Genomic DNA, 144179 nt, shown 5'->3' on the forward strand with positions numbered 1-144179 from the left:
AGATGCCGAGCAGTTTCCATACCAGGCGGTGATTCAACAGGTCAGGAAGCTCTCGATGGTGCAGCTGTAGAACCTTTTGAGGATCTGTCTTTCAAGGGTTTTTCTTTATTTGTACTATTTTATTTGTCTTGAAATGATCAACTTTACCCCGTGTATATCAAAAAATGACAATTTACACAGATTATTTAAAGCAAAACTACCAAAACTATTGCTGCGGTTTTGGGCTCCCAAATGGCGCAGGGTCTGAGGCACTGTATCTCAGTGCTAGAGGCGTCACTACAGACCATGGTTTGATTCCAGGCTGTATCACAACCGGCTGTAATTGGGAGTCCAGTAGGGCGTCACACAATTATCCCAGCGTCGTCCGGGTTAGTGTTTGGCCGGGGTAGGCCGTCATTGTAAATAAGAATTTGTTCTTAACTGACTTGCCTAGTTAAATAAAGGTTCAATAAAAAATAGAGGTTGAACCTGAACAATCACAATAAAATAAATTGTATTCCCCGTTAAGCAGGTATAGCCAGATGTAAGTTGTCTCTGGTAACTTACTTTTATTCCAGTAAAACAGCGCATAGATAACAACAGCGCATAGATAACAATAGCCTAACAAATTACATAGTTTGTCACTCAACTAATAAAGCATGATATCATGCAGGCTATTTTAGCATTTGAATGCTGACAATGCCGCACAGATGTGCAAGATCAGGAACAGGACGCCTACCTTGCGTTGGTCAGCACGTGAAGCTGGGCACAGTGCGCATTTTGACTAGGCCACTGATATTGCCTGGGGTTGTTCGGCATGCAAAATGACTTGTAGATCAATGACTGTAAACACAGTTGCATGCAGTTCGACACTGAAGGAGAGGATATATCAGTTGTCACAAAAGACGAGCAGTGTTTCTGGAAGATAGAAATAATATGAGCTAAATATTTGAGTGAATCTGTGATTCGTAACGTTTGAATCGATTTTCTGACCAATGCATGCTGCATTTGGATCGGTTTGGGGTCTGCGGACCTATGCACTTGAATCTTAAACATTTTAATCTGGGACTGATGCATATTGGTGAATCGTTGCATCCCTACTGATTGCATATACATTTTCCTCTGAGTATGGGGGACTTGGTAAAAGCTGAGTGTAAATGTGAGGGTTCGGTTGTTAGATCAATCTTTATTCACTTACTGCCCATTTCAGCTTGTACAACCATCATCAGACAAACATGTAGACCGGCTGTATGATATTTCCTAATGCTAGAAGTAAAATAGAAGTTCTCAAACAGGCTTTCCTTTTCCATTCATGCTCAATGTTCCTCACAGACAGTCCCAAAGCTCCTCTCACTGATCGTCTGATTTGGCAGCTGCTGTAGCAGTCTGTGCGAGTTGTGGAATGCATTGGTCCAATCAGCCTATCCTCTTGCCCCAACCCCTGGCCAGGATCTGATGTCAGCTACCCAGGAGGAGGCTGTTTATACTCAGTGGGTGCCCAGTCAGTCAAGGCTTCTGGGACGGGGGCCACAGGCCACAGAGGAGCTCAGAGAGTGATTTCACAGAGAGACAGAGACACAGACAGAGACCCAGGCCAAGACCTCAGCCAACAAACCACCAGACCAGACCTCCTCTAGGAGAGGAGTGCTCCTCACTCTACCTCCTCCTCAGTCTCCTCTCTGTTTCTGACCAACCAGGCACGTGTCAAACAGCACTATTTGTTGTTTACAAGTATGATGTTTCACTTCATTCCACTGGAAAAGATCATTCTTACCCTTCAATTAGACGGCAATTACCCATTGGTTACAGAGTAGTTTATCTTATTAGGCTGACAAGAAAAAAGCAGTGTTGAAGTATTGTGTTTATGCTGTCTGAATGGTCACTTACTGTAAGCAGAGACATTTCACCCTGCAGGCCAATAACAGACAATAACACAGAATGCGTAAGCAAGTGATGACTCGCCAAAGAGTATTGTGCCTAAATCAGAAATATTTCTCAGTCAAACATCATTTGTGTGTTTAAGGGACATCCTTGGCATTATGTCGTCAGCTGTGCATGTGCAACATAAACTTTTTATTGTCCCATTCCACAAGAAAAATTCATGCCAAATTGATACTGCTGGCAAAGACGTCAATATGTAGCCCAAACTCAATCATCAGAGACGGCCACAGACAGACCTTAACCAATCTCATTTCATTCTCTCATTAAGAGAGAGAGCAGCTGACAAAAACATTGTTTTGTAACTGTGCGATGTTGGTGCAATGGGGCGCAAGGAGGCAGCTTCAGGGTGGAAAAAGAAGGAAAGTTGCCAGGTAATGCATTGCACACCTCATTTGCATCTAAATCACTATTTTAAATATTCATGCTGAGGACGGTGATACGGCATTGGCCAGATGAGAGGAGACACTGCTTGCGTCCCAAATGGCAACTTATTCCCTGTGAGCCCTGGTCAAAAGTAATGCACTATATTGGGAATAGGGTACCATTTGGGATGCAACCATACTGTACCACCACTGACTTCATCAGAACCTTGTCCAAATATATTTAGCGAATGCATTGTGTATTTCTTCAGGGTCATGTTTAGGATCATATTTTTGCATTGTGTATATTTAAGTGGCATAGTCCGTTTTTTTCTGTCACAGTAGAGACTCAGACTGATGGAATTTAAAGCACACTACTTATCCTTGAAGAAAAAGGTTTCCAGTGTTTTGGTTTTGTGTGTTGAAATTATAGGGTGTGCGATGGAAATTGCACTATTTCAAAAGATTGTCTGGTCTGCTCAGAAGAATGTGATGGGAAGTTAATCATCCTTCTAGAATAGTCCTGTGGTTTTAACTACTGGCTGAGTCATGTTGCTAAATCCGGTATTCATTTATTTTGAGTATTTCTGGAGGGTTTCGATGGTCGAGAGAACATTAAAATTAGTTGGTCCAAATTATACAATGAAATAACTTTTTGCAACTATTGTACATACCAGAGACGGCCTTCACAAGCTAGTATATGGAAATGGCTGCAAACCATAACTGTGGAGGTTATCGGCTCCAGGACAAAGCTTGGTAAACCCTGGGCTAGGTTATACTCCTCCCGATCCACTCAGTGCCATAGGGTCAATACAAAAGGTGAAAGCATACATCAACCTTGCACTTCATGTCAATGGAATGGCTTTGGGGAAGACAAAGCAGTCGACATTGTTTATTCACCAGCACATCTCAAGCTAATCCTCTACCTTCATTGCTTCCTGTCATACAGACAGACCATTATCGATCTACCAATAATATCTATGATCTGATATTTAGGTTTAGCCAGGGGCTAATCGGAGCTGTGACCTTTGCATGTGTGTCAACAGTAGAAAACATCTACTAATGATGGACTGTGTTTTCTTTCTCGCTTTCCTCCATCGGGCACGTCTTGTCTGGGTCTTTAATCTGGATCGTGTTTATTTTTCCTGAGTGTCCAATTATTGCCTTCACCTGAACTGACAGGAAAGGGTCAAAGACCAATCAGGAAGCCCCCCTCCCCTCCTGCGGCCAATCCAAACAAAGTGTCAGCCATGTGAGGGACTGCGTGACCTGCCTCCAAATGTCAACGTGAATGGAATGTAGAAATGAGTCTATCCCCAAAGCCCTCAATTACAACAGATGGATTTACCCCCAACTACATGCAATGTGTATGTACACAACAATGAGTTGAATACATGCTCACAATCATACATGTGAAGAATACATCTCCAGGAGCAGTCTTATGGCATGAGCAGCAATGTGAAAGTGATACATAAAGATTACACTGTGTCACCAAGGTGTGAGACACTGAGGTGTGACAGAATAACAACATCAATCTGTCTGCACCGCTTCCACTGAGCTTCGAGCCCACCCACACAGCCCAATATGCCCTTGCTGACATCATTACAAGTCATGCCCTGCCCTGTGTAGTCGTAGTCCCAACCCTCGTTTGCTATGGTAGTTATAACATCTCAGGGCCCAGGCAGTGTGAGCAGGTCCATGGGGTCCATGCATGTGATAAGGTGCCTTGTCAGGAGTCGACACTAGTGATGGGAAGTTCGGCTCTTTTTACTGACCCCGATCATTTCGACTCGTTCAATCAAAATAACAAATCTTTCGTGAATTTTTTATTAACTTATATTTATTCAGGGGAACCCAAATTGAGAGCAGTGTCTCATTTACAATGGTGTCCTGACGACAATGTGATTCAATAATGCCCAGAGCATGCACGACCCCCTACCGGTGAACGATGAACTGAAAACTCAAGAGTCATGATTCTACAAGCCTCTCGTTCACCATGGAGGGCTTTATTGGTGCTATAATTTGTGACTGAGACGTGTGCTTTAAACAATGTATATTTGTTGATTGCTTGGCATACTAATAAGAATTTCTTGATACATTTGAAACGAGGTCAAATTGTGCAGGTTGGAATGTAATTGTCATGAATCTTGCGCTTGAGGCATCTCTGCAGTGGTCAATAGCTGGAACAGCCACAGTCATAAAAACAGATTTTAGAGCTAACCCTAACCTTAACCACACTGTTAACCCTAATGCCTAATCCTAACCTTAAATTAAGGCCAAGAGCATTTAAAAAAAAAAATGAATTGTTACAATACAGCCAATTTTGACTTTGCAGCTGGCCCATCTAGCAGAAATAACTATGTTTTGCCTCCAGAGCAAGATTATTTTATATTTTGTTGTATTTTTATAATTTAACCTTCATTTAACTAGGCAAGTCAGTCAAGAACAAATTCTTATTTACAATGACGGCCTACCCTGGCCAAACCCGGACGACGCTGGGCCAATTGTGCGCCGCCCTATGGGACTCCCAATCACGGCCGGCTGTGATGCAGCCTAGATCATGACAATAACTGTCAACCTGCTCTAGGCAGTTGTGGCCGCAACCGGACTAGATAGTCATCAATTCTTGGCGAAATGCATTGCTTGGTTCGTGAACTGCAGCCCCCCAAACAATTCGTTCTCGAGTTTGAGTTTGTTGAGCAGAGGCTGTGTATGTTTTAGTTCTATAAAGCTCATCATAACATTCAATAATAATTTCATTGCATGTATCAATCCTGCTGTAGGACTCAATGAGGCCAGCAGGTCGAACCACTAAAAACAAATCCCTAATGAACTCAGAAAAACAAACTATGACTCTGGAGTCGGTAAAAAAAAGTTGTTCAAAAAGAACAAATCTGCACATCACTAGTTGATACGCTCACTCATTCTGACAATACCTTGACATTCCCGTTCCACCATCCACCTCAATCCACCTCCATCCACTCTATACCTCAAACCAGGGTGGGGGAGGAAGGAGAGGACATCCATCAAGTTCAGCACAGGTGATAGAGTCTCCAACTTCCCCCCCAGGACCTTGGACCCCCAACCCTACTAACCCCTCCATCACAACCCCCCTATTCCCCCCTTTTCTCCGGGGCCTGTTTTAGGGCTGCCATGGGGTCCTGTCTGGCTGGACCGGATATGCATTCCAGGACCCAGTGACGGCCTAGCACCATCTGTCATCCAGCTAACAGGGGGACTGGCTGGGCTGGGCCACCATTGTGTCTGAGGCCTGGAGCTTCCGCCCTCCACAGCTAGGCCCAGGTCTGGCTGCGTCCCAAATTGCACCCTATTCCCAATTTAGTGCACTACTTTTGATCAGGACCCATCCATAGGCCTCTGGTCTAAAGGAGTGCACTATATAGAGAATAGGGTGCCATTTGGGACGTAGTACAGATTTGGCATGCCAAGGTCACAGAGCCCTGGCTGCTGGTGACATTGACTGCCATTTGGTGGGTTTTCCAACTGACCTGCAATTTCCTCATGACAAATTAAAGCCCCTGATCACAGGCTGCAAATGCTTTTAATTTCCATTCAGCCAAAAACTATAATGCATGTGAAACAACACAGCATGTGAAAAAATGGTGTGTGTTTACAAAGAAAGTATACAGAGGAAGTATGCCATGTCATTCTAATAATTTCATTTATTTTCTCTATTATGGGCTGCTTAGGCAAAGAGTACTGGTTAAATGCAGAATCCTTCCATGAGCTTACATGGGCTTACATTTCCAGACAAGGTGTGTTTATAGAGTCAATCTGATTCTAATGTATCAACACATCATTTACTCTGCTCTGCACATTTATAAAACAGAGGTCTGATTTCAGGAAACGAACATAAATGACTGACTTAGCTAGCCCTGAAGGTCAGAGCCAGCCAGACAGACATCTGCAACAGCATCAGAAAACCCATTGGCACATTTGCTCCTTTACTATTTAGTACGGGGGGGGGGGGGGGGGGGGGGGGGGGGGGGGGGGTGTCAGGGGTACCATTTGGTAGCCATTACTGTTGAAGAAGGAAATCAGGGGAGGCGCAATGGTGCAGAGGGGGGAGCGAAACAGGAAGCAGTCCATATGCAAACCATTACCCTGGCTCTTATCAGACAGCCTCAATATCATAACCCTGGCATAAAATACAGGAGAGATTTAATACACACATCTGAAACGCAATGCGGATCTTTAATGCCTGTTGCTTTTTAAATGAGCTAAACACCATGCTCAAGAGAACGATGTATCCTTCTACTGCATGTGTCTGTTTTTTTTCTCGCTAGGCACCATTGCTTGAAATAGCGTGTGTGTGTGTGTGTGTGTGTGTGTGTGTGTGTGTGTGTGTGTGTGTGTGTGTGTGTGTGTGTGTGTGTGTGTGTGTGTGTGTGTGTGTGTGTGCGTGTGTGTTTACGCGGTCTAGGATTCAGTTAGATGGTCTGACAATGTTTAATGTAGTGTGAGCGCAATTACCGCAGCAGTTCTGTCTGTGCTAGTGTGCCCTGTTACACCCGTCACTGGCTCCAGGTGTTGCTGTAAACACTACACCCTCTCTAAGTGTTTGGAATACCACAGCCCTCACCGTCTCCTCCCACTCTCCAGATGTCTATAACTGTGTGCATGTGGGTAGGTATTAATTAATAGAACAGAACATGTATGAAATATGAATGAGCTTGTACATGAGATGTAAGTGGTGAAAAATATGCATGTTCATATCTTTATGTATCTAAATGTGAGGTTTCAGGCATGGGTAAATAGTCATCCATGTTATAGAGCAAGCACAGATCAACCTGTTGGCCTTGTGCTTCAATAACTCATTGCCATTTGCCTAATTCACTTTCACAATAGTTTATCCCCAATTTCTAAGACAGGAGGAGACGTCTGCACTTTGTACAACAGAGGAAGGGACGCTCAGGGCAGATATGCTGCCAAATACAGGGATGACACATGGATGACACAGCACGGATGCTCGGGGTCTCCACAGTGACCTGTCCCTTCCCGCTAGGGACATTTAAACAACGTACCATAGCAGATGAATCCTCTTTATCTCTGAGCAGTCAGCAGTTGAAACGCTTTATTATCATACACTGTGACACTGCCAGGGCAACCAATGAAACGAGGCATAGAATGTGGAGAGAAATGAAGATTTCAGATAAAAGAAACAGCAGCGAGAGTCTATTGTTTTCAGACACTTCATACATCTGCACCTCTGCCATTTGTCTCATGAATCAGCTAACCAAGAACCAAGCTTGAGGTTCTATCTGATTATCTGCATAATCATTATTATCATTCTGTGCAGCGCACCAAAGGGCCAAAAGTTCCCCACCCTAAAACTTTTGGGTCCCTCATTTTTCAAACCTTGATTGCGTTTGAAAAGTTTCCTCTAACGAGGCCCTCTCCTGTCTCCTGGCTGGTCGGTGGCAGTCCATGCAGTGAAGTCACTGTTATTCCAAAATCAGCTCTGGAGCCTCCAGGCCTACCATCCAGACCTGAACTAATGAGATGGAGCAGTCACATACAATGAGTGTCTGATAAGCCAACACATTATTTCTACGTCCCAAATGGCACACTTTCCCTATAAAGTGCACTACTTTTGACCAGAGCCCTGGATAGGGTGGCGGCTAGATGGAGCATCAGTGCTGGAAGTTGAAGAGGAGTCAGATTCCATATTAAACTTGAAGGAATGGAGTATATTTATTTTGGAAGAGCCTAAGGAGGGCTATGAAGCTGCAAATACTCATATAACGCCAATGAGGCAATGCTTTTTAGGATTAGATTTTAGCATTAATCTCTTCATTAAAATATAATTTCACCATAGCTGATTTTTAACACGGGATCCAATTTTCTAAATGTCACAAAGCGCTAGTCTTTCTCCACCACATGCCAGCAGTTTGAAATCTTAAAATCTTAATCGTGCATTCAAAAGAATGATCCTATTCTTGAGGAAAACTATAGTATTCAACTGAAAAGTTAAAAATAGTCTAAAAAGTCTAAAAATAGATAGCTTAATCAGTGTGTGTGGCTCAGCGGTTTATCCAAAAGAGATGCTCATTACTTGACACTTTTGATGTTTCAATGAAATGCTAAGTGTAACAATAATGAGTCCAATCTCATTCGTTTCAGTGTCGCAAAAAAAAATAGGGAAACATTTGAAGTGCAGAGTCTGTGTGAAACAAACAGAATGACAGTGTCTGGTCACTCGAGACAATTTTGTAATCCTTTTTTATCATTTCTGTCTATCAATTTATAAATCATTCAAGCCTGTCCAACATAGCCAGTCTCTTCAGTACTAGGACTGTATAATGAAGATCAAAAGGAATGAGGATATTACGTGTGACTCTAGATATTCCCCCAGGGACTGGCATGATGGCATCCACCATCTACAAAACATCATCACCTCAGAGCACAGCAACCTTTACCCCTATCGGACAAATCCTGGCATATCGCCAAAGCATATTTACACAGGATGGATTTCTAGAAGCCATGTATTACATTTTTACCATTTATTTTGACAGGTAAGTTGACTGGGAACAAAATTGTATTTTACAGCAACAAGCTGGGAAAGAGTTGCAGGGGGAGGAATGATTCAACTGGAAGCTGTGGATGATTATGTGGTGGCCAGGACACGGAGATTAGCACACCTACTCTTACGATAAGTGCCATGGGACACCCATTTTACCGTCCCACCCAAAAGACAACACACTATGCAGGATAATGTCTCCCTAACTACCCTGGGATCTCCTGAGACCAGAGTGCCCCCTACTGGACCTCCAACAGTTTTTCCAGCAGCATCTGGTCTCCCATCCAGTGGACCGACCCTGCATAGCTTCATAGGGAAGCCAGCAGGGGATGCAGTGTGGTATGCTGCTGGCTAAACATATTGACAGACTTGGCAATGTTCTTTCTCACTGCAATATGCTGTATGTCTACGCACCTAAGAAGACTTGAGGAGGGATCAATACCTCTCCTCTCTCAAGAGCTCTTTAAAAATATAATTTATTTTTGTTTTCTTAGATTACAGTCATTCCTAAGAGGATAAACTAGAACAGCAGTATGAGAGAGAGAGAGAGAGAGAGAGAGAGAGAGAGAGAGAGAGAGAGAGAGAGAGAGAGAGAGAGAGAGAGAGAGAGAGAGAGAGAGAGAGAGAGAGAGAGAGAGAGAGAGAGAGAGAGAGAGAGAGAGAGGTTGTATTAGTCTGACTGTAGCCTTGGCCCTGGGATATGGACATAAAACAGAAGGACAGACGGGTGTTAAAAGACCTTATGAGTAATGAACGGAACTCAGAGAGCAATAAGAGAGAGGGAAAGGAAGGAGAGACCTGGTTAGAGCACTTGTCTATGCTCTCCTTAAAACGTATTGAAGTGTAAAGTATTTATGTCTTGCGCAACGCTCTCCCCCATAACATCTGTATGTTTTGTATAGCTTGTTTCAAATCAGAACGGTCAGAATGTGTTCGCATTCTAAAAGAGTCGGGGAGGAAAGCAAATGCAGACTCAACGTGGAGAAGAAACACTAGTGGGTGTGGCTTTTGGCCAGAGCGTTGTGGATGGGTATTCAGGCTACAGTGGGTATATCACTAATCAATACTCTGAGTAGTCTGTACACAATGTGACAGCGCCAGACAGAAACGAGACAGAAGATGGATATGGAAGGGATGAATGTGACTGTTCTGTCACAGAGGAATGGTTGTCACCTAGATCTCTCAAGGTCGGAGTTGTTCATCCTCTGTAACGATCTGTCGTTAAGAGGACCCCTACACCTGTGTCCAGTGTGTTGACTGACTTGTGAGAATAAGTGGGCCTCAAAGAGTCATAAATCCACCTGATGTTCAGCCGAATCCCTTAGACCTTAGAGGAATTAGTAGCTGACCTCAGCACATTGGGGTTCTCTAGTCATTCAATCACACCCATCAGCATCCATCAGCTCATTTGGCTCAGACCACACAGTCTGAGCCAAGGGAGCTAGATTAGATAGCTCCCTATTTTAGGGCGCCCAATATGTTGCCATGACACTGGTGGAGTAATTGATCTGGTTAAGTCCTGTTTTCCATGGGCCAGTAAGTGGTTTTGTATCAGCCGGTTGGCCCAGCTAAATTGGCCCTGCAGACCACTTCAGTCATACATTATTCACTATGGGGAGACATTAATCTTATTTGAATGACTGAGTGGAGGCTAAATAATCCACGGCAGGAAATGTATTTGGCTTATTTTGGCTCCATTCAGGGTGCCAGCGGCTTGTCTTGGCAAAATGAGATAACAAACGTTTTAATGAGGAATATCCTTTACAACCCAAACAAGGGGAATCTAATCAGGGTTGGTGATGTGCTGTTTGGAAGAACTTCAATTGTCACACTGTCTTTCAATTTCTCTCCCTGTTTCACACTTTTTAGCATCTTACCCTGTCACAGTGCAAATCTCTCTTAAATTCAACTTGAGGGCATCAATCACATCACCACCTAAAATGTTTGTTAAAGGGGTAAAAAAAGGGTCATTTTTACCTTTTTATTAAACTAGGCAAATCAGCTAAGAACAAATTCAAATTTACAATGAGGGCTTTCCCCGGACAAACCCGGACGACGCTGGGCCAATTGTGTGCCGCCCTATGGGACTCCCAATCATGGCCGGATGTGACACCGCCTGTAGAACCAATGACTGACGCCTCTTGCACTCTAGCACTGAGATGCAGTGTCTTAGACTGCTGCGCCACTCAGGAGCCCCCAAATGGAAGAATAAAAATGCTCTGGGCTATGAAGGTCCGGCTTCATCCTTCCTATCCCCCAAGATATCCCCTGTAGAGATTTGGACAAATGCATCTATTCTGACATTCTTAACTCACACTGGCATGCGACATGGATCATACTGTATAGAATCCAGGGGTGTAGGGACAAGCAGTCACCATTCAACCAATTAGGTGCTGTAGTAGAGGAGAGGCTGGGGGAGGCAGAAGGAGGCACTGAGGCAGGCAGGGAGGTTGGGGGGAGGCAGGAGAGGGGAGGCAGGCGGAGGTGAGCAAGAGGGAGGAGTCTCTCTCTCTCTGAGGCACCTGCCTGCCTGCAGTGACAGACGGGTTAAATCATTAAGGGATCTTTCCTCCCCATTTCACTTTCCAATTATGGTACAAGACAGTCTCCCTAGCATGACTTACTACCGTCTCACAGTACATACACAGCCTCAATGTCTCGTACGGTAGATGTTCATTACTGTACCTCCCTCAGAGTCAGCCAGGGCTGGAAGATAGATTTAAAGTGACTAATGATCTTGCCAGGGTGTAAGGTTATACTGGGCATTGTTTTGGGTCCTCAATGGTGTTCAATTCAATGGAACAGCACACACGAAAGCTTAGACTGCCATAACAGTGTTTCCCCTAGGATTTTTTTCAGCAGTGACAAAGTTGGGTGGGGGAGTGGTTTCAGAGGCCTTCTTGGCCACAGAGGTAAAATGTTGCTGTTTTATTAAAGCTAATTTCCTCCAATTCTACACGTTGCCATGGGGCGGAGAAAACATTTACAGCTGTAAAGCAGATTTTCTGCAATTCTACACATTTGGTAATGGGTCTAAGAGAAAAATAAAAGTTTCAAAGCTAAGTTCCTGCAATTCAACACAACTAGCCATGACTTATGTTATCTGAGTGACTCAAACATAACAAAATGAATGTGAGTTTGGGTGCGCAATTACGCTGGTACTGTCCCGAGACCCTGATGCTAGAGGGGGTACGCAGCTGGAGGTTGAATGTTTGAAGGGGTACGGGACTATAACAAATTTGGGAACCACTGCCTTAGACAATACAATTCTCAAATGTATCACGGTTTTAATACTGATCAATAAGGTTACCCATCAAATATATTGATGACTAATTTCTTGATGACAGATTAAAATCCTTGGTTTGAAGTTGAGCATAACAAATGTGTCCTTGATTCATACCAAAGATGCTTGGCACAAAAAAAAGAGACATAGTGTCCTTAGATGTAAACAACAGTATTGTGCATTTTTATTTGCATCAGGCTTAGGTATTCACCAGTTATAAAGTGTGTTTAAGTTGTCTACCTTTTGTGTTTCTAAGACTGCAGGGAGGGAGATGCAACAAAGGACAGCAGACAATGGACAGGTGAGTTCAGATCAAATAGTATTGGTTTTCTATCAGATGATCTACATTATATTACTGTTATTATTTTACTTTAATCGTCTTATCAAGGTAAAAGTAATTATCAGTCAATAAAGGATATTTAGGCTTCCTTCCTTTTTGCAACATGATAATAGCTTGTTCCATGTGATTGTACTGCATTTGATGATTTGTTCTGCATATGAATCTCATTGTGAAACGTTTTGTTTTGCATTACTGTTTCCATATGTGTTATGTACTAGCATGTAATACAACATTAGTCTCATTGCCTGATACCTCCTAATTGCAGTATCAGGTGCAATCTATTCTTCATCATAGTAACCATATTTCTTCTATCATGTTCTATTCAATCTGCTCTGTTAACAGATCTGTAGGCCTAGGTGACATCATCAGTTGTTCTGCTTCTAGCGTCTCTGGGTCTTTGAAAAGTGCCATATAAGTCTGTTGTGGTGTTCTGATTATTATAATGATCATAATGAGGATGATTGTAATTATAATTATTAGGTAGAATGCATCTGTCACATCTGCTCCTGCTGCGCCCTCTGGTGGTTGTCCGGTGTCTCCTTTACCTCAGTTCTTTCCCTGTGTTCTCTCTCTCCCTCTCCCTCTCTGTTTAATTGTGTGATTGGAGACAGGTGTGCTGGAGTCAGAGCAGATCCCTACCAGCTGCAACTCATCCATAAATTAAGATCTCTACATATACCCATTCCTGCCACTTCCACTCTGCCAGAATGTAATCTCTGCGCAATCAGTTATTATTCTAGCCTTTTGTCTTTTCACAAGATCCTGTTGCTCTGCTGTGCTTGTTTCCCTGCCTTAAACCATTTTTTGTCCTCTCCTTACAGTACCGCTCTGTTTCTGGCTCCTGTCTCCTGTTCCACATCTCACCACCTTGCTCTGGATTTCACTCCCCACCATTACATTGGATTCCCCTCAGGACCTGTTTCCCTGTCCTGCTCAGGCAACTCCAACCTCATTCTACACTCCTGTTTTTTTTGCACTCATCTGAGCTACCCCGGTTCTGCACTTCATATTTCTCTGTGTTCAATAAACACATTCATCCCGACTTCCTCTTCTGAGTCCGCTCTTGGGTTCCCCACCTTCGCTCCTCGTAACAGCATCATCTATGTTAATGTCTAAAGTGGAAGGACAGCTCTGTATCAGCTACTTTCAATATGTGCCAACCACACTGTTAGTTCCTGTTTCCACACACTGCTAGTCAGTTGATTTACTGTACAAGTCCTTTCCACTTCACTCTGTAAGTACGTGTGACAATATCTAAAAACATTGTGTTTAATTTGATGTTTTTAGTAATAAACCATATATTGTGATAATGATAGGGTCTTTGGCCTTAACGATATGGTCAGAATTAGAGGGGGAAATGTATTTAGAGCAATACATATATATATAATACCGTTGTGTGCTAAGTATCAAGTGCAGTTATTCAGCAGTTATAAAGTGTGTTTTAGTTGTCTACCGTTCTGTTTGTAAGACTGCATGGAGATGCAACAATGGCATTGAGAACAGCAGGAAGTGTGTTGATGGTCTTTATCTGGTCTGAGACAGGTATGGTCTCATTCCTAACCTTTCAGTAACCATCCTTTTCCTATCCTTTGCTATTCAATCTATAGACATTTCTAAACAATTCTAACAATTCACAATGAGTTGATCCTCAATGTTCATTTGTAAATTATTAATTTCCTTGTTAATATTTAGATTTGCTCCTCACACCTCACATATAGTATATGCTTGTGGTTTCCATTCGCTTATCTCTACGCAACTGTGGACAAAATTGGGTGTGGGCCAGGGGTTTCTTTAATGGTTCTTTAGTTGCCCTGTGATGTGTGACTGTGTTGCAGTGGTACTGGGTCAGAATGGCTGGAGGGTGACTTACAACCCTCAGAGTATCTGTGCCTTGAAGAGGTCAACAGTGGATCTGTCCTGCTCTTATACATATCCCAGAGGTCATACAGTCACAGGGACATCATGGTTCTATAGATGGTCTGTTGTGAAACCTCAGAATGATGATCGTGTGGAGTACTATGGGGACAGAGTGAATGACTGCACCCTGAGAATCACAGACCTGAGAGAGAGTGACTCAGCTGAGTACTGTTTTACATTCAGGACTCAGATCATACAAGGTTATGTCTTTCAAAGTGTGAGAAGTGAGAGCTATTCTGGCAGTCCTGGAGTCAGGCTGTCCGTCACAGGTACACTATTTTGTAATACTTTATCAGTTACATTCAAGTCTTTGGAAATCTGTTTTAATTTGATATTATACAGTACATTAGGAATGACAGTCTGTATATAATATGGACGTCTTGTGTAATTTGCTTACAATGGTTGTTGGGTAAGTTGATAAGGTTATAATGTTTGTTTTTAATCACAGGCCTGGAGGCAAAATTTCAAACTATAGTGACAGAGGGAGAGCCTGTGACACTGACCTGTAGCACCACCTGTACTCTGACTGACAACCCTAACCCCACCTACATCTGGAAGAAGAACAGACAACGTCTCACAAACCCAAAGACCAAAAGTAACTACCTGTACCTAGACCCAGTCAGCAGTGAGGATACAGGCAGATACTCCTGTGCTGTAAACGGCCATGAGAATCTCCCCTCTGCTGAAGAGACTCTCACTGTCAGATGTGAGTACAATAAATATATATAATCTAACCAATTTAATTCTAGTATTATACTTTGGTTACACTGTGTGTTCATTTGTATGTCATTCCCAACACTAGATGGCCCAAAGAGAGTGTCAGTATCAGTCAGTCCTTCTGGTAAAATAGTGGAGGGCAGTTCAGTGACTCTGACCTGCAGCAGTGATGCCAACCCACCTGTGGTCAAATACACCTGGTACAAGAAGAACGTAACCTCACCAAAAGCATCAGGACAGAGTTACAGCATCACTAACATCAGCTCTGAGGACAGTGGAGAATACCACTGTGAGGCTGAGAATACAATTGGAGCCCAGATATCTACACCTCAATTGATCATTGTAGCCGGTAAGATTGTGTTTTTATTTAAAATTTCAAGTTACACTATCAGATAACATTCACATCATTCTTTATGCTTTAGAGAAACAAGCTTCTGTGAAGAATGCATCTATAGGAATCATAGTGGTTGTTCTGGTTCTCATCCTCTGTCTCTCTGTCCTTATGTGGTTCAGGTGAGTGAATAATTTACCTCTTTTTTTACATTGTGTTTTTTATAATTGATCTTGATTGATTTGAATTGATTCATCCATTCATATGTTCATCCATTCATATGTTCATTCATTCTTTAATTTACAAAACAGGAAGAAGGCCTCCAAATCCACCTCCGACACAAGAGACAGAAGAGACACAGTAGACAATGGACAGGTGAGTGTTGGAATCAGTTGACTGAGAACTAAAGTGGTCTTTGAAGAGATGGACTCAATGTCTGTGGTATTACTTTATTTTTCAACCCTCATGTTGTCTGCCCTCTCTCCTCATCAGCAAGACTCTAGTCCCGTGTATGACAACATCTCAGGCATGGCCATAACCCATACTGCAGCACCGACAGTGGACACAGACAACCAGGATAACGTTCAATACGCCAGCATTCAACACAGAAACCAGGAAGTGCCTGAATACTCCACTGCCCAACCGTCTCAACCCCAGAAACAGGAGGAGGATGTTCAGTACACTGCTGTGAAATTTAACCACACCAGTGCTGTTGACATGCCAGTAGAGACCACTGTGGTATAGTACACTGGAAACACCAGGTTTTAGTGTAGCTGGTGAGACATACAAAAGTAAAGAGAAATAAGCCAATTGTTATGGACAAATTGTAGGGATATTTTCCAACTATTCTTCTTGTATAATATGTTTGCTCCAAAAATGCATTTCTTGTAGAACTTCACTGACGTTTTGGTAGTTAGAAAGAGGCCTCATGAAGACAGGACGTCAGCTCTGCATCCCAATTTTAGTCCCTCAGTACTTCTAGTTGGTGTCAACCACAGACATCACATTATTATTATTTTGCACTGTCAGTAGGTCCCCTTCCACACCTGGTGACATTAATTTGCTACATCACTACACCTTAGTTACACCTCCACACCTGGTGACATTAACCAGGATGTAGTGCTGTAGTAAATGAATGTCACCAGGTGTTGAGATGGAGGTGTAACCAGGGTGTAGTGCTGTAGTAAATGAATGTCACCAGGTGTGAAGGTGGAGGTGTAACCAGGATGTAGTAAATGAATGTCACCAGGTGTGGAGGTGTAACCAGGGTGTAGTGATGTAGTAAACACTGTCTGTGTGGGTGGACCATTTCAGTTTGTCCGTGATGTGCACGGCGAGGAACTTAAAACTTTCCACCTTCTCCACTACTGTCCCGTCGATGTGGATAGGGGGCTGCTCCCTCGGCTGTTTCCTGAAATCCACGATCATCTCCTTTGTTTTGTTGACATTGAGTGTGAGGTTATTTTACTGACACCACACTCCGAGGGCCCTCACCTCCTCCCTGTAGGCAGTCTTGTCATTGTTGGTAATCAAGCCTACCACTGTAGTGTCGTCTGCAAATTTGATGATTGAGTTGGAGGCGTGCATGGCCATGCAGTCTTGGGTGAACAGGGAGTACAGGAGAGGGCTGAGAACGCACCCTTGTGGGGCCCCAGTGTTGAGGATCAGAGGGGTGGAGATGTTGTTTTCTACAGGAAAACAACAACTTCTACAGGAAGTCCAGGACCCAGTTGCACAGGGCGGGGTCGAGACCAAGGGTCTCGAGCTTAATGACAAGTTTGGAGGGTACTATGGTGTTAAATGCTGAGCTTTAGTCGATGAACAGCATTCTTACATAGGTATTCCTCTTGTCCAGATGGGTTAGGACAGTGTGCAGTGTGAGTGAACATGCACACACACACACACTAATGATTAATGAATAGATCTACTGTACCTCCAGTGTTGAGGAAGGTGATTTTTCATTTCCCAGAGTACATGTCATAGTCCAACCTCTCCACCTCTCCTCCCCCTCAACTGGGCTTGGAGAAGCTAATCTCCAGACAATCTCTCATTTGCTCCTCAGGCATTGGGGGCTGGGCATTGGAGAAGTTGACTGTCTTTGTGGAGACATCAAGGTGCACCTGCACAGCGACAGCCACAAACCTTGTTCACAATGTGTCACCTTGTCAACAGTACAGCACTAAATCAGCCATAAAATAAGTAATGGTGGACAAGTGCCAGGCGAATGGCATCATTTTCTTGAACGTACCCCAACTCCTAACTCAAAATAGATTGGAACATGCCTTTACACTTTGTAGTAAAGACGGTTATTCCCTAGCCTAGCACACACACAGACTCCTTGGTAAATTAAATCATTATCAGGTGTAGGAGATTGTCTTTTAAGGGCCACTAAACACACCGATTGGCACGTGTGTTTTTCTGTTGCTCATTAGAAAAACGAGATTTCAGTCTGTTTCATCCCCGTTTGGTTTTTGACGTTTGTCCCCCATGAGACACTGTAGGCACAGAATAAAATAACCATGATGATGCTTTTGCCAAGGATGTTTTAGTTTTACATCTAACTAAGGTGTTTGGTGCATTATTTCTCAAGTAAGAAAATGTGCAATGTTTTGTCTTATGAAAACAAAGTTGGAGATGCTGGTCAGGTGTGTCTCACTGTCTATGCTATTGGATAAAGAGCAATCACTGCAGCTGTTCACCCCATGTTAGTGTGCAAATGGACATCATCAAATCAAAACCCAACCTTTATTTACCCGTTGTGATGCACAGATGTTCCAAACTCCGTTTTAGAAGAGACTGACTTTATGACCAAAATTAACATATTTACACTGTAGTCAATTTTGACAGTAGAATAACTGTTTCTGACTCGAATCGATGCCACATCGTCCATTTTTAAAGGGATTTGTTGCTTTTTAAAGGCAGTCACTCTTTAATGTCTTCAAGGTACTTAATTATAACATTAATTGTGTGAATTACTGTACCTCAAACTTCACAGAGGGCTCAAGTGTAAGGTTTTTAGGCTTCACATACACTTTGTCTTTGTCACAGGACACAGTGCACTTGGCCATCTTCAGGATCTGTGCTGCCACTAGGGAAAAAAGGGGAATCCCAGTATTACACATACAATGAACATAGATAACTCTGGAATAGGATCAAATCTGATTTGTACCATACATTACTATACATTCATTTGTCCTTTATCAAGCCACAAAAGTAAGTGATCTATCCTATTATATATCAAAGGCTAATCCAAAATGAGAAGATATGGTCCCTTTGTCTGTTCATATCTGGCCGCCCTGATTCCTGTACCTTTTTCCTTGATGCACTGACCGCTGTCATCACTGCCCTCGTTCTCCTTACTGGTAAACTTCACATTCTTCTCAGGGATCTGGGCATAGATCTGAAGCTAGCAGAGTCAATACTGTGAGTGTTTGTTTCTTTTTAGTTCCCTCATATTAAGTTCATATCAAAGCAATCTGTTGTTACAGCCTGCCGGTCAAATTGACAGAGGGGTGGACATTCTGAACCTTGTTTGAGGTCAGTAGGTCACATGACCAAGGAGCTATTGAAATTAGAAACATTGAAAGACATTGAAAAATTGCATGAGATGAAAATAGACAAACTAAAGGGTCTGCAATGTGTAGGGCCGCTGAGTGTACATTCTTTAAAGTCAGTATGACCAAGGAGCTATTGAAATTTTGAATTTTAAAACATTTATGTAAAACCGTGTGAGATGAAAATGGACAAACTAAAGGGTGTGCAATGTGTAGGCCCACTGAGTGGACATTCTGAACCTTGTTTGAGTCAAATAGGTCACATGACCAAGGAGCTATTGAAATTCGAATGTAGAAAAAGTTTAAACTTTGTTTACGCTCCCTAACTAATTAATCTAGGAATACAAAATGCTGCTTGCTCACATTTCCACATGTTTATTAGCTTTGGAAAGCGAATTAATGTCCAAATCGTGAAAATAAGACCTGTGCAATGTTGTGCGCAATTTGTCCAAAATCATTACACTTATTTGGAGTCTGTGGCTCAAGTGGTTTGAAAGCGCGAATATCCAATTTAAAACTGTTTTTTACCTCGGTGGAGAACCGATTAACTTTCTTGTTCACTAATACTTCAAGTTCCTTGAAGTCACGAGGTTAAAATCAAAAGTGAAAGTTATTTTATGCACTATACAGGACGCAACCATCTGGGCTCAACACAACATATTAGCACGGATTTTCCATAATAACCGAAATAAAAAAAGACACTGTAGCACGATTTCAGAGTGTGGAATCTCAGAATCCTCGTTCCCCTGAGACACGAACTGTCACTTCAACAGGACAGGTGAGCAATCAAAGTTTCTGAAATAAGAGTCATACAAGTATGATCACGCTTCAATCAATATAGGTCGACCTAATTTTCTGAATAATGACGGAAAAAACACTGATTTTGGAGGGTCTGCCAGTCGACCTAGACAAAATTAGATCCAAGTTGGATTTGTACTTCAAAAACAAAAGGAGGTCTGGAGGAGAGGTATTACAAATTCAAGACTATCCTGGGGACAAGAAGAAGGCTCTGCTCGTTTACCTCGAAGATGCATGTAATTATACAAATATTTTGAAATCAAAATATTTACATACTGTCAATTTAGACACAAAATCTGATTGTGAATAAATTAGCCTAATTATACAGTTTATCTATTGTGCTCAGGCCTATATCTGAAGTATTGTGATAAACAGTTAATGTAAAGTATTTTGACAAACATCTGAGGCACCAAGATTGTGTTCAGTAATGTAATGTCTTAGGAGCCAAAACAGCAGAATCTGGTTTTGTACAATGGGTTAATTAGGCAGAGACTACATATACTGTACCTAATGATGGTATTTTATCATTTTCCCAGCTCTGCAGAAAGTGTTGGCTAAAAGAGATCATAAGATAGATTTTAAAAAACCCATTGGGGTGGTTGAGCTTCAAGTGAAACTGAAGGAGAATGGCGGTGAAACAAAAGTGAAGAATGTTAAACCACCTCTCTTACCAAAAAGAGACAACAATCTGACTCTTGTGGGAAAATCTGCACTCAACACCGAAGAGAAGGTGATTCTTTGTTTATTTGTTATATTGCATCAAGTTTGCCATATTAAAATATTTTGACATGTGTTTTTCTGTGCTTGTCCTTCCTTATCTGTGATGTAGCAGCCAGTGTCAGACAGTCAAGCAGGTAAGACTGATATTCATAAAGACACTTATTCATCAATGTATAACATCAGTATGGGAATAATATTCATGTTAATGCTCTCTCTCTCTCTCTGTGTGTGTTTCTGTTTATTTTTCAGATTCAGTGGAGGATAAGGATATTAAAGCAAACACACAAACACTGCTGGTTAGAACCACAAAGGAACTTGAAAAGGAGCTCCTTAAATTGTATTTTGACCAGTTTGCATCAGAAGAAGAAGGGGTCAGCATTACAAGACATGGCAAGAATAGCTGGATCCTCAAACTGTCCTTTCAGTCAGGTAAGGAGTTTTTTTTTACATAGACTTATATAATTTAAATATTCTTTCCTCCAATTAATATTATATGATTTACTGTACTGTATATGATTTACTGTATTATTAACCACACACTTGGATTTATTTTACTGTAATCAGTGTACATTTCCACTTTGTACCTGTTGGAATAAACACTGTAATTAGATCTGCCATACTTGTTTATCATTCAGAAGTTACTTTGCTATGACTGTAAAATGGAATGTCTCATCACAGCTGGGATTAGGGGTCATGAGGAAATGCTTCCTTCCCAGTCACAAGAACACAATGGCTGCTATTTGAGTTTTTGCATTTTAGAGAATTTACATTGTTACATTACATGTCATCTACTTATATCAACAGGTGAACATCATATTAGTTTATTTCTTGAGTCTGTTTGGACAATCATGCCCACCAATAAATTCTTTACCTCCTGTCAGATGCAGAGAAAGTCCTTGCCAAGAAGGAGCATCAGTATGGCATTTCTGTGGAGGTGTACAATGAGACTGCTGTGGAAGGGAAACTGGACAACAGGCGCTTCGTCCTGACTGGGTTTAATGAGAGCTGCAAGTGCGACATCATCTCTCTGTTCATCGGCAGCTGCAGCCAAGGGGCTGAGCATGCCTGGGAGACCCTGGACGATGGAGACAGAGTAGTGGTCAGTTTCAAACAGAACATTGGTGGGTCCACAGATACATCAAAAACATGTATACACAATATCTCTAATATTACGCCATTAAGTGACCAAAAAACGGCATACAATACTAATCTAACTATTAACATTTGATGTTACGCAGACGTAAAGTCCTTCCTTAGGAAATGTTCATCGAAGAAGTACCAGGGCATGGAGATCGGGTCGTGTCGTTTAGAGCTGACAGACTCTGTGCTTGTCCAGGGGGACATGAGCCAAATCAAAGGAGGAGTGGAGGAGGCCCTCAATCTCTACTTTTCCAGCAAAAGGAGCAAAGGAGGAGATATCAAGTCCCAGATATGGGTTACCAAGGGCAAGAGCATGGTCATCACCTTTGAAGACTGTCATGGTAGGCCCCTTTTCAATTACATTATCCTCTAGAAATAGGATGACGTTTTAAGCTAAACCTGTTCAGTAAATAATTCTGCCCTCTGTTCACCTTATTTCAGTTGCCTATCAGGTTGCGGAACACAAGCATCATTTCGGTGGGGTGGACCTCATAGCTCAGCTATTCTACTCCAGTCTGCAGAAGGCGTTAACAGGGCAAACAGCCCTCCCATCAGACATCCCTTCTAACATAGCCCTTTGTCTCAGTTCAGCACTTTTCGACTTCATTAAATGTGATGAAGCCCGCAAGCAGGATTTAACAACTGGACTACGTAAGGTCAATGCTAGCGTCTCCTTCAATATGATCACAGAACCCCCACAGATGGAGCTGGATATGACCATGGAGAAGGAGTCCTTGGGCATGCTCAGACTGGGCCCTAAATGGGGAAGAATTGCCCAGAGAGAGGCTCTGGCCTTGCTAGAGAAATACAAAGAGGTTCAGCTGCCCACAGCGGTGGAGGTCTGGGAAAGGGTTGAGAATAGTTGTCTTGGTCTCAAATCCTCTGATGCCAGCATCTCTTACAAGAAGAGCAATGGTGAGATTGTGGTGGTAGGAGTGCAGAATGAGGTGAAGACCCTTGTGGAGAAGATTGAGCACATGGTGAAGAAGGTCAGTGATGAGCTTCAGATGGAGAGGAACACAATAGTAAGAAAAATCTCACTGGACTCCAAAGAGAAGTTTGAGATCATCTGGGATCTTGTCTCTGGCAAACTAGTGGACGTGGAGTTTTCCAAAGATGAAGAAAGCTTCATCATATGTCTAAAGGGTTTGGAGAACAAGGTGAGTACCGCAGAAGGTGTTGTCCATGAGGCAATGGGGAATGTTGAAACCAGACTGCTTAATAATGTATCAGTGCCTTTGATGGAGTTCTTGAAATCTCTGGACCTGAAAAAGTTTGAGAGGAAGCATTTTGCCCAGAACCACATATCATCTGTATTCCTCCTTAGTGATGGTTCCATCCAGATCCTTGCAGAAAGAGCTGACATCCAGAGAGCTGAAGACACATTACATGAGGTCATCAAAGAGGAAGTCATCAAACTCACACCAGACCAAGCCCATGTGACCAATGGCGAACAATGGGCACAGTTCTTTGCCATACTCAATGGAGACCTCAAATTCACCAAGAACAACCACAATGTCAGCATCTCCGTAACACAGGAGAAGATTGGAGTCTGTGGATTCTCCAGTGTGGTGGCAGATGTGGCAGGGAAGTTGAGGGGATACCTGGACAACAAGAAGCCGGAAACAGTGGATGTCTCTCTCAAATCAGTCCAGGAAGTAGAGTTTGTGGCCTCTTGCATGAACCTCTCAGAGGTCCCTGAAATCAAGGCTCTGGGCGTGACTATACTGCCATGCAAAACACTAGGATCTCCTTGTCTGAAGATCACGGCAGCGAGTGATAAAATCAAAGAGGCCGTAGATGCAGTGAAACAGCAGGTCAGTACAATTACAACGGAGAGGTACACATACTCCAAGGCCGGGGAGTCCAAAGTCCTAGAGAAAAACCAAGCGGATCTGCAGGCCAAGTTCAAGGATTTAGGGTGCAAACTCTACCTATCACCAGTGATTACCCACTGTCAGAAATACAGATACAACATTGAAGGTTGCGTCACTTTAACTGTTGGTCAGGGTAACATCTCCCAACATGCTGCAGATGCTTTGATCTGCCCTCTGAGCAGCAGTCTGTCCTTTGATACTCCGATCGCTAAGCAGTTCCTTCAGATTGGTGGGCCTGATATCAGGAAGGTGTTTGACAAGTTCCTGAAGGAGAGGCAGACTCTACAGCCAGGAGATGTGGTCTTGTCCAACCCAGGCACCCTTGGAGCTCAGCACCTCATCTATGCAGTGCTTCCAGTATGGGGGAAGGACACCTCAACTCTTAGAAATATCAATCTACAGTCGACGGTCCAGGACAGTTTACTGAAAGCAGACATCAAGAAGTGCGTCTCCATATGGATGCCAGCGATGGGGTGCGGTACCTTTGGTTTTCCCGTCACAGAGAGCTGTGCAGCAGTTATCAAGGGAGTCCTCGGTTTCATTAAACAGAAACCCCAACACCTGAGGAACATATTTGTGATAGACTCCGATGCCAAGATAGTGGGGGAGTTCCAGTCAGCCATTGAAGGAGAGGTAAGTCCGCTTCTCAACATTCCATTCGATGTTTAGTGTTCCTTTTATAATGCCACCTGGCTATATCTGTGATTAACATACCATGTCAAACCTTGGTACATGCTTAGGTTTGATTAAGGAGGAAATGTGCAGTGTTATTGTAAATGGGGTCAAGTATTCCCGTTGAAAGTCAAACCTCTTCTTGTCCTACTTCATTCAACAGGGTTATCGTCGACAACAAATAACCAACAAAACAGCAACAGGCACAACTCCAACTGCTCCCTCTGCAGCCACTGCCCCACATAACACACATCCACCACCACCCCTAGTGGCTAAGCCAGGCTCAGACATCAAAGGTTAGTTCCTTCAACCATACTTTTTGTATAATCATACCATATGGTTGAATACTGCAGGAAACCTAAAGCGTGCCCTGTCCTCACAAATTGATTTGTGTTTGAAGTGTTTGAAGTTTTTAGTATAAGGTTTTTCAAGATGAGTGATGAGAAGAGAATCATCCAGCCCAATGCTTATCTCACTACACCACCTTATGAAATATGCAGACAGATGGATTAAAAGTATGTTTTCCTTGTAATTTTTCTGACAGCCAACTGTCTAGCTCTGCCCATAACTTTTGGACTTTATAGCATTCCCAGAAAAGCATGGATAATTGGGTAATTGTTAGTTTTACACTTAAGACATTATGACCGTTATGCTGTAGAATTTGTGAATTTTGTCTTTTGTATAATCAATTATATACATTAGTTTATACTGAATTAAGCATACATTTTAGTTACCTTTTAATTTCATTAGTTATGCTCCAACATCCCCTCCATATTGTGCCAACATCAATTATTTTTAAGTCTTGGTTCCAATAGTTTATTTATTTTTTCTGAGATTGTCAGTTGGATATGTTCTCTGCAAGGTTTTGTATATCTTACCTATCATATGAGCATCATTTTCTGACTCAATGTCCAAAAGATTTTAAATCAAAATGTTGTGATATCTAACTTTTAAGTTTGAAAATATCTTCATTGGTCAGTCCAAAACTAAATGTATTTCCTGTTACCAAATAATTACAGTTTCTGTGCCTTTAATTTTCCAGTTGGACCAATTTATCGGTGAATTCTGAAAAGCCATCCAAGGTGTTCCTAATGTCTGATATACTCAGTATATATTTCGCAAGTAAAAACATTGGGTAGCGAGTTGATACAATTCATCATCTAGAAGGTTAAAACCACCCTCAGGCTTGAGCAGGCTTGAGCCTGTTTCTTATGCTGAGGTCTATAAAGCATTGAAGGCAATAGACACTAAAATGTCTGCAGGTCCAGACAAACTGGACCCTACCGCTTAATAATAGCAGCTGGTGTTATTACTGAAGTCTATGAATCCCTAGTGAACTCAGTTAAAAACAACTTCTTCATTAAAAATAACATACTGAGCAGAGTTCAGTCTGGCTTTAGATCGGGGCACATCACCACAACTGCAGCTATGGCAGTGGCAAATTACATCATTAATGCACTTGATAAAAAGCAACATTGTGCTGCTCTGTTTGTGGATTTATCAAAGGCATTTCATTCAGTTGACCATAAATTGTTGCTAGGATGACTCAGTAACATTGGTCTCAGTGAAGGGGCAATAAATTGGTTTAGGAACTATTTTTCTTACAGAACGCAATGTGTACATACTGACAATCACAAGTCTAGCTTTCTTGAGATGAATAAAGGTGTGCCCCAGGGTTCCATTTTAGCTCCTGTGTCCTCAATTTCTATTAATGATTTGGGAAGTGCGATGCAACCAGCAAAGTTACATCTAAATGTAGATGATACAGTCATATACTAATGTTCTCCTTCTCTGGTTCAGGTTGTTCAAGAGCTCCAGACTGCTTTTCAGTCTCTGCGGTCCTCCCTTTATGGTCTCAAACTGGTCTTGAATGTACAAGAAACTAAATTCATGACCTTTACCAGAGCTCGAACTCTGCCAGAGAAGGTTAGCATTGTCACATCTGGTGGTTTATCCATTGAAAGAGTGTCATCCTACAAATACCTAGGTACAGTGCCTTGCGAAAGTATTCGGCCCCCTTGAACTTTGCGACCTTTTGCCACATTTCAGGCTTCAAACATAAAGATATAAAACTGTATTTTTTTGTGAAGAATCAACAACAAGTGGGACACAATCATGAAGTGGAACGACATTTATTGGATATTTCAAACTTTTTTAACAAATCAAAAACTGAAAAATTGGGCGTGCAAAATTATTCAGCCCCTTTACTTTCAGTGCAGCAAACTCTCTCCAGAAGTTCAGTGAGGATCTCTGAATGATCCAATGTTGACCTAAATGACTAATGATGATAAATACAATCCACCTGTGTGTAATCAAGTCTCCGTATAAATGCACCTGCACTGTGATAGTCTCAGAGGTCCGTTAAAAGCGCAGAGAGCATCATGAAGAACAAGGAACACACCAGGCAGGTCCGAGATACTGTTGTGAAGAAGTTTAAAGCCGGATTTGGATACAAAAAGATTTCCCAAGCTTTAAACATCCCAAGGAGCACTGTGCAAGCGATAATATTGAAATGGAAGGAGTATCAGACCACTGCAAATCTACCAAGACCTGGCCGTCCCTCTAAACTTTCAGCTCATACAAGGAGAAGGCTGATCAGAGATGCAGCCAAGAGGCCCATGATCACTCTGGATGAACTGCAGAGATCTACAGCTGAGGTGGGAGACTCTGTCCATAGGACAACAATCAGTCGTATATTGCACAAATCTGGCCTTTATGGAAGAGTGGCAAGAAGAAAGCCATTTCTTAAAGATATCCATAAAAAGTGTCGTTTAAAGTTTGCCACAAGCCACCTGGGAGACACACCAAGCATGTGGAAGAAGGTGCTCTGGTCAGATGAAACCAAAATGGAACTTTTTGGCAACAATGCAAAACGTTATGTTTGGCGTAAAAGCAACACCCTGAACACACCATCCCCACTGTCAAACATGGTGGTGGCAGCATCATGGTTTGGGCCTGCTTTTCTTCAGCAGGGACAGGGAAGATGGTTCAAATTGATGGGAAGATGGATGGAGCCAAATACAGGACCATTCTGGAAGAGAACCTGATGGAGTCTGCAAAAGACCTGAGACTGGGACGGAGATTTGTCTTCCAACAAGACAATGATCCAAAACATAAAGCAAAATCTACAATGGAATGGTTCAAAAATAAACATATCCAGGTGTTAGAATGGCCAAGTCAAAGTCCAGACCTGAATCCAATCGAGAATCTGTGGAAAGAACTGAAAACTGCTGTTCACAAATGCTCTCCATCCAACCTCACTGAGCTCGAGCTGTTTTGCAAGGAGGAATGGGAAAAAATGTCAGTCTCTCGATGTGCAAAACTGATAGAGACATACCCCAAGCGACTTACAGCTGTAATCGCAGCAAAAGGTGGCGCTACAAAGTATTAACTTAAGGGGGCTGAATAATTTTGCACGCCCAATTTTTCAGTTTTTGATTTGTTAAAAAAGTTTGAAATATCCAATAAATGTCGTTCCACTTCATGATTGTCTCCCACTTGTTGTTGATTCTTCACAAAAAAATACAGTTTTATATATTTATGTTTGAAGCCTGAAATGTGGCAAAAGGTCGCAAAGTTCAAGGGGGCCGAATACTTTCGCAAGGCACTGTATATGGTTGGATGACAAGTTGTCCTTTAAAGTTCATTTAGATAATCTTGTGAGGAAGCTTCAATTGAAATTGGGTCTTTATTTTCGTATTAAGGCGTGCTTCCCGCTTATGGCTAGAAAGAAGCTTGTTCAGGCCACTTTTCTCTCTGTAATTGATAATGGTGACTTGTTGTATATGCATGCAACCTCCTCCGTCTTACAGAGACTGGACTCTGTTTATCATGCATCCTTGAGCTTTATTGCAAATGCCAAGTCACTCACTCACCATTGCACCTTGTACCGAATGGTAGGTTGGACCTCACTTTATATGCGCAGGAAGCTACATTTGTATGTGTTCATCTACAAAGCCCTTTTGGGTAAACTCCATCTTTACCTCTGCAGTCTGGTTTCTTTCACCACCAGCAGTTACCATACCCGTTCTGTAAGGTGGTTGCCACTCAAAGTCCCCACGACATTCACAGTATTAGGCAAGACTGCCTTCTCTTCTTGTGCACCAGATGCATGGAATAGTCTACAATCTATGCTTCATCTAGATATGTTAGTGCCACTGAATTAATTTAAAATATTGATGGGAGACTCTTACGGAGGAGTGTAAAATGCTTTTTTTAGGCTGGATAATGTTGTGTGTTTTAATTCTGTAATGTATTGATTGTTGCTGCATACTTTTTTTAAAGAATGTTTTCGGTGGGGTAATTGTTTCATTTGAATTAGATCTGCTTTCTTGATTTTTCTTCTATTAACAGTGATTATTAGTGGAGTGTCAGTGTTCCTGAAGAAGGGAGACATCACCAAAGAGACAGTGGATGTCATAGTGAATTCCAACAACCATCATCTGAATCTTAAGTCTGGCAAGTGTGTTTAATTATTTTTAATGGCATGTTCACACAGTTTGTTTTCAGTTTGTTTTCATTTGACGGTGTACGGTAAGTCTCTAACTTACTGTATGTCTTATCTCAACAGGTGTGTCTGGAGCCATCCGAAAGGAAGCTGGGAAATCAGTAGTGGATGAATGCAGAAGAATGGTACAATCACTTGGTAAGGCATACTTTTTTATTCAACCTTAATTTATCCAGGAAGTCCCATTTACAAGAGGACTAAGTCAAGCGATAATACTTGATATGATAAGATTAGGTTATAAAATCAACATTTCCAGAAATAATATAGTATTCAGCTTGCTACCAGACCATTAGTGTTGAACCTTAATCACAGAATACTGATTTGTTTTGTCCCAATTTCCCCAGGTGTCCTGAAGGACAATGATGTTGTGTTCTCATGTGGTGGGAAACTGAACTGTAAGAACATAGCTCAGATAGTTGGGCCCAAGAATGCTGCAAATATCAGTACCTCCATAGAGAAGGTCCTTAATCTGTCTGAGCACAGGAAGGCAGTCACAATGTCCATTCCTACTATTGGGACAGGTGATTCAACTGAAATATATTATAAAACTAAATGTTCCATTCCAGTGTCACTTGTACTGATTAATCAATCAATTTATTTGTTTCAATTGATCTATTTCTCACTTTGGATGCTGATGCCTTGTGCTTCAGGGAAAGGTGGCATTGAGCCCAAAGATTCCATCAAGGCCATACTAAAAGGACTGGAGAGTCACATATCACAGATGCCTTCATCCAGCATCAAAATCATCTTCATAGTGGCCTTTGAGCAAAAGATCTTTGACCTCTTGAGAGATTACTTTAACGAAAGGAACCTGGGCCCACACAACATCGAGCAGGTAGATTTAATCCACCTAAGGCTCATTTGAAAATGTTTTGTTGTTTTGTTGATGAGTGTGATGACTAGAGGTTATGGGTTTTATTTAGGCAAAGGCTGCATCACCATCTACACCTTCTCAGTCCAGTCTTCCCCCAAATCAAGGTCTGACTTTGATACTTTGTTTGAATTTGAAATTAATTCATGGTGTCCTATTTTAAAATGTGCATTGGTATCATTATCACAATATGTGAGTGTGAAATGTTGACCTTTTCCCTCCCCTAGTTAAAATCCTTGGTGTCAGAATTGAAGTGAGGAGAGGCGACATCACTCAAGAAACTGTCAGAGGTATCGTGAATACCACCAACTCAAGAATCAGCTTAACAAGAGGTCTGTATACTGGAAAAAAACGGCATAAAATGTTACATTGTTAGCGCACTCCGGAAAATATGATTTATTCTGTTAATATAACTTTCATCCTACCTACTGGATACAACCTCATTTTAAACATGTTCTCTTCAGGAGTTAGTGCTGCGATTCTCAAAGCAGCTGGGAGCGCAGTTGAACAGGAGTGCAAAACCATTTGTGAGTGTCTCCCATCTAAGGAAAAATATAACCAGTGGTGTATCTCAGCCATTCAGTCTGACTCTTTTCTCTCTCTCTGTCTCTCTGCCGTGTGTCATCTGCTTTATTTCTCCAGGCCCTCTGAGGGCTGATGCAGCAGGGGTGACCAGTGGAGGGGCCCTGCAGTGTGACTTCATCCTCCACATGCTGGGGCCCCACTCTGTGGCTGACACTACACTACGAGTCACCAAGGTGCTGAAGTGCTGTGAGGACAAACAGATCACAACCGTGTCCTTCCCTGCTGTGGGCACTGGTAGGCAATGGTTTAATAGTGGTTCAGTGTTATTAAAGGTTATTATAAACAGTTGTTATTGTAGGCTTCCAACATGCAGGCATTTTAATTTGTTGAGTTATCCACAGCTATTGTCCTATTTTTCAGCTACAGCTAATGCAGTGATACATTTTTTTTAAACATTCTCATTGTAGGAGGTGGCGGCCTTAATGGTGCCGACTCCATTGGTGCCATCCTCCAGGGCATCCAGGATCATCTATCACAGTGCCTCGTTCCTACCATCATCAAACTGATCTACATTGTCATCTACGAGGACAAGGTCCTGCAGGAGTGTCAACTGGGGCTCAACCAGTGGAAGACTAGACAGATGGTATGTTAAAGCTAGAATCCTTAATTGAAACGATAACAAAGCCCCTGTTTCGCTAAAAAGCTAAGGGGTAGGGCTGGAGAACCACTCTCAGATCTATAGACAGAGCTATGGATGCAAGGACTGGCCATCGATGATTCAAATTATAGTTTTAAACATGTTTTGAGGATAGTGTTTGTTTATGTTGTTTCTAAACATTGGAGTAAAACAAGCTTATAATTTGGGTTCTGGTGGGGTACAACATTTCAACTAAGCTCATGATGCATTTATAAGTTATATTCTTCAAGAATCAATGGGTACATATCATTAATTTTATAAGTCCAAAAATGTATGTAGCTAAGGATTCTAGCTTTAAAGAAATATTGAAAATGTACTAACTTTGTAATAATAATGTCATAACTGCCATTGTTAATAGAACTTAACTTCAGACATACTGTGGATGTATAGTATACTTACACTGAGTGTACAAAACATTAGGAACACCTGCTCTTTCCATGACAGACTGACCAGGTGAATCCAGGTGTAAGCTATGATCCCTTACTGATGTCACATGTTAAATCCACTTCAATAAGTGTAGATGAAGGGGAGGAGACCGGTTAAAGAAGGATTTTTAAGCCTTGAGACAATTGTGACATGGATTGTGTATGTGTGCCATTCAGAGGGTGAATGGGCAAGACAAAGATTTGAAGTGTCTTTTAATTGGGTATGGTAGTAGGTGCCAGGCGCACCGGTTTGAGTGTGTCAAGAACTGCAACACTGCTGAGTTTTTCGTGCTCAACAGTTTCCTGTGTGTGTGTATCAAGAATGGTCCACCACCCAAAGGACATCCAATCAATTTGACACAACTGTGGGAAGCATTGCAGTCAACATGGGGCAGCAGCCCTGTGGAACGCTTTCCACGGGGATGGGGGGTGCAACTAAATATTAGGAATGGGTTCCTAATGTTTTGTACATTCAGTGTACATTACTGTGTATAGTTATTGTTTTTAAACCCATTCTTTGGATTCTCAACCAGGATAAAGATGATCTTTGTAGTGATGATGATGATGATGATGATGATGATGAAGACAGTGACTCTGAGGATGATATTTATGATGATGACACCAGCTCTGGGGAAGGAGAGGGCAGCAGTGGCCAGACAGGTTTGTACAGTTCCAATGTATTACGGCATGTGATGTTATGCGACAGTTGATGTCTGCTACTTATTCTTCCTCTGTAACCTTTTCCCTTTATCCAGGAAACACCATTGAAGCAGTAATTGGGCCAGTGAAGGTCAAGGTGGTATGTGGGGACATCACTAAGGAGAAAACCGACGCCATCGTCAGCAGTACAAACTCAAGCCTCGATCTGAACTCAGGCAAGATCCCTATTCCAACTTTCAGATCAGCTGAACATATCTGATATTCTTTCATCAGAAAGGTCTTCAAGTGAAGATATTTACACTCATGTTGTTCCTCACTGTGTAGGCGTTTCAGGAGCCATTCTAAAAGCTGCTGGACAGTCGGTTGTGGACGAGTGCAAAGCTTTAGGCATGAGTCTTCCATTTCTTCCATAAATACACACAAAGTAAACGAGAATTGAAATATGGGTAGCTGGGATAAAAAAAAAGTGGTGTTTGTGTAAGAAGTTAGACATGCTAATGCCTTTCTTTTCTGACCCCAGGGACCCAACCCAATGATGGTGTTGTCATGACCAAACCTGGAAACATCCAGGCCAAGCACATCATTCACATGGTGGGGCAGACCAAGGAAGAGGAGATCACCAGCTCCATGCTCAAGGTGTTGAAGATGTGTGAAGACAAGAAAATCCAGTCGGTCTCCATCCCAGCACTTGGAACAGGTAGGCGTGATAACATTGTAGTATCATTGTTAAAAACCTAAAAGTGGCATTTATTATTTGCTTTGCATGTACTGTAATGATAAAGAAATACAGGCACCAAAAACACAAATGTTTATGCTCCTGTACAGGTGCTGGTAACTTGGGAGCAGTGGAGGTTGGGAATGCAATGTTGCACGCAATAACTGAGCTACAGAAAACCATCGGAAACCCATCAGTTAAAACTATTCACATTGTTATATTCCAAACCAAGATGATGAAGGACTTTGATGAGGTTATGAAAAAGTTCAAAAAGGTGACACCCAAGACTGCTGGTTAGTAGTAACCTAATCGTAACCCAAGTGTTTAATCTTTTCCACAAGTATTACTATGCATGTTTCTCATACATTATTTCTGTATTTATTTACTTCTACAACAGCCAAAAAATTATCAAAAACGGTCCAACAAACCACACCAACCCAGCCTGCTCCTACCAAACCAGCCTTGTGTTTGGCCAGCGCCACAGCAGCGGTGGTCTTCCCCAGTATGGAGGCTGAGGTGTACGGGTCCTCCCTTGCCAGCCTGGCTCAGGTGAAGAAACTTCTAGACGAGCTGGTCTCTGAGGAGTGCGTTAGCCAGGACCTGCCCTCCAGCCACTTGCCCCTGCTGCTGGAGCCGCAGAAACAGGCCATCGTGGCCCTGAGCCAGAATAACCAGGTCCGTGTCCTGGTAGCATCCCCAAACAAAGTCACTGTCTCTGGGAAGAAAGACAATGTTTTTTCCGCTGTCCTCCAGATTAGGGACTATCTGCTGGGGGCGAGGGACAGGGATAACCGGGAGGGAGAGGAGAAGAGGATGAGGGAGACGGTGCGCTGGGAGGCCGGGGAGGGAGAGGTCTGGGGAGAGCTGGATCAGAGTCTCAGCTATGACCTGGAGCTGGCCTGCCACAGGAAAGACAAGAGTTTTAAATATAACCACCAGGGGGAGACATTCACTGTAGATCTGAGCCGAATGCAGCAGACTGACAGCAAAGGGACCATCATCAGGGTCAAAAGGAGCCTTGTCGCAGATTCTGACACAGGTAATACCTTGGTTATATGTTTAGGAAAAAGCTTTATAGTCAAGCATCATTTATAGTTCATACAAATGTATAGTTTATCAAAAGTGTATAATACAGAACATCAAAAGAATATGAATTGAAATAATAAAAATGGATTTGATAATAACTAATTGATCCTGAGTTTTTACATTGATGATCTGTTCAATGGTTTCCTCTGTGCTTCTGTTTTTCAGCTGTCATTCAGTTCCCACGTAGCTGGACCAGAATGGATGGCAAGGATCTGGAGATAGTCACTCTGGCTCCTAACTCAGGGGAGTACCAGAGCATAGAGAAGGAATTTGTTGCAACCTCCAAGAAACCAAATACTAAAACACAATCAACCATTCAGATTGTCCAGGTAAATGAACTATTACTGATATGATATACACTGAACAAAAGTTTCATCAGCTGTCCAGGTGGCTGTTCTCAGATGATCCCGCAGGTGAAGAAGCCAGATGTGGAGGTCCTGGCTGGGCTGGCGTAGTTACACATGGTCTGCGGTTGTGAGGCCAGTTGGACTTACTGCAAAATTCTTTAAAATGGTGTTGGACGCGGCTTATGATAGAGAAATTAACATTCAATTATTAGGCAACGGCTCTGGAGGATGTTCTTGCAGTCAGCATGCCAATTGTACGCTCCCTCAAAACTTGAGACATCTGTGACATTGTGTTGTGTGACAAAACTGCACATTTTAGAGTGGCCTTTTATTGTTCCCAGCACAAGGTGCACCTTTGGAATGATCATGTTGTTTAATCAGCTTATTGATATGCCACACATGTCAGATTCATGGATAATCTTGTCAAAGGAGAAATGCTCACTAACAGGTGTAATCAAATTTGTGCACAACATTTTAGAGGAATAAGCTTTTTGTGTGTATGGAACATTTCTGGGATCTTTTATTTCACCTCATGAAACGTGACCAACACTATACATATTGCTTTTATATTTGTGTTCAGTGTAGATTATATACAACCAGGAGAGGAATGTAGTGCTTGTATCACTGACAATATCTATAATGCTTTATCTACAGATCCAGAGGATACAGAGCAAGGACCAGTGGCAGAGGTACGCAGTGAAGAAACAGGCATTGGATAAGAAGTATCCTAAAAACAAGAATGAGCTGAACCTTTACCATGGCACCACCAAAGACATCTGTCAGAAAATCAATGCCTGTGGTTTCAATAGGAGCTTCTGTGGGAGAAACGGTAAAGAACATTCTTTATCAACTCATACACTGTCCTCTCCATTATCATAACAGTAATGCTCTGTAGAGCTTAATCAAACAAAGATTCAAACAAATTCATTTCATTTTTAACTTCTTGAAACTTTCTTGAATCATTCGGTTTCTCGAATCTTTTGGATTTTCTTTGGTTTCAGCTACTGTTTACGGGGATGGGACCTACTTTGCCAAAGAGACGTGGTACTCGTGCCAGGATGCCTACTCCAACCCAGACGCCAGTGGGCTAAAGTACATGTACCGTGCCAGGGTGCTAGTGGGTAATCCCTGCCTAGGGGTGAGGGGCATGAAGGAGCCGAACCCTCTGAACCCTACTGATCTCCATCAGGGCCTGCATGACTGTGCTGTCAATGACCTGCAGAATCCCTTTATCTATGTGGTGTTCTGTGATGCAGGGGCCTACCCAGACTACCTCATCAGTTTCAAGACTGTCTGAGAGAGACAGTGAGGCGCCTGTTGGCCTTTTTTTTTTTAAGAATACAGAACTGAAACGCCAATACTGCAAAATGTAACATTTGCACTCTGTAGAAACTACACTATATATACAAAAGTATGTGGACACCCCTTGAAATTAGTAGATTTGCGCTTTCAGCCACACCCATTGCTGACAGGTGTATAAAATCGAAAACACCGCCATGCAATCTCCATAGACAAAACATTGGCAGTAGAATGGCTTTATTCAAGAGCTCAGTGACTTTCAATGTGGCACCGTCATAGGATGCCACCTTTCCAACAAGTCAGTTAGTCACATTGCTTCCCTGCTAGAGCTGTTCCGGTCAACTGTTAGTGCTGCTTATTGTGAAGTGAAAACATCTAGGAGGAACAAAGGCTCAGCCGCCAAACAATCAAGGCCAAAGGAGTTGGCAGAACGGGACCACCGAGCGCTGAAGCGCGTAGCACGCAAAAATAGTCTGTCCTTGGTAGCAACACTCACTACCGAGTTCCAAACTGCGTTTGGAAGCAATGTCAGCACAATAACTGTTTGTCGGGAGCTTCATGAAAGGAGTTTCCATGGCCGCACACAAGCCTAAGATCACCATGCTCAATGCCAAGCATCAGCTGGAGTGGTGTTAAGCTCGCCGCCATTGGACTCTGGAGCAGTGGAAACGCATTATCTGGAGTGATGAATCACGCTTCACCAACTGGTGAATCTGGACGAATCTGGGTTTGGCGGATGCCAGGAGAATGCTACCTGCCCCAATGCATAGTGACAACTGTAAAGTTTGGTGAAGGAGAAATAATGGTCTGGGGCTGTTTTTCATGCTAGGCTAAGTCCCTTTGTCACAGTTAAGGGAAATATTAACGCTACAGCATACAATGACATTTTAGATGATTCTATACTTCCAACTTTGTGGCAACAGTTTGGGGAAGGCCATTTCCTTTTTCTGCATGACAATGCCCCTGTGCACAAAGTGAGGTCCATACAGAAATGGCTTGTTGAGATCGGTGTGGAAGAACTTGACTGGCCTGAACAGAGCCCTGACCTCAACTCCATTGAACACGTTTGCGATGAATTGGAACGTGACTACGAGCCAGGCCTAATTGCCCAACATCAGTGCCTGACCACACTAATGCTCTTTTGGCTGAATGGAAGCAAGTCCCTGCAGCAATATCCCAATGTCTAGTGGAAATCCTTCCCAGATGAGTGGAGGCTGTTATAGCAGCAAGGGAGGACCAACTCCATATTAATGCCCAGTGTTGTCTTACTCAAGACCTGTCTCAGTCTTGAGTCCGGTCTGGAGATCACATATTGAGTGTCTTGGTCTTGTCTCGCTGTCGGTCTTGTCTCAGACAGTGAGGACTCGTCATTTCTTCTCCAGACCAGAAAAATGTTTGCAGTCAGAGTGCAGTATAACTGTAGTTAGAGTCAGTATAACTCCAGTATACTGCATCCAAAATTTAAGAAATTTACTGCAGTAATTTTGCAGTGTGACTGCAGTTACAGTGCAGTATAACTGCAGTAATTCTGCAATTACTGTGTCCGAAATACCAGTCGACTGCAGTTTCAAAACTGCTATCTTTTTTTGTAAGGGGAGTAAAAAAGCTCATTATCAGCTTCCATTCAGTCAGCACATAAAACCGCATCGCCAGGCCAAATATATACACACCTTTCTTGAAACTTTAATATCTTAACATCATCTATTATAGACATGTTTGCACAGTGGTGAACCTTTTGAAAGGCCTTCAGTGTGTGACCAGTTTGTGATTCTGAAAGGCTAGCAACCGTAATAACAGCACATTCATGTAGGAGATTGCACTTTTTGTAAAACACAAAGGATCAGTAGTGTAGTGGAGGGTATACGCAGGTATAAACCATATAACCACCTTTTTATACTCACTTCTTGTAGAGGAGGTACGATTTATCAATAATATAGTACAATAGAGAAATCATGCACAAAGTAGCCTACACAATCGCAAAGCAGTGAAATAAATGCACATGGTGCCGCTCATATAGCCTAGTTTCAGCGGAATATCATCTGCAGGCAGAAGTGTGCAGCTGACCACTTGCGCAATGTAGCCGCTTATGGGTATTCTTCAACATAAATGCGTAAAACTACGTCACAATGCTGTAGACACCTTGGGGAAAACGTATAAAAAGTTATCTGGTTGATAGCCCATTCACTGCTCAATAGGGACGCATTGGAACGCAGAGCTTTCAAAAGATGAGTCACTTCCGGATTGGATTTTTCTCCGGCTTTCGCCTTCAATATCAGTTCTGATATACTCACAGGCAATATTTTTACAGTTTTGGAAACTTTAGAGTATTTTCTATCCTAAGCTGTCAATTATATGCATATTCTAGCATCTTGTCCTGACAAAATATCCCGTTTTAATATGGGAACGTTATTTTTCCAAAAATGAAAATACTGCCCCCTAGTCACTTTGCAGATATGAACAAACAGACAATCATAATATAATATCTGTCAAAAAGATCAAGTTCTGCTACAAAACCAACTTCATAAGAGGTTTTAAAAATAGGTTCTATTTGATTTTATTATAAATATATAAATTATTATTTGCTATAAAATGTGATTTATATTACAAAGTATGTCATTGCTCTTTAAGACATTGCCCCTTTAAGAACTATGTTACGCAGCTGCATCTAAGACAACTTATGCTTGATCTGAAACTGCTAAAAATAACACTATCCATAAGTTAAACATTGGTGTTATTACAGATGACCAAAAATGAATCGCTAATTACTGTAGCAATTTTAACAGAAAATTGTATAGCTCTACATATTGTCAGGAATCCACAAATGTGTTTTTTAACTCACTGAATAATTTTTACTCTATCAGTGATATAGAATCTAAACAGTGTGATGAACCCATCAAAGTTGAAGAGATTATAGAGTATCAAACATCTAAAGAACAATACATCACCAGGTGTTGATGGAATTACATCAGAATTTTACAAATTATTTTCTGAACAAGTAGCTCCCTTCCTATTTGAAGTCTTAGAGAGTATTGAAAACAATGTTCTCCCTCCTACAATGAGTCAGGGGTTAATAACACTGATACCTAAGCCTAAAAAAGAGGTGCTGCTCATCGATAACTGGTGTCCAATCTGTCTTCTTAATAATGACTATAAGATATTAGCCTTACTACTTGCAAAAATAATTAAAGAAGTCCTGGATGCAATCATTGATGAGACACAGTATGGCTTCGTGAGGAACAGACATATTTCTAACAATGTCAGACTAGTATTAGACGTACTTGACTACTCAGACCTAATAACTGAGGATAGCTTCATATTATTTTAGATTTTTATAAAGCATTTGACACAGTAGAGCATCAGTTTCTCTTCCACTCCCTTGAGAGACTTGGCTTTGGGGATGTTTTCTGTAAGGCTATTAAAACTCTCTATGCAAATGGTAACAGCTCTATCAAATTGAAATATGGCACCTCACCTAGATTTGAGTTAAAGAGAGGAATTAGGCAAGGTTGTCCTATCTCTCCGTACCTGTTTTTATTAATCACCCACATTTTTTTATAATAGTCCTGTACAAGGTATTTCCATAGCTGGTAAAGAAATTATTATAAGCCAGCTGGCTGATGATACTACACTTTTTCTGAAAGATGCTAACCAAATTCCCATATCGATCAATGTGATACAATCCTTTTCCAAAGCGTCTGGTCTATATCTTAACATGAATAAATGTGAACTCATAGCTGTCAAAGATTGTGACACCTTCATATTATGGTATTCCAGTAAAATAAGAACTTACATATTTAGGCATAACCATTACAAAGGATCAGAAGTCTAGAGGCTTACTAAATTTGAACCCTCTTATTAAAAAAACAGAAGAAGCTAATTATTTAAAAAACAGAAGAAGCTAAATCAATGGCTACAGAGGGACTTATCTTTAAAAGGTAGAGTCCTTATAACCAAGGCTGAAGGTATCTCTAGACTAACATATGATGCTCGATCTTTATATCTGGACAGTAAAATAAGCAAGGAGATAGACCAGATGCTTTTCAACTTTCTTTGGAGAAACCGTACACATTACATTAGGAAAACTGTTGTAATGAACACTTATGAGAATGGTGGACTGAATTTTCTGGACTTTACTACTTTAAATAATACTTTTAAGATCAATTCGATAAAACAATTCCTAAGAAGACCCACTTCTATCTGGAATGTTCTTCCTCATCATGTCTTCTCTACTTTTGGTGGCCTTAACTTCATGTTGTTTTGCAATTATAATATTGACAAAGTTCCACTGAAACTTTCTGCTTTTCATCGGCAGGGTTTCTTGTCATGGTCCTTAATATATAAACACAATTTTCTCCACACAGATATAATATATAAAAGGCATATTAATTATTTAAAAATCATACAATGTGATTTTCTGGATTTTTGTTTTAGATTCCGTCTCTCACAGTTGAAGTGTACCTATGATATAAATTACAGACCTCTACATGCTTTGTAAGTAGTAAAACCTGCAAAATTGTCAGTGTATCAAATACTTGTTCTCCCCACTGTATGTCCCCTCTTGATACTCCCCATCCCGGATCCGGGAGCGTAATCATCGACTGACACTAATTAGCATAACGCAACGGACATAAATGTTACTAGAAAATATTCCTATTCATGAAAATCACAAGTGAAATATATTGAGACACAGCTTAGCCTTTTGTTAATCACCCTGTCATCTCATAATTTCAAAATATGCTTTACAGCCAAAGCAAGACAAGCATTTGTTTAAGTTTATCGATAGCCTAGCGTAGCATTATGTCCAGCTAGCAGCAGGTAACTTGGTCACGAAAATCAGAAAAGCAATCAAATTAAATTGTTTACCTTTGATGAGCTTCGGATGTTTTCACTCACGAGACTCCTAGTTAGATAGCCAATGTTCCTTTTTTCCCAAAATATTATTTTTGTAGGCGAAATAGCTCCGTTTGTTCTTCACTTTTGTCTGAGAAATCGACCGGAAATTGCAGTCACAAAAACGCCAAAAAATATTCAAAATTAGCTCCATAATATCAACAGAAACATGGCAAACGTTGTTTAGAATCAATCCTCAAGGTGTTTTTCAAATATCTATTCGATAATATATCCACCGGGACAATTGGTTTTTCAGTAGGACCGATTGGAAAAATGGCTACCTCTGTATTTTACGCGAGAATCACTCAGAGCCGTCAGGTGACCACTTACACAATGTAGCCGCTTACGGGTATTCTTCAACATAAATGCGTAAAACTACGTCACAATGCTGTAGACACCTTGGGGAATACGTAGAAAAGGTCATCTGGTTGATAGCCCATTCACTGCTCAATAGGGACGCATTGGAACGCAGAGCTTTCAAATCATGAGGCACTTCCGGATTGGATTTTTCTCAGGCTTTCGCCTGCAATATCAGTTCTGTTATACTCACAGACAATATTTTTACAGTTTTGGAAACTTTAGAGTGTGTTCCATCCTAAGCTGTCAATTGTATGCATATTCTAGCATCCTGACAAAATATCCCGTTTACTTTGGGTACGTTATTTTTCCAAAAATGAAAATACTGCCCCCTAGTCACAACAGGATATTATAATTAAGGTCCTTGTGTAATTGTAATGTGATATTGTACCCCCTAGCTCGATTGTCCGTTGTTTGTCATCTATGTATGCTCGTGTTCCCTCATGTGCTTTATGTATTGATTTGTTGTTAATAAAAATAAAAAAAATGATAAAAAAATCTGAAAATGTAGTCGGAGTGTGACGCAATTGTTGAGCCTCCAGAGCCTCCAGAGTTATGCCGAGGTCAAATTGAACTTTGCACTTCATCGCCGTGCTCCACCCAAATGTATCAATGCGGAAAGCTCCTTATAGCTCCACATTGATATGATTGGTTGACGGTAGGTGGGGCGGGAGGTCCTGTATAAACACAAACTCACTTCCCTTGACAACAGCTCTGCTACGTGAAGCAGAACATGTAGGAATGCCCCATAAGTGCTAGAAACTCTGGTAGTAAAATGTGTATTCTGAATTTAAGCATGAAGAATAGCATGCTGTTCACCCCGCCATTCGTTCGAAGTGGAGATCTAAGAAATGAAGGTGTGGCAGAGGTGTGTCTACAGATACCGTATTCTGACCTTGACTTCATTCCCTAATAATTCCACCACCTTTACAAGGAAACCATGAATAAATGCTATCCAACCTACCAGTTCCAAGTGGGAAAAGCATCTACTTTTTATATATTTATTATAGAAATAACAGCATTCTCCATGCACTGTAATTTTTGAATGTGTAAGAGCTATTGATAAGAGCTAGGTAAATGAGTAATCCGTTTGGAGAAGGGGATTGTAAATACACATAGCAATTGTTTTAGGTGATTTTTCCTTATGATCCCTGGTGAGTGGAGATGATTGTGAAACCAGCCATATGAAGGCAAACTGAAAATGTATTGTGGACCCTTTTCCACTGTGAAATAGGCTATATATTGCTGCACCATTACTCAGATGTGTTTTGTGTATCAATATATTTAGTGCGTAAAGGCTCTCCAAGTAGTTTTTTTTATGATTCATACTTTCCTAACCCTAAAATGTGCCTAAATAATCTACAAGATTGGAGTATGTTTAATTCTACCAGTTGGTGCTGAAATGGAGACGAAGGTGCATAGATGGCATTCTTTTATTGATCCCTATTTTCTGAATCCCTTCTCTCAATGTATTCTAGTCTGTCGACAAACGTCTAATTAAAGGTATACCATATTTAAAGGGATGGCTTAAGATAAATGTAATGAAAACTCCATGAGCAAATCTGTTGGCCAGCAAGTAGGAAGGTTCAACAGTTGAATTCCATGTATGCGTGCACAAGGGACCCACGCCTGCAAAGCCCATTATGCACCTTCAAAGGTGATTCTAACATGTATTGACTCAGGGGTGTGAATAGTTATGTAAATTAGATATTTCTGTATTTAGTTTCCAAGACATTTGCAAAAATCACTAAAAACATGTTTTCACTGTCATTATGGGGTATTGTATCGATGAGTGAGAAAAATAAACAAGTTAAGAAATTTTGAATTCAGGCTGTAACAAAACGTGGAATAAGTATGGGAAGTATTCAGACTCCCTTGACCTTTTCCACATTTTTTTTACGTTACAGCCTTATTCTAAAATGGATTAAAAAACATTTTTCTTTCATCAATCTACACACAACCCATAATGACAAAGCAAAAAAACGTTTTATTGTAGCAAATGTATTATAAACTCACAAGTATTCAGACCCTTTACTCAGTACTTTGTTAAAGAACCTTTGGTATCACGCTGCAAGCTTGGCACACTTGTATTTGGGGAGTTTCTCGCAGATCCTCTCAAGCTCTGTCAAGTTGGTTGGGGAGCGTCGCTGCACAGCTATTTTCAGGTCTCTCCGGAGATGTTAGATCGGTTTCAAGTCCGGGCTCTGGCAGGGCCACTCAAGGACAATCAGAGACTTGTCCCAAAGCCACTTCTGTGTTGTGTGCTTGGGGTTTTAGTCCTGTTGGAAGGTGAACCTTCTCCCCAGTCTGAGGTCCTGAGTAGGATTTCATCAAGGATCTCTCTGTACTTTGCTCTGATCACCTTTCCCTCGATCCTGACTCATCTCCCACTCCCTGCTGCTGAATAATATTTCCACACATGATAATGCCACCACCATGCTTCACCGTAGGGATGGTGCCAGGTTTCCTCCAGACATTACACTTGGCATTCAGGCCAGAGTTCAATCTTAGTATCATCAGAGCAGAGAATGTTGTTTCTGAGAGTCTTTAGGTGCCTTTTACTGAGGAGTAGCTTCTGTCTGGCCACTAACAGGATGCACCTGAGCTCAAGTTCGAGTCTCAGAGCAAAGGGCCTGAATACTTATGTAAATAAGATTCCATTTTTGTACATTTGCAAACATTTCTAAAACCTGTTTCTGCTTTGTCATTATGCTGGTTGTTGTGTGTAGATAATTGTTATTTATTCATTTTTTTCTTTCTTAATGCACTGCAGGAGTCTTTACTAATGTACAAGCAACAAAGATCTTCGGTTCACTGTGATATCACTGCATGACATAAAAGCCCTGGCTTCCACTTAAGGCACAAAAATCACACAAAGGTATAGAGCCAGCCAAATGCTTGTTTATTGAAAAACATGTATTTTTATTCCCATAGTTAAATGAGAGCGGTACAGTGGTTTCCCATGTTCAACTAGTAGTAGAAACAACTCATTCTACTGCCGAAGGAGGCAGTTTATGCCAAGGGGGCCACAGCCTTGGTATAAAAACACACAGCTACACACACAGCCCCTTCCACCAGACCAGTGAGAGCCCTCATACATTTTCATTAAGTAGAGTTGTGTCATCTGGGTTACTGACTGTTAAATAAAACACAAAAAGGTTGTTAATAATGCAGCTGTCAACATATCCTTTAGACAAGAACTTCAATCAACACCTCTGTCTCAACCCTTCAACACAGTACAGTAGACATGTTTAGAATACTGAAGGAACCCCTGGCCAGTCGTATTCTAAGAGGCTGAATTAAACAAATAACAGTTTCAACACAAATCATGTCTGTTCCAAGCCCAACGGTCAGGAGGTTAACTTGATTACATCTACCCATGCAAGGGAGGAGCAGAGTACAGGCTTGGACAAGAGAAACAAACATCATAGCCCTAATATCAGCATTATCCTCCGTTAGACCGACTGACACGCACTCAGGAAACTCACCAGGTCAGATAGGGAGGACAGAGTGAGACAGTGTTATTGCACTACATCTGCTGGGTAGAGTTGCCGTTCCAAGTGTTATTCTCATCCTCACTGTCCTCGTGATTCCGTAGCCTGTGGATTTTTCCGTCTTGTTTGAAGTCTGCTGGTTGCTTCTCCAGTGTGCGTTTGCGAAGGGTTTCTCTGAGAAAGTGGAAATGGATGTGAAATAACCCAACTAGGCCTTAAATGTTTTATTGGTATGTAACTGTTATGAAAGTTGTATTGTCAATTTTGTATTTAAAACACCACTTTAAACATGTACATGACACTGCAACAAAATTTCCCCATGGGGACAATAAAGTCAGTAAGTAAGTAGGCTTTAGAGCACCCAGCCACACTGCTCAATCAAACCCCTAGATTAATTCTCCAAATTCTTTGCACTCTGGTTACAACAAATCATGTTAAATGTGGCTGTTATAACCCCTGACAACAATTAACCTGGACCAGTAGACCAGCTTAACCATTCAATTACATTGTAACAATCTGGCAACGTTGTGTTACTAACTCCTAACCATAATGTACCACCACAGCAATCTCAGCTACTCTTAAAAATATGCCTGTACACCATGAGTACATAGACTCTGCTGGATGGGGCCTTACCTCTTTGGTTCACCAGATGAGGAGCCAGAGGCAGTGTTGGGCCGCTGGCCTGGGCCTCTGGGGCCTGCTGCTCCAGGGATAGGGGGGCTGGTGAAGAGGAAGCCACTCAGGAACCTCCACACAGCCAGCAGAGGGTAGAGGATGGTACCCAGTACAGCCCAGATACCCCATCCAGAGGTCGACTGGACTACCATGTTGCTTGGGCGTCCCGTTTGCTGGAAGGATTTAGAAGGAGATAAACACTGTATTCTCAATGCCATCATTCTACTGGGGAAACCAGAGAAAAAGATGGGAAAACAAGCAAAAAGTCCTCAAAACAAACATTGGGAGCTAGATAACATTCGGAATGTATTCAGACCCCTTCCCTTTTCCACATTTTGTTACGCTACAGCCTTATTCTGAAATATATTAAATTATGTTCTTCCCGACAATCTACACACAATACCCCATAATAACAAAGCGAAAACAGGTTTAGACATTTTTGCAAAAAAAAAATAATAATCATTTACATAAGTATCGAGACCCTTTGCTATGTATGAGACTTGAAATTGAGCTCAGGTGCATCCCGTTTCCATTGATCATCCTTGACATGTTTCTGCAACTTGATTGGAGTCCACCTGTGGTAAATTCAATTGATTGGACATTATCTGGAAAGGCACACACCTGTCTATATAAAGTCCCACAGTTGACAATGCATGTCAGAGCAAAAAAAAAAAAGCTAGAGCTCCGAGACAGGATTGTGTCAAGGCACAGATCTGGGGAAGGGTACCAAACAATGGCTGCAGCATTGAAGGTCCCCAAGAACACAGTGTCCTCCATAAACTTAAATGGAAGTTGTGAACTTCCTAGAGCTGGCCATCCGGCCAAAACTGAGCAATAGGGGAAGAATGGCCTTGGTCAGGGAGGTGACCAAGAACACAATGGTCACTCTGACAAAGCTTGAGAGTTCCTCTGTGGAGATGGTTGTCCTTCAGGAAGTTTCTCCCATCCCTGCAGCACTCCACCAATCAGGCTTTTATGGTAGTGGCCAGGCAGAAGCCACTCCTCACTAAAAGGCACGACAGCCCACTTGGAGTTTGCCAAAGGCACCTAAAGGACTCTCAGACCATGAGAAACAAGATTCTCTGGTCTGATGAAACAAGGATTGAACTCTTTGGCCTGAATGCCAAGCGTCACATCTGGAGGAAACCTGGCACCATCCCTATGGTGAAGCATGGTGGTGGCAGCATCATGCTGTGGGGATGTTTTTCAGCGGCAGGGAATGTGAGTCTAATCAGGATCGAGGGAAAGATGAGCGGAGCAAAGTACAGAGAGATGTTTTTTTTTTTTACCCCTTTTTCTCCCCAATTTCGTGGTATCCAATTGTTGTAGTAGCTACTATCTTGTCTCATCGCTACAACTCCCGTACGGGCTCGGGAGAGACGAAGGTTGAAAGTCATGCGTCCTCCGATACACAACCCAACCAGCCGCACTGCTTCTTAACACAGCGCGCATCCAACCCGGAAGCCAGCCGCACCAATGTGTCAGAGGCTACACCGTGCACCTGGCAACCTTGGTTAGCGCGCACTGCGCCCGGCCCGCCACAGGAGTCGCTGGTGCGCGATGAGACAAGGACATCCCTACCGACCAAGCCCTCCCTAACCCGGACGACGCTAGGCCAATTGTGCGTCGCCCCACGGACCTCCCGGTCGCGGCAGGTTACGACAGAGCCTGGGTGCGAACCCAGGGACTCTGATGGCACAGCTGGAGCTGCAGTACAGCGCCCTTAACCACAGCGCCACCCGGGAGGCCCCGACAGAGAGATCATTGATGAAAACCTGCTCCAGAGCACTCAGGACCTCAGACTGGGGGCGAAGCTTCCAACAGGACAATGACCCTAAGCACACAGCCAGGACAACGCAGGAGTGGTTTTGGGGCAAGTCTCTGAATGTCCTTGAGTGGCCCAGCCAGAGCCCGGACTTGAACCTGATCGAACATCTCTGGAGAGACCTGAAAATAGCGGTGCACCAACGCTCCCCATCCAACTTGACAGACCTTGAGAGAGAAGACTAGGAGAAACTCCCCAAATACAGGTGTGCCAAGCTTGTAGTGTCATACCGGAGAAGACTCAATGCTGAAATCTCTGCCAAATATGATTTAACAAAGTACTGAGTAAAGTGTCTGAATACCTATGTGGATGTGATAGTTTTTTATTTGTAATAAATTTGCAAAAATTTCAACACAACTGTTTTTGCTTCGACATTATGGGATATTGTTTGTAGGTTGATGAGGGGGAAAAAAACAATTTCATGCATTTTAGAATAAGGCTAACGTAATAAAATGTGGAAAAAGTCAAGGGGTCTAAATACTTTCCGAATGCACTGTACACAAAGAAACCTAAGAGGCGTAAATATAACTGTGCTGCGATTCTATGACACTGTCTTGTTGTGAATTCTCAAAATGGGAGATGTAGCTATGGACTCTAGATACCAGTAGTCATCAATATTAGCAGAAGTTTACAGAGAGAAATAGGGAGCTCACTCACAGGCAGCAGCACTATTGAGGCACTGGGGGCCAGCTCAAGCGCCAGAAGAGTCTTGTCCAGGTCGTCAGCGGTAAACTCTCTGCGAGGGAACACGGTTGCCAGGGAGAAGTTGCCATACCTATTTCCCACTTCCTGAGAGGAAAAATAAACTCTTAAGTGACAGCCAGCATTATGATATTTAATATCATATTCCAACAAAGAGGATGAACGTGTTCTTAATAGTCACTTGTCCAAATCTTGAATTATATTGAGTTAGAAAAAGTATCTTACATTGACAGCGAACTGCCGAGCTTCTTGCAGTCTGGCCTCTGAGGGGAACTGGTTGGTGAAAAATGACCCATCTGGTAGACGGAACTGTATTCTGGCTATGGCGCTGGAGGACAGTAACACACAGTTTGAAGACAATCTAGAATTACATTAGTAGTGACATACAATATAAAAATTTAAAAATCGTTTACACTTTTTATTGAAAGCGACTGCTTTAAAACTAATCACTCCCAGCCCTGTGATTGTAGAATAGCTCCATACCTCCTCTCCCTTTGTGCATTCTCCTTCTTGGCCTCTGTCTCTGCCTGTCTGGCCTGCAGTGCTGCCAGCCGGGCTGCCTCCACCTCATCCTTGTTGTTGGCATAGCGGGCAGCTCTGTCAGCACGGTCCTGTGGGGATAAAGGTGCATCAGCCAGCCACTACCCTCCTCCCACAACAAACAATGGCAATTTTATAAAACTCTGCAGTGCTCATTTAGGCCACTAGAGGGAGTTATGAAAGTTCAATCAGAGAGGCCCAATCAGGGATTAGTTATGAGTGAAAGTGTGATGTGTTTGTTTACCAGGGCGATCTGTGCTTTGACACGCTCCCTGGCAGCCTTCTCCTCTGCCTTATCCCTGTTTCGCTCATCCATAATGCGTTTGGTCTTCTCATCCTCATTCTTCCTCTTGAAGTCAAGCATCTCCTTCCCCATCTTCCTCCTCTCCATCTCCTTCTTTATTTCACCCTGACCATCATCACACAGAAATAGATACAGGCGCACACAAGCATTAACACCAGAATCGCCAATGGCCACTGACGTTTGATTTTCTAAGCAAAAAAGAAGCAACGTCCAGCTCCTCGACTTTTCTTAAAATGTTTGTCTTTTACATTGCTCAGTTATCAGATTTTTTTTATCACAAATAGTAGTGTTAATTAAGGGCTTTTTTTTTCACCTGTCCCCCCCCCCACACCTATTCCCACCTTAACGGCCAGGACAAATGTGCGGTAGGACGTTGGTACCATGTAGACGCCATGTGCGTCTCTCTCCTCACTGAATTAATTACATAGGCTAAATGAATGAATGGTTGATAGAAACTGATAATTATGCACATTACTTCACAAATGTATTTAAATTAGGCCTAACTGACTGATGAGGGAGAAGAGGGCGATTTAATTGTGTGTAATGATGAAGAATTGTGGCCATTGTGACTGAAATCGAGAGCATAGAGTAGAGAAGACGAGATTGATTCATGCGTAAAAGGCTGGGTTGGGGAACAATACAGAGTGCGATACAATCAGAAACTAATTCCACACATAAGAGTTAGCCTAAAGACAAGACTAAATTGACAATAGTATGATGAGTGACAATATTATCAGTTGTCAAATTGTACATGAAGATGGGCACATCTTGGAATTGACAGAGAAAGGAGCACCACTTTATCAAATTTTCCTTCAGAGTCACATTCAGGTAAAACTCTTGATTGTATCAGCAATAGCATATTCTGCAGTTTCTAAGACACTTTTGTCAAATAACTCAATTCAAGAGCTGCAGCTCTATTTCCAAATATTACTTTTTCAAACCATAACTGCGCTTTCCTTGGGGCAGCATTGCTCAGGATGCTAAGCAAAGACTAGTAACACAATAAACATAAAATATGCTATTCTGTCTATTTTTAAATAAATGTTATTATTTCCAATGTTTTTTTGGGCATGCCAAAAAAAAAAGAAAAGGCTTTCTTTGTGATGGATTTAACTCTTGAACTAGTGGTTTTTCATTTCTACTTATAGCCTAGAGTAACAAACTAATGAAAATTGCATTATGTTCTTTGAAATAGCTTTTTTCATATTCTAATGTTACCTAAGACCTTCATAAACACAACCACATGATTATTCTTCCCATAGCATAAATGAAATGTATTTATTAGACTGTTAGAATGTTGACCCATCATTGGTTGGGAGGGGGATCCAACGAGGCCGGGCATATGCTTATGGAGCCGCAAGACAACGTTCTCTAATGGATACTTATAGGCTGAAAGGCCAGGCGATTCTATTATTATTACTGTGGTGTCAATATGGGACACCAATGTCTACAGTTATTCTTTACCTCCTCCTCTCCTTTCTTTTTCTGCTCCCGTCTTTCCTCCAGTTTCTTTGTTAACCTACAGAAGGAAAGGTTTCAGTTTGAAAAGAAAGCAATTCTCAACTTTTTATCCCACCTCCGTTGTGTGTGTATATAGGTCCTACCTCTCCACCTTGGCATCGAGGCCTTCGTCAGGCTGAGAGCTGGTTGACACGTCCTCTGATGATGCGCTCCTGTCATCCCCAAGGGTCACAACCTCTGAGGCCGAGGGGCCGCCTTCTTCTGCTGGCCTGGACAGGGATTCTGGGTTGGACCACATCAAAGCAATCATTATCAGCAATCATGACAGTGTCTCAACTTCAATCTCTCAATCAACAGGACACATATCAAATAACACGCACAGACATGCATTTACATATAGCGCAAGTACTTGTAATTTTGTTGCATTGCTTTTCAGTAAAATTACTTTTCATCTACATTCCAAAGTGACCCCTCACACAAACATACCTTTAGACATTGCTGGTGCTGCTGCACTTTCTGTGTCTGCTGGTGGTGTGTGGCTGGGTTGAAGCTCCTGTGAGGTTGAGGGGGTCTGTGCTGGGGCTGGCTCTGAGGCTACCGTGGCTCGTGGGAGCCCCTCCATGGGAGCTTCTGCATCCGCTCCCTCGCCTGCCATCTGCTGAGCGTGCATCTGTTAGGCACAAGAAATGCATGTTAAGTGTGACACGCTCTAGGCTGGCTGATGCGCAACGCACATGACTACACAGCGAGCTGGAGACTTCGAGAGCAGGTGTCAGGCAAACTAGATACCCTCTACCTTACATCTATCTCAGTGATCTTGGAGACCATTTACTGATGTTGTTTAAGTGTTTTCGGTGTTATATTTGGCTATCATACCATACCTGTTTGACTTTGTTGATTCTTTTCATGAGTTCCTCTGCAGAGACACTCCCGGCAACAACTTCGAGGGGGATTCCATTCTCTCCGATAAAGAAACTGGACGGGATGCACACCACTGGGTCTTTTTCAGAAAGTTAAAGGCAAACCAACCATGCTCATAAAAATAATTTAAAAAATGGGATTGGACTTAATTGCATGATGTAGAACAGGTATTCCCAAAGAGGGGTACGCCAAATAAAAATGTGATTCACATTTTTTTGAAATAACAATTTTTTCTTCTTCACATTTCCATCAGTACATTTATATTTTCCAACGGGGCTATACATTTGGGTGGGTGTTTTCCCCCTTGCCTGAGTAGTCTCATCTCATTTTGGCAGTTTAATTAAACCATCTATTGTTCATCGAAATAACACAATGTCAAATACAGGTAGCCTAGTCAAATAATTAACATGCAATCACATTATCCGTTACCCTCTCACGGGAAACCTTCACTCTTGAGCAGACATTTAGAAACATGACAATTTGAAAAATAAGCAACGGGAGTTTTTGGAGCAAGAATAAAGACGACTTTCGAGAAGTAATATGTATAAAAGCAACAGATACCATTAATAAGAAGGGGATAGAAGCATCTTATATTGTGAGCTACCAAGTGGGTAGGACAGGCAAGCCCCATACTATTGTGAAGGACTTAACTCTTCCTGCTGTCACAGATTTGTCTGGGACAATGCTGGGGGAAAAGGCAAAAAAAAACTACACAGACAATGCCTTCATCCAACAACACTGTTTCATGACGCATCAGTGACACGGCAGGAAATGTTTTGAAACAATTACTGCTTCGCATACAAGACAGTGCATTACATGCGTTACAGCTGGATGAGTCAACAGACGTGGCGGGCCTGGCACAGCTCCTGGTATATGTCTGTTACGTTTATGTGGGGTCAATTAAGGAAGACATCCTCTTCTGCAAACCAATGGAAACCAGGACAACATGAGAGGATATTTTTAAAGTACTGAACAGCTTTGTGACATCAAATGGACTTTGGTATCTGTACTGAAGGCACAAAAGCCATGACAGGGAGACATAGTGGAGTGGTAACGCGCGTGCAAGCAGTGGCTCGCTCTGACACCACTTGGGTACACTACAGCATCCACCGAGAGGCTCTTGCTGCCAGGGGAATGTCTGACATCTTGAAAGACGTTTTGGACACTACAGTGAAAATTGTTAAAGCAATGGCCCTGAACTCCGGTGTATTTTCTGCATTATGAAATGATATGGGCAGCGACCATGTAACGCTTTTACAACATACAGAAGTGCGCTGGCAATCAAGAGACAAAGTATTGACATGTTTTTTTTGTGTTATTTTTTTTTAAATTGAGAGACGAGCTTATAGTTTTCTTGACTAACCATAATTTTCACTTGTCTGACCGCTTGCATGATGACGAGTTTCTCACACAACTGGCCTACCTGGGTGATGTTTTTTCTCGCCTGAATGATCTGAATCTAGGATTACAGGGACTCTCCGCAACTATATTCAATGTGCGGGACAAAATTGAGGATATGATTAAGAAGTTGGAGATATTTTCTGATATTTTTGTGTACAAATTAACTCAAGCTTACGAACAATGTCAAATGTGATAACGAAGTATGAGTGAGCTGGGTGCTCATTTACGCAGGTACTTTCCCGAAACGGACGACAACTGGATTCGTTATCCCTTTCATGCTCTGCCTCCAGTCCACTTAGCGATATTGCGGTTCTGTGAAAATGTAATTTAATCAGAAGCCACTGACAGATTTCTGGATAGGGTTGCGCTCAGAGTTTCTTGTCTTGGCAAATTGCGCTGTTAAGACACTGATGCCCTCTGCAACCACGTACCTATGTGAGAGTAGTTTTCATGCTAGTGAGGGGCGAGAACCCAAATACAGGCACAGACCGTGTGGGAAATGATTTAAGACTGAGAATCTCTCCAATACAAACCAACATTGCAGAGTTATGTGCATCCTTTCAAGCACACCCTTCTCATGGCTTATTTATTGCCTACCTCCTCATGCCTTTTGCACACACTGTATATAGACTTTCTTTTTTTTGTACTGTCATTGACTTGTTTATTGTGTTATTGGCTTGTTTATTCCATGTGTACCTCTGTGTTGTTGTTTGTGTCACACTGTTTTGCTTTCTTGGCCAGGTCGCAGTTGTAAATGAGAACTTGTTCTCAACTAGCCTACCTGGTTAAATAAAGGTGAAATAAATAAAACATTTTATAAAATAACCTGTGGTGAGTTATTCACAATTTCTTATGAACAATGGGTTTTATATGTAAGATGGTTAAATAAAAGAGCAAAATGATTGATTATTATTTGGGCCCTGGTCCTATAAGGGCTTTGTCGTCACTTCCCACAAGCCAGGTTGTGACAAAAACATACACTCATTCTTATGTTTAATAAATGTATTGTATAGTGTGTGTGTGTGTGTGTGTGTGTGTGTGTGTGTGTGTGTGTGTGTGTGTGTGTGTGTGTGTGTGTGTGGCAGGGTTACAATGATGGCAAAAAACAACATTTGAGATTGCGCCAACCCTGGTGCTAGAGGGGATACGCAGCTGGAGGTTGAATGTTTGAAGGAGTACGGACTATAAAAACTTTGGGAACCACTGATCTAGAATATGTCTGAAAGACAAAGCTTGGTGAATAATCTAAAGGAAATCAAGCCTTAGGGACCACAAACACAACAGTCTAACTCTAAGATAAGGATAAGAACCATTTGGAGAAGAAGGATACAGATTTGGGAGAACTGTGTGCATGTCTCACTGCAAGAAAAGAAAAACATTAAACATAAAATGCATCACATTTGTTAGCATTTCCATTTTGATAGTGCTGTACAGAAAGTGTACATCATATCCACAAAAGTGTAGGAGGATTCCATTATAAAGACTACCTCTTGGAATCAACCTTGATTGCAACACAGCAGTTATAGGAGGCCTCAGCCACTCTGTCGTCCTCCCAACTGGACATCATTTGTCCTGACACCTCATCGTTGCCTAGTAGAGAATAAGAATGTCAGATTCAGAAGTGGTGAATCACTCGTCCTACGACACTCAATGCCCAGTTCCCACAATAAAAGTCTGTGGTGTTGGTGTAGCGGACTCCATTACATGGTGAAGGAAGGAGTTTAGTCCGCTAGTGTTGGTGGTGACAGTCGCCATCCAGAATAATTGCGACTCGTCATCTAACGATTAACACACTAACGTTAGTAGGAAGCTAGCCAGAGCGAACTAACGTTAGTTAGCTGCGATTTGACAGCTGTCATTCCTTTTCGTTTTGACAAGTTAGCATTGGCTACATCGACACTTCGAGTTTCATGTTGTTGACATGCATAGCTAGCTAAATAGCTGACTGACAATGACAGGGCTCTTTTGCTCTCCCGAGCTTGACACAGTTTTATTCGCTACTATGGCGAATCTTTCGACTGGTTAAGGTTAGCTTTGCTAGCATACAAAACTGCGCTAGCTAATCTACAAAACAATACCTGTTATTACGACGACGAAGATGGAGCTCTGTTGTTTTGCGGAGATGATGGCTGCTGGAATAGAGCCTTCAAACCAAATCATTTTTATCAAATGTGTTGGCTTTTCCTGTTTAATCGTTTCAATCCTGTAAATGCCTAGAACGTTCAAGCTCCTTACAGGAACTAACGGAGAATGATGGAAGTTGTAGTCCATAGATACGTATCGTGCTTATGGGACTTGAAGTCTGTTCATTATCTCACCAAATTAACAGTAGATGGCGCTGTGGTACTGAAAGTAATTGGTGCAGATAACTAACTGTCCACCACGATGAACTCTGAGGGGGGGACTGGATCTCGCTCAGTCCGTTTGTACATAGTTAGTCACACGAGATCTCAGTCACCACAGGTACGATTTTGACGAAATGTTGGTGAATGGTGCGTCTTGCCATAGAGATCCGGCATTTACAAAATGAAAGACTATATATTATGACACTAAAACAATGGAAATAAAGTACCACAGTATTAGTCATAATACCCTTAAAACCTAGAGGTCAAACAGGGAAATGGTTCCAATCGTTTTGCACCATTCATTCTTCCCATAGGGGTTCTTAAATACACTTAAAATAAGGGCTGTGTTTCGTGTAGGCTTACCCTGGCGTGACGTTTTGATAACTGTAAATCTCCCTAGGACTTTTATCAATATATTCACCTTTATTTATGCCACAAAAAATAAACGCTAATCCCAAAGAACTAGAAATGCCATGATAATCTGGACAAGACTGCCAAATCTAGGCAAAGGTAAGAAAATGTAGTAGTTAATAAATTGGCTACATCTCTTTAAATGGGCAATTCTGTGAACTGTGTCTTGTGCAAGTTTTAAATGGACAAAATACCTGTTAGCAAAGGTGTCAATTAGAGATGATGCGCAGGAGCCTGCAGGCATTTGCATGATGTTTGTTTTGATGCTAATTCATATTTTCGAATCAGAGTAAATATAGCTGAATATATTGATGTCACCTTGTCCGACATAAATGTACATGGTTATCAAAACGTCACACCAGGGTAAGCTTACACGAAACACAGACCTTATTTTAAGTGTTTCTAAAAAATAAAAAAAATGGGTAGAATGAATGTTGGAAAAATTATTGAACCCATTTCCCTGTTTGACCGCTGGGTTTTATGGGTATTATGACACCTCCACTGTGGTGCTCTATACATGTCCTCAAAGACATGTATAGTTGATCAGGTGGGACCATTCTAGCCCATGAGAGGGCAGATACGTGTGTGAACATACCATAGTGATAGATAGGACTCATTTTTGTATCTGTGCCATTATAGCGTCTGTAACACATCTCCATTTTAAAGTAGTACATTTTCTTCTTCATTGGCTGATTGCTTCCAACTTGTAGAAATCCCCATCGAGTGGACTACTATAAAATGGTGGAAGCCCTCAATGGCATTGTCCATTTGGATTTGAAATCAAGTATGAGGTTAAAGTGCAGACTGTCAGCTTTAATTTAAGGGTATTTTCATCCATATCGGGCAAACTGTTTAGAATTTACAGCACGTTTTGAACATAGTCCCCAACATTTTAGGGGAGCAAAAGTATTGGAACAAATTCACTTATGTGTATTTAAGTATTCAAAAGTTAGGTATTTGTTCCGGTAGCATGCAATGACTACATCAAGCTTGTGACTCAACAAATTTGTTGGATGCATTTGCTGTTTGTTTTGGTTGTGTTTCAGATTATTTTGTGTCCAGTAGAAATGAATGGTAAATAATGTACTGTCATTTTGGATTAAAAATCCAAACTTGGAGTATAGACCCAAAAGAAGAACAAATGCTTCACTGTCCCAGTAATTACAGAGGGCACTGTATATCAGTGGTGGAAAAATACCCAATGGTCATACTTGAGTAAAGATACCTAGAAATACTGTGACTCAAGTAAGAGAAAGTCCTCCAGTAAAAGTACTACTTGAATAAAAGTCTAAAAGTATTTGGTTTTAAATATACTTAAGTATCAAAACTAAATGTAATTGCAAAAATATACTTAAGTATCAAAAGTATAAATTATTTCAATGTGCTTATATTAAGCAAACCAGACAGCACCATTTAATATATATATATATATATATATATATATATAAATATAAATAACACACACACACACACACACACACAGCGCAAAAAAATAAAGGGAACACTAAAATAACACATCCTAGATCTGAATGAATGAAATATTCTTATTAAATACTTTTCTTTACATAGTTGAATGTGCTGACAAAATCACACAAAAATTATCAATGGAAATAAAATGTATCAACCCATGGAGGTCTGGATTTGGAGTCACACTCAAAATTAAAGTGGAAAACCACACTACAGGCTGATCCAACTTTGATGTAATGTCCTTAAAACAAGTCAAAATGAGGCTCAGTAGTGTGTGTGGCCTCCATGTGCCTGTATGGCCTACCTACAACGCCTGGACATGCTCCTGATGAGGTGGCGGATGGTCTCCTGAGGGATCTCCTCCCAGACCTGGACTAAAGCATCCGCCAACTCCTGGACAGTCTGTGGTGCAACGTGGCATTGGTGGATGGAGCGAGACATGATGTCCCAGATGTGTTCAATTGGATTCAGGTCTGGGGAATGGGCGGGCCAGTCCATAGCATCAATGCCTTCCTCTTGCAGGAACTGCTGACACTCCAGCCACATGAGGTCTAGCATTGTCTTACATTAGGAGGAACCCAGGGCCAACCGCACCAGCATATGGTCTCACAAGGGGTCTGAGGATCTCATCTCGGTACCTAATGGCAGTCAGGCTACCTCTGGCGAGCACATGGAGGGCTGTGCGGCCCCCCAAAGAAATGCCACCCCACACCATGAGCTGCACTACCTGAGCCACTTGTGTGGGTTGTAGACTCCGTCTCATGCTACCACTAGAGTGAAAGCACCGCCAGCATTCAAAAGTGACCAAAACATCAGCCAGGAAGCATAGGAACTGAGAAGTGGTCTGTGGTTATCACCTGCAGAACCACTCCTTTATTGGGGGTGTCTGGCTAATTGCCTATAATTTCCACCTGTTGTCTATACCATTTGCACAACAACAGCATGTGAAATGTATTGCCAATCAGTGTTGCTTCCTAAGTGGACAGTTTGATTTCACAGAAGTGTGATTGACTTGGAGTTACATTGTGTTGTTTAAGTGTTCCCTTTATTTTTTTGAGCAGTGTATATAACAGATAGCCAGGGGCACACTACATGTAACAGTACTTTTGGGTGTCAGGGAAAATGTATCGAGTAAAAAGTACATTATTTTCTTTAGGAATGTTGTGAAGTAAAAGTTGTCAAAAAATATCAACCATAAAGTACAGATACTACTTAAGTACATGAGCTAAGGACATAAACTACGCCCATTAGATGTTCAGCAAATTACTAGTTTTGTTCCGCACGAAACATATTATTTTTCGGTGAACATTTTTTTTATTATTATATTTTTTTCACACTGTCGGATCAAGCATAAACAGTATTTCATGGTCAATATGGCTTCTGTATTGGCCCTACAGCATTTACGGAGATGCGTCCTTTGCAGAAGTCAGGTAAATCATACTTATTGCGACTCGTGGAGGTATTTTCAGCACACCCTATCTGTCGTGAAGGAAGTTATCAAGGAAGGGATTTTCTGTTTATACAGGACGTATCGCCTCCACCTACGGTCAAACAATTATCTCAATGCGGAGCTACATGTATATAGAGCCCTCCGCATCATTTGTGGGGTGACGACATGTTTACTGTTGCCTTGTAACTATGGAGCTTTGATTAATAACAAGACCCTCTAAAAAATACACGGGTGTGGTAGCTCACCAAACTCAACACATAATATAGAACATTGCACTTTATTAGTGCTAATAGATCAGCCTCCACTACATTATTTTGTAATGCCATATTATTAAGATAGTATGGGTTAAAATACGTGCACTATTTGTATTCTTACTCTTTACCGGAAGAAAAAAATTCACAAGGCAAATAGTCACAAAATGTCTGTCTTAGCATGTCAAACATCCCAGTGCTTTTCCTATTGATCATTTCCCCACACTCTAGAAGGCTCTGTATGGTTACTGTGATACAGTCTCTGCAGAAGTCAACGCATTCATACTTCTTGCAATTCGTGGAGCAGAGCAGCGCTGTTGTCAATAAAGTGAGTTTGTGTTTATGCTGGACCTCCCGCCCCCACCTAGCGTCACCCACTCATGTTAATGCGGAGCTAATGATAACAATTCACTAGCTTCGATTGCAGTCCGAGACCAATGTGTCGCAGGGGGGAGACTATACATTTTTACCACTAGTTTGCTTTCTCTATCAATAAGATTAGCATTTCAGTGACATGCATTCTTTATCAGGTTGATAAAGAAAATCTTATTTGATAGTCACCATGTCTTTATGACTTTCAAAACGACAGATGAGAATTCAATCTAACCTTGTTCTTCCTTAGGTTGGTTGTGGTCCCCAGATGCCAGATACCCAAACAAGTGAATCCTGAACAAACACCAGATATTTACCCACATCAACCTAGATTCAGCATACCCCTCTCTATCCAAGCACCTATTCCTATGGTCACAATGCTTTCCCTATCTTATTGCTGAACCATCAGTTTTAAAACAATCAAAACGACCACCTGTACTGTCAGGGCCTTAGGGCCAGTTTCCTGTCCCAAAAGCCTAGTCCTGGACTTAAAAAGCTTGTTCAATGGCAATTCTCCATTTAAAGTGCTTTTTAGCCCAGGACTAGGACTCATCTGTCAAGGAAACAAGCCCTCTGTTTATAGTTTAATAAAGGCGTGAAAACCTCCACCACCCCATTTTAATAGTAGGAATACAACCGCATTGGCACAGCTATTAAAGCTGTCTGTAACCTTATCTACTGTCTATGGAGCCCTTTCCAACCTGCCCTAATTTTAGCTTTACTCCTACTGTGTCTGAGCTGACCAAGTCATACAACAGTGGAGGGTAATGGCAGCAGGTTGTCACCCTTCTAACAGTGGGAAGGGCTGTTTCATAGCCTAGTGCATACAGTATGCGCCGGGTGCTTCACTACACATCAGAGAAAAGGACCATTCTCAGTAAGAACTATGAGCACCTTTCACAGAGAACAGGGTTGTATGTAATTTCCTTTCATGGAAAACATACCCCTGCTCACAGCTTTCATTCAATGATTTATGCATGTCTGGGACTATACTGGAGGTGATAGTGAGTGCAGCTTTGTTCAATTGGTTTTGTACAGACTTACCATCAATTCTCCATGGTCTTCAGTGCATGTATACATTATAGACCAACATTTATTAATATTACATTTGCTGCTTGAAATAACTTCACAATGAATTAATATGCTTGATATCAATCCCTGTGCTAGACATCAACCCTTGGGCAGAAAAAAAAGAGGGTAATTTATTGCTGAGAGAATTTCCTCAATAAGGCTCCATTTCACCAGCCTTGGCTGCAACACTGAGCTAGGTCCTCCAGATGTTGGCTTAATTATCTGTTAATAATCTCACTGTCAGTATGGAGATCCTTAATGCCATGACCGGACACCTAACAGGCTCCTTCACATAACAGATAACGCAGATATTAAGCCATCCATTTAAAACGGTTTCTGGCAACACTAGCTTCCCCAGGCTCTAGATGAGACATGGGGCAGGTGGTTAGATTTTTCTTGCGGTAAATTGCTTTATTGTTATTAGAAAGGAAAAATATGACAGTGGAGGAAGGAACTGTGTGGCATTGGGTGAGATGAGGTTGGTGGGAGGTTAATGTAGCAGACAAATTACCCTATAAAACCTGGATTGAGATGAATAGCACCAACCAAAGACCAAATTAGATAATGCCAAGTATAAAACCCACATCCCCACCAATAGCAAAATAAACCACTATCTGCTTACACTGACATCTGAGGAAGGACTATACTTAGTGTTGATGAAAAATAATGATTTTATCATAAGTTTAAACATCATGAAAGAGGCCATCCAAAGCGGTTCGGTGATGGACAGAGAAAGAGAAACCCAGAGGACCCTCATCCATTTCAAAGGACTTCTTGTGATCTGAAAAAGCACGTATTTTGGTGTAAACATTTATTGGTTTCAAACTGAAATAAAAATGACTTGCACCAGCACTGAACAGCCTTTCAGAATCCACACATTTTTATCTTTCGAGAGAAATAAAAAGGAAATATATATATCTCGTACCAGTCAAAAGATATCGTACCAGTCAAAGGTTTGGACACACTCATTGCAATGTTTTTCTTTATTTTTGTTATTTTCTACATAGTAGAATAATAGTGAAGACAAACTATGAAATAACACATGGAATCATGTAACCAAAAAAAGTATTAAACAAATCAAAATATATTTTATGAGATTATTCAAAGTAGCCACACTTTGCCTTGACAGCTTTGCACATTCTCTCAACCAGCTTCATGAGTTAGGTACCTGGAATGCATTTCAATTAACAGGTGTGCCTCAATTTGTGGAATTTCTTTCCCTCGTAATGCTTCTGAGCCAATCAGTTGTGTTGTGACAGGTCAGGGGTAGTATACCCCTCTTTGGTAAAATACCAAGTCCATATTATGTCAAGAACAACTCAAATAAGCAAAGAGAAACGACACTCCATTACTTTAAGACATGAAAGTTAGTCAATACAGAACATTTCCTTCAAGTGCAGTCGCAAAAATCATCAAGCGCTATGATGAAACTGGCTCTCATGAGGACCGCCACAGGAAAGGAAGACCCACAGTTACCTCTACTGCAGGAGATACGTTCACTAGAGTTACCAGCCTCAGAAATTGCAGCCCAAATAAATGCGTCAGAGTTCAAGTAACAGACATCTCAACATCAACTGTTCAGAGGAGACTGTATGAATCAGGCCTTCATGGTTGAATTGCTGCAAAGAAACAACTACTAAAGGACACCAATAAGAAGAGACTCGCTTGGGCCAAAAAACACAAGCAATGGACATTAGACTGATGGAAAGCTGTCCTTTGGTCTGGAGTCAAAAGTTGAGATTTTTGGTTCCAAACACCGTGTCTTTGTGAAACACAAAGTAGGTGAACGAATGATCTCTGCATGTGTGGTTCCCACCGTGATGCATGGAGGTGGTGTGATGGTGTGGGGGTGCTTTGCTGGTGACACTGTTGGTGATTTATTTAGAATTCACGGCACACTTAACCAGCATGGCTACCACAGCATTCTGCAGCAATACGCCATCCCATCTGGTTTTGTGCTTAATGGAACTATCATTTGTTTTTCAACAGGACAATGACCCAACACACCTCCCGGCTATGTAAGGGCTAATTGACCAAGGAGAGTGATGGATTGCTGCATCAGATGACCTGGCCTCCACAATCACCCGACCTCAACCCAATTGAGATGGTTTGGGATGAGTTGGACCACAGAGTGAAGGAAAAGCAATAAGTGCTCAGCATGTGTGGAAACTCAAACTGTTGGAAAAGCAATCCAGGTGAAACTCGTTGAGAGAATGCAAAGCTGTCATCAAGGCAAAGGTTGGCTACTTTGAAGAAACTAAAATATATTTTGATTTGTTTAACACTTTTTTGGTTACTATATGATTCCATGTATTATTTCATAGTTTTGATGTCTTCAATATTATTCTACAATGTAGAAAATATTTTTTTAAATAAATGAAAGTAAAACCCTTGAATGAGTAGGTGTCCAAACTTTTGACGGATACTGTGTATTCAGTTGTATAAATGTGCAAACTGTCTTTTTTCCCCAGTGACCCAGTAGGTATATAATTTAAAAAGACCTAATGAAAGATTTTAAACCATTGGCCTTGTAGGAGGAGAGGAGAAAGAGGGAGAACAGTGTGGTGGAGAGAGGCCCTCCAAGCAGAGGATTGCTAAAATATGCAGTTGCAGTGGAGGAGTGTCATTTTTATCTCGACTTTTAAATTAAGTTAAAAACTAGGTGTGTCAAACAAAAGCCTTTCGTTGCTGCACTCATCTGTGCCCGCCTGTGACCAACACATACAGACCATTCACTGTGAAATGAAAAGTGATTGAGATATTTAATTACCAATCCTATATAAATTATTTACAAGGTGCAGGCAGGTCTTTTCATTTAACAATAGACTGACTGGGGTGTCATTTTGTGTTTCTTGGAGAATAAATCAGTAGACTCTCAAGAGAAAGGCACAAGAGACCCATTGTGTAGCTAAGGGCGACTCCATGATGTACTGGCCACAATATGGGGCAAGTGGCTGGTGGCAGGGTGGCCGATAATCAGCTACCCTGGGGTGTGGGGAGGCTTTGGTTGAGTTAAACGGAACCAGGACAGATACTGCAACTGGGCTGGGGAATAATAATGAGCTTTGGGTCTGACTCAAGATTTCAACAACTATAAAACAAATTAAAAAATAAAACAAAAATACAGACTGCCCTTTTGATATGTTCCGGCCGGTTCTCAAAACAGAGAGCAGACGGGTTTATAATATTTGGAACTCCAATAATCGTGGTTTTTAAATGTTCGTTCACGTCAGATCAGTGTTACGTTTCGCTCTTTTGTTCCTTTTCATCAAATCGTTAGTAAGAACATTACAAAGTACAACACAATCCCCCTAAGCAAGTCTCTAGTGGAAAAACAACCCTTAACAACAAGCCAACTTAGTGAGGAGTGGGGCTGGGGGGAGTGATGGCAACAGGAAGTGACTGGCGGTGCTGGTGAGGGGTGAAAGGTCAAGCCAGGGGTCCTTAGCGCCCTCTACTGGGAGCTGGCCCTCTCCAAGGGGTGTCTGTGGCCCCTGCTCACAGTGAGTCTGAAGGAGGCTTGGGGGCCATTGTGGTGGAGGAGGGCGTCCTGCGCAGTGTATCCGGAAGGGAACATGGCCAGGATGGTGTAGACGAAGGCTGGGTCAGCAGGGGCTTGACCGTGGGTTTGGGTGGGGGACACCGTTAGCCCCCCGACTGCCAATCTCGGAGGCTGTGGTGCTCTGGGAGCCATCCGACTACAGCCCGGGCTCTGGAGAGCTCACCTAGCAGAGAGTCCGCCTCGGTCCTGCTGATCTCTCCCGGCAGGTCAGTCACCTCCAGGACTTGCCCACTCACTGTCACAGACAGAGCAGCGAGAGACAGAGCAGCGAGAGGGGGGGGAGCAAGAGAGAAACTGTCAAAACCAACTTGGAGACAACCTTAGGCCCATGACCCAATTAGTTTTACTGGTACAGACTAACCCTAGCGTCATTTGCAATCAGTTTTGTTCTATGTACAAATCTGTGGGAATTCAAATCAAAGAAAAATATAAGATAGATCTAAGAGTGAGATATGAGGGGTTTTTTTTAGGCTTGGAGGTCCACATCTCTGTCCTCTAACAGACAGAGGGTGTTCCCTACCATTACCTGGATCACCTACACTGAGATCTGTAGACAGAGCTTTCCTTGTCTGCTTCCTCCCTCTGCCCCCTCCACCGCTGTGCCGCATCCCCATGGGTACCTGGGTGCAGAAAGAAGGACAAGAGCATGTTCAGATTACCATCTCTCGCAACTATACTTTCTTTGGACTCCAGCTTAAGGTATCGGAATGATAATGATTCAATTGGAAGACAAATGAGGAACAAAATAATCAGAGACCAATGTTTGACTTCATCTTTTGTTTTATTTGCACAGTACTAAAGAGATGTTTCAAAGGCTTTGCCAAGCATTTCAGAAGGGTATATCGAAATCCCCACATAATTCCTCCTATAAACAATAGGTAGCTTCAACTTAAGTGGATGATCTGTCTTGTGTAGACTCACCTGATGGTTGGGGACCATGGGTGGAGCGTGGAGAGGAGGACGGATCTGGGGGTTGTACTGGAGGGGCTGCCCTAGTAACGGGTACCGCACATCTCCTGGGAAACACAGAGATGACAACACACTTAGTTTGACTCAATTTCATTAGGGTTAAAATTTTCCATAAAGATGGAGCAACTGAGCTGTCCTCAGGGACCCTGAGCATTCCACACATTTGTTGAATTTAGTACTAGCACACCTGATTCTTCTAGTCAACTAATGACTGCAAGCCCTTGGGATATCATATTCCTATATAATTGGAATAGATTAAATATGTAGAAATATCTGGTTGAAGGTCCACCAGGACTGGGTAGAAAAACACTGGGGGTCTCCCTCACCTTGCCCTGGCATAAAGGGTCTGGAGAACTGGGGCATCATGGGTATGGGGGCGAGGCCTGGACGGATGCTCTTCACATTGGTTAGGTGGTGTGGGTGGGAGGGAGTTGGCGACTGGGCGGGGGAAGTTGAGGGACTGCCCAGCTGGGGAATGCTCTGTACGGACAGTTGGAGAGGACAGGGGATAGTTAGTGCGTGAACACGGAGCTCACAGACACCATTACATTTCGTCTCAGGGATTCTCCCTTCTTAGAAAATTACAGACCATGGTCACGACTGTCCACATCATCAAGCCAAACCTCATTACTACATTTACACTCAGCATGTGATACTGATAAATATATATATTTTTTTATTAAATTGTTTTTGTTCATATATATATATTTTTTAATCTGCAGGTTCTCACTAGGCTCAGCTGGGTCCCTGCACTCACCTGTGAGGTGTCTAGGGTGGAGAGCTCTGTGGACTTCTGTCCTCTTGTGTGGTCCAGACTGTAGTACTTGCTGTGTTTCCACTGCGGGGGCGAGTGAGGCCGTGGTTGCTGGCCGGGGGGCAACGTCAGCTGCATCATCACCATCCCACCGCCTGGGGGAGGGGGAACGCCTAGGAGGGCACAAAGACATCAAGGACAGACATTAGAATCTCATATTAAATAAACGTTTATTCATCCCCTCAGGGGCAATTAAAGATTTAATGTGTATAAACATCTTGTCCGCCTGTTAACGTGGGAATTCCATTATGTTCATCCTGTGTGTAGCAGGTTTACCTTAAATATATTTATCAAGTTCAATAGGATCAGCATACGTCAGTGTGACTTAAATTATTTCCTTCTGTTTGTATTTCATTAGTGCATTAGAAAAAATAAAAATGTCCACGTTCACTGTCTCACCGTTAGAATCCTTTGTAATCTATTTGTGTGACGTTAACCTCCACTCATTTGATATGTAATATGTTATTAGTAACTAAATTCCATGTTTGAACAAAGTGTTTGTTGATATGCGTATTATTCTTGTCTGGTCGCAACTTTCAGCGTGTCTTCTTTCCAAGGACAGCGCCAACCACTAATACATAATCATATCTAAAACCTTCAGCCGTCAAGCATCCATTTAAAGTTGTTTGCCCAACAATGAAGGCTTAGGGAATTTACTAGACCTGCACTTGGCCTTATTAAAAGAAGAGTTCTGACTGCACTTAGCCTGTCTAATGATTTTTGGCGGTGGTTTAAAAGTAAACAGTGTCTATATAATGCTCTTATCCTGACAGAGTGTAAACCACTGTATATGGCTAACTCATGCTTGAAGATAAAAAGTCTTCAAACAAAGTGTGCCAAAAAATCTGTACTTGTAATAGAAAACCAGGCAAAATATTAAATATTTAGGCCCGTCTTGGTGCAATATGATGCAGTTTATTGGGATTTAAATTGCAAATGAAGAAGCTTAAGGACCAAAACACAATTCCACATTTAAAGAAAGAGAATGCCATTATAATTTTGTACTAAGGACTTATCTAATCTATCTAACTCCTCGTAAGCTGTTTCATATAAACATTTTGAATGATGCATCCTGTACACTGTGCCCTCTTAATGAACCAGTTACCTTTATACACATGGTTTAGGAATTCCCTCGTATCTCTACTGAACAAAAATATAAACACAACATGTAACAATTTAAGATTTTACTGAGTTTGTTCATAGAAGGAAATCAGTCAATTGAAATAAATAAATTAGGCCCTAATATATGAATTTCACATGACTGTGCGGGCATCACCCACCAGGCCCAGTCAATCAGAATGAGTTTGTTTTTACAAACAAAAAAACTCCTCAGCAGAACTTTCCCCCCTTAGATGATCCTGCAGGTGAAGGAGCCGGATGTGGAGGTCTTGGGCTGGCCTGTTTACACGTGGTCTGCAGTTGTGCCAAATTCTCTAAAACAACATTGGAGGCGGCTTATGGTAGCGAAATGAACATTACATTCTCTGGCAACAGCTTTGGTGGACATTCCTGCCTGCAGTCAGCATGCCAATTGTACGCTCCCTAAAAAATGGACACATCTGTGGTATTGTGTTGTGTTACAAAATTGCACATTTTAGAGTTGCCTTAATGTCCACAACACAAGGTGCACCTGTGTAGCCAGCATGCTGTTTAATCAGCTTCTTGATATGACACACCTGTCAGGTGGATGGATTATCTTGGCAAAGGAGAAATGCTCACTAACAGGGATCTAAACAAACACTTTACATGTTGCGTTTTATATTTTGGTTTAGTAGATATTCTGGGATGAAGTAGCTTTGATCTTGTCCACTGATGTCCGAAAATATTCCTGCATCTCCTTTCGTTTGACTTTTAAATGATTTCTCTGTACTTCATTTCTTTGTCAGTTGCACATTTTTCTTGCTGGCCTAACGGCTGCAAAGAAAATGATTGCCGTATGATGGAAGCCTCCACACACTATCTGGCAATGGATCCTCACTTTTTTGGATGTAATTTATATGGAGCTGTCTACCTCTCGCATTCATGGAGCTAAAGAAGTCACTTTGAACCAATGGTTCTTGCCGCTGAAACACTTTGTGATGTGTTGCTTTGAGTTTCTCTTTTCCTATCATTTATTTTGATCCATGTATGTTTATTTAATTTGATACCTTAGGTCCTCGGATGGGATTGGGATGGGGGAGGTGTAACTTAATTTTGTATGTATGTATTCATGTTTGCTGACTATTATTACTAAATTTAAAAAACATTTGAAAAAAATAAAAACAGAACGCAACAAAATACATATTTTAATTTGATAGTATTTGCCACAAAAAAAAATGAAGGGAATTATTTTTCACTTGGTAATCCCTGCATGAAATTAAAACATTTACCACCTCACTTCTGAACGGAGCGAAATCTAATTTCAGGATTTGAAAGAACATTTCCCTTTCCATTTTAATTAGATATTCAAGGAGAAAAGACAAAAAGAGAGGGAGAGATGGAAAGGAGAGAGCGAGAGATGGGGTGACTGACGATGGCTATACTGATTCACAGGGGCTTCGCCACAGAGAGGAAATTCACATTAACTGAAATTAGAACACCCATGAAAGCCCTTACTTTTTTAAGATGGCCATAACTGGGAACAAAGCAGCAGAGGAATTACTTTTTAATTACCAGCCTATATCTGTTCAATAATTAGATCGTTAAGACTTGGAGTGTCATTTCAATTAGCACCTTAACGCTTCACAGCTAACAATCGAGGGGTGTGTGTGTGTGTGGGGGGGGGGGCTGGCAGGGTGTTAAGGCGTCTACATGACTACCTTTCTTTTGTTGTTGCCACGCCGTATAATTATAGCTTTGGCCCTGGGAGATGAGAATGCTGCCTGCCTGTCTGTGCCCCCTCACCCTTTTAGAATCGATTCAATCCATTTTGAATTGCCAGAGAATTCAGTCTGAAGTAATTTCTCCTGATGACACCTGCCTCTGTTAAGTGGGGTTCTAATTCCAGGGTTTGGTGAAAGGTTATTTTAGGCTATTACACTCCAGTGTTTCGCACAGGGGGGATTGGATTGAAGAGAGTATTAAAGAACAAAAAAGTACAGGTAGCAGAAAGGTTTAAAACAGGGTGCGAAGAGAAAGTACAGGGAAGCTAGTGATCTGTGGGTTTTGTTCCAGAGACGACCTATACGGCAGCTAATTTTATTGACGGTGATTGATATTTCATTCCTAGTTGAGACCTGGTTGTAATGGATGCTGTGGCTCAGGCTGGATCTGTGCTGTGACTGGGCTGTGTACCTGAGCACTGCTGTGCCTGATGGAGGGGCTGCTGGGAGCTGCAGGGAGAGGACGGCCGAGGGAACTGCATCTGCTCTGATCCAGGAGGAGGCAAGAACCCAACAGAAGAGCTGCAGAGAGAGAAACACACACACATACTTTTTAAAGCTGAGCAGCAGAGAGGCAAAGCTCTGGCAGCACTTCACTCAATGTAATCAGAATTTGGCTCATCAGTTTAAAATGGGCTAAATTACTGAAGTGGAACACTGTACACAGGGGCATTAGAACTACCACTAATATCCTCAATTGGAAACGAGTAAAGGCTGGCAATCGCTACGGACCTCATTTTCTACCAAATCAAAACAAATCAAGGGCAATCATCATTTTTTACTGTGTCTCCGTAACCAAATTGTGGTTGCAGTGTGCAACTTTGGGTTTTCTGCTTTCCAGGCTCTTCTTTCGCTCATTTCAGTTGTGATTTAATAAGGATAAAAGCAAAGCGAAGGCAGGCAGGAGGCAGGGTGATGCGTCAGCCCAAAGCACAGAGGCAGGCAGCTGCTGCTGGAGACAGTCGGCTCTTCGCTCCGCTCGGCACCCTGAGGAATAGTGTGCGTCTGCACAGCGGACCAGAGGGCTGGGCATGAAGGATGGTGTAGAGAGAGCAGCTCACCACATGGGACCAGCAATGTTATATTAAGACTCAGTAGATATCTGGCCTTATAAATCATCTTGAACATGGCCTACTAAAGAAGAGGCCCCATGAGGGGGAGGGAAGAGGGGGGTGGAAATTGACCCCTTTCTTTGCCATGCATAGCCCAGTGTGAAGCATCACAGAGACGGGCTAGTTATCGGTTAAAACTAAAAACGTCTCACTGTAAAATAAGGAATATATTAACGGTCTGTAATATTGTAATTAGTCTATAATCAGAGTATGTTCACATTAAAACATTGTGATTTCCTACTACATGGTGTTTTGTTAAACTGGGAATACATTTAGAACCGGAATTCAACAATGTAATGGGTCTACAATAAGCGTAATAATGGGTATAGGTATTTCCATGTTAAAACAGTGTGGTGATGATGTCCAACCTCATAGTGTTCTGTTGATTGGGTGTGATAACACTGTAGTAGACCTGGACACCAGAGCCAGGCATGGGCCCCTGGTTGGACTGGTTGTGGTTGGGGATGATGATAGGCTGCTGATATGTCTGCTGTGGCACACCCTGTGAGCCTTGGGGCTGCATGGATACCTGCCAAGACAGACCCAAATTACACATGGTCAACATGGGATGCCAAAAAATATACAAGATCGTTATTGTAAAAGAGAATGGTTCTTAACTTCCAAGATACTTGGCTAAATAAAGGTTTAAATAAATATACGTTTTTTTAACGTCTTAATAATGTTCATCATTGACAATTGTGTTTTGACATTATAGACTTACACTGACTTAGTGTTGGTGAAATGCCAAGTACCCACCTGATAAGATGGCATGGAGGGATACTGGACCATCATGCCTTGCATCTGATTTCCCATATTGCTATGCAGGCCACTGACAGTGTTCTGACTCTGTGGCACTCCAATCATACTCTGATAGCTCTGTGGCTGATTTGGCATCACAGTTTGGTAACCTGGAGAAATAAAGAGAGCAAGTTGAAGTTGATACAATCAAAAAGTGGACACAAATGACTTGAGGATCTTAGATTTCAGCAGACTTGCATTGAAATGAAATGCAAAGTTCCTTGGCACAGGACAGGCTGTGTGCTTATTTATTTGAAAAATGATCAATGATTCAATGAAGTCAACATTAAAATGGCTCGGTGAATAAACAACCTTTAAGAGCCCAAGTCATTTCAATAGGATTTATCCTCCGCTGGTAAGATTATGGGAGACGAGAAGAGAGAGAGAAAAAAAAACTTTTCATAGAGTATGTTAGAGAAATGATCCTCTTTTTTTTCACTGGGTAAAATACATCAGTGTCAAGGTTACCAGAGTGCGTGTAAAGCTCTGAGAACGCCATTGAAAAACCCTCCAAAGCAGGCGCCCTGAGGAGAGGTATGGGGGGATAGAGGGGAGAAAACTGCAGGAGGTAAAAAGGAGGAAGGGAGTGAGGTGGGGGGCTGGGCAATTTTCAATTTCTCCTGGCTTTTGGCCAGAGCGACAGCAATCAATTTGGTCCAGATGAGAAGAGAAGTGGGACAAAAGGAATGGATGGCCCCCGGCAGGGAATGAAGGAGAGGCAAGCGATGAGAGAGGCTGGTCGCTATTTTTAGTGCCATTCTCTCGCCTCCACTTACAAACTGAGCATGAAGCGAATATAATATTAAACACTCTCTGCTTCGGCTGACTGAGCAGAGGAAGGTGAGGAGAAAGGAGACGCGTTGCACTCTGGTACCACCCAGACTCTGAACCTGGACATAGGGACTCAAAAGGCTTGAATCGCTTGCTGCTTGCAGACAGTTTTGCCTGCCTGGTTAAAAAGGTACTGACTGTCAGGCGGCTATAGCAGATAAGATGAAACGGGCACGCCACCCCTCTCCTTGTTACAGCAGATAAACTGAGGCTTCCGCTGCCTCTCTCAAGTTCAAAAGCTTAATCTTTGCTTACAAGAATAAGGGAAAGGACTAGGCTTTCTCAGACGCCTGGGGAAAGGAGTTTTCAGACGGTACTGGTGTCCTTCAACGCAGATCTACCACAACATTTTTCTTCCTCCCTCTTTTCACCAAAAAACATTTTCCTTCAGCTTTATTTGACCACATGTGGAGAAGTAATAGTACATGTTCACAGACAATGTCCAGTTTCAGCTGACATTAAGAATTCTGCTGATATTTTATGATTACAACAATTATGAATATAATACTTTGTCTTCATAATTGCAGTTGAGACTCTTGCACAAGCCTTTTATAGTTAACAGAATCAGCTAATAATGAGCAGTATAATATATGTTAACAGAATCTGATTTTATTATGAAATAATTATAGAAGTGGAGCACACAAAAAAGTCGAAGCCTGATGTAGAAGTCAAAACCAAAATGAGGGCACTTTTTATGGCAAGAACATTGAGGATAAAAACCTAAATACACCGAGTCTTCACAAATATTCACGGCGAGATGCATTTAAAGTCTCAGTCAAGTCAGAAGGCCTTCTGACTTGATAGTCAATAATCAAGAATGCCCAGAAGACAGGAGGGCTTTATTAACGTGCGAGTTTTACAGCAGTTTGATTTATTGCGTAATCGTTCGTGCCGAGCGATTAAACAACATTTCTGTTATTTTTCATTTTTTAAAACAACATTGGTTCAATTATTTGAATTTCATTCAGGGTTTTTTTGTGAGCGCAATGCAAATTATATCATTGCAGATTCTCTAAAGACAAATCAGATCAACCCTGAACTGTGCGATGTAGTAGGGAGTTATAGTTTTCAACAGGCCAATATTCTATAGTTTAGCGCAGTGTTTCCCAATCCTGGTCCTCGAGTACCCCCAACAGTACACAATTTTGTTGTAACCCTTGACAGACACACCTCATTCAACTCATTAAGGGCCTTACTTTTTATTTTATTTAACTAGGCAAGTCAGGTAAGAACAAATTCTTATTTACAATGACAGCCTACCCTGACCAAACCCTAACCTGGATGACACTGGGCCAATTGTGCACCGCCCTATGGGACTCCCAATCACGGGCAGTTACGATACAGCTTGGAATCGAACCAGGGTCTGTAGTGACGCCTCTAGCACTGAGATGCAGTGCCTTAGACCATTGTGCCACTTGGGAGCCTGATGATTAGTTGACAAGTTGAATCAGGTGTGCTTGAGGACCAGGGTTGAGAAACACTGGTTTAGCGCAGAAAACATAGCAATTAACTACAATGACCATAATCCATTGCACGCCTACTTGTCCGGAGACAACGCATGATGGAGAGGGATAAAGAGCAGTTGCTTTGCGAGGCACTGTATCTCTACCTGAAAATACATGATCTAACGGATTAATAGTTGGTATTCAGCAGTCAAAAGTATGCCTTATTTACTTTGATGAACAAATAAAATTGAGATTTTGTCAGACAGCATAGACAGCCACTCTAGAGATGAGATGACTAGGAATTAAATAAAGTAATCAAATAAAACAAATGTAATATACACAACTGAAATATTAAATGAAATTAAAGTAATGTGAATAAAAGATGGGTAATAAGTGATAAGCAGTAATTGGTAGTCACTACCATCATGGGACTTTTATTAATTATTTTATTCTGTGTTACAGCATAATGCAGTGTGCTTCTGCTGCCTTTCATTAAAAATGTCTACAAAAATTCTGTAAACTGAAACCGACCTCAAAAAGCACTGATCGCTCAGCACTACTAGCGGTAGGATGTGGTTGGCGAACAGTTCTGTCTGAAGAGCTGAGAGTGAGGGGCTGGAAAAGAGACCGGTTCACTGTGAGAATCATAGGCCTCTCAGACAGTGCCCCGGCCCCGTATCCTGAGCCTCTGGTTTTACCATGGAGGGCCAATACCTGGTTCCACCCATGGAGGGTCTAGATCCACCAGTATCCAGGACAGGCCTTTCGGTTCTAACCCAGTCTGGAGGGCTGATATCCAGGTAGGAAACCCATCTAAACACCTGACTTTGGACCCACAGGCATACAAACGTTCTGACATTTCCCTGCTGGAATTCACCATCATTTAATCATTTTCCCATTTGAAATCCCCATCCTTTTCTCCACTGCCAACCTGCATGACAGATGCATGTACAAAGGCTGGCAGGTAATTAAAACAAAATTCCCCATTTCCTTTCAGAGATCAGATTGGCTTCTGGATTTCAGTGGTGCAGCGGAGCATCTGTTTCTCTAGACAGGCCAGTGAATAATGCCTCAGCGATACACAGAGGGGGGAGGGAAACAATGCTAATAGTGTATTTGATTGGGAATTGTTATTATGGGGTAAAAGGGTAAGGCAAAACAATGGCCAAAACTGCAGAGAAAAGCATTCCAACACAGTAGCTTTTCGCTCTGCCCCAGGGGCACTGTCTAATTTCCCCTCTGCAGTTTACTTAAATTAGCCTATTGTGTACCCGCCATAAAAGCAGATAACCGGAGAGAAGAAAGTGCTGAGTGTAATAGAAAATAAGTGTGAAAAGGGAGGGAGGAGCGGTAACAGCCATCTCCCCGCAGCTTGATATTAACTGTATTAAAATAAACACACAAGGAGGTGTGGTATGGGGTATTTTACCCCCCATGTAGATACCTTCAATGCAAACCACTCCACTGATGGTATTACATATATTACACCAGAGAAATAACACACCTGAAAGTAACACCTGTTTTTAATAGAAGAACTTGGCAGCTGAGATGGATGGTTGAGTTACTGGTTCAGCCTGTGCTAGATACCTACCTGTCTGTTGTGTGGGCGGGGGCATTGGCTGACTCTGTGGGGCGCTGAACTGCACTGTGCCCACAGGCCTGTACTGCTGGTTGGACAGGGGGTACTGGCCTGGTGCACAGTAACATGCTGGCATCTGTAAGCAGAGATAGAGCAGTCTAAAATGGCATACCATTAATACCAACACAGCTATCCATCTCTCTGAGGTCTCTGAACATACAGTACAGTACCTCTGCTGGTGTGTGGTATATAGTTACCAAGTGCCATTTAAATGCTATTTTAAGTAGAGAGAGAAAGTATTTATGAACAAATGTATTGTACATGTCTCTCTCAGATAGTATTGATGGAACATTATAATCATGTAGTTGAGGGAACAAAGATACTGGCCAGGCATTGATTAAGATAGTTAGATGGAACAAAAGTATATTAGTACTAATGTAACAGAATAGTGTAAAGACTAAGAGGAGTAAACCAGGTTAGGCTCGGATGTACAGAAACTACCTGCTGCTGCATGTAGCCCTGTTGCTGCATGACCGGCGGGTTGACAGGCGGAGGGGCGGGGGTGTTGTAGGCCTGGGGTGCCGGGACGGGCTGGACTGGAGGGGCCACCATGTAGCCCTGCTGCTGAGGGGGGGTCTGGAGCATGACGGAGGAGGGGTACATGGCAATGTGGGTGTCCCGACCTGGGCCCTCTCCAGAGACCTGCCGGGCCAAGCTCATGTGGCTGAACTGGGCTCCCAGGTTATTTTGCTGTGGGAGCATACAGAAACGTGCTAAATTGCTACATTACATTATTACATGTCTTTTATATATTTATTAATATAATGGGAGTTCTGTAATGGCTCTACTTGAACTACAACAGAACATTGTATATAATTAATAATACATCATACTTTTATATAGCGATTTTCTGAAACCCAAAGACTTCTATAGAAAACTATAGGCTAGTACTAACGAATGACTACTGCTGGATACAGCCATCCATGCAAATCAAAAATCTGAAGGCCCTAAAACTGAATTCCTCCTGACCTGTTTAAGTGTGGTTTGGTTTACTTTACAGGGTGGCGGGTGGTTAGGGACTTTCAGCATTGCTATTCATAGAACATCAAATTCCATCATCTGCTGTGAAATTAATTATTCAAAGCAGCCTTCCACAAATGTAAAAATGTAATTAGTTATTAAGGGATGTTTATTGGTAGAGGGAGGTCAGGAAAGAGGTTAACGGAACACATGATTTGCATCAATGGATGGAGTGGGGTAGAAATACACAACACATGAAAATAAAACTGATTCCATTTAGCATTAATTGGCATATTAAGTCTTACTAAGGGGGAAAAACACTAACCATTGACTAACTGCATTCGATTAGCTTCGAGAAGTAACGCTAAGCAATGCCTGACACTAGTGAATATAAGTTCATTAAGGAACTTTTGCAAGTCTTGTTTGAAATTCTGTCCTTGTGTGTATTATTTCATGAATATTAGCCTACATGTTACATTCAAATCTTAAATGTGGGCATATAGCAAGAACAGAACATTAGCTCCATTCATTTTGCTGTAGAGAACTTCTATATTTTATTAATCACAGTCATCTATCATATAGCCGGAAAATGACCCTATAATATTCCCATTTAGCAGTCTCAGGCACCTACAGTAGCAAACACCAGTTTGGCTCTGTACTAAGTTCACTATGTATTTACAAAAAGTATCAACAGATTCTTTGGCTTTGTACTAATAAGTTCACTACATATTTACAGATTTTTTAAAACAAGCCATAAGAGGGAAGATGGGATAGAACCCAAATATTGAGGTTGAAGGAGGAGGTGAATGAAGGAAGAGTAAAGAGATGAAAGTCAAGTACCACAGTGTATTGTTGGTTAGGGGAGACGGAGAGCAGCTGAGGTGGGTAAGAGACAGATGAGTACTGGACAGGCTGAGCAGAAGGCTGGAGGGGCCGGACCGGCTGAGGAAGGGATAGAACAGACTGAGAAGAGGAGGAGAGGAAAAGAGGTAGAGGAGAAGAAGAGGTAGAGGAGGAAAGGAAAATAGGTAGAGGAGAAGAAGAGGTAGAGGAGGAGAGAAGAAGAGGTAAAAAGGCAGAAAAGACAAGAGGAAGATTAAAGGAGAGAAGTAGGTGTAGAAGGTGAAGAGGAGAGGTAGGAGGAGAGAAGTACAGGAGAGGAGAAGAGGAGGAGAAGCGGTAGAGGGCAATGGGTTTAGTCAAAGACATTAGGCAGAAGATGCAAACACTGCAAGAGGAGAAAGCATTGCCATCTCATAAACAAAATAATTACAGTAGGGGAAAAGGATATTAGTTTAGTGCTAGCTCCTGGGGAAATACAACTAAACAGTAATGAAGTTAATTAAGACAAAGAGCTCAGTCAATAGATGACCATGGATATGAATATCCTCTATCTTCTACCAAGGTTGACTGGTGGAAATCAATTACAAGACATAAATATGAACACCATGGGACAGCTCTTAGTTCAAAATAAATATCCTCCAATTTGCAAACCCCTCATCAGCCTCATCCCCTGTGTCTATAATGATGTCTTTATTAGAAAGGGACATTGCTGCTTCGCGTCATTGGAAAGGCATCCTTGTCCGACCCCTGGGTTGTGCACCCACACTATCAGAGGTCAACTCATTTTCCTGCCCTGGTATTTTCACTAATGACGCTCAACCCCTCTGGTTCCGGTTTATTTTTTTAAAGGACCTCTCCATGACAGGTTGTGTTGATGGGGATCTTGCTATTAGAGATTGCTATTCCTACCACCGAGGGCCTGTATAAATTCTAATGATTACCGTTTGGGCTGTGTGCTGCACCAGGGTCAGTGTTTAGCCGACACTCTGAACTCAATTCATTTACTCTGACAGGGGTGGCGACTAAGGAGAACGGCAGGTTGCAAAATTTCCTCAATGAATTACACCGTACCAATGTCAAGCACCGCCATGGTAATGTTTTGAAATGGGGGCCATGTCAATCACCAGGGTGTTTTAGGATGACTGAGTAAGAATTGAACATCAGTTGTTTTCCTACTTTCCCTTACCCTGCTAGGGATTAAACAAGCACGTTATGGTTTGTAATGTGTAGATGTTATGAATAAGCCGGTGACATCTACATTTTCTCCTATGCTTCAATTGAATTGAATTAAATCTCGAATTAAATTCAGTGCCCTGCTAAAGGGTGTTAGCGGACCTGTGAGAGTACGTGGTTGTGATTGGTGGGCTGGTGTTGGTGGCGGCCAGGAGGGTGTGGAGGAGGGAGCATGGGCTGCTGGGTCCTGCCCTGCTGATTATGATGCTGATGATGTTGATGCTGAGGAGCCATGCTGTGGTTGGGGTTGTATACCACAGCACTGCCATCCGGGTTCACAAAGGGCTGGCCTGTAGGTAGAGAGGAAGGGCTGAAACGCACTGGAAAACCACCAGCACTGGTATCTCTATTAACACATTAATGATCATAATTTTCAGCATTATAATCAACACGAACCATCTTTTTAAATCACATCAACCATTATTGTCAACATTCTCTTCATCCCTATTGATATTGGCCCCATTATCAACATTAAACATATTCTTCAACGCTTTGATATGAATTTGCCAAATTGTTAGGCATCCAGAAATGTAATTTGGCTAGCATTATCCTTACAGCAGTTGTAGACAGTATAGTGTCCAAAGGGCTTCATTTACATAGCCTATTTCTGAATTCACACAGTTAAGTGAGTAAATATTTATAATAAATGTGTACCTTTGCATGAGCAGGAAAAAGACGAAGAATATTGTGTGCGGAGGCACCTTGTGTAGAGAGAATATGAAAGAAACATCTAGGATAGATCTCTGCCCTCATTCTTTCCTAGGGCTCATTTCTCCTCTGAATCGCAGGTGAAAAATGCATTGATGGTTCTGAGGGTTCACTGTGAAATAGGCTGGCTCCGAATGCCGAATATCCTTTTGTGAAGGTATTTTTTAATGCAGAAAGGAGGTTATTGCCACGGAGCAGTGCAGACACTCAGCTCCAGTGTATGGCTTATATATCACATTACCTGGTAAAATCTTGAGTGTTTTTTCCTTACATTTGTATTCTACACACGTCTAATGAAGTGCCTGTTGGTAATATACATTGTCATAAGGACAAGGTTTCACACTCCACAGACATGTTTGCTTTGTGAGCTCTACAGTTACTCATATACTACGAGGATTAGAGAGGGTTTGGCCATGCTCTTATTTTACTAAATCTAATATCGGTGAGTATCTACTATAGTTAGCATTTTTCCTACACATTTGGAGTCATAATAAATTATTGAGAAGAAAATATATAGGCTATACATTTGCACTCTGGGCTCATTTGCCAGTGGTGAGAGGATGGGTTTTCCTCAACTTTTTGCACGTGTGACGCACACATGGACCTGAAAATAACTCCTCTTGAGTTTTGAACTATCAGGTGGCTAAATTAATTCCTGGGTGCTACACAAGACATTTCCAAGTCCTTAAGAAAGGTCAATAAGCAATTACACACCCCTGACTGGCTCTTGAAAAACATATTAGTGCCAGCTCCATATACCCGGGCTTATCAGCCAGACCCATGCATATTTAAGAACTAACCTTCTCTATGTCGGCCGCTGACCGAGCAGACTGAAGAAGAATGCATTATACATCAGAGCGCCGACTTACTCTCTAGTTTTTCTATATTCAACACCGTACAGTATGGCTCCATTATCCCTTGTCTCAGCAACACTTTAGGGAATTTGTTTTGACCAACGTCGGGAAATATTGATCTTGCGAGCGCGCTATCGTTTTTCAAAGTGCTTCTGTTCTGACCTCATCTGCGGGCAGCAGAGAGACGGATCCTTATTTGAATGCAAGCCGCCTCAGACAGCAACTCCTGTGTCAAATCTAAATAATTTGAGGAAAGTGATACACATTCTGTTGGTTGGGTTTACTATTTAAAGGGACAATCAAAGCAAGTTCTAATTTTCACCTCCCCCAAAATACTCAGAACTCAAATACATCATAAATAATGCATGAAGAAATGCCTTGTGTTCTGCTGTGGCGTTCCACCACTTTTCTTCCAGATACCCACCCCACCCGAGATACATCACCCTCCCCAGCTGGCTCCAACAATACAAACTACAGTACGCTGTCTGTCTCTCTATGCACCACAAGAAGAAGAAAGCAGTCAAGGAATAAGCAGCAAGTTGTGAGAGTTTGTGAGTCGTGTTAGTTTGAAGAAAGAAACCCAATGGCAGGACACAAGACACATTTTACATCCCCCACGCAAGCCCCCGTACTGTACAACTAACTTATTCCTAACCAACCTGGTCCGATGGTAGGGTTAGAGGGTACCAACCTGTGTGTGGGTTGACCAGGATACTCCCTGGCGGTATTCCTGTGGCTTCCAGGGGAAGCAAATAGTAGCTAGTGTTAGCTGTATTTGCTGGTGGTGGCGGCACCGGGCCGCTCCTGCCTCGCGCCTCATAAGTCACAGTACTACTAGTGCAGGTGGCTGGGTAAGCCACTGGGCAGGGGGGCACGGCGTGGTTGTGAGGGTGGCCAGCCTGGGTTAGAGCTGGGACGGTGAGGGGCAGCTGGGAGCGAGAGAGCGAACCCGTGGAGGACCCTACACTACTAGAAGACTCTAGTGAACCTAGGGAAGGAAGGAAGGAAGGAAGGAAGGAAGGAAGGAAGGAAGGAAGGAAGGAAGGAAGGAAGGAAGGAAGGAAGGAAAAGGAAAGCCTTAACCTACAGACACAGCAGAGTTAACACACCATGCTTAGAGTTGTTATATGGGGATGGAAAGGGTCGTAAGATGCATGCCAAGGGTCAAAGGAGATACTGATGGTATCTACTGGAGAAGCTGCTTGAATTCATTGGATATTTATATTAGTCTGGCTTAGACAATCACCTTTAACTGTATAATGCATCAATGGTTGAGGCCATTGCCATAATAACCTTTAGTTGACCCAAGTAGAAATCTAATGTTTTTCATTAAGAAATGCACTACTTTGAAAGGTCAATTTTGAAATTCCAAACCTACACAACCAATGATCTATTCTAATTACCTGTGGGACTGATGCGGTCATAAAATAGAAAGAGGATGATGATATCGTCAGCAGTTCTAAATGACAATATAATTAATTTCTTGATTAACGTCTTCAGTTAGCTATTCACTTTGTGTGTCCAAGCACCACCACCATGTCCATGCTGGGCAGAACAGAACACAACACTTAATGAAACTAATAGATTCTTGAACTGTACATAATTAGATCATTAAGACTGGAATCTAATCACTGTCAGGTAAACAAAATAAAACATGATTGACTAAGACATTCTACTACAATTCTAAAAGAATGGCAAACCACTGATAGCATATTACCATAGCATTTGTAGAACTATGGTTCAAAGAAAGGAAGAGAAAATGCATAAATGCTAAAATAATGCTTTGTTGAATTGGCTAGCTACTTCACCTATTAAACTGACCATTGTATGTTTGAGATGGGGCTCTTCTTTTTGTGAACGTAATAACCAATGAATTCACACTCCAGATACCAAATGGTTGTAATAAAATGAGAGAGGAGGAGCGGCAAATGTAATAAGAGGAGAAAGTATGCTGGAAAGGTACGCATTAGAAAGCACACTGTCAAAAATGTACACACTGTCAATATGTGAGTGGTATGTTAAATGCCAGCAAGGTGTGACAATGCACTAAGACCTACATCAATGTTGCCAAATAGAAAAGTGCTCCGTCAATATCTTGATCAAATAAAATGGGGGGGGCACACAAAAAGCATCCTATATCAACGCAAGGAGACAGGAGATGAAATGTGCATGGTTTGGTTTTCCTCATCTGCCGACATCTGTTTGAGAATACAGCTACAGCACAAGACCACACAGTGAAGCACCCATTTCACCTGGCAGGAGTCGTCATAGGGAATTTGTCTCTTTAAAGACTGAAAGCATTCAAACCCTTTGATAGAATGATGGGCATTATTCTAGAATCTGCCTTTGTCATGTCACATGGCTTCTCTGAATGGACGCTCCTCTAATGGACAGGCCGTTTTGACAGGTGCTGCACTGCTGATTGGCCAATATAAAGGTGGAGATTTAGAGTGAAGTGAACTGTGGTTGGTGGTTAGTTTGGTTAAACCAGACTGAACACTGCACTCACCATGGAGGGTGCCATTCAGTCTGGTTTAACCAGGCTAGTTGATAGTGGAAGTAGTGGTTATTTATTTACCAGTCTTAGAGAGGCGACCCATGCTCTTGCTGCTGCCCGAGCTGTCTCCCCTGATGAGGACAGAGATGCCGCTGAAGCTGCTGGCCTTGGTCATGGCTGGCCTCAGGTTACGGTTGGAGCTGTCAGAGTCTGTGCTGCTCCACGGCCGAGGGTCAGAGTACTTGGGTTCGTTCTCAGAGCTGCTCTGGCGACTGTTGGCCGGGCGGCCATCTTTTAACCTGAGGAAGGAGCCATTTTAAACCATTATGGGATTATACATTTATTAGCTATTATAAGAGATATAAACGAATTAATCGCATAACCATTTCCTAAGCAGAGAGTAAGAGATTGGTGAATTTGTCATGGCTATGTTACGGTGAGAGATAATTACCTAAACATTTGCCGCCTTTGCTGTGTACTGTTACAAGCATCATCCTCCTGTTTCCTTTTTTCAAGAGCCAAGCCATCTGGACCCTGGAATAAAATAAGCTCTGTTCGCTACTTGTATTTACTGACTCAAACTATATATTAAGGGAATTCTATGGGATGGTTCTTACATCTTGAGCAAATATCCTGTCTCTGGCCCTCTGGTATTCCTCCTCTCGTTCCTCTATAGACTTACTCCTCCGGTCGTCCTTCAGCCGCATCCGCATCTAGACACGTCAACACAATGCTTTAGCACTAACATCTGACACATACATCCACTGTCTCCTTTAGCAATGGTTTGTTAGTTAACAGTAACAAAGGGCTAAGGGAATATACTCTAAGAAACGCTGAACAAATCACCATTAATACCATTTGTCCATTGACTACTGCTTTTACTTTGTGCATGGAGGAAAAACATTCTGAGCTGTGCTAGTAGTGAAGACACCATTAATACCATTTGGCCATTGACTACGTTTGGCGCATCAAGGAAATACACTTTTCAAAATGGGGTTTTGTCTTTTTAAAACTTTACTGGCTTTCATGGAGAAAAGCGAATAATTTATTTTCACATTTTAACTTTCTTTCTTGGAAGCTAATTGATCATAATGAGGTCTAGTATTGGGGAGCCTCACATCAAATGACTATCTTACCATGTTGTCATCTTTGTCTGAGCCGGAGTTGTCCCTTTTGAGAATGTAGCGCTTTTGGAAGTCGTCAGTTTTGTCGTCTTTGATGTGTTCTGAAAACTTTTGATCAGGGCTACAGAGAGAGAGATATGGGGGGGGAAGATCATTTTTTTGGGGAAACTTGAGTTGTAGTACTAATTCGTTCCAAGAAACCTGAGATGTTTACACCATCTCCCTTCCGCCTCAAACGCTGTTGCTCTCCTCCTAACTTTCATCACCCAATATTGAAAACGCAGATAATTACGTTTCCCCAAAAACTCATTTCGAGGGCTGCAAAGGAAAATCTCTTTTGCCTTGGCAGAACATTTCTGCAGGCTTAGCCATTTGAATTAAGAGTAGGGATGAACATTTAAATTATTGGTTGTGGCAGAGAGGGACGAGAGAGATTACTCACATTCTTGTATTGCTAGTTTTGTTGATGATTACAGATTTCCCGGTTTGGTCGACGTTGTGGTCTAGGCCGAAGTAGGCGGCAACGCGGTGCAGCAGCATTCTGTGGTAGGAGGTCATTGGAGGGAACTTTCTCTTCTGGCTTCTGAGGAGGCGGATGAGGAGAGGACAGGACAGGGAGGAGAGGAGGAGAGAGGATAGAGGACAGGGGGAGAGGACAGGAGGTGGGAGAGGATGGGAAAAGAGTAGGAGAGGACAGGGAGAGAGGAGGATGGAGGAGAGGACAGGGAGAGAGGAGCATGGAGGAGAGGACAGAGAGAAGGGGGTGAGTACAGGGGACCAAATCAATAATTCAAAAGAGGGACTACAGGACAATTAGGAACAGTCGTTCTGTGCAAAACGGTCCAACATAGCCTGGAGTAAAATCTCATTAGTTCTCCCCAGGCAGAGAGAGACATCACACGAAATTATGCATGAGGCTTAATAAATGAACAGAAACAGCTTATTCTGTTTAAATGAACCACCCCCCCCCCCCCCCCAAAAAAAAAATCCTCAACAAATCGAGACACAAGACTCGTAAATTCAGTTGAAATGCACCCAGAAAAAACTTGACTCAGCTGAGCTACTCACTCGTTATTACTGATAAAGTCAAGAATGTCCTGTTCCAACTTCAGCAGCATCATTCTGTCCCTGTGAATATAATGGATTGAATATGGAGAGAATTAGTTTGGAGTCTGTTTAGTCATTTGAGCATCCATCTCATTACCTCAGGGTATGAAAAAAACTGCAACTGATGACTGATGAAGATGCCAAGTGTTCAAACCTTTTAGAGAATGAGTCTTTGCTTATTCACCAGTGAAAGAGAACAACAGCTGGGCTTGTGGGAACAGACAAAATATTTTCAAATGACTGGCATGGGTACACACCTGGGGTTGTTTTTCAATGTGTTTACTAAGAATTCATGGATATCGATCCCGGTAGAATCTGTGTACTCCTGACTGGAATCTGAAGGGGAAAAATAGGCATTAAAGAAAAACTTTTCTATTGTGTCTCCTCATTTCGCAGAAACTTCGCAAAAGTTAGAGCATTAATGAGCAAGAAAGATTTTTTTTTTTTTAAGTAAGCTGAACTTGTAGGACATAAGACCATCCATTGCTTTTTCACTTAATTTTACAGAAATGTTGAAGGTTCATTGAGTGCTGACTGAGAAGCTGTTATTGTGGTTTATTTTAAATCAACTTTACAACCTCTGAGAAACCTCTGATTCCAGACAATAGCCGGTGCTTACCCACACAGGATGGCTGTGTCCCAAATGGAAACCTATTTTGTATTTAGTGCACTTCTTTGGACCAGGGCCCATAGGGGACGCAGACAATGCCTACCTCTGGACAGCATCTTCCTGGGCATCCTCTCAGTCTTCTCTAGCAGCTTCTCCACACCTTTGTCCTCCTCATCCTTGATGGGTGGCACCTCCTCTTTGTCAAATGACTGGGAGACCTGGATCTCAACTTCATCCTGCAAAATAAAAGACTGTTGGAGTCACTTTTTATAATGAAACAAATGGGATAAGGTGATTTCTCTTCCTTAAGGAGCTATCCATCAGGATAATGATAACGACCCCACCAACTTTGCAAATGTACAGATTATGTAGCTAGTGGGGTGGCATGGTAGGAAAGCCCATGTGTCCTAAAGGTTATCAGTTTAATGCTATGATCTTGAGCATTCACACCCTACAGAGTAGCCCAGCCTACTCTTTCTCTGATAAAGAATCTGAAGCACCCAGAAAGGCTTTCATTTAATCTTTTGGTCAATACAAAAGTAGAAGTAAAACAAGCACACAACGAGGCCGAGGGACAGCAAATGTTTTTTATTTTTTTTTTTTTAATGGGGAAATCTGCTAAGTTTACATTGGAAGAAATAAAAAATGCCCCTGTAAAAAGTACTAGCCTAGGGGAGTTACAGCTTGCTAACAACGCTTTGATGCTGCACAGACTGAGTGAAAGCGAGAGAGCGAAGGATAGTGAATAGAGTGGGGGGAAAAACTCCTGGGAAAGGAAATCTCAATCACACACCAGTTCAAGGGCATAAATCTGACTGAATGAGTCTTCGTGACACCCTGCCAAGCGTATTCTTTCATGAGGTGGGAGATAATTTGACAAGCATTTGTTTAATTCACTCACACAGTCAGGGAGTTTCCATACTGCTCCTGATTTAGGGTTTTTATACAGTAAACCAGTTAAACGAGACACTATTTCTATTATGGAATGGGTGGAATGAAAGAAAGTTGGCCTAACACCTAATAAAACAAACGTGTTCTACAGAAGCTTGCATTCAAATAATTCAACAGATTTGAACCCCTGCTGTCAGATTAAAACAAATTATTTTAATAGGCTAATTCTAGTATGACCTTTTGGGTCTTAAAAAAAATAATCTGATTTCATGTTGAACAAAAAAATGTGAGAATCTAGACCACAGCTAACACGGAACCCAAACCGGCTGCGCACGTGCGCCATCGTGCACAAATGTATTTTGTACCCCAACACCAAACGCGATCACGAAACGCAGGTTAAAATATCAAAACAAACTCTGAACCAATTACATTAATTTGGGGACAGGTCAAAAAGCATTAAACATGTATGGCAATTTAGCTAGTTAGCTTGCACTTGCTATCTAATTTGTCCTATTTAGCTAGCTTGCTGTTGCTAGCTAATTTGTCCTGGGATATAAACATTGAGTTGTTATTTTACCTGAAATGCACAAGGTCCTCTACTCCGACAATTAATCCACACATAAAACAGCCAACCGAATCGTTTCTAGTCATCTCTCCTCCTTCCAGGCGTTTTCATCTTTGAACTTAAATGGTGATTGGCATCTACACTTTCATAGAATTACCACGACAACAGGCAAAACATTTAGTCTTTCAATCACCCACGTGGGTATAACCAATGAGGATATGGCATGTGGGTACCTGCTTCTATAAACCAATGAGGAAATGGGAGAGGCAGGACTTGCAGCACGATCTGCGTCAGAAATAGAAAGGAGTTCTATTTTAGCCCATGGCAACGCAGACGCTCATTGGCGCGCGCGAGCAGTGTGGGTGCAATAATTGAATAACATTGATTTCTACATTTATTTTGCGACGCTTGCGCACGCGACGTGTCCGGTCTGGTCAGCATGTAAAGCTAAATATGAATCATGTGGTGAGTGACCTGAAACAAGGTAGGTGCTTCAATAGTCAAAAATCATTTCAAGCAACTGGAAACGTTGTGTTATTCAAACAAATTCCTTTCTGAAGCTTTTGTTGCGGGGAAAATGTTGTTCTGGAAGCTGAAGATAACCAAAGAGGGGAACTGTTGGTGAGGTGTGGAAACTACAGGAATTTCTTGTGAACCTCTTTCTTGACGTTTCACTATTAAAAGAGATGCACTTGTGGGGTATAAATATGCAATGAAATTATGGTTTGACACCAGCTGATGGTTTGGGGAGGGGCAGTGAATTGTCATAGGAGGGGCGTGGGGGATTTGCAGTTTACCTTGTGTTCTCGAGGCAGATCAGTGGTAATAGGGGGAGGAGGAGAGGACTCTTCGCAAACAGCCAGGCTCCGAACTAACTTTAACTTTGAGTTAGACTGGGGATTGGAGAGTGGTGAGGGTTAAGAAGAGAGTCAGGATGGGACAAATACGGTGCAGGCAGAGTTTGAAAACACACCACAAACCAAGCGCATGGAGGGAGGGGTATCAGAAGGAATATTTTAAAAGAATCCAGAATTCCCATGCAAGCACGGCACACACTGGCATGGCAACCCAAGCTCAAGACAACACCATGCACACGGTCACCTAGGTAAGATTGACCATTAACTGGTCACTGGTTAGATCACTCGTCATGATTCTGATGCATTAGAATTTACACTTGAATAACTGAAAATCACAAGCTTAAAAAAAGCGTAAAAAATTAATACTACACAAAATGGGGGGGGGGGGTGCAGGCAGTGTAAATTAAAAGGGAAAAACAACTCATTGTCAGCTATTAGATGGTGGGGTTCATCAAGCAAACACTGTTACAGACATGCCTCTTGCCACTGTACCTTGGGCCTTTTTCCAATCTGTCCCGGTGTTTGCCGCTGTACGGTAGGCAATGAGACAAAATGGATCACATGAGACAAGGGTCTCATTGTCTGTAAGCCCTGGGATGAGTCCCCTTAATAACAAAATGACTGAGGACAATTACATAGTAAAGATGGGAATCTGCTCTTGAAACCATTTAATCCATCTGTACAAAAACAGATCCATTAAATGTTTTTGTAATGAAGAAATATTAAGATGCAACCTTTTCTTTTGCCTAAATATCCAACAGATTCTAACCCTTATTTATTAATGGTTGATGCACAATAACATTTTAATTTGTTTGCCCTAATGCATCAGGCTAAATTATACCAAAGTCTAAATAAGTCACTGTAGTAGAGGATTTGGAAAGAAAGTGTTCCTTGCCCTCCATGCTACTCTGAATTCTAGACTTGGAAGAACGACCGCGGGGAATTGTAAAATAACTGTTCTCTCCTGCACACACATCTAAAACAGCACCTTGTGTGCAGTGAGGCGCCTCGATCTGCAAAGTGGAGGAGACAGATGGCAGTAAAGGCATTTGTTCCGCCTCCTCATCCCCCTAGGGGTGATACAGGAGAAGTTTGTGGATAAACTGGGATTTGAGATCGAGATTATCTGCTTTTCCGCTCTTGCATGGATCTCCTCAGCAGACTGACTGCATGGCTCCTGGCCTTTCCATTCCCTTACAGGTATATCCCCCCCCCCCCTCCCCTTATCTCAACTGCCTTTAGTACTATACAACCACCTTTACAAGGGGGGGCAGCCAGGCTAAGATACAACTGAAGTGGCAATCTTTTCCATATAAAGTGCACTACTTTTGACCAGAGCCGCCCTATAGGCCCTAATCGAAAATAGTGCACTATATAGTAAATAGGGTGCCATTTCAAACACAGCTCTCCTCTGACTGCTGTAATATCATATATAACCACCTATACACATGGAGCCAGGTTGAGAGAAGACTGGTGGTGCTGAGATATGAAAAGGGTCAAGGCTTTTCAGAAAGGGGGATAGCATGAGGGAAATGTTACAGCATGAAAGGAGACTAGCCTAGCTGTTCAAATCTTTCACGCACTACCTGTCAGAGGATGGGAGAGAAAAAACGATATAGGCCGCCTGCCATATAAAACCTCCACAAGGTTAACCTTCAAGCGTATGATAACTGAGTAGTGGTTTTGCGGTACACCGCTTCTGCGGGTTCTCACAACTCAATTATCTGACAATTGATTGGTTGTGCTTTGCCAGGGACTCCCCAGGGCCCCTGAGCCTGTGCTGTATCAGAAAGCAATTATTTCTCCCCGCTCTGCTAACCATTACAAAGCCCACCGATACCCCCAACCCTCACACGTCTGTCTCACTAGTCCCCTACCATTTCTCGCTGCATATACATTTAGTGTAGTCCTCTGGTACATAACCCAACCCCGTCAACGGACATGCCACACTTTGATACGGAAATTGTGTTGGGAAGGATGGTTGATTTTGTGGGGAGGGGGGGTTGCAGGCATTGGTAAAAAAATAAAAAAAATAAAAAAATAAAAAAGGCTGACTGGTACAGGACGGTGTGGGGCCCAGGTGGTAAGATACAACCCTGCTCTGTGATGAGATTTACCTGAGTTTCGTTCTTGTCTTGGCAGCAGCTCTCTGGTTGAATCTCGGGTTGGAGCTGGGTTTGAGCTTTGGCCTGTGGCGGGGTCTCTGCCTGCTCCCTGCCGTTTGTCTTGGTCGGGCTTGGTTCTTCTCCCCCCGCTGGTGTCGATGTGGCACTGGCATGGTGGCTCTCCTCCGTCTCCACACCTCTCATAGTGGCGCTAGTCTCCTTTACAGTGACAGTATCAGACATCCTCATTAGAGAAGGCTACTTGGAGCTTCGTCAACCAAGAGCTCGAGACCTAGAGAGCAGAAAGAGATGGACAACACACGACACGGTTCCTTCGGTCAGCCTCAGCCACTGCCTGTCCTCCCCGAGGCTACTGTTTCAGCAGCAGCTATTTGTACTAACAGATCAATGAAGTTTCCTCAATGACAAATCACCCAATATTATAGCCAACTGTGTAATAATGCATAATTTTAAACTCTTAACCTCTCCCCCTTTCCCTACACCCCTCCCTCGATCTAAATTGATGAAAACCGTGTCCCTGAGAGTGTGAGCAGCACCTGGCCCTCAGGAGAGCCCAGCCAGCTCAAAGGTGCTAATGAGAATCAGTGGCTTCTGAAGCGCTTCCATTAACACTATAGAGGGTGAGATGTGCTCTACTCCTGTGTGTGTGACGCTCCTCTACTCACACCGTGGTCCTGCCTGACAGTGCGTGTCTGGTGCCAGGGCGGACGTCAGCATGGCCAGATGGTGCAGCGAGCTGTGACTGCTCTGCCTGCCAGGCTGCCTGCCTCGCAGGGAGAAAAGACACGGTGGTGGTGACACTCCCATATGTGGGCCTGTAGAGACTGTAGCAAGCAGCACTGAGGCCTCCAGGGATCCCGATCTTCCTTATCGTGAAAACGGGAGAAGCAATCTCCCTGCGTTATCTCCTATCTGGCAACCTGTCACCACACAGCTATTCTCTCCCACCCAGTCGCTCTGGCTGTCACTGCCCGCTCTACCCTGCCTATCCAGTCTGCCATCTCTAGTCTGAAATGGACTGCCTTTTTAATGCTTTGTCCTGAGACATGGGCTGTGACTATTACTGCAGAGGCTGTAATGTCTGTGATGCGAGTGATGTCTGATTGTGTGTGTGTGTGTATTTACCGGCTGCGGTGCTTGGCCTGCAGGTCAGTGGCAGCGCCGAAGAGAAGGGCGAGACCCACTGAGGCAGGGTCCCTCTGCGTGCTGCTGCCGTTGGTGTCTGGGTGGTGCTGGACCAGTTGGTGGCTGAGGCTCTGGCTTGTGTGGAGCTGGGTCGTGCTGGAAGCCCTGAGGAAGAGGCCCATGTCCCCGTCACCAGCACTGGGTCCGGCAAGCAACAGCGCTGGCCTCCGACAAGGCTCTCATGCCCCTCAGTGACCTGGGGAGAGAGACAGGTGGAGGGAGGAAGAGAGAGAATGGTTTGTTAGTATGTGTGTTCACTGGTGATTTCTGTATTTAAATGTAAACTCATCTTTAACATATTTGTAGAACAGGGTGTTGAAGTTATCAGTTGCATACACACTCAGAGTAGGAGTGATACTAAAACAATCATTTTAAATCAACTCTATTTGGCTGACCGAACGGCCACTGTCTAGCTGAGAAGACGTGGATTTGTTGCTTCTCTGATTCTTTACTCTCCTGTGGTTGGAGGCCAAACTGCAGTGCAGGAGGCTGTCACAGAGAGCTAACGTTTCCATCTCTCAGCTCCCTCAGAGCTCCGCCACGCTCTAACCCCGCTAAACTCTGCTCTCTTCTGGGTTAAGAAGCTGTGTGGAGGAAGTCCCAGTCAGAGGGGTTGGCCAGGAGGTCAAGTGGATTTCCAGCTCGCTCCATAATCCAGTTAACAATGGCTCCAACTCACCTCTTAGCCCTACGGAGCCCCAGGTAACCGGGCACTGTGTCACCTCGTAGAGGTTGCCATGGGCACCAAGAAGCATGACGTCATGGTAGCTAGTTCATCCTAAATCTAGTCTCTCTCTTCAGTCCAGTTTACTGAACAGTTATCTGATCTGCTCTACACTGGCCACCATGACTCTGTTGGTGCTTCTCAATTCACATTTTTAGCAGAATTCAGCAGTGGAAATACCAGTCCAAATAGAGGCCTGAGATCATTGGGACGTGTTGACTTGAGAATGGCAGGGTACAGCTAAGCAAACACTTGCTGTGTACCTGACTGACAACGTAGCACATTTATCAGGCTAATGGAGGTAGCGCAGAGCTGAAGCAGAGGCTGCTGCATTATTTAATCCTCCGATGGCCTCGCCTGATTGGAATTCATGAGATCTGTAGCCCAGGGCTGGTGGGGGGCTGTCAGTAGAGAGGACAGGTGTGTGCGCGTGTCTGGTTGGCTTTTAGTGTCTCACACACACACTTACGGTCACACAAATGCTTGTCAACACACACACACCCCCGTCTGTCGGTGTGCGGCAGCCTCCTGTCTGTCAACAGGGCGTGTGGTGTCTGTCACAAGTCCCTCTGCTCAGTCTCTTTCCCCAGGCCTCCTGCTGTCTGGGCTGCCTGCCCTGTGCTTTTTGGGAGTGACAGCCTGCCATAAGCCCTCCACATCTCAACTACGCAAGCTGCGCTGTGGGGGGGGGGGTCACAGGGACCAGACGTCGGCGAGGGGCTGAACGAGACACTCTGCATATTTTCCCACCTCTTCTCTAAGCGGACTCACACTCAAGGACAATTATGCTTTTAATGCGACCAGACAAGAGCAGTTCTGGAATTCATGAGAGCTCAGTAGTTCACCACCCCACCCCCTCCCGTTTTTTCCGCAGCACATCCAGCGTCAGGAGAGCCAGGAGAGCATGCCTGGCTAACCTTTTCCCTCCCACGCCCCCGCTCTGGAGTGGCCACAGATGGAGGCTCCCCCGGGCTGAGAGAAGGGGTGGGCTGGTGGTGGAGGGCTGGTGGTAGAGAGGAGAGTACAGTACCGTCTCTTCTAGTGGGAGGACCAGTGCTGCCTGACTGAGGCCCCATGAGGATCAACCTCCATTAAACAAGTTTGTGGTGCGTGCAGTGGAACATCTAAGAAGCAGGTCTTTCTTGACCCTGGATGTTGAGCCTTGTAGTCACATGACTCTTCTGGGACTTCTGGTGTCAGCCGGAGCACTGACTGGACGTTCCGTAGAATTTTCGGTGTCTGTCCATATGCTTGTGGTTTGTGTTTTCTTATGAATTTATGAGTGCATCATTTCTACGGCAGATGCTCGTTCACCTCACAAGGTGACTTGGTTCACACAAATGCTTTTGTGGATGACAGATGGACAATATTAAATAGGCAAAGGGCATTCTCCCCCCCCCCCCCCCACTTGGAGACGCAAAAGGTCCAATTCATGGAGCTTCATGGATCTTCCTCCAGGGGCTTGTATTTTGTTACTTTTCCTTCTTTCCTCTTCAATGGGGGGGTCTGAGTCCACATTTCACACTAATTGGCCAGGGTGTTCTATCCGAGCGGCTAGCCGGAGCCAGACAGAGACAGCACCGGCCATCTCTTCTCCTCACAGTTGACTCGAGGAATGCTTAGGTGGTTAAGGATTTACATCGAGCTGCTCAACCAACAGTGGCCGACCAGTGAGCAGAGGGAAAACTAAGAGTACAAATAAGGTTGGAAGTGGCGAGTTTGTGAGTGATTGTAACGTGTGTTTGTGTGTGTGCATGCCTCTCCCTTTCCGATCGGTCATCCAGTCGGCGAATGGATGTTGGAGATACAAATGAGATCTGTGTTGGTGTCAACGAGTGACAGCTAAGAGTGGAAAATGTATTGATTTTGTCAGGCTGGATAAATAAGCTGTTTGCTGCTTCCTCATCCCTGCTGTGTACAAAACAAGAGGCAGGGTAGCATCCCAAATGGCACCTTACTCCTGTATAGTGCACTACTTCTGACCAGGGCCTGTCCAAAGTAGTGCACTAATATAGGGAATAGGGTGCCATTTGGGACCCATGCAGGGAGGTGTCCTATAGACTTAAATAGTGACGAAGCATGGCACGAACATGGGCAGGAGGAGAGGAAAGCGGGAGCAGTCCGCTACGGTCGATCTGCAAGTTGACACCGTAATAAACCACAGAGACAAATGGACTGATCTGTCTGTGACAGTCCAATCATGTGTTAACTAACCATGAACATACCATTTTATTTTCCAGAATATAAACTAGGTAAACAATATTTCCTTCTTATGAAAGCATGTGACTCACCAAAAATAATTGTACCCTTTATCTGTGGGGAAAGCATTTATGACAATGCAACAAGGAAACATTTTTGGGGTCAAGAATAAAATAGTAAATTTATATAATTCTGCAAGATTAGAATACTTTGTGATATTGAAATAAGAACTGAGGGAGATGAAAACTTTAATTAAATTCCTTCCTTTCAACCTTTGTTATCTTTTAAGCACATAGACCTGGAGAGAGTTTCTCTCTCTTTTTTTTTTTTTTTTAACCACCCACACACAGGGGGATGGCGTCCTTATTAATAATCCCCATCAGCACTGGGTGAACTATTTTTTCATAGCCAATTATATTTACGGATGATTGACAGTTGGCTGACGTCAGAACGAAATATAAATTGCAAGAAGAGGGGGGCAGGGTGGGGGTGCTCTGAAGCCTGACAACTGTGCCTTAACTACACACACACACTTAAAACACAAAATTAAAAGAAAAATACCATAGTGATGCCAACTCCGTAACTGCCCCTTTTTACTCCCACCGTGACCCCTTCCCTTATATACAGCACCATCTGAAATATGTAATTCCCTGGCTTCAGTTTGGAACTGCGCCAAGAAGTACACCGTTCCATTGACAGACTCTAAGATTCCGGTGCATTCAACACTCAGAAGGCTCAAAAGACAGTCCACCTCTAGCCCCAGGGTGCTTTCTTTAATGACGCTCTCTGAGTTAGGGGAGATTTTTTTTTTAAATGCCCCCGAGGCGGGAGGTTCAACTCTCAGACCCCAGTGGTGCTGTTCATTTCCATCTGCTTAAACACAAAGCCGTGATCAAAAGCAGTCTTGCCGGCCAAACGTTTTTTTTTATTGAATGCAGGAATAAAGAAGTGTCTATATCTATGTCCGAGCCAGGGCTATCAAAAATGAGATGGGAGAATTCCCAGTAGTGTGGGGCAATATGGACAAAAATCCATATCACCATAAATGCAATGAAATTACCACGATAACGATACATTGAACGATACGTTTAACATTAATGTGCACCAATTACTTTTTATTATATTACCCTTAAAACTACTACTTTAAATGTGTCTATCATTGTCCCATTAGCAATAGCCCCTTTTAGCAGACTTATTTTATTTCAAACTTCACATTCCTCTAGTAAAGGCTACTTATCGTTCTTATTAATATCAGTAAAAATGTCCTCGATAAATGGTCGGTATTGATACATTTTGATTGATCGTCCCAGCTCTAATTCACAGTACATCGAGCTACACTTATGACTTCAATAGCAAATCACAATATCCACTATCCATCATCTCATCCAGCAGAGAGAGGAGACATGGTGAATCTCTCACCTGCTGTGTGAGTTTCCTAATAGATGGGCCAGGTGACTTCAGGGCTGCCGTCAGAGGTGAGGCTACCTCTAGCTTCCTTTCAATTACCAACGGGGGAGAAAGAGGAGAAAGAATGAATGAAACATATAAGGGAAGGAAGGATGGATAAGGATCAAAATCTTGGTGCAGTTCTTTCCTTTGCTGGACGGCAGCAGCCGACACTCAGCACACAAAGGAGTGCTACTTTTCACTAATGAGGACTTCCTGCGGAGGTTAGAGCGCAGTGCGCCGGGCTACGCTCCCTCCCCGGCTACATCCATATAGCAATTACACCACTTAATTGCCTTCATGAGCCAGATATTCCCCTGCCTTTTGCCCCAATCATAATGCAATTACGCCAGGTTTCTGGGCAATGTTAAACGCCATCTCTGGAGTGCATCCTTGGGGCATTGTGGCTTGCAGTAGCATTGGGTCCCGTTATGTTATTAATTTCAACCCCCTCTTAGAGTGAGGCTGGAGGAGACTGAACTGAATCATTAGCCAGACTCTGAAAACGACCCTTGTCGCCTCGCTCCGGCCGTCTGGGACTGTGATGGGAGCCAAAGCTCACTGATGGCAAGTGACATTTGGGCTAGGCATCAAATTAGAATCCTTCGCTTGTCCCCTTCATTAGATGTCTGATTAGTAGAGATAAAAGGATATGAGTTGAAGACTGGAGGGGAATTGATGAGAATGGCTGACTCAGAGTAGCCGTTAGGTGTGCGCTGCCAGTGGTGGTCTGACGGACTCCATTCCCATCGTAACCTTGTCCCACTTTACCAGAACTCTGATTACCCCATTTAACAGAAATTAGATGCATAGTATTCAGGGAAACTAAATACAAGTGGCCCCACTCTACCAATTACGACACAGTTCGCACACACTTAGCATAAAAATAATTTGCTAACAGTCCCCTAAGGTATCATATGGGGAAATGGAATAGGAGCAATTACCAGTGAACTATTAGCAAATAAAGCCAAGCTCGTAACGCTATAGAATAATCTATGACAGGGATAATAACCAATTCATCAGCCAGCCAGAGGACGATTGAGGAAACAAACACACCTGGAGACACAGAAATGAGCATGAAAACGCTGACAGAGGCACAAGACAAAAACAGCAAACCTCTACACTTCTAAATGGCTTATGAGCTGATTGAGCACTTACTAGTAGAATTGCAAAAATTACAGAAGAAAAATAGTAAGCGCACTCCTACCAGACAATGTAATAATATTCAGAGTTGCAAAAGATCTGCATATTCCGCGCCCCATTAGACTCAACAACTTTTCCGGTGTGAAAAAAGCCACCGTGTCACAAATTGACAACGCCATTGAAGGAGAGAGATGGAGACTGTCTTACTGTTGCATGCATTTCCCTCCTGGTCCAAGCATGGCACAGCGAGTAAGGTTTTAGAGAGGGACTGAGCAGCTTGGGTCCGAATGTCGTGGTGCTATTCAGCACACATCAAAAGATCTCAGCAGGGGTTCAAGCGCACCGCTTCCTTCCCCCTCTCCATCCTAAGGGAAAAAGCCCTTTGGGAAAGAAAACGTCGCAGCAGCGCAAATAACAATATTTTCAAAGAGGAAGTTAATGGGACTATGGCCAAATACAACCTTGGTGCAAAAACTCACAAAGCTCCAGACAGCTAATCATATTCCTCCTTTTTCGAACGCAAAGCTTGTGAACTTCTAGAAAAGCCGCAGCATTTCCCCGGCAAACTCTGCTCTCTCACTACAAATTGCTGAATACTACAGCCACGCTCAAACAGTCTCAGGTTTATTTCTCTATGTACAAAGACAAGACCCACTTACACAGGGTGCTCATATATTGGACATTGTTCTGGTAGGTACTTGCACCTCTCGAGCGGAGCGTGCACAGCACATATCACTCACCTGCCACATTGTAGCCACCATTATTTCCATTGGTCAGGGGTTTAGTTTCCATAGTACCAGAGGCTGCATTGGCTGTGAAAGTTGCTGCTCAGAGAATTGTCCCCGAGACAGCCCCCTTCTTTCTTCCTTTCTTCCTCTCTTTGCAGCGCTATCTCGCTCTGTCTGTGCCGGGCTGCCTAAGTGCCAGAGCCCATGGTTGGGTTGAGACTCTCACTCCGAAGCCTCGGAGACAGAGCCAAATCAACGACTGGGCTGTATGATGTCAGAGCCGGGCTCAGCCACTCAGGTGGCTCGGCTGAGCTCGCGGCACGTCACTGGCTAAATTGAGCTCTTTATTAGCGATACAGCCCGAGCCCACGGCGTTGAGAGGAGCCATGGGATGTTTACCTACCCCACCCATCCCTCCCACTTCATAACCAACCACCCCCCCGCAATAAAATCACAACCCAACCAGAGTGTGTGTGTAGGTGTTTGTGTAGGAGTGAGTGTGTGGGAAAGGTGGGGGTATGTTGGACCACAGTATATGCCTTACAGAGGAATAGTGTAAAGATGTAGTGGGATGTAAAGAAAGCTTGAGAGAATTCTACTGTCTAGGTGTATTTGATTGATTGACCGTAGCAGTCAATTAAGGGGGAGAAACATCTCATTTGAATAAAGGTTTTGACCCGTCTCTTCTGCAAGTCTTTTAGTGAACAAAATGTGTTTCTAAAGAGATAGTTACGACAAGATAAAATATTTGATGCATTATGCATTAGTGATGAGGATTTGTTTATCAAGGAATGCTTGGCCTAATCAACCAAATAGGACAACATTCAGATGCTCAAGCTTACCCATGGCTGCGCCCCTGCCCAGTCATGTGAAATCCAAAGATTAGGGCCTAATTAATTCATTTAAATGGACTTATTTCCTTATATGAACTGTAACGCAGTAAAATCATTGAAATTGTTGGCTATTGCGGTTTTATTCCTGTTCAGTATAGTTCTGTACGATGGCGAGTGGTGGGGTCGATAAACCAGGACGATTCTCCAACGTTTAAATCTCCAGTTAGGGAACATTTTGGCTTCACAGTAGACTGCAGCGGCGATGGAAAGAGTGGGTATGTTGCCACTTCTCAATGAGAATCGCCTACGCAGCTGCCAACACCTCAAACATGTTGACACATTTACACCAACACCACCCACGTGTACATTGTACCTCAATTACCTCAACATCGGTGCCCCCCCCCCCTCCCGCACATTGTACCGGTACGCCCTGTATATAGCCCCGCTATTGATATTTACTGCTGTTCTTTAACTATTTGTTATTCTTATCTCTTACTTACTTTTTTTTGGGGGGGGGGGGGGGTATTTTCTTAAAACTGCATTGTTGGTTAAAACTTCTTATGGCTGCAGGGGCAGTATTGAGTAGCTTGGATGAAAGGTGCCCAGAGGTGCCCAGAGTAAACGGCCTGCTCGTCAGTCTCAGTTGCTGATATATGCATATTATTATTGGTATTGGATAGAAAACACTGAAGTTTCTAAAACGGTTTGAATGATGTATGTGAGTATAACAGAACTCATATGGCAGGCAAAAATCTGAGAAGAAATCCAAACAGGAAGTGAGAAATCTGAGGTTGGTCGATTTTTTTTGCGCCAATGTAAACTCAGATTTTTTTATATAAATATGAACTTTATCAAACAAAACATACATGTATTGTGTAACATGAAGTCCTATGAGTGTCATCTGATGAAGATCATCAAAGGTTAGTGATTCATTTTATCTCTATTTCTGCTTTTTGTGACTCCTCTCTTTGGCTGGAAAAATGGCTGTGTTTTTTTGTGGCTTGGTGGTGACCTAACAATCGTTTGTGGTGCTTTCGCTGTAAAGCCTATTTGAAATTGGACACTGTGGTGGGATTAACAACAAGATTACCTTTAAAACGGTATAAGATACATGTATGTTTGAGGAATTTTAATTATGAGATTTCTGTTGTTTCGAATTTGGCGCCCTGCACTTTCACTGGCTGTTGTCATATCATTCCGTTAACGGGATTGCAGCCCTAAGAAGTTAAGGGCTTGTAAGTAAGCATTTCTGTTGTATTCGGCGCATGTGGCGGCAGATAGCCTAGTGGTTAGAGCGTTGCACTAGTAACCGAAAGGTTGCAAGATTTAATCTGACAAGGTAAAAAAAATCTGTTGTTCTGCCCATGAACAAGGCAGTTAACTCCTAGGCCATCATTGAAAATAAGAATTTGTTCTTAACTGACTTGCCTAGTTAAATAAAAGGTTAAAAAAAATTAAAAGACCAAATAAATTGACAAATAAAATTCGATTAGAGTATTCCTACCAGCCAAGCAAGACGGTAAGGCAAAAAAATAAATTTAAAAAAACTCTCCCACACCTCTGCATTCAAGCAGCCGTTTGCAGGGGATTCTGACCAGGCCAAAGAAATAACAAGAGCAATAGTTATGTTAATAGCTGGGGATATATGCGCCCATTCTCAGTGGTTGAGAAGAATAACGGATTTCAGCACCTCGTGAAAGTGCTATAGCTACGTTATTAACTTTGCCCTCTCCAACCCATTTGAGAAAACGGTTAGTACCAGCTCTATATAAGCAAGCTAAAGCCAAAGTTGTCAATGAACTGGCCAATGCACCCTGTGTTGCAATGACAACAGATGGAAGGAGCTCAAGGGCTACAGAGATAGCCCATCACATTACCTCGGAGTGGGAAGAAGTAACCTGCTACAGACATTGGTGCGCATGTTTTTCTCTTTGTAAGAAAACATGGCATAAGCCTATATAATGTCTGAGCCATTTTTACATATTGATTTCATACACATAATGCACTGTGTTTTAATGTTACAGAGTAATCGTGTATTCATTTCAGAAAATACAAAGTGTTGGTATTCCTGATTGTGCTCTCATCAGGCATTATATGACTCATGATCATATATGGAATCAGGAATACCAACATTTTCTGAAATAAACAAAAATTAACTACAGTACCAAAACCGAACAGTTACCCCAAAACAACAATACTACTGAACCGTGGGTTTGGTGAACCTTTACATACCTACTAAACAAGTAATTAAAATCTAGATGGTATTAAAATAAACAATAGCATTTCTCTCAAGGATAGGGCACAGGCAGCGAAATCCTTTCTTACCCCTCTGCCATTGATCTACGTGGGGTCCTCACAACCCCCCCGGGCAAACACACCGACACCTAAAAAAAAATCCAATAAACAATTACTGCACATGAGTGCGGCACCCTGCCTCTACTGTAAACAAATGTGATTCTCACACCTTCAGAATTATACAGTTCTAGCAGGGAATACATGCTTACTTCCTCCATCCTCCCCCAATAATATACTACAGATCCCTGTCATCAACCATCAGGAGTCTGTGTTCATTAAATGTGTTTACATTATACTGCAACGACATGGGGAGTTGAGCCCAAAGTGATGGTGTTTGGCAATAACAGACGCTTTGAATGCCTCAGTAAGAAGCAGATGAGAAAGTTTGAGACAATTGGAGGGAGAGGGAAAGTTAGTAAAAAAAAAATGTTACCAAGTGTTTGTTTTTGCAAGCATTTCCCTGAAACCTCGTTGCATTATCCCTGGCAGGCAGGCTCGAGTCCTAGATTAAAACATGTCCCTGTGTGTCCCTGACAATATTCATATTTGATGATGGCTCCTGAAATGATTGAAACTGCAAGTGCACACACCTTCTCTAAACTGTAGGAAAAATATAATTTGGCTATGGCTTAATTTATCTTGAAAGATATATTCTGCTGAAAGAGAGAAGAGGCTACTCCTGTATATCCAACCCATTAGACTTTACTCTGTAGTTGGAAGAAAACTGCACCCCTGAAACCTGTGCGGACAAACAATTATTTCAAAGAAATAATGACATAAGGTATAATTAACTAAATTGGTCAAAGAGCCTGTTTTTTTAAGCATCACACCATTGAGCTGCAAAGTTTCACTGTCACCTCTGGGTGGACGACTATAAGTGGAGGTGCGAGGGATATAGTTGTCATCACTCTTGAATGCTAGAGCGGGTCTGGTTGGGCGCACTGTGACAGGCTCACAGGGCTATTTGCATACACACCAACAGGCTACACAAGTACACACACAAGCTATACTTACGCACAAACAGGCACACACGCTCACAGCATGGTGCGGTGGTGATGGAAACATCTAGGCACACAGGTGCTGGTGCCCTCAGCATTTCATACTTCACCAGTGATTGGAAGAAATTGAGTTACATACCGCAATATTATTTTTGGCAATATTATATTGATATTTTTGATACTATTTCCTCCTGCTCTCTCGTCTTTCTGTAGCCGACATATAGTGAGCAATATGTTTGTAATATCAAATCTTAATACATATAGAATCTCAACACATCGTTTTGGCACCTAAGAATTGTGATATCGTATTGTGAGTATCTGGCAATTCCCAGCCCTTCAGCTGAATAGATTGGTTAACAAAATACCTCTGGAAGATAAAATCCACCCGGTGCACTACACAACACACACCTGGCAAATAAGGTAGTTCCTTTCGTTGCTGTAATTGGAGAATATTCACTCATACTAATTAACTGAATGCATTGCAAAGCAAGCTGGGGTTGGAAATGGATTCAGATTAGGGCTGGCGATATGACCAAAATATCATATTACAATATTTCTCACATTTTTTACAGTATTTTATGTTTTTGAATAATAAAAGTTGGACATTTGCTTTATGAGTAGCTCTTGTCCCTAGGGTGGCAACACATACATTCTAAGTGATTTCAAAATGGGGCTTTCTATTCTGATAGTTTTATACTGTTCAATTAAACTTCAACCAAAAATGTTTTTCAGCATTATCAATTTCCTGCACTCATTTCAGACCACACTGCCACTTAGGGCTGTACGGATGGGCAAAAAATCTAGACCTCATTTTAACTAAATATTGCAATTGACTTGTGATTTAGATCAAAACACTTAAGCTGTAAGAAACTGTTGGAATCATGGAAATAGAACAATTATTCTCATAAGTGGGCACCACCTAACGTGAGATTAGCATTAGCAGTTTACATAATTTGGCAACAAACTAGCTGTTTATAGACAGTAATAAACAAACAGTGCAATTATAGAATGCTTGTGGATTTAAATTAAGGAGCAAAGTGGAAACAGCATCGTCGTCATCATTTTGTTGCATGTGCCCCATTGACCATGCAGACTGAACGCAAGTGTTCTCGTGGTCGAGTAACATCTGCGATCCTTGAGCTTGAGTGACAAGGGACGGGCTAGGTCTATGTGGAAAGCGTCAGGGAGAGGAGAGAGACGACTCAAGTAGCAAAGTAAACTATAAAAATGGACATTACACGCGGCTGAGTAGCGCATCACATTTAAACAAACCAAACATTGAAATAAGGTTATAGAAGGTAAAGTAAAAACCTAAACCGGTCCTTGCATCAATACCGGTATATAGTCAAAAATTGTATACCTCCCAGCCCTAATTCAGATTAGCACTGATTTAGTTCAAACTGACAAGTGTGGTAGTGGAGACAATGTATTTACCAAGAGCAACCAACCCATGAGTGACTAATTCTAGTAGTGCAATACATCCTGCAGTCAATTTAACATGAGGAACATACAGGTAACTGTGAAATTTAAGGAAACACCAACATAAGTGTCTTAATAGGGCACTGGGCCTTCATGAGCCAGAACAGCATCAATGCACTTTGGCATAAATTCTACAAGTGTCTGCAACTCTATTGGAGGGATGGGACACCATTTTTTCAAACAAGAAATTCCCTAATTTTAAGTTTTGTTGATGGTGGTGGATGGGGGCATAGTCATCCTATGCAGGGATAGCCATGGGAGCCAAATCAATAGCCAAAATAATGGCCTGCTGTAAGGGTGGATGGTAGGCCCCTTACTTAATCTGGTGAGCAAGGAGAGGCAGGAAGCAGAAGATCCCGGGTATTTATTTAAGGCTCTTGGAGCAGGTGCAGGTATTTACAAAATCTATAAATCATCCAACAAGATGGTGGACCAGGCTCAAAGTAAATAATAAACTGAAACTAGCCAAATTAATATAAAGACGGAAGATCAAACAACTCTACAGTAACAGTTGAGATACTATAACCTGTGCGATACAGAAATATATATAGAATACTTTTAAAGAGCTGGACTAGAGCAGAAACTCTCCCCCCCAATTAGTAATGGAGTGCTCCTTCTTAATGAGCAGACCATGACCACGCCAAACATTTGTGGAGACAAATCTCACACAAAAAAATGTGTAAGTAATGCTTCAGACTAGCAACATAAAGTTTATTAGTTATCTAATTTAAAGTTTTGAAATTATTTGGACTAGATCAAAACACATGAAACATGTAACTTAACCAAAACGAATGTTTGGTGAGATGACGAAGCAATTATATATCACTGTGTATACTGTGAAATGGGACCAGTGAGAAAGCACAACTAGCTTTCTCACACCTGCCCAACATTTTTATACATGGCTATAAGCATGATGAGATGTTAATCGCTTAATTAACCACATCTGTGTTTAAGAAACTGCTTTCAGCATACTTTGTATCCCTTATTTATTCAAGGGGTTCCATTATGGAGGCCGTTACCTGTACATGTAGCGGTAGCAAAAATGAGAAAAATACGGTCTACAAGGCGACGTCACGTATACTCACTCCCTCTCTGGCACTCGAGGTCACCAGGCTGCTCATTATTATTATCTATAGATATATATCTATAGATATATAGAGATATATATATATATATATATATATATACATACATACACACACACACTGCTCAAAAAAATAAAGGGAACACTTAAACAACACAATGTAACTCCAAGTCAATCACACTTCTGTGAAATCAAACTGTCCACTTAGGAAGCAACACTGATTGACAATAAATTTCACATGCTGTTGTGCAAATGGAATAGACAACAGGTGGAAATTATAGGCAATTAGCAAGACACCCCCAATAAAGGAGTGGTTCTGCAGGTGATAACCACAGACCACTTCTCAGTTCCTATGCTTCCTGGCTGATGTTTTGGTCACTTTTGAATGCTGGCGGTGCTTTCACTCTAGTAGTAGCATGAGACGGAGTATACAACCCACACAAGTGGCTCAGGTAGTGCAGCTCATCCAGGATGGCACATCAATGCGAGCTGTGGCAAGAAGGTTTGCTGTGTCTGTCAGCGTAGTGTCCAGAGCATGGAGGCGCTACCAGGAGACAGGCCAGTACATCAGGAGACGTGGAGGAAGCCGTAGGAGGGCAACAATCCAGCAGCAGCACCGCTACCTCTGCCTTAGTGCAAGGGGGAGCACTGCCAGAGCCCTGCAAAATGACCTCCAGCAGGCCACAAATGTGCATGTGTTTGCTCAAACGGTCAGAAACAGACTCCATGAGGGTGGTATGAGGGCCCAACGTCCACAGGTGGGGGTTGTGCTTACAGCCAAACACCGTGCAGGACGTTTGGCATTTGCCAGAGAACACCAAGATTGGAAAATTTGCCACTGGCGCCCTGTGCTCTTCACAAATGAAAGCAGGTTCACACTGAGCACTTGTGACAGACGTGAAAGTCTGGAGACGCCGTGGAGAACGTTCTGCTGCCTGCAACGTCCTCCAGCATGACCGGTTTGGCGGTGGGTCAGTCATGGTGTGGGGTGGCATTTCTTTGGGGGGCCGCACAGCCCTCCATGTGCTCGCCAGAGGTAGCCTGACTGCCATTAGATACCGAGATGAGATGATCCTCAGACCCCCTGTGAGACCATATGCTGGTGCGGTTGGCCCTGGGTTCCTCCTAATGCAAGACAATGTGGCTGGAGTGTGTCAGCAGTTCCTGCAAGAGGAAGGCATTGATGCTATGGACTGGCCCGCCCGTTCCCCAGACCTGAATCCAATTGAGCACATCTGGGACATCATGTCTCGCTCCATCCACCAACTGTGTTGCACCACAGACTGTCCAGGAGTTGGCGGATGCTTTAGTCCGGGTCTGGGAGGAGATCCCTCAGGAGACCATCCGCCACCTCATCAGGAGCATGCCCAGGCGTTGTAGGGAGGTCATACAGGCACGTGGAGGCCACACACACTACTGAGCCTCATTTTGACTTGTTTTAAGGACATTACGTCAAAGTTGGGTCAGCCTGAAGTGTGAATTTCCACTTTAATTTTGAGTGTGACTCCAAATTCAGACCTCCATGGGTTGATACATTTGATTTCCATTGATAATTTTTGTGTGATTTTGTTGTCAGCACATTCAACTATGTAAAGAAAAAAGTATTTAATAAGAATATTTCATTCATTCAGATCTAGGATGTGTTATTTTAGTGTTCCCTTTATTTATTTGAGCAGTGTATATACAGTGGGGCAAAAAAGTATTTAGTCAGCCACCAATTGTGCAAGTTCTCCCACTTAAAAAGATGAGGCCTGTAATTTTCATCATAGGTACACTTCACATATGACAGACAAAATGAGAAAATAAAAAATCCAGAAAATCACATTGTAGGATTTTTTATGAATTTATTTGCAAATTATGGTGGAAAATAAGAATTTGGTCAATAACAAAAGTTTATCTCGATACTTTGTTACATACCCTTTGTTGGCAATGACAGAGGTCAAACGTTTTCTGTAAGTCTTCACAAGGTTTTCACACACTGTTGCTGGTATTTTGGCCCATTCCTCCATGCAGATCTCCTCTAGAGCAGTGATGTTTTGGGGCTTTTGCTGGGCAACACGGACTTTCAACTCCCTCCAAAGATTTTCTATGGGGTTGAGATCTGGAGACTGGCTAGGCCACTCCAGGACCTTGAAATGCTTCTTACGAAGCCACTCCTTCGTTGCCCGGGCGGTATGTTTGGGATCAATGTCATGCTGAAAGACCCAGCCACGTTTCATCTTCATTGCCCTTGCTGATGGAAGGAGGTTTTCACTCAAAATCTCACGATACATGGCCCCATTCATTCTTTCCTTTACACGGATCAGTCGTCCTGGTCCCTTTGCAGAAAAACAGCCCCAAAGCATGATGTTTCTACCCCCATGCTTCTTGCGTGGAGCCCCAGATCGAGGGAGATTATCAGTGGTCTTGTATGTCTTCCATTTCCTAATATTTGCTCCCACAGTTGATTTCTTCAAACCAAGCTGCTTACCTATTGCAGATTCAGTCTTCCCAGCCTGGTGCAGGTCTACAATTTTGTTTCTGGTGTCCTTTGACAGCTCTTTGGTCTTGGCCATAGGAGTTTGGAGTGTGACTGTTTGAGGTTGTGGACAGGTGTCTTTTATACTGATAACAAGTTCAAACAGGTACCATTAATACAGGTAACGAGTGGAGGACAGAGGAGCCTCTTAAAGAAGTTACAGGTCTGTGAGAGCCAGAAATCTTGTTTGTTTGTTTGTAGGTGACCAAATACTTATTTTCCACCATAATTTGCAAATAAATTTATTAAAAATCCTACAATGTGATCTTCTGGATTTTTTTCTTTCTAATTTTGTCTGTCAGAGTTGAAGTGTACCTATGATGAATTTACAGGCCTCTCAAATCAAATCAAATTTTATTTGTCACATACACATGGTTAGCAGATGTTAATGCGAGTGTAGTGAAATGCTTGTGCTTCTAGTTCCGACAATGCAGTAATAACAAGTAATCTAACTAACAATTCCAAAACTACTGTCTTGTACACAGTGTAAGGGGATAAAGAATATGTACATAAGGATATATGAATGAGTGATGGTACAGAGCAGCATAGGCAAGATACAGTAGATGGTATCGAGTACAGTATGTACAAATGAGATGAGTATGTAAACAAAGTGGCATAGTTTAAAGTGGCTAGTGATACATGTATTACATAAGGATACAGTCGATGATATAGAGTACAGTATATACGTATGCATATGAGATGAATAATGTAGGGTAAGTAACATTATATAAGGTAGCATTGTTTAAAGTGGCTAGTGATATATTTACATCATTTCCCATCAATTCCCATTATTAAAGTGGCTGGAGTTGAGTCAGTGTCAGTGTGTTGGCAGCAGCCACTCAGTGTTAGTGGTGGCTGTTTAACAGTCTGATGGCCTTGAGATAGAAGCTGTTTTTCAGTCTCTCGGTCCCAGCTTTGATGCACCTGTACTGACCTCGCCTTCTGGATGATAGCGGGGTGAACAGGCAGTGGCTCGGGTGGTTGATGTCCTTTATGATCTTTATGGCCTTCCTGTGACATCGGGTGGTGTAGGTGTCCTGGAGGGCAGGTAGTTTGCCCCCGGTGATGCGTTGTGCAGACCTCACTACCCTCTGGAGAGCCTTACGGTTGAGGGCGGTGCAGTTGCCATACCAGGCGGTGATACAGCCCGCCAGGATGCTCTCGATTGTGCATCTGTAGAAGTTTGTGAGTGCTTTTGGTGACAAGCCGAATTTCTTCAGCCTCCTGAGGTTGAAGAGGCGCTGCTGCGCCTTCTTCACGATGCTGTCTGTGTGAGTGGACCAATTCAGTTTGTCTGTGATGTGTATGCCGAGGAACTTAAAACTTGCTACCCTCTCCACTACTGTTCCATCGATGTGGATAGGGGGGTGTTCCCTCTGCTGTTTCCTGAAGTCCACAATCATCTCCTTAGTTTTGTTGACGTTGAGTGTGAGGTTATTTTCCTGACACCACACTCCGAGGGCCCTCACCTCCTCCCTGTAGGCCGTCTCGTCGTTGTTGGTAATCAAGCCTACCACTGTTGTGTCGTCCGCAAACTTGATGATTGAGTTGGAGGCGTGCGTGGCCACGCAGTCGTGGGTGAACAGGGAGTACAGGAGAGGGCTCAGAACGCACCCTTGTGGGGCCACAGTGTTGAGGATCAGCGGGGAGGAGATGTTGTTGCCTACCCTCACCACCTGGGGGCGGCCCGTCAGGAAGTCCAGTACCCAGTTGCACAGGGCGGGGTCGAGACCCAGGGTCTCGAGCTTGATGACGAGCTTGGAGGGTACTATGGTGTTGAATGCCGAGCTGTAGTCGATGAACAGCATTCTCACATAGGTATTCCTCTTGTCCAGATGGGTTAGGGCAGTGTGCAGTGTGGTTGAGATTGCATCGTCTGTGGACCTATTTGGGCGGTAAGCAAATTGGAGTGGGTCTAGGGTGTCAGGTAGGGTGGAGGTGATATGGTCCTTGACTAGTCTCTCAAAGCACTTCATGATGACGGATGTGAGTGCTACGGGGCGGTAGTCGTTTAGCTCAGTTACCTTAGCTTTCTTGGGAACAGGAACAATGGTGGCCCTCTTGAAGCATGTGGGAACAGCAGACTGGTATAGGGATTGATTGAATATGTCCGTAAACACACCGGCCAGCTGGTCTGCGCATGCTCTGAGGGCGCGGCTGGGGATGCTGTCTGGGCCTGCAGCCTTGCGAGGGTTAACACGTTTAAATGTCTTACTCACCTCGGCTGCAGTGAAGGAGAGACCGCATGTTTTCGTTGCAGGCCGTGTCAGTGGCACTGTATTGTCCTCAAAGCGGGCAAAAAAGTGATTTAGTCTGCCTGGGAGCAAGACATCCTGGTCCGTGACTGGGCTGGATTTCTTCCTGTAGTCCGTGATTGACTGTAGACCCTGCCACATGCCTCTTGTGTCTGAGCCGTTGAATTGAGATTCTACTTTGTCTCTGTACTGGCGCTTAGCTTGTTTGATAGCCTTGCGGAGGGAATAGCTGCACTGTTTGTATTCGGTCATGTTACCAGACACCTTGCCCTGATTAAAAGCAGTGGTTTGCGCTTTCAGTTTCACACGAATGCTGCCATCAATCCACGGTTTCTGGTTAGGGAATGTTTTAATCGTTGCTATGGGAACGACATCTTCAACGCACGTTCTAATGAACTCGCACACCGAATCAGCGTATTCGTCAATGTTGTTATCTGACGCAATACGAAACATCTCCCAGTCCACGTGATGGAAGCAGTCTTGGAGTGTGGAGTCAGCTTGGTCGGACCAGCGTTGGACAGACCTCAGCGTGGGAGCCTCTTGTTTTAGTTTCTGTCTGTAGGCAGGGATCAACAAAATGGAGTCGTGGTCAGCTTTTCCGAAAGGGGGGCGGGGCAGGGCCTTATATGCGTCGCGGAAGTTAGAGTAACAATGATCCAAGGTCTTTCCACCCCTGGTTGCGCAATCGATATGCTGATAAAATTTAGGGAGTCTTGTTTTCAGATTAGCCTTGTTAAAATCCCCAGCTACAATGAATGCAGCCTCCGGATAAATTGTTTCCAGTTTGCAGAGAGTTAAATAAAGTTCGTTCAGAGCCATTGATGTGTCTGCTTGGGGGGGGATATATACGGCTGTGATTATAATCGAAGAGAATTCTCTTGGTAGATAATGCGGTCTACATTTGATTGTGAGGAATTCTAAATCAGGTGAACAGAAGTCATCACACCATGTCACGTTGGCCATGAGGCATACGCCCCGCCCCTCTTCTTACCAGAAAGATGTTTGTTTCTGTCAGCGCGATGCGTGGAGAAACCCGTTGGCTGCACCGCTTCGGATAGAGTCTCTCCAGTGAGCCATGTTTCAGTGAAGCAAAGGACGTTACAGTCTCTGATGTCCCTCTGGAATGCTACCCTTGCTCGGATTTCATCAACCTTGGTGTCAAGAGACTGGACATTGGCAAGAAGAATGCTAGGGAGTGGTGCACGGTGTGCCCGTGTCTGACCAGTCTGACCAGAAGAGTCTGACCAGAAGACCGCCTCGTTTCCCTCTCTTTCGGAGTCGTCTTTTGAAGTGGGAGAACTTGCACAATTGGTGGCTGACTATATACTTTTTTTGCCCCACTGTGTATATGTATATTTCCCTAGGCATTATGATTTCTGTTTCAGCGTTTCATGTCTGTACGCTACTCGTGTTTCTTGTGTTATTTATTATTAACATCACTCCCTGTTCTTGCTTGCCAACTCCCAGCGTACACGTTACAGGCTCCTTCACTTCGGCTGTGTCTGACAAAGTTACTTGAGGTCAAATCCTTGCTTTCGTTCTTGTTTTTATCAATTCTTTTCAAATCTCATTTTGGGAGTGAAACATGGATGGAAGAAGCAAGGACTTGACGCCAGCAAGTAAAGTTTTCAGACACAGCCTTGGAGTTGACCAGAAAGACAATAAGTGGAAGAAATAGACAAAACAAATGCCATTTCTTCATCCAGGCTCCGCCATCTAATTGCCCCTCGCCTTCTTTCACCCAGATGAAAATTATCCCCCCCTCCGTTATTCAATTAGAAAGAACATATGTCACAGGCAACTCAGCAATGGCAAATTATAATCCTTCTGACCATAAATCAGAAGTAGCGTCACTGCACTGCTAATTACAGACACTCCAGAGGTTCGGAGAGTCAACCACACCGTGCCACCCTACTTCAAAATAATTAATGGACGGACACTATGCACACTCACTGGTTCATCAGGATTCTATAATCCCATGGAAAGAACAAGAACATTTGGGGGAAATAAACGGCTGGAAAATTGTGAGTCATTCTTGACAGAGGGTCGCTTATAATGGCCAACAGTAACACAATCACAATGCTTCCTGGACCCCGACCTATCAACCCATTTCCCAAGATGTCTACAGTGACAACTGGGTGTTTTGAGGTCCAACAAAATAAATTGAATAATATTCAGACGTGCATGCACACACACACACACACACACACACACACACACAATCAAAGTGATAGAAACCTCAATGCCAACCCAACACTTAAATAGCAGACGTCTTGCCTTTTTGTAGTTAATAAATCCAATGTGAAACGTGATCAACTAGCATTGAAAAAGTTACTTGATTGTTCTCCAATTAAAATCTCTCTCTCTGAATCACACCTGTAACATCAGTAGCTACAGTAGAATATGCATGCTTCGGAGGGAGGGGCAGGTGGCCTATACACACACACACAGGCAAAGATGTTAGGCTGGTAGTCTCTGGAATAAGTTTGAGAGACAGTGAGGGCTTTGTTGCATTTTTTGTGGGACTGAAAAATCCAAGAACGTTAAAGAAAGTTATTAACTGGTTTCCATGCTTTAAAAATAGCAGTGCTGTTCCGGAACATTATAGTCCACTTTCGTTCTCGGTTCTGTTCCTCACAAAAATATATTTTCCAGTTTTCGCTACCGTTCCCTGAACTAGTTCCAACTCCAGTTGGAAAAATTATTTACATTTTTGGAAATTGGGTTAAAAAAATATTCACATGCATAATAAAGAGATACTGTATGTGATCATATACAAGTTTAAATTAAAAATCTGTTTGGGCTTCTTGCAGTCAACAAATTATTTGTTTTTATGTTCCGGCCTCCTGACCATGCCCTCAAGAGAAAAAAAATGTCCCACAGCTGAATCAAGTCGAGATTACCTTGGGTTATTGGCTCAGCAGGATATATACATTTTTCTTTGATGGTCGTTCCGAGGCAAAATAGCTTGCATTACTTTGCAGTGATTTACAATGTTAAGAAGAGCATACCTTTTGCCAACCAGACAAGAGTCAGATTCCAATGGCAGGGTTTTTCATGCCTATTTGTACAGTTATAAAATGCATTGTATATCTATTATATTACATTGCTCCCCACAGTGATATGCTGCTGGCCATTATTCTGTATACTTTCACAGTGAAAAGCCCAATCAAAAACAGAAAAGAGGTCTCATTGAAGTGACTAGATCAAAATCCTCCCAATTGACGTCAATCCAAATTACACAGGGGAGTGGGTCTTCAACATCAAGCCATTTCAAGTATGAGTTTTGGAATGAGGGGGTTCTTCTAAGCAATAAATGCACTTTAAGTGACTTGGCAGAGCTGAATGCGCTGGCTCAGCTTGGGAAAGGAGAGCAAACGGAGAGGCAGATCTAACAATGTTGTCACACCCACTATTCCCAGTGTCTCCTTTTCACAGAGATTTTGAGATTGAGCCATTAACAGATGGCATTCTCAATACAAAGCAGTAAAATCAAACGTTTTATCATTTGACTCCATCCAAAACATTTAATGAGGACAGACCACCAGCCAACTATATTCCTGCCTGCCTTCTGTAGTTTAATAAGCTGTTCTCAGGTCCATTCTTCCACTGCCCATGCAATGGATCCACCATCAGATGTGGAGGTTTGTGGCTGGCCTGGTCAGGTGGTGGAGGTTTGTGGGTTTATGAAAAGGAGGAGAGGAACTGGAGAAGGCGTGTCAGGGAGCCCTAATCTCCCTATAAAAAAAGTTTCAATATTAAACGACTGATAACACCTGCAGGCTATTCAGCACTGCAGTTTTCAGGCACATTGCACTCTGGATTTATGAGTATCAATTTCCACGTTTGGCAAAGATGGTTTCCCGGGAAAAGGGCAGAGACCGAAAGGGTTCCTGAATAACTGAATGCTGAACAGCAGTCTGTCCAATACGCACTCGACAGCCACCACTATGCACCCAAACTGTAACAAAGGATACTAAAGTAGCCCGTCACTCATGTCTTTCCAGCACTATAGCTGGAAAAACTGAGGAAAAACTAATCTGTCAAATAATTATAGCTTGTCCTATGATTTCACAGTGCAGTTGTCTTTTTGATTCTTTCACATGCAAAAAATAGTCCCCGGCATTCAGCTTGGAAACACCTGGCACGGGGCTTGTGAGACAACACTTCCAAACCGCTCGACCAATTCATTTGCATAATAAAGAAAGCGTAATGGCAGCGTTTACTAATTAAGCCTCAAATTGCAATTTGCTCCCAAGAAAGAGGACGAGGGAGAAAAAATAAGAGGGAGGAGATAGAAGTGACAAATGCGTTTATTAAAAATTTTCCCCAAGGACATACTGATTCCTGCACATTCTAGGAAGGCAAAAAAAAAAAAAAACTTTCTAATGAGGTCCCTTGGCGTGTAGGGAGAGCCTTCCTGCTCTCCCGCTCTCTCTCCTCCCTCTCTCTCATTCCCTCTTTCTCCCCCTCTCTAACGTGACAGACCTCCTGTGGACACGGTTCTATCCTTAGAGCACAGGCAGAAACCGGGGCTGCACAGACACTATAGATTCCGCATATGTCAGACGGTGACACGTCCTCACACCGTGAAATGCTTGTGCCGAGACAAGAGGGCTGGTGGTGGTGGAGGGGCAGCAGTGCGAGTACGTAATGGATTCTGACAGCCCAAACCAACGTTAGCGTACATTAGATTTCCAGTGCGCTCTAGCCAATAGAATAATATTGGTCTAAACTTTGATTGGCTGGGTCAATTCAGGCAACTCGCAATTATTGCATGTCAACAACGGCATGTAAACTCCTTTAAACAATGAAAATTCTGTGTTTGCAGAACACAGGTCTGGGGTGGTTTGTGATGGCAAACCTTGATCCTCAAATGACAACCTCTGGTACACATCTATTGATCTGAAGAGCACGGTTTCCTCTGGGCTTTTTATAGGACACCGTGTTTCTTAGCAACCGTTACATCATTGTTTTTCTTTACCCAAGCCGGCAGAGCAAAGCCCTAAAATGATTATGCGACTCCAGACAGTTTCCAAAGCCCAGACTTCATAAATAAACACAGCATATTAATGCAGGAGGCGACAGATCACTGCTCACATTTATTGATTCCCAGAGCGGCAGGCAGGCAGTATGATGCACATATCCAGATTGGCATCTTCATACACACACAGTGCAGAGCGTCAGTCTCCTCCACAGTTGCTTAAGGTAATAATCTCCATGCAACCCCCCCCAGTGATTGACCTTTTCTATTGAATAGGTATACAGAGCAGCAGAGAATCCACTCCAGGGAAAGGGCAACCGTGTTTGTAGAGCAATATTAAACCCCTATAAGGACCAAACCGCAACGTTTCTCTACATCGCTCCTGCTCTATCCACAATCTGCAAATATGTGTGAGAAAAATTGCTAGGGGAGAAAAAACTAATTAGAAACACACGGGACAGATCCGTAGCAATTAGAGGGGAGGTCGTCAGCTATGAACCTCTACTTGCAACAGTGGCTCTGCAGCTCTGCCGTGCAGAGATGACAGGGTGAGCTCTCAGCACAACTGACGCTCTGTCTGCCCGCCTGATCTCCCTCTATCCCTTTCTTCCCCGCTCTCTGGCGGCCCTGAGCGTCAGTGGAAAATATGCAGGACTACGGGCAACCACAGAACATTTATCCGGGGGGCGCGGAAGAAAAAGCGGATAAGCGGGGTTTCGACGGGCATATGTTCTTCCTAGGTCAACCCTCGTCCTACTAGTCGACCTCTACCTTGATTTTACAGAACCAGGTGCTGGTGGACCCCCGCCTGGCTCGCAGACTGCAGGGGGAGGGATTAGAGGGAGGGAGAAACATCAAAGGGGAGGGTATCGTTCAAGCCCAGGCGAAGGACTACCAGACGGCAAAACAAAAATAGATTACCGTCTGGCGAGAGCAAAAGTTTACAAAAACGGGTTTCCACCCTGGCTTTCAGTGCTTTATCGCTTGTATGTTGCACTTGCAAGCTTGCTTACAGGGAACTGAATGTAATATAAATACCTAACATTGTCCGGGAGATGTCCTCATGCTGTGTAGAATGATATACATCGCTAGCCAGCCATCGCAGGTTATTCCATAATTTTGTGGCAATTTAATTGGCTCTGGGACACTTTTCTGACGACAGACAACTCCGGATTTGGAGAGCATTCAATCAGAGTCTAATGGCTTAAAAGAAAGCACTTGGGTCACTGCAAAGGTGGATAGATGAAAGTGCTGTCTGCCTGCCTCAAAGGAAAAGCTCCAACAAATCTTGAGAGTCAGCGCATCAGCGCACTTCTGTATGTTGTAAAAGCGGTACATGGTCGCTGGCCATATTGTTGCATAGTGCAGAAAATATACAAGAGTTCAGGGGCCTTGCTTTAGCCAAGTTAACCATTTTCACTGTAGTGTCCAAAACTTATTTCAAGCTGTCAGGCATTCACTTGGCAGCAAGAGCCTCTCGGTGGATGCTGCAGTATACCCAAGTGACGTCGGGAGCAACTGCTTGCACGCGAGTTACCACTCCACTATGTCTCCCTGTCATGGCTTTTACGCCATCAGTACAGATAACATAAGCAGCAGCTACGTTTGGCTACATAGTGGAATTCCCGCAAGAGAGTAACGGTTAATGTGATTCGATGTCAATTATTTGACTAGGCTACCTGTATGTGACATTGTGTTGTCATTTCGCTGAACACCAGATGGTTTTATTTTATTTTTGGAGGTGAAATGAGGCTACTCAGGCGAGAAAAAAATATTGCGGGCTGCTGCAGCATGCAGGTTTGCAGTTTATTTGAGCAATATGAGATGGAAGGAAGTTCCATGCAAAGGGCTCTATATAATAGGGTTGAATTTGTTTTGGATTTGAAACTATGAAAAGACCCCTGGTGGCATGTCTGGTGGGATAAGTGTGTGTGTCAGAGCTGTGTGTAAATTGACTATGCAAACAATTTGGGATATTAACTTCTTTGGAATAGGGGGCAGCATTTTCACATTTGGATGAATAGTGTGCCCAGAGTGAACTGCCTCCTAGCAGTCCCAGATGCTAATATATGCATATTATTATTACTATTGGGTAGAAAACACTCTGAAGTTTCTAAAACTGTTTGAATGATGTCTGTGAATACGGCAGGCAAAACTTGAGAAAAAATCCAAACAGAAAGTGGGAAATCTGAGGTTTGTAGTTTTTGAACTCAGCCCCAATCGAATTCACAGTGGGATATGGGTTATTTTGCACTTACTAATAAGGCTTCCACTAGATGTCAACCGTCTTTGGAATGTTGTTTCAGGCTTCTCGTGTGAAGGGGGCCCGGATGGGAGCTGTTTGACTAAGGGGTCTGCCAGCAGCCTCGTTCTCAGTCACGCGCATTTCACATGAGAGGGATCTCTTGTTCCATTGCTTTTCTACAGACAATGGAATTCTACGGTTGGAACATTATTTAATTTTTTTTATAAAAACATCCTAAAGATTGATTCTATACTTAGTTTGACAAGTTTCTTCGACCTGTAATATAACTTTTTGACTTTTCGTCCGACTGGACCTGAACGCAATTTTGGATTTGTTTACCAAAATGCCCTAACAAAAGAAGATATTTGGACATAAATGATGGACATTATCAAACAAAACAAACATTTATTGTGGAACTGTGATTCCTGTGAGTACATTCTGATGAAGATCATCAAAAGGTAAGTGAATATTTGTAATGCTATTTAAGACTAATGCTGACTGCGCAACATGGCAGATATTTATTTTGGCTGGTTTGGGCTCAAGGCGCCGTTCTCAGATTATGCTTTTTCCGTAAAGTTTTTTTAAATTCTGACACAGCGGTTGCATTAAGGAGAAGTTTATCTAAAGTTCCATGCATAACACTTTAATTTTCATCAACGTTTATAATGAGTATTTCTGTGAATTCATGTGGCTCTCTGCAATATCACTGCATGTTTTGGAACTACTGAACATAACATGCCAATGTAAAATAAGATATTTGGATATAAATATGAACTTTACCGAACAAAACATACATGTATTGTGTAACATGAAGTCCTATGAGTGTCATCTGATGAAGATCATCAAAGGTTAGTGATACATTTTATCTCTATTTGTGCTTTTTGTGACTCCTCTCTTTGGCTGTAAAAATGGCTGGGTTTTTCTGTGAATTTGTGGTGACCTAACATAATTGTTTGTGGAGCTTTCAATGTAAAGCATTTTTTAAATCAGACACTGTGGCTGGATTAACGAGAATTGTATCTTTCAAATGGTGCCTAATACTTGTATGTTTGAGAAATTTGATTTATGAGATTTCTGTTGATTTGTATTTGGCGCCCTGCAATTTCACTGGCTGTTGGTGAGGGTTCCGCGGTTAACCTTTTGTGACTAGGGGGCAGTATTTTCATTTTTGGGGAAAAAACGTTCCCGTAGTAAACGGGATATTTTGTCAGGACAAGATGCTAGAATATGCATATAATTGACAGCTTAGGATAGAAAACTCTCTAAAGTTTCCAAAACTGTAAAAATATTGTCTGTGAGTATAACAGAACTGATGTTGCAGGCGAAAGCCTGAGAAAAATCCAATCCGGAAGCGCCTCATGTTTTGAAAGCGCTGCGTTCCAATGTGTCCCTATTGAGCAGTGAATGGGCTATCAACCAGATTACTCTTTCTCCGTATTCCCGAAGGTGTCTACAGCATTTTGACGGAGTTTTACGCATTTATGTTGAAGAATACCCGTAAGCGGCTACATTGAGCAACTGGTCACCTGATGGCTCCCATAGTGATTCTCGCGTAAAATACAGAGGTAGCCATTATTCCAATCGGTCCTACTGAAAAACCAATTGCCCCGGTGGATATATTATCGAATAGATATTTGAAAAACACCTTGAGGATTGATTATAAACAACGTTTGTCATGTTTCTGTCGATATTATGGAGCTAATTTGGAATATTTTTCGCCGTTTTCGTGACTGCAATTTCCGGGCGATTTCTCAGCCAAAAGTGAAGAACAAACGGAGCTATTTCGCCTACAAAAAATTATATTTTTGGAAAAAAGGAACATTTGCTATCTAACTGGGAGTCTCGTGAGTGAAAATATCCGAAGCTCATCAAAGGTAAACGATTTAATTTGATTGCTTTTCTGATTTCCCAGACCAAGTTACCTGCTGCTAGCTGGACAAAATGCTATGCTAGGCTATCGATAAACTTACACAAATGCTTGTCTAGCTTTGGCTGTAAAGCATATTTTGAAAATCTGAGATGACAGGGTGATTAACAAAAGGCTAAGCTGTGTCTCAATATATTTCACTTGTGATTTTCATGAATAGGAATATTTTCTAGTAATATTTATGTCCATTGCGTTATGCTAATTAGTGTCAGATGATGACAACGGTCCCGTTCACGGGATGGGGTGTCACTAGAGGTTAACTGACTTGCCTCGTTAAATAAAAGGTTACACTAAGAGCATAACATTTCTGCACCCTAATTTTCCCTATACTTGCCTCAGAGCAGCGCGAAACGGTGCTAAAATAGTTGTAGGCTTTTGCTTCTAACCTCAATATGCTCTTTAAATAAATAAGACCCACACCATTTTTAACAGCACATTAACTCAACACTTGTGAGACTCATTTCGCCTTATGGTAGGCCTACAGTATATCGAAAAATGTTTTTTTCACTGATAATTAATAATTACATTTAGAGGATTAGAGGACTCTAAATTAATATCTAAGGGGCATTTTCCATTAGATATTCTCACAGATCCTACAGGGCTTTTATAAAATTATAAATTAATTAATAATAATAGCTTTGTTTAAAAATTAACAATATTTGACATTTTGTTTTCATTTAACTTACGAGCGAGAAAAAGGCTATTCTTGAACATGGGGTATCACACTCATTTGAAAATAAAGTCAGTTTGTTATTTAGAATGTTTTATTTATTTAGAAACCAAACTAGATTATCTTACAGACATCACTTGCTTATATTCATGAAAATTATAAAGGCAATCTAATCTGCTAAATCCACGGCATGACATCGCTCTAATTACAGTCAGAAGACAGTTGAAGAAACTAGCATGGACTTATGGAAAGGCTCAGTAAGAAATGTTACATATATTTTTTTATAATCAGAACACTAACCGTGTGTTCACTTGTTTTGAACTGTTCTGTAGTTTCGTCCCAATAATTAATCTGACAAACAAAGCATCAAACATGGCCCTTGAGCAATTTGCTCAAAATCGCTACAGAAAAAAGGAAGAAGATCAAGCAAGCTGAGTCCCAAACATCTGCTCAAACTCCATGTGTGGGGGGGGGTAATATCTCGCCAGGGACCAGGCCCATATTAGATTTTTTGACATAAAATACACCTCACGGACTGTTATGTGTTCCACAATAATTCACTCGTCTCCTTTTTCAGGTATCATCCTTGAGATTTCTTTGAGGAAGAAATCAAGAGATCTCTGACATAAGGTCCAGCATAAGTGTTTCTGGGTACACATCGTTTATTTCAAGGTAGAATTATAGCAATATTTTGTTAGGTTTAGGCCTATTTACATGTATAGTTATATTATTGTACCTCATTTTGGTTGTTAGGCTAAATGTATTTTTTTCTTCTCCAAATGCAGACAATGACCCAAAACACACTACCACCCGGGTTTCCATTGCAAATGAGGGCATAAACTGGGTCAAGATGCCAGCAGAGACAGTAGACCTTTATGTTGTTAAATAAAGGTTAAATAAAAAATAAATAAAATACCTACAACACCTTCGGTAGGCCTACAGTATATATAAAATATATATATATATATATAAATAATTATCTCTACATGTAGGTCTCATGATTTAAACCCGATCTAACTTGTTTGGCATCAACTGAAAACATTAATCCGTAACTCTTCCAAGCCAACAGGAAAAGATGAACTGGTCAAAGCCATCAAGATGTTTTGGCTAGAGAAATTGACGATACAACAATGGAACAAATATATTGATCATCTCAGCAAGGTTTTACCTGTGGTCGTGGAGCTGGGTGGAAGTGCGACTAAAATGTAGTTAATTAAACATCTGCATTTGAATGTTTTCTCTTTATTTTATTAACGAAAGCATAAAGATGTTGAAGAAATACTGTACTGCTGTTTTGAGTTAGAAATGTAACACTTTAGAGTACTTAAGCATCGAATAAATTACGAGTTGAGGGACTTCCAAAACAGTAGCCCCCACATGGCACTCCCAATCACAGTCAGATGTGATACAGCCTGAAATCGACCCAGGGACTGTAGTAAAGCCTCTTGCACCGAGATGCAGTGCCTTAGACCGCTGCTCCACTCAGGAACCATGACCAATTATGTATGTATGTATGTACGGTGGGGAGAACAAGTATTTGCTACACTACCGATTTTGCAGGTTTACCTACTTACGAAGCATGTAGAGGTCTGTAATTTTTTATCATAGGTACACGTCAACTGTGAAAATCCAGAAAATCACATTGTATGATTTTTAAGTAATTAATTTGCATTTTATTGCATGACATAAGTATTTGATCACCTACCAACCAGTAAGAATTCCGGCTCTCACAGACCTGTTAGTTTTTCTTTAAGAAACCCTCCTGTTCTCCACTCATTACCTGCATTAACTGCACCTGTTTGAACTCGTTACCTGTATAAAAGACACTCAAACAGACTCCAATCTCTCCACAATGGCCAAGACCAGAGAGCTGTGTAAGGACATCAGGGATAAAATTGTAGACCTGCACAAGGCTGGGATGGGCTACAGGACAATAGGCAAGCAACTTGGTGAGAAGGCAACAACTGATGGCGCAATTATTAGAAAATGGAAGAAGTTCAAGATGACGGTCAATCACCCTCGGTCTGGGGCTCCATGCAAGATCTCACCTCGTGGGGCATCAATGATCATGAGGAAGGTGAGAGATCAGCCCAGAACTACACGGCAGGACGTGGTCAATGACCTGAAGAGAGCTGGGACCACAGTCTCAAAGAAAACCATTAGTAACACACTACGCCATCATGGATTAAAATCCTGCAGCGCACGCAAGGTCCCCCTGCTCAAGCCAGCGCATGTCCAGGCCCGTCTGAAGTTTGCCAATGACCATCTGGATGATCCAAAGGAGGAATGGGAGAAGGTTATGTGGTCTGATGAGACAAAAATAGAGCTTTTTGGTCTAAACTCCACTCGCCGTGTTTGGAGGAAGAAGAAGGATGAGTACAACCCCAAGAACACCATCCCAACAGTGAAGCATGGAGGTGGAAACATCATTCTTCAGGGATGCTTTTCTGCAACGGGGACAGGACGACTGCACCGTATTGAGGGGAGGATGGATGGGGCCATGTATCGCGAGAAATCCCTCAGTAAGAGCATTGAAGATGGGTCGTGGCTGGTTCTTCCAGCATGACAACGACCCGAAACACACAGCCAGGGCAACTAAGGAGTGGCTCCGTAAGAAGCATCTCAAGGTCCTGGAGTGGCCTAGCCAGTCTCCGGACCTGAACCAAATAGAACATCTTTGGAGGAAGCTGAAAGTCCGTATTGCCCAGTGACAGCCCTGAAAACTGAAGGATCTGGAGAAGGTCTGTATGGAGGAGTGGGCCAAAATCCCTGCTGCAGTGTGTGCAAACCTGGTCAAGAACTACAGGAAACGTATGATCTCTGTAATTGCAAACAAAGGTTTCTGTACCAAATATTAAGTTCTGTTTTTCTGATGTATCAAATACTTATGTCATGCAATAAAATGCAAATTAATTACTTAAAAATCATACAATGTGATTTTCTGGATTTTTGTTTTAGATTCCGTCTCTCACAGTTGAAGTGTACCTATGATAAAAATGATAGACTTCTACATGCTTTGTAAGTAGGAAAACCTGCAAAATCGACAATGTATCAAATACTTATTCTCCCCCCTGTATGTATGCATGTATATATTTTTCCTCCCCCCAGACACCTCGGGGAATAGACAGAAAGCGCAGGCTCATTCCTGGCGCATTCACAGCCATATAAGGAGACATTGGAACACAGCACCTTCAGAATCCGGGGCATTTCCTGTATGAAACTTCATCTTGGTTTCGCCTGTTGCATTAGTTCTGGGGCACGCACAGATAATATCTTTGCAGACTACATTTACCCGGTGTCCCGCCCGGTGTCCTGTGTGCGTAATCTGTAGGTCCATGCGCGTTCCATTTCTTCAGAATTGAAAGTAAACTGCCACGATGGATTTTATCGTCGATAGATATGTGAAAAACACTTTGAGGATTGATTCTAAACATCGTTTGCCATGTTTCTGTCGATAGTATGGAGTTAATTTGGAAAAAAGTTCGCGTTTTAATTACTTTTTTTTTTTTTTTTTCTTACCCAAACATGATGAACAAAACGGAGCGGTTTCTCCTACACAAATAATATTTTTTGTAAAAACGGAACATTTGCTATCTAACAGAGTCTCCTCATTGAAAACATCTGAAGTTCTTCAAAGGTAAATGATTTTATTTGAATGCTTTTCTGGTTTTTTGTGTAAATGTTACCTGCTGAATGCTAACGCTAAATGCTACGCTAAATGCTACGTTAGCCATCAATACTGTTACACAAATGCTTGTTTTGCAATGGTTGAGAAGCATATTTTGAAAATCTGAGATGACAGTGTTGTTAACAAAAGGCTAAGCTTGAGAGCAAATAGATTAATTTCATTTCATTTGCGATTTTCATGAATAGTTAACGTTGCATTATGGTAATGAGCTTGAGTCTGTATTCACGATCCCGGATCCGGGATGGGGAGATCAGAGAGGTTAAATAATGTTTGAAAAAACTATTTAATTTAGGCCTAGGCTTATGTAATAAATTTGAATAATGCTTGATAATTTACTAGGGAAGATTATTTTATGTAAAAATAAATTATCTGCTTATCAATTTCAAAATAATGGTTGGTTTCTGGTTAGAGGTGTGAACGTTTAAATAATGTTTGAAAAAATTCTTAAAATAAAAAAATCCTTGAGTGATGATTACCAACATCATAGCATAGGTATCGATGAATCGTTGTGACATGAAATACGAGTGATAGTGTAATCAATGTGTAATAACTATGTAAAAAATGAACGAACGCGTTAAATTGTTGTCACATGTCACATGTCCTGATTGGTCAACAAGCTTATTTGACACGTCAAATAGTGTTATTTGACATGTATCTTTTTTGACACGCAAAAGATCCAAACGGTGTTCCATACAAATCCTGGTTGAGAATGAAACGACTGAACAAATGAACAACAAAACAGAACAGCAAGTAAGTAGAATAAATAAGTTTTGATTATGTTTTACTGGTAATAGGGACAAACGTAAATGCCAACAAAATAACTTTTTGGTCAGCGTGGTGTGTAACCTTTATTTAACTAGGCAAGTAATTTAAGAAAAAAATCATATTTACAATGACGGCCCGGACAACACTGGGCCAATTGTGTGCCCTATTGGACTCCCAATCACAGCTGGATGTGATACAGCCTGGATTCGAACCAGGGACTGTTGTTACACTTCTTGCACTGCGATGCAGTGCCTTAGACCTCTGCATCCATGTGTGTATGTTAACTATACTATAATGCTTAAAATGCCGCTAAAATTTGAAATAATCGGTATCGCTTTTTTTGGGCAAGGAAAATATCAGTTATCGCTATCGACCAAAAATGTAATATCGGTGCATCACTAGTCTGAATACACTGTATATGAAAATAGGGTATTTACATTGACAGTAAATACATGATCCTATAACTTTAGAGAATTTAATTTAATTTAATAATTTAATCTTTGCAAAATCACTTTAGATGGTTAGTTGTGTGCGATTGATTACATTAGGGTATAGGGTAGGCATTTATGATAATTGAGTGATGATTTGAATACCCACATTTTGGCACACCTACATTTTTGCTGGCCCTGCCATCAACAGATTGCTGCCTAAGCCACTAGATTGGAGATGGGAAGACGGGAAGTTTTGATGAAAGCCACATGAAAAAGGTGAAGGTAAACTAGGGATACATATGGTGCTTCAACTTTTACACAAGGTATTGAAAATTCAGAATTCTGCCATTCACATTTCCATAAAAAAATTGAAGGAACAGAAGAGAGAGAGAGGGATAGGAAAATAAATGGCAAAAAAAAGAAGATAAGAAAAAAAGGCACAGGTCTGTGGAGGAAAGATTGCTACGAGCTACTGTACTACAACAAGATCAGAACAAGGTTGTTCTGAAATGCATGTATACACATACTGTGTCATGGCTGTATTTCAGTTTCAAGACAACAGAAAGAGAATAAAAAGTTAGGACTTTATGAGCTTAACAAAAATCACTGACATTTTTTCCTGTCTAAGTGCAGGTACAAGCTCCATTTCTCTTTCCTCTGGGTTTACAGGTCCCTGCAATGCAGCAGTTTCCCTAGGAGAATTAAACTAGCAATAATCCATGCCAAACATTTGAGCTGTACCATTTCCATAAACCATATCAATAAACCAAAAGGGACAAATTAGTCAGCTACTCTATTTGTATGATTAATGAACGAGTACAAATTACGATTCAATTAGCCAGTCAGTCACACAATGATGATAGGCTAGGCTAGAGCTCAAAAGCAAGGACACTATTCATCAGTCCCTCTGTCCTACAGTCTCATCCCAGAGGGGATGGGAGTTTTGTCATCCTTCTAGAACCTGGGGCCTTGTTACCTCAGTGCTCCATTCTCATCACAAGGAAGTGTAATTTAGCTGCAGCACCCGTGACCATAGGTGTGGTAAAGAGATAAATCGAACTCAAACAAAAAACAATGGAAATGCCATGGCAACACCTCTCAAGTGTCCCACCGAAGGGGACAAGATTCAGAATCTCCACATTGCCCCCCATCAAAGTTAACCTACATTTAGGCTATTGTTTATATGTGTATTTATATGATCTATTATGACTGTTTGGAAGACTACGTTATAAGGCTACTGCTGAACTACTATTTTAGTGTGTGTGCGCTTTCTAGTGCCCGTGACTACCATAGTATCACCCAAGTGGGTGCTGCATTTTGGTAGTAGCGAAGAGTAGTTGGCTAGCTACTAATCCATTGGCTAGTATGGAAGCCTAACTTCATCTGACTGAGTTCTACTATGAAGTCACAGATGGCGTGGATGGCAATACACAGGGTTGACAGCGTGCTGCCTGCTCTCCCCTTTGACCACCTCCTCCATCCTCTGACCTCACTCAAGCAATGAACTTCCTCCACCTTCAGTATCTTGACTGTCGATCTACCCATGATGATTAATGTTGTTTATTGTTGTTGCTTTACAGCACAGATTTATTTATGTAATGAATAGTGCTAAAAAAAGTTTAATTACTAATATTTCACACTATTTTGGGGTAAAAATCTGAGTATAATGTTTGTATGGGATGTCAAGCCCAATACATGTTCGTGTCATCACCAATCAAACATATTACACCACCAATTTCTATATATGCTAGCTATGCTACCAGCTTATACAGACGGGAGTTAGAATTTACCATAAATGTTTTCTAAGCACAAAAAGGCCCATTTGTAAATATTATGCAGCAAAAACAGCCAAATGTATCCCAATTTGATTTTAGTAAGGAAATTGTGGGCCTATTAGAACACAAAAATCATGACGCATTTGACGAATATCCACTTTGCAAGATCATATTTTTTGTATGTGTGCCAATGACAGTGTCCTTGTTCTTTCCCCCACAGTCTGTGTTCCATTGATCTCTTTAAGGCATACATAGGGACCCAAAGGGCAGCCACCAAACAGATGGGCTAACTCTTGACTTGCAACTTGGCAGCGTACCGTATGTGTCGCAGGTAAACTACTCCATTCAACACCACAGAGCCTGCTTGCCCCGCCCATAATACCACTTAAAGCTTTTCAAAACAACATGATTAGAGAACATGACATTTTATGTACTATATAAGATATATAAAATACATGTTTAGCTTCCAGCTGATCAGTGGGGAAAGTGAAATTATGAGGTCATTCACAACATGCAGGTCAATAAAAAGGCAGGCTGTATGCTAAAACAACAAGGATAATGCATCCTAAAGTGTGTTTGTTTGAAGTTGGGCAACGCTACCTTATTGCTGTGTTTCCAAACACGAGCTGTGCAAAGCCAGGCAGTTACTCAGGTGGGAGCCTCCTGGGGCCTAATGGAGACTGACGTTTGTTTCTGTTTCTCATTCCGCAGGAGCCCATACGGGCTAAGTCGCAAATGGCACCCTATTCCCTATGTAGTGCACTCTTTTGGACCAGGCCCTGAAGCAAGCAACTCATGCATCACATCCCCTCAGTCCCATTAATATCCCCCTGACAGATACAGGCCAGGGAAAAAGAGACCATTGCCAAACAATACTGAGACTGACATTAGCTGTAATGCAATTAGACAGCCTGACAAACCTCGACCAGAGAACATTACAGTCAGGGACGTAGCCTATCTGGAGGAAGGTGAGACTCATCGGGTGGTTCTTTCTCCTTTCAGTGTTTTTTTTTCACCTGACAGATAATCATGTTCTCTCGATAAGGCAAGGCATCGTCCTGACCGCATGGCACACGGCAAAGCGGCTGCTCTGTGCTTTGTCCAGCTTCACTTCAGTTGCCACTAGAGGACCGACTTATGATCACACTTGTTTGAACACCTTGTCTTGGTGGAGTGCTTTGCAAATTGGCATAATGCCCTCGAGTAAATGGATGTCCTGGTGGATTAGTGTGTGTGACCTAACCCTGAGAAACAGACAGAAACGGACTGCCAAACTGCTGAACCATGAGTGTAGCATTGCTGAAAACCCACATGTATCTATTATGAACCACTCAAAGGCAGACAGGTGTATTAACACTGAGGTGCCGCTGGGCAGCCCTGATTAAAACGAGCCAATAATGTGGTTTGGAAAATTGCAGTAGTTGCAGGACACGGAGAAGAGAGGAAGATCTTCCCTCAGGTGATCAACTATTTATTGCTTTGGAGCATGTGCCATTTCCCATCATGTGTAATATCATTCTGTAACCACGTTCCCACCCCCAGTTTTTATGCGAGTAAAGTCATACAGTATAAAAAAAAATTATGACAGCTGTGATGGAAACAGAAGTTGTATTCTTATTTTTGGGGGGTAAATAAGCTTTAATATTGCAAATAGGATTGTGGCTTCCATCAATGCAATTGTCTGAATCATTTCCAGTCCCCCATATACAGTACATTTGGAAAGTATTCAGACCCCTTGACTTTATCCACATTTTGTTACATTCCATCCTTATTATATATATTTTTTTATCCTCAATCTACACACAATACCCTTTACTTTGTTGAAGCACCTTTAGCAGCTTTTAGAGCCTTGAGTGTTCTTGGGTATGACACTTCAAGCTTGGCACAACTGTATTTGGGGAGTTTCTCCCATTCTGCAGATCCTATCAAGCTCTGCCAGGTTGGATGGGAAGTGTTGCTGCACAGCTATTTTCAGGTCTCTCCACAGATGTTCGATCGGGATCAAGTCCGAGCTCGGGCTGGGCCACTCAAGGACATTCAGAGACTTGTCTCGAAGCAAATCCGACCTGGTCTTGGCTGTGTGCTTAAGGTCGTCCTATTGGAAGGTGAACCAGTGTCTCATTCTAAGGGCCTGAGTGCTCTGGAGCCGGTTTTCAACAAGGATCTCTCTGTACTTTGCTCTGTTCATCTTTCCCTCGATCCTGACTAGCCCCTACTGCTGAAAACATCCCCACAGCATGATGCTGCCACCACCATGCTTGACCGTTGGGATGGTGCTAGGTTTCCTCCAGACGTGACGCTTGACATTCAGGCCAAAAAGTTCAATCTTGGTTTTATCAGATCCGAGAATCATGATTCTCATGGTCAGAGTCTTTAGGTGGCGTTTGGTAAACTCAAAGTGGGCTGCACTATTGGTTAGAGCCTGTAAGTAAGCATTTCACTGTACGGTCTACAGCTGAAGTATTCGGCGCAAGTGATAAATAAACTTTGATTTGATTTGTGCCTTTACTGAGGAGTGGTTTCCGTCTGGCCACTCTACCTTAAAGGCCTAATTGGTGGAGTGCTGCAGAGATGGGAGAACCTTCCAGAAGGAAAACTATCTCCAAAGGAACTCTGGAGCTCTGTAAGAGTGACCTTTGAGTTCTTGTTCAACTCGCTGACCAAGGCCCTTCTCCCACGATTGCTCAGTTTGGCCAGGCGGCCAGCTCTAGGAAGAGTCATGGTGCTTCCAAGCTTCTTATGGAGGCCACTGTGTTCTTGGGGACCTTCAATGCTGCAGAGATGTTTTGGCTACCCTTCCCCAGATCTGTGCCTCGACACAATCCTGTCTCAGAGCTTTACAGACAATTCCTTTGACCTCATGGCTTGGTTTTTGCTCTGACATGCACTGTCAACAGTGGGACCTTATATAGACACGGGTGTGCCATGTCCAATCAATTGAATTTACCACAGGTGGACTCCAATAAAGTTGTAGAAACATCTGAAGGATGAGAAATGGAAAGAGGATCCACCGGAGCTCAATTTCAAGTCTCATAGCAAACAGTTCTGAATACCTATGTAAATCGGGTATTTCTGTTTTATACATTTGCAAAAATGTCAAAAAAAAACGGTTTTCGCTTAGTCATTATGGGGTATTGTGTGTAGATTGATTATTTAAATACATTTTAGAACAAAGCTGTAATATAACAAAATGAGGAAAAAGGGGTCTGAAAAATATATTGCATTCGGAAAGTTTTCGTAAATATATCTATATATTTTTAAATATATTTTCCTTTATTATTTTCCCCTAACCCTACCACCACTCCCCTAATTGGTGTAAACCAAATGGCAAAAAAAAAACTGAGCTTCTACTTCAAGCTAATACATAATATACACATTTTACAGATACAGTATATTTTATAATCGTTATCTTTTGTTTGCTTTAAGTTCCATCGTTCAGCTACCCTCAACCCCCCCGGATCAATCTCTGAAAACCACCCAGTTTGCCATATATTTTGAGACTGTGCGGTGATGTTTTACAAAAGTTCTGAACCTTTCGAATCTTGTAGTTTCTACAGATTGTAAAATAAAATATTTCACTAAGAGTATATTATTATTGATCGTTAGCGGCCCAGCGACTTTTGGGTTTGGTCGGGGTAGGCCGTCATTGTAAACAAGATTTTGTTTTTAACTGACTTGCTGTGTGCTACTCCCTTCACAAAACAGCACAAACTGGCTCTAACCAGAATAGGAGTGGGAGGGCCAAATGCACAACTGATTAAGACAACAGTGTCTAGTTTGAGAAACAGACGCCTCACATATCCTCAACTGTCAGCTTCATTAAATAGTACCCGCAAAACACCAGTTGCAACGTCAACAGTGAAGAGGCGACTCCGGGATGCTGGCCTTCTAGGCAGAGTTCCTCTGTCCAGTGTTTGTGTTCTTTTGCCCATCTTATTATTTTATTTTTATTGGCCAGTCTGAGATATGGCCTTTTCTTTACACAGAGTTCCATGAGAACTTCAGTTTCTTGGCAATTTCTCACAAGGAATGGCCTTCATTTCTCAGAACAAGAATAGACTGACGAGTTTTAGAAGTAAGTTCTTTGTTTCTGGCCATTTTGAGCATGTAATCAAACCCACAAATGCTGATGCTCCAGATACTCAACTAGTCTAAAGGACCGTTTTATTGCTTCTTGTGCTTCTTTAACCAGAACAGTTTTCACCTGTGCTAACATATTGCAAACGGGTTTTCTAATGATCAATTAGCCTTTTAAAATGATAGACTTGGATTAGCTAGCTAGCTGTGCCATATGAACACAGGATGGCCGCTAATAATGGGCATCTGATCTGTACGCCAATGTAGATATTCCATTAAAAATCTGCCATTTCCAGCTACAATAGTCATTTACAACATTAACAATGTCTACACTGTATTTCTGATCAATTTTGTGTTATTTAAATGGCCCAAAAAATGTATTTTCTTTCCAAAACAAGGAAATGTCTAAGTGACCCCAAACTTTTGAATGGTAGTGTATATTTTAATTACTGAGCATTTTCTAAATTCAAAACGGACAAGGACATTTTATATGACTACTGTTTCCACAAATCGAGGACAAAGACAGTATCGCCCAAGCTAAGGTTGATCGAAAATGTTCTGTGCTACAGCAAACAGTACCTAACCTGCAACTCCCAGTATAATGGATACCAATTTTTTTTATAAAATTCCATTATCTGGTGTTATAATCTGTAGCTATAGAATTATCAGATACCCTACATTGTGTCCAACTCATTCCACGGAGGGTTGAGTGTCTGTGGGTTTTCGCTCAACCCTTGATTGTTGAATTAAGGTCACTAATTAGTAAGGAACTCCCCTCACCTGGTTGTCTAGGTCTTAATTCAAAGGGAAAAAACAAAAACCTGCAGACAATTGGCCCTCCGTGGAATGAGTTTGACTGACACCTCTCCCCAACATTGACCATCCCCTACAATTAAAAACGAATACAAAAACTTGATTGTTGAAACAGGTGTTTAGTGCTGGGCTGATACAAAACCCTGCATGCCCACCAGTAGCTATTAGCAGGGTACGTTTTAGGCTGCGAGTCAGCAGGTTGTCAGCCTAAAGAATTATATTTCCAAAATTGGGGGATCCCCAAAGTAGTTAAACTATATTGTCATTATGCTAGTAGTGACAAAAGTGTATCTAGCTACTGCACATGGATATCCAGTTGGGTGATAGCTAGTTCTCACTAAACTGGCACTTGACAAAAAAATATTTTCCACCATAAATCCTCTTGGATTACTAAAATTTAAGGGGGCTGAATAATTTTGCACGCCCAATTTTTCAGTTTTTGATTTGTTAAAAAAGTTTGAAATATCCAATAAATGTCGTTCCACTTCATGATTGTGTCCCACTTGTTGTTGATTCTTCACAAAACAATACTGTTTTATATCTTTATGTTTGAAGCCTGAAATGTGGCAAAAGGTCGCAAAGTTCAAGGGGGCCGAATACTTTCGCAAGGCACTGTATATTGATCCGAATGCATTTTAGATCATTTCCACAACTACCAATGCAAAACAATATTATTACCACAATAGTTTTGAAAGTCCCAAAAAGTAAAAAAACATATAAATTTACATTTTTGCTCACCTAAAAATGTAAAACAAATATTTTAAAATGTAAAATGTCTTATTACCACAACTTTTTCTGAATCTTGTTTATCATAATTACTAGTGGACACATGTTATTTTTATGTACCCATATTTGAATAAAGAACAAAAAGGCACTATCAGATAAAACAAAAATCAAAAGTTTGGACACCTACTCATTCAAGTTAATTTGTGTAATTTCTTTCTTTCTTAATACGTTTGAGCCAATCAGTTGAGGTGTGACATGGTAGGGGTGGTATTCAGAAGATAGCCCTATTTGGTAAAAGACCAAGTCCATATTATGGCAAGAACAGCTCAAATAAGAAAAGACACGAAGGTCTGTCAATCTGGAAAATTTCAAGAACTTTGAACGTTTCTTCAAGTGCAGTCGCATAAACCATCAAGCGCTATGATGAACCTTACTCTCATGAGGACCACCACAGGAAAGGAAGACGCACAGTTACCTCCGCTGCAGAGGATCATTAGAGTTCATTAGAGTTACCAGCCTCAGAAATTGCAGGCCAAATAAATGCTTCACAGAGTTCAAGTAACAGACACGTCAACATTGACTGTTCAGAGGATACTGTGTGAATCAGGCCTTCATGGGCAAATTGCTGCAAAGAAACCACTAAAGGACACCAAAAAGAAGAAGAGACTTGCTTGGGCCAAGAAACATGAGCAATTGCCATTAGACTCGCAGGAAATCTGTCCTTTGGTCTGATAAGTCCAAATGTTTTATTTTTGGTTCCAACCACCGTGTCTTCGTGAGACGCAGAGCAGGTGAACGAATGATCTCCGCATGTGTGGTTACTACCGCGAAGCATGGAGATATGATGGTGTAGGTGTGCTTCACTGGTGATACTGTCAGTGATTTATTTAGAATTCAAGGCCAACTTAACCAGCATGGCTACCACAGCATTCAGCAGCGATACACCTTCCCATCTGGTTTGCGCTTACTGGGACTATAATTTATTTTTCAACAGAACAACGATCCAACACACCTCCAGGCTGTGTAAGGGCTATTTGACCAAGAAGGGGAGTGATGGAGTGCTGCATCAGATGACCTGGCCTCCACAATCACCCGACCTTAACCCAATTGAGATGGTTTGGGATGAGTTGGCCACCAGAGTGAAGGAAAAGCAGCCAACAAGTGTTCAGCATATGTGGGAACTTCTTCAAGATTGTTGGAAAAGCATTCCAGGTGAAGCTGGTTGAGAGAATGCCAAGTGTGTAAAGCTATCATCAAGGCAAAGTGTGGCTACTTTGAAGAATCTCGACTATAAAATATTATTTTGATTTGTTCAACACATTTTTGGTTACTATATGATTCCATGTTATTTCATAGTTATCATTTCTACACTATTATTTTACAAAGTATAAAATAGTTTTAAAAATACAGGAAAACCCTTGAATGAATAGGTGTATCCAAACTTTTGACTGGTACAGTTTATCCATAAAAATGATGCCAGCTGATACATTATTTTGACTGGTTGAGAAGCGCTGCCTGCCTGTCTGTCTGTCTGGTCCTGACTGCTTCATTACTATGGGACAGCTGGAGATGGAATTTGAATATTGAAACAATGTTGCAAATGTCAGAGACAGACAGGATGGTTTATTCAAATCTCCTCTGTTGAAAACTAAAATGTTAGTCTAAGAGAAATGTGATAATGTCTAGATGCTTTTTATAGTAGAGATCAAGTTTAGAAAGTGCCTGGTTGGGCTGATGAGATAGTGGATTACGAAGTCTGATGGAACAAGGTTAATATGAATTTTAACTTCATAAATTTAGCCGGTGGTAACTTGTTGAATAGACAAAAATATAAGACACTTGTATGTACCTAAATGTTTAATATCCATCATTTTATGATTATTTACTTGAATTGCACACCCTCCAGTTTCACTCGAAGTTCAGCATTCGGGATTAGACCCACCCGTTGTATAATGTGCTTTATAAACTGGGTGATTTGAGCCCTGAATTCTGATTGGCTGACAGCCGTGGTACATCAGACCATATACCATGGGTATGACAAAGCATTTATTTTTTCTCTCCAATTACGTTGGTAACCAGTTTATAATAGCAATAAGACACCTTGGATACCAAGGCTAAGGGCTGTGTCAAGGCACTCCGCTTGTGCATAAAAACAGCCCTTAGCTGTGGTATAAAATGGTCATATACCACACCCCCTTTAATAAACTAGGCATCTTAATCTTCAGAATGATAGTTGCATCATGGTTTTAACTCAATTGGTTGATGCCATGATTAAAACTGGTTTCATGAGAATCACCCAGTCAATGTTGCATGTGCCTAAACTCGGCTAGCACCGCAAGCTCTCCGCCAAACATGAAAGTTACACTTAGCTATCTTTCAAAGCAATGCAAAATCCAACCTCACCGGCTAGCTTGCGCGAGTCAGTTTCAAAGAGCATGAACTTGTTAAAAATTAACTTTGCTAGCAACTCGACCAGGTCACATCTACCTCGACTGTTTTATTCATATACAGTATTACTGTATGCAACTAGCTGGCTAGTTAACTAACTCGTTAAGCCATTGTGCACTGACACTAGCAAGAAAAATGTGCAAACTGGTGACAAGCTCCCAAACCTAGTCACCTAACGTTACCGCCCCCTTGCCTTAGCGCCACAGAACGCGATTATGGCAGGCCTCACATGGTTAGCGAGCATTTGCTAGCCACATAGCTAGCTAACTACTTCTGTAAAATAACAGTTACGTTAGCTGACTAAGTTACAAAGGTTAGTCACCAGATTAACAAAATCCATATATGTATGTATAGTCGTTATTTATTTATTTTTTAAAGTATGCTCGCATGACACGTGCTTACAAAAAAACTTGTCAGGGAGAATCCCTTGTTTTTATTCGTCAGGTTAGCTAGATGGCTATAATTAGCTAGTCTTTCAGCTAGGCCAAAGCTTCGTCAACGTTGCCTTTCTCGCCATTGGAAGCCGTTTAGCTAGCTAACTTGGATGCGCTAATTACGTTCATAGAATATTCAAGAAAATAGTTAACGTTACATTTATAAACCATTAAATTGTCCTTACCGGCTGCGTTAGGTTGTTAGTTATCGGTGTGTATATTTATGTTTCTATTTCCAGTCAGTCGGCAACATGAGGGGGAGGCAGCGCGTCTGCAACTGACTGACAGATAGGGGGAGGTTGCCTAATCAGACAGACTATGATACAAATTATTGTTAAAGTCAAACAAAACTCTGCCAGAATGTTGAATAACATTTCATTTGAATGTACCGGTTGGTATTTCAGCTGGGCAACATTTAAAACAAAATATCCACAGGAAAGTATTATTTACCCGAGTTTTTAGAGTGCCAGTGGTGCAATTGAAATTTCACCTGGCACATGTGCAAAACCACGTGAACACCTGCAAGACTTCGTTGGTATGCGTGCATGTACTTTTGTCTTGTACACGTACTTTAGGTCATGAGCAAATACATCGTGATTGGCATACACAGAGACCTATTTTTATAATAATGGTCTCAATATCAAATAATTGTTCGGTGACATTTAAGTACCTTGCTGTGATTGTTTTCAATTAAAATGGTCAAAAATACATTTCTCAAGCAAGGATTTTGCTGCGAATGGTCTGAGTGGGGAGGGGAAAACTGAAAACTAGCTGTTATTGGCACAGAGGTTTGGAGTTCACTTTTTTATTGGTCTATAAACTATTTTACCGTATGTGACCATCCCACCAAAAGAGGCTGACATTTCAGGCAGTCTTTTCAAACAGCTCTTACACTATAAGGGCATCAATTTTCACAGTATTATTTCAACCTCATAGTCTGGAAATATATTTAAAATACAGGAAACAATACAGTCACATTTTGACTGCACTGGGCCTTTTAATAATACTGTCCTGTGGATATTTTTGTCTCAGATTTCAACCAGCTGAAGGATCAACCCCAAGGAAAATCAGCAGAGTACTTTCAAATATAATTGTATTCAACAGTCGTGACAGAAGGCATTGCCACATTTGGGACTTTTGGGATGCAGAGTGGAACAAATGAATGACACTGAATCTTGTCCTATCACTAACTAGCTAGCCACAAGGTGTGGGGGGAAAAATTAAACTATTATAAATTGATGCTGTCATGAGGGAAGTCAATTATTTGAAACTTTTTTGTTGAAAAAGTAACTAGTCAGTTGCTCTCTGGAATCTATGGAGAGGCAGCCATGCTGAAGTCAGATAGTCAATGTAAGGTGAGTGCAGTCAAGAGCAGGCCTGGGAGAAGATGCCAAGAATTAAAACCACCCAGGTACAATCTGTGTGTTTCTATAATTTAAGTTGTTTTTAAATTACAGATAAAATGTAATGTTTTGCATACAGATAAAGAAAAGTAGAACGCAGTATTTTGACAGGACAGGTGGTGGCAAGCATTTGGACAATTTGAAAAGAGTACGCATACTTTAATTTCACATTCTTATATATCCTTAGATTACTTCCTTTGTGAAACATGAAAACTTTTGAAAAACATTTTACATCTGTTCTAGCCAGGGCTGTTTTCAGGGTTACAGATAAGACAAGTTTCTTCAAAGTTAGCCTCAGCTGATTCTAATTCCTGTGGGGTTGTAAGTCTGCCCAGGGACACAGTTGGTATCCCAAATGGCACCCTATTCCCTATGCAATAGTTTTGACCAGGGCATTGGTCAAAAGTAAGGTACTATAAAGTGTATAGGGTGCCCTTTGGAACAAACAGAGTTGGTGGAGTAAAATCAATTCCCTGGGATGTAACAGTCGCTGCTCTGGTTAGGTCAGTCAGTCAATTGAGGGAGCAACATGGGACACAAGGGCCTGCGTTCCAATGGTCTTCTTTTTTCCCTGCTGGCTTCTCAGTGCGTTAGTAAAGATCAGGTTAGCTAAAGCCAGGCAAGGGGTATCGATTTGAGGCTGAGCACTCAAACAATGCCCTTCCTTACAGCAAATTTGTTGATGTCCTCTCTGACTTTACCTTCTGAGCCAATAAAATAATCCAATGTTTTATTGAGTGCCTGGATATTAGTGATCTCCAAATGTACAGTATATTCATGATAAACAAGAGCAAATACATAAATTACCCAGCTTTAGAGCACCACTCATTGCTCTTGCTCGTGACTCTTTTCAACCTCAACATCCCCCCCAAACAAAGCAATACACAAACAAGTGAACTTTAAAGCACCTCGTTATGTGCCGAGTAAAGTATGCTCATATTCAATCAACCAGTTTTTCCACCCCTCTCTCTCCCTCTTTCCATGTACATAGTATCTACATGGAAGTATTCAACACCCCTCTACTTTTTCCACATTTTGTTACGTTACACTTATTCTAAAATTGAATAAATCGTCCCCCCCCCCCAATCTACACACACTTCCCCACAAGTTTTTGAATTGTTTGGAAATGTATAAAAACTAAACGGAAATATCACATTTACATACAGTACCAGTCAAAAGTTTGGACACAGCTACTCATTCCATTCTACATTGTAGAATAATAGAAGGCATCAAAACTATTAAATAACATATGGAATCATGTAGTAACCAAAAAAAGTGTTCAACAAATCAAAATATAAGTAGCCACCCTTTGCCTTGATGAGGAACTCTGGAGCTTGTTTTTTGGTACGCTTCCCCAGATCTGTGCATCGATAAAAGCCAGTCTTGGCGCTCTACGGACAATTCCCAAACCTCATGGCTTGGTTTTTGCTCTGACTGTCAACCGTGGGACCTTATATAGACTTGGGTGTGCCTTTCCAAATCATGTCCAATCAAGTGAATTTACCACAGGTGGACTCCAATCAAGTTGTAGAAACATCTCAAGGATGATCAATGGAAACAGGGGAGGCAGGTAGCCTAGTGATTAGAGTGTTGGGCCAGTAACCGAAAGGTTGCTGGATCAAATCCCCGAGATGACAAGGTAAAAATCTGTCGTTCTGCTCCTGAACAAGGCCGTTAACATATTGTTCCCTGGTAAGCTGTGATTGTAAATATGAATTTGTTCTTAACTGACCTGACTAGTTTAGTCTCATTACGGTCTGAATACTTATGTAAAAAAGGTATTTCTGTTTTTATTTTTAGTACATTTGTCCCCAAAAAATTTTACATTGATTTTCGCTTTGATGAGGATTTTTTTAAAGTCCATTTTAGAATAAGGCTGTAAGGTAACACAATGTGGAAAAAGGAAGGGATCTGAATATTTTCCATATGCACTGTATCTTTATTTACCTGCATAATATCTCTCTGTTTGTCGCTGTCTGATTCGTTTATGTGGGGAATTGCTTGTAAACCTCCATGGCGTCAATGCAGCAGAGAGAATGGCCAGGTTCAGGTAAAGCAAACCCTCTCCCTGTAGCCCCAGACTGATTGATACTTTACAGAAGCCAGTTACTGTCGTTCATGTTGCCTACTTCTGTGAAGTGACAGGTTTTCTGATACCCTGTTATCTTTACATAACTGCTGTGTGGGAGGACAGGCAGCGTTCATCAAGAGGAGGGCCAGTGCCACAGCCCTGCATATGCAGCTGAGAAAGGAGAGCTCTGTTTGGAGCTGTTGAGATGTGTAGGCAGGCACCCTCAAACTGGAATCTGGCTTACTGAGGGGAAAACTAAAAATGAAATTATGTAAAACACTCCAATGAACTCATAAGACAAACCGGGGATAGAAATGGACTCTGACTTTGAATAAACAAAGTGGGGTTTAATTTGCAATCAAAAATGATATTATGGAGTAGTTATGCATTTTCAATCTTTGCCGTATGGTTCATGAAGAACATTCCTGCCGGTAATATACTGTAGCTTTAGCAAACAATCTTATATTTAGCAGATTTAATTAGCCTGAGAACATTTATGAATTAAGATTATGAATTAAATAATGCTCAACTGGTGAAAAGTGAGACAGCCAAGGCCTATAAAGATGCAATTTTAAATATTGTCTAATGTTGACATTAATATCAGTAAATATCAATTTAAATGTTCCCTTTGAAAGATAAGCTACTATTGTAATTAACCAACCAACAGAGGACAGGATCAGAATTACAATTAAGGTATTGTTGCCTCAATGCAAGATAGCTGAAGATTGTATTCTACATTGGCCATTCAGTGAGAAATCCCTTTAGTGGCCAGAACAATACAGTCCTCAACAAGACGTGACAGCTTTTGGCTTATCTCCCTGCCCCATGTTGATGGCTGTGCTGGCTGGCTTTACAGCTGCAGACCAATAGACTGACTCCCCAGGTGCAAGCGGAGGTTATTTCCCCCTGATCCTCCACTGACAGTGCAAATCCACAGTTGTGTCCCAAATGGCACCCCATTCACTATATAGTGCACTACTTTTGACTCGGGCTCTATGGGCCCTGCTCAAAGTTGTGCACTACATTGGGAATAGGGTGCCATTTGGAACGCACTCTATGTCGAGGCAGCAGGCAGTGTCCCTCGGATCCCACAACAAAACCAGACAGAGCGGATTTCGGATGCTCCATCTCCTTAAATATGGCTGCTCCCTGGGGGGTTTTGTGTCACATTTTTCAGGGTTTTTACTGTGGATAGAGTGTAACCCTCCTCACCACTCTCCGACCTGGTTATTAATCTGTAAATTGATCGCAAACCCGCTTTCCCTGGGAGGTGTTTGCCGCTGTCTCCCTGGTTTAAATGGGGGGGGGGGGGGGGGGGGGGTATAGGCTTTAGCCCTGCTCTTATTTAGCCCAACTTTAGCCTGGTATAATGGAGCAATCTGCTCCCCTCTGAATATCCACCACCAACCCCCAGATGGGCTCTTGCCATAGTATTCATTGCTGTATTGGCTCCCTGAGACTACACTTTACTGGCCAGTTGACCCTGCCTCATTCATATTTATCCCAGTGTTGATGGGCTCCTATATCATCCCGTATTGCCTGAGTGGTTTCGATTTTATTTTTCTCCAGGGCAGTTAGACCTTAACTTAAAGTTTTTTTTTCTTCCGAATTCAGGAAAATAAGGTGTTTCATTGAAGTATTGAGATTGCATTTATGCTGCGGTTGATGATCCATTTAGTCTGAATGATGCCTGCACATTTGTGTGGGTTTGCTGAGGTTTTGTTGCTCATGCTAATCGGCATCACTCCTGCACATTTTAATCATCATTATTGGAACTAGTTGTATGACGGGTTGTATCTGAAAACACACATGGCAAACCATGTTAAAAGGATTTGCTAGAAAAATGCATCAGATGATGATGCCAAGCTGTGCTGGGCCTTTGGGAAAGTCAGATCTGAACAGTGCGTGCGTCATACTATATGAAGAAAAAGAGCAACAGCCTAGCATTAAGGAGAGGAAAAAACATCCAGAAAATGTTTTATAATTGTAAGATTGTTTTGTTGAAGACCCCCCATAGGCGAGGAAGAGTTTGAGGAAGAAGAGTGAGGTGGCTCTGCTTTGTGGTGAGTGAGTGAGTGAGTGAGTGAGTGAGTGAGTGTAAGGGAGTTGAGCGGTGGTGTGTGTGTATGAGCTCCACTTCAAGCCCCGCTCTGACTCACCCCAGTGGGTGAGGGCCAGGAGAACATAGGACACCCACGCCCTCAGCCCACACTCCCCACAGCTCAGCGCTCTACTGCTACTGCCCTGGAAGCTGAAAAACACAGAGGGAGGGGGAGGACAGAGATGAAGAAAATAAGAAATACATATCTCCTTTTAAACTATTAATAGTCCACAGTCATCAATGTTATGTATGTTTTCCTTCGGATGCTGTGGGGATCATAGGTGCGTGGGTAAAGTACCAGACCTAAACTGCAGATTATTAGTGGACACTGACTGAAAGGAGCGGTCTTTGAAATAAACATCAGGCTCTGAAATAGACAACGGTGTCCTGGCCATGAAAAAACTTTGGCTGATGATGGTCTTTCTTCCTGTTATATCATACACCTGAAGGAAAAAAGCCTAAAGGAAAAGTTCTAAGAAAATAACGCTGTGGCTTGCAGGTGACCTCCACTCCTAGTCTGCTCGCTTTGCTGGTTCTTCTGCATTGTAATCTGAGGCACAACAGTCAAACAGATGAGATCCACCTTTGTGATTTGCGATCTTTGTTTTGAAACTTGCTGGTTGTCACCATACTCACCCCCCTCATCCCCCTGACAGATTACAATCTCAGCCCCAACTGGATGCAATTCAACTGTGTGGAGAAGCTGTGCCAGGGAATTGGAAATGACATTTTCAGTAATATTGCCTAACCCCAGCCAGCTTTCATCCTACCAGCACACCAGGAACACAAGTGGATGTTGGCTTTCATGTGGCATAGATTTTTCTTTTCCAGAGATAGGCCTATAGCAAACCAGCTTCCCAGGGGGTCTGTATTGGAAGGCAATTACAGGAGGGAGAGAAGTCCCCAATACTGTGTTATTTGGCCTTTTACCCTACTGTAGGCTACCTGAATGAGACTATAGTTTCTTGTCCCAGGCACAAAGGCAGAGGCACACACACTCGTTTCTAATTCTTCCAACAAACAGGACCGACAGTAGCTACATGTTTCAGACACCTTTCTCCACTCCAACAAATATTAACCAGCACAATCAAAGCTCGTAATAAGACCACTGTAACAAGCATGACATGAGGTGTCATTGAACCTGAAAGGCACAAGGAAGTGGAGGTAATGCACAGCTGTGTTCACAGTAAAGATAAAAGTTACATTTGTGAAGGCCAAGGCAGGTGGAAATTATGGATGAGCGTGCAAATGCAACATTTTGTTTAGCTCCTCACACCACAAGGTAATGAAATGCACACTGAATGCAAATTGGTGCACGCTGCATTCACAAAATCATCTGTGGTTAGTGTGGTAATGCATGCAGATCACGTACCCGGTAGGGGATGCAAGGGGAGGGGAGGGAGGGAGGGTCAGTAACAATTAAGGCAGATAATTAACCCATGTCGCAAGCTGGAGTTGCCGTGGCATTGATGGCTATCTTTGTTACGAGAGCTAATGGATTGTAACGTTTCACGTTAAGACGTCAAGACGGCCCCTCATCATACATCAGACAAAAATGTGTGCGTGATGAATTGTGTGTTTATCTTATTTCCCCTGTCCTTGTTCCCTGTCAGGCCTGTCACAGCGGTGCACCAAATCCTATGTAAAAGGCTAATAAAGAAGCAAAAACTGGCACCAGGGGCGGACCACAGTTGATGCTGGTGCCACTTTTAATTTAGCATCATTACTCAGCAGCCAACTACTAAAGCACTCTGTCTCTTACAGAGCTCTGTATCAGAAGGAATAAGAGATACAGTTTAAAGCCATAAATATGCCACAGGAATTCATCATGTATCTTCCCTTCTTCAATAGGGCATGAATCATGATAAAACAAACAGAACCAAGAGCATATACAGAAACTGATTTGTATCATCTGACCAAGGAATACTGCAGAAGAAAATCTGAAAAGAAGAAAATATATAATATGAAATATGACATTTTGGACCTGAAAAGAAGCTGGGGAATTAATTATACCCCTTTAATAAATTCTCTATTCAGAGGAGGCACGATTATCTTGTATAGTTAAATTATGTCATTGTCACCAGATGGGATCCTCTGTCGTCCTTTCGGGGCTGCTTGTGCTCCAGGCCCTTGTGGATTTGGAAGATAACATTTAGGAGTTCTGCATGTTGCTGTCAGGCAACCTTCACCTAGGATGCCGTGCTGTTTGGAGCGTGAGCCCCTGAGTAGACACAGATGATTAATGCTCGGCGAGGCAGCAGGCACCTGCATGAGTCTTATCCATTGTGTGTGGAGACAGGCCAAGAGGGAGCCCCAGCAATTAAAAAAGGACACCACTGGCTATGATGATATTACTCAAATAGCTTCAACTAACTTCAAATAAACCCCAGTGTCTGCGATAGATAACTACTATGATTAGGCCTTTCTTATTCACCAAATCAGCACTAATGCTAGATGTGTTTTCGGCTTTGTTTATAAAGGCGACACAATTCAGTAGTCTTTTAAATAATCAGATCACCTCTGAAAAGATCTGATGTGATTGGTCAAAAGACCAATTGGTGGGAAAAAAAGATCAGAATTGGGCTGCCTGTCTAAACGCAGCCTTAGAGACACAATTGGTGGATAAGAGGATAATAAAATAGACCATCGTTATAACCTAGACAACAGAAGTCAACAACACCATCAGCATTGATTTGCACAGCTCTGCCAGATACATAATTGCAGCGCTGTAAGGGGGAAAATATAGGGTTAGGAGCAAATAATGATGAAAATGATCATCTATAGTTTGCAGAGAGATTTTCATGAACGGCGAAGTGTTGATTTTAATTTGATACCCCCGGCCTCAAACTGTTGGAGCCAAGCATCACATTATACATCCATCCGCAGATGGTTCTTTGATGAGCAATCAGGTCAGATATTTCAATTGACGCACGTATCTCATGGTGTATTCAAAGTGTTAATTGTTACACTGAAGAGGAAGTGATAATTAAGAGATCTCTTGCTTTTCTTAATGGTGTCAGGATGCAACCGAGAGAGGAGGGGAAAAGGGATGGGGGTGTTTCAAAGAAAACACAATTCTTATCATCAGTCATTTGTTTGGAGATGAGTTGAGAACATGCCCAGCAGCTCACTGTTATGTCTGTCTCTGACTGCTGTTTTGGAGTTTGTGTTTGGTAGAGGCATTGTCAGAAGGTTGGCTGGACCTTTCTTAACGCTGCAATATGTCACTTTTTTGGCGAGCTGACCAAATTCACAGAGAAATGTGAGTTATAGATATGTCATTCTCATTGAAAGCAAGTCTAAGAAACGATAGATATGTTCTATGTGCGCTATTTCTATGCTTCTTAAGTTTTGTTCTTGCGTCTTTTACTTTTGATTTTGTACACCAGCTTCAAATAGACAAATACAATACTTTTGGTTATGGAAAATATGTTTCACATAGATGGTACAATGATTCTCTACACTATACTTGTTTGTTTTGTCACAAAATAAAATCAAGCGAACTATTAGAATTTTAGCAACCAGGAAATGGCAGAGCGATTTCTACATATTGCATCTAGATCACTTTACTTCTCCCTTTTTGTTTCCAAGCTTTTCTGCAGAAGCTTCCAACATATCTCACTTCTCCATAAAAATAAGGGGCACCAAACCCCCTCACAGGGTTGGTTAACTCTTGAGGTCCCTGGTCTCTCTACTACCAACCTAGGTAAATCAGCCTTCAGTTGTAATGCCCCTCCCACCCCATCCCTGGTGCCAATAGGGCAGTTTAGAACACTGATGAGGGATGAATTCAAATCAAAACAAAAGTATATTTGTCACATGCACCAAATACAACAGGTGTAGTAGACCTTACAGTGAAATGCTTACTTACAAGTCCTTAACCAACAATGCAGTTAAGAAAAATACCCCACAAAATAGTTTTCACAAATAATGTTTTGTTTTTATTTATATTTTTTTATTTGAATAATTCACTGAGGTTTGCAAGTGTTTTGGTTGGTTGTAGTGCTTTATTAGGATTGTTGAGATGTTGTGTGTCTGTATCTGCTGTATCCTGTAGTTAATACAGTTCTGTTTTATTGATTTATTTAATAATCATGTTGTGAGTTGTTTAATCAGGGAACCATCAGGGCACCATTGTTTTGAGGCTGGAGTTGGTAATAAACTGTAACGTCTGCTTCCAACTCACACTCTCAAACACATAGATCCCCTGAACGCAGCTCACTCTCCAGATCCCAATCACCTGAATTCTGATCTACTGTTCACATAGCTGTATGTCATTTACACACACTATTTAGTTCAGTTCTTTGCACCCTATCATTGTGAGGTATTGTTTGTTTTGATACACATTTCTATTCGGAGTGCTGGTTTTCCCGTATTAGTCCTCCTGTGTATCCTTCTGCCTCACTAACGACACCTTTTTGCCTATTCCCTGCCTGTACTTTTGCCTATTGGATTTCCTGTTATCATCCTCTTGCCTAATCTCCTGGAGTACGTTACTAGTCTTTTCCCTGCCTGTACTGTTGCCTTTTTGGACCCCCTGTGTATGACCTTCTGCCTGCCCCTGGACCCAGTTACCTGCCTCCTCCTGTGGTCCTTTACAAATATACACCTGCTGTGCCCTGTGCTTGAAACCAGCTCTCTGTCTTCCATCGTATTCATTACAGAAACTTCTGTCGTTTTCTCATTAGGTTCATATGGATTATAGTCAAATTGCATGCCTGCCTCATACAGGCCGGTATTTCTGAGTTAATTTAGTTGTTACGTCCCACACTGTTTCCCTGACTGAATACGTTTCAATTGTTAGAATTATATGTTGAAAATGAAGCAAGAAATTCCGTCCCAAATTAGACTTGAAGACACGTCCTCAGCTGTCAACTTTTGTAGCTGATCAATTTATATAATTTTCTGCAGTCTTTAATGATGAGCAAGTGTCAGTGGAGTTGGCTGTCATATGTTAATAATCATTCCTTCACAGGCCCACATTCTGTAGTTGTCCTGCTGTCGTTTGTTTGATTAATTTTGGAGGCGTCGCTCGCCTCTGAGGAAACAATAGAAGCACCGCATCCAGAAATAGTTTAACGCAACCCAGGCCTAATCTGTTCGCAATCCAAACTGATTAATCCTCATTTGACAGGTTGCCGTATTCTCTGTAATTAAGTAAAATCATTCATTAATATTCGCTCACCATCAGAGTGTGAGTCTCATGAACGTGGACGTGTTCAGCTGTCAGCGGTGTCTTCTTCCATTACCTCATAAAGATCCCTGAAAAGTACAGCGTCTTGGAAGTTTAAGCGCCATCGTGGATATATTGTGTCGACAATACTGCTTCTGCTCCTCCTAACTTTCTTCTTCTTGCAATTTATTGCTTATTGCTTTTCAAAGATTTTGTTCTGACGTTTGGCTTGAAACACTGCCTGGAGACAAGGTGTTCTCTTTCTTGCCTCTTGTGTATTTTGTCAATCCCACCACATTGTAGAGGACAAATCATTTGAGAAGACATTTGATTTTGTTCTCATACACTGACTTTATCAATATTGATCAATGTACATCTGAAGGGTGGTGGTGGAAGGACCCATCTCTTGGAAAAGTGTCCTGGGACTCTGTGAGGAATTGGAAACCCAACTAGCTTGAACTTATCCTTTTCAGAAAAAAACGGTACTGTATCGAATTCCACAGGAGAGGGAAAGCAGAAAGAATCAGAAAGAAACAGCTTCCAAGGGACAGAGTAAAAATTGTCATGTTAGTTTTAAGTAAAGATCAAGAACAAGTGATTCTCGTTAATGAGTATCTGAAATGTCGGGGGATTGGCAGAGGGTACACGAGCAAGGTGACATTTATTCTCTCCTACTTAATAGCTCTAGTAACAGAGCCATCCTTGACTCCTGTCTCCTTCTCTCTGTCATTTAATTAACCTTTGCGCAGATTAAAATGTTATCCGGTGTTATCTGAAAGCAGAGGGTGCAAAGAACAGCTTCTTGCTGAGTTTTAAGCCTATATGAAGTGAGACGTTCGGTTCGCCGCAATCTATTCCCTGCACACTAGGGATACTAGGTATAATATGTGCTTTGATATTCGGAGGAATTATCATTGGGCGATGAAAAGGAGAGTGAACAGGTTGGCTGGTCTGTCTCTTCAGAAGCCAGCTGATTGGCATGGCAGCCCTGTGACAAATCACTGGGGCTAGATTAAACAACTCAGCTTCTGATCGTAAGGCCACTCACTGCCCGTTGTTTCTGTCCTGCTCCCATCACGTGGTCTATAAAACACTGGCACATCTGAATGGGCCAATTGTCATCATAATGTGTGGGAAGAAAGTCCCACAGGATAAGAGGAAAATCAATGCAACAATGTTTGGTTGTCATGCTGTGAACTACACATTCAAATCCGAAACTGATGTAGGTTTATTAAAAGTACTACACAAATGTACTAATATGCATGAGGATGTTCTGATGAAAATGACTATTGCTTCTTAAAGACCTCATGCAGTGATTTTTCTCATATGTCGTAATGAAGAAGCGTAGTCAAAGCAGTTAGGTACTATCAAACCTGAACTATATTATGTTTAATCATTCAGGAATTCATACTGTTTTCTGAAAAGATCCATCGACATAATTCAAGTTTTGTAATTGAACCTTTATTTAACTAGGCAAGTCAGTTAAGAACAAATTCTTATTTTACAATGACGGCCTACCACGGCCAAACCCTCCCCTAACCCGGACAATCCTGGGCCAATTGTGTGCCGCCCTATGGGGCTCCCGATCACGGCCGGTTGTGATACAGATCGAACCAGGGTCTGTAGTGACGCCTCCATCACTGAGATGCAGTGCTTTAGACCGCTGCGCAACTCGGGAGCCTCCAAATGACGAGCTGATAAGGTGACAAGTTATCCAGCCAATTTGCAAACTTACAAGAAATCCCTTTATTACTGTGTCAACACATTTGTTACACATCTGTAATACAATACCAATATCGGCTTGTGTGTCCGAAAGAGTTTCGATACTGAAGGGTGTAACAAACCCTCATCCAACTGATTTTTTTCATTAGAACATTTCATTTTTCTACCATGTTTATCACCCATGAGAGAGGATGG

At 42.2% G+C, this 144179-nt stretch overlaps 4 protein-coding genes across 6 annotated transcripts; 2 read left to right on the plus strand and 2 right to left on the minus strand.

Annotated features, from left to right (window-relative positions):
• Nucleotides 1-13606: 13606 nt before the first annotated feature.
• LOC139406055 (B-cell receptor CD22-like) lies at nucleotides 13607-17966 on the plus strand. The gene is made up of 9 exons (XM_071148519.1): nucleotides 13607-13677; nucleotides 13912-13985; nucleotides 14279-14629; nucleotides 14809-15066; nucleotides 15163-15426; nucleotides 15500-15590; nucleotides 15720-15783; nucleotides 15901-16567; nucleotides 16666-17966. The coding sequence occupies exons 2-8, from the start codon at nucleotides 13931-13933 to the stop codon at nucleotides 16150-16152; spliced, it is 1335 nt and encodes a 444-aa protein (XP_071004620.1). The 5' UTR covers nucleotides 13607-13677; nucleotides 13912-13930; the 3' UTR covers nucleotides 16153-16567; nucleotides 16666-17966.
• Nucleotides 17967-19602: 1636 nt separating this feature from the next.
• Nucleotides 19603-39924, plus strand: LOC139399767 (protein mono-ADP-ribosyltransferase PARP14-like). The gene is made up of 26 exons (XM_071144992.1): nucleotides 19603-19996; nucleotides 20297-20490; nucleotides 20590-20614; nucleotides 20730-20909; nucleotides 21362-21601; nucleotides 21719-21961; nucleotides 22062-24130; nucleotides 24333-24465; nucleotides 28523-28627; nucleotides 28740-28814; nucleotides 29021-29197; nucleotides 29327-29511; nucleotides 29600-29654; nucleotides 29775-29879; nucleotides 30012-30074; nucleotides 30190-30366; nucleotides 30540-30715; nucleotides 31728-31854; nucleotides 31950-32069; nucleotides 32179-32241; nucleotides 32375-32551; nucleotides 32680-32862; nucleotides 32967-33608; nucleotides 33821-33984; nucleotides 34657-34831; nucleotides 35004-39924. Exons 1-26 carry the CDS (start codon nucleotides 19825-19827, stop codon nucleotides 35297-35299), a joined length of 6321 nt encoding a protein of 2106 aa, XP_071001093.1. The 5' UTR covers nucleotides 19603-19824; the 3' UTR covers nucleotides 35300-39924.
• A 3505-nt stretch (nucleotides 39925-43429) lies between these two features.
• LOC139399783 (UBX domain-containing protein 4-like) lies at nucleotides 43430-54129 on the minus strand. 3 transcript variants are annotated; one of them, XM_071144995.1, is made up of 14 exons: nucleotides 53950-54129; nucleotides 53359-53461; nucleotides 53202-53230; nucleotides 50431-50549; nucleotides 50036-50219; nucleotides 49693-49831; nucleotides 49553-49607; nucleotides 48029-48181; nucleotides 47728-47855; nucleotides 47470-47572; nucleotides 47200-47331; nucleotides 44676-44890; nucleotides 44037-44216; nucleotides 43430-43684 (listed from the first exon to the last, which is right to left on the minus strand). In XM_071144995.1, exons 1-13 carry the CDS (start codon nucleotides 54029-54031, stop codon nucleotides 44078-44080), a joined length of 1581 nt encoding a protein of 526 aa, XP_071001096.1. In that variant the 5' UTR covers nucleotides 54032-54129; the 3' UTR covers nucleotides 43430-43684; nucleotides 44037-44077. The 3 variants fall into 3 exon arrangements, with proteins under 3 accessions (XP_071001096.1, XP_071001094.1, XP_071001095.1); XM_071144993.1 differs by having other exon boundaries at nucleotides 48029-48193; XM_071144994.1 differs by having other exon boundaries at nucleotides 43430-44216.
• An 8337-nt stretch (nucleotides 54130-62466) lies between these two features.
• Nucleotides 62467-88325, minus strand: LOC139400091 (R3H domain-containing protein 1-like). The gene is given in 26 exon segments (XM_071145129.1): nucleotides 62467-62886; nucleotides 62889-63035; nucleotides 63327-63420; nucleotides 63722-63816; nucleotides 64096-64249; nucleotides 64527-64696; nucleotides 67857-67966; nucleotides 68925-69085; nucleotides 69313-69464; nucleotides 73222-73345; nucleotides 73711-73959; nucleotides 75070-75192; nucleotides 76408-76595; nucleotides 78559-78855; nucleotides 80446-80663; nucleotides 80816-80898; nucleotides 80982-81077; nucleotides 81501-81609; nucleotides 81931-82071; nucleotides 82557-82616; nucleotides 82853-82931; nucleotides 83309-83441; nucleotides 85459-85554; nucleotides 86011-86046; nucleotides 87636-87842; nucleotides 88310-88325. Coding segments are annotated over 25 exon segments (3501 nt in total). The 5' UTR covers nucleotides 87828-87842; nucleotides 88310-88325; the 3' UTR covers nucleotides 62467-62692.
• Nucleotides 88326-144179: the final 55854 nt, after the last annotated feature.

This window comes from Oncorhynchus clarkii, chromosome 3 (assembly GCF_045791955.1).
Source record: "Oncorhynchus clarkii lewisi isolate Uvic-CL-2024 chromosome 3, UVic_Ocla_1.0, whole genome shotgun sequence".
NCBI lineage: Eukaryota > Metazoa > Chordata > Actinopteri > Salmoniformes > Salmonidae > Oncorhynchus > Oncorhynchus clarkii.

What these genes read in the sequence shown, in the direction of transcription:
- LOC139399783 (XM_071144993.1), bottom strand. Translation starts at nt 54,031, where the DNA reads ATGATTTGGTTTGAAGGCTCTATTCCAGCAGCCATCATCTCCGCAAAA. An exon ending in AAAAGAAAGGAGAGGAGGAG is followed by an intron (nt 48,194 to 49,552) that starts GTAAAGAATAAC and finishes GATGATGGTCAG; the next exon opens with GGTGAAATAAAGAAGGAGAT. An exon ending in AATGCACAAAGGGAGAGGAG is followed by an intron (nt 47,573 to 47,727) that starts GTATGGAGCTAT and finishes ACTGTCCTCCAG; the next exon opens with CGCCATAGCCAGAATACAGT.
- LOC139399767 (XM_071144992.1), top strand. Translation starts at nt 19,825, where the DNA reads ATGACGGAAAAAACACTGATTTTGGAGGGTCTGCCAGTCGACCTAGAC. An exon ending in GCCAGGCTCAGACATCAAAG is followed by an intron (nt 24,466 to 28,522) that starts GTTAGTTCCTTC and finishes TTCTATTAACAG; the next exon opens with TGATTATTAGTGGAGTGTCA. An exon ending in GCCCACACAACATCGAGCAG is followed by an intron (nt 29,512 to 29,599) that starts GTAGATTTAATC and finishes GGTTTTATTTAG; the next exon opens with GCAAAGGCTGCATCACCATC.
- LOC139406055 (XM_071148519.1), top strand. Translation starts at nt 13,931, where the DNA reads ATGGCATTGAGAACAGCAGGAAGTGTGTTGATGGTCTTTATCTGGTCT. An exon ending in CTTTATCTGGTCTGAGACAG is followed by an intron (nt 13,986 to 14,278) that starts GTATGGTCTCAT and finishes ACTGTGTTGCAG; the next exon opens with TGGTACTGGGTCAGAATGGC. An exon ending in ACACAGTAGACAATGGACAG is followed by an intron (nt 15,784 to 15,900) that starts GTGAGTGTTGGA and finishes TCTCCTCATCAG; the next exon opens with CAAGACTCTAGTCCCGTGTA.